At 38.4% G+C, this 144,179-nt stretch overlaps 1 protein-coding gene and 1 long non-coding RNA gene across 2 annotated transcripts; one reads left to right on the top strand and one right to left on the bottom strand.

Annotated features, from left to right (window-relative positions):
- Positions 1–63,239: 63,239 nt before the first annotated feature.
- On the bottom strand, positions 63,240–69,335 carry LOC128851653 (uncharacterized). The gene is made up of 3 exons (XR_008449046.1): positions 69,270–69,335; positions 67,444–67,724; positions 63,240–65,611 (listed from the first exon to the last, which is right to left on the bottom strand). It is a non-coding gene; the product is annotated as an uncharacterized LOC128851653 (long non-coding RNA).
- Positions 69,336–73,800: 4,465 nt separating this feature from the next.
- PKP2 (plakophilin 2) lies at positions 73,801–119,913 on the top strand. The gene is made up of 13 exons (XM_054052061.1): positions 73,801–74,069; positions 82,203–82,315; positions 84,775–85,469; positions 91,245–91,383; positions 93,925–94,132; positions 99,067–99,244; positions 108,154–108,271; positions 109,618–109,779; positions 110,610–110,783; positions 111,390–111,543; positions 113,809–113,998; positions 114,994–115,081; positions 116,564–119,913. Exons 1-13 carry the CDS (start codon positions 73,874–73,876, stop codon positions 116,630–116,632), a joined length of 2,484 nt encoding a protein of 827 aa, XP_053908036.1. The 5' UTR covers positions 73,801–73,873; the 3' UTR covers positions 116,633–119,913.
- The last annotated feature ends 24,266 nt before the right edge of the window (positions 119,914–144,179 follow it).

The following is a 144,179-nucleotide window of genomic DNA, read 5'->3' as shown; positions in this document are numbered from 1 at the left end:
GTCCTCCAGTTACGTCTGTTGCCCTTTGTTAGAAGTTCATGGTCTAGTATCAGTTGTGACAAAATAAACCTGTCTTTGGCTGTGTTTGTATTAGTGCACTAGCCTGCAAACCAGCATACCTGAGGAACAGACACATATTCTTTTCTACTCCTCCACAGCTACCAAAACGAAACCAACTGGACAAACTAATAGCAATTTTAATCCTCTGATAATGTATGCAAATAAATGGAGTAGAATTGATTAAATTAACTTTAAATCAGCTTCTAGATAGACTCAGCATTATTTCTTATGACTTGAATATTATTTTTAAACTTCACTTTGCTCTTAGGTCTATGATTGCCTGAATATCCTATGGAGATAGGACTTTGAAAATGTAATTGTTCATTTCAGTAATTCCTGGAGTACAGTTATACTCCATACAGCTGAAAAGGAAGTAATCAAATAAATGTGCTGAACATGCAACCTCATTGCAAAGTTCTGCCAGGTTACCGTTTTAAGGTTATGCCTAATATGTATACCTTACACTATTTTGCACGTGCTCACTGATTCCTACCTGTGGTCATCCACATCATTGATGAAGGTTGATCTGAAGGTTCTTACTGAACAAAAAACAGTAGTAGTTTAAAAAATATGCTTGTTCTCACTACATTACCTTCATTTAAATAATGATGAAGAAGTAAAGGACATTAACACAAGTTATATCGAGCCTGAAAAGAAAGGGGAGAAAGAGAAAAAAGAGAAAAAAGAGAAGGAAGGAAGGAAGGAAGGAAGGAAGGAAGGAAGGAAGGAAGGAAGGAAGGAAGGAAGGAAGGAAGGAAGGAAGGAAGGAAGAAGAGAAAGAATAGACTCTTTTATTAGATCAAATGGTTTCTCTTTAGAGGCTTTCTTTACTGATAGAAATCACCTGATTCCCCTTCCATTCTAAAATTTAATCATGCTGGTATTTTGGTGGTGTAAATATAAATGAAGCTTCATTACAGCCAAGTGCATGCAAGGTCAGTGAACTCTTTCTGTTGGAATACTAGTGAGATGAAAATGAGACTGTTAATAGAATATCCATCACATTGATGAAACTGTTCATTGAAATTCACCCACACACATAACCTATTTGTAATTTCTCTGTAACAATATATGTTAATGGGGTCTTGCAACTTCCTTATTAGTATTAAAATGATAGCAGGAAATTTTTCCAAGCCAAAACCTTTTTGCTGCTGAATTTCACAAGAGCCAACTTTAGTTCTTGTATGAAAAACTATTATTTTTATGATCTGAATATAAATCAGATCATATTATTAGAAAAAGATTAGGCTTATTACATTGTTCCACATTATGCCTAGTATAGTAAGTAGATTTTTCCACACCTAACCAGATCTGAATTAAATTTTTGATACCAAGGAGGATTTCAAAGTAGTTAAATGCAGATCTGTGCAGGAACTTCAATAATGTTATTTGAATTCTAATCTGAGACTGAATCATATATAGAAAGAATTAATCTATGGTGCGTTTCTCCTTCAAAAAGCTGTACAAAATTAAGTATAATAGTATTTTCCTTTAACTAAAAAAGAAAAAAAAATAAGCATAGAAAAGTGTCCAAGGCCACAGGATAGACACATGGCAGTCACGATGCTTGATTTAGCCAAAGTTAAAATCAGATTGCTTTTGAATTATGCTATGTAGCATCTCATTAGTTACGTCTTATTTTTGCAAAATTATTAACTTATGGAAGTTTGAATCCAAATCTCATTTTTCTTCCACACTCAGGGGTTTGAAAATACGCTGCATATTATTGCCATCTCAAAATTTCACTCTTTATTTTAATTTGCTGCAGCATGAAAATAATATCCTCAGCTTTTTGAATTGAAAATGAAGTTCTTCTAAAAAATCATCTTCAGTCATTATCTGCACTCATTTTTATATGGCTTTCAGCAATGTTTCAGAAAGTAAACTACTGAGAAAGTATCTTGATAAATTACAGTATCTAAATGAATAAGGAAGTTATATTAGTTCCTCCTGTGACTTCATTGAAGCTCATGCTCATTTGTCAGCAACAAGAAAATTAATATGGGTATTTTTCCCCAAGTATCACCAGAAGGACTAAGTTAGGTGTTCTTTGCCATCTAGGTATTTCCTTTGAGGAATTCGCATGCTTATAGTCAATGCAACATTGCATTCCTTGTCTTTGGGAAGGCAAGAATTCACCTAGAAATATTACATCCTGGTTTGTAGATTTTATTAATGGGGTGAAAGATAATCCTTGTGGTCAACAGATATGCTGAATGTGAGAACTGCCATGTATAATCTGCAGTTGACACTTGCATGTTACATAGAGCATATTCATCTGTATAAGTTAGACTACTTTGTGGATCTTTTCTCCAGTGCAGAGCTTAAACTGTCTGCCTTCAATACTCTGGACAATAGACACATGGGGATGAAGAGGACATCTTCTTCTTGTCTCATTTTCTTGCCCTGGTCCTGTGGCCAACTGTCCCAGAACACCTCTTTGTTATACAGTAGGCATCAAAAAATTCCCTGTGAGTTCTGTTGTTTTGATTCCACAGGAAACAAAAGGACTGAAGTTATCTTAGTTAGCATTGGATTTCTCAGTCTACCACAGGAGAGTACACATAAAATTAAAACAAGCACAGACAGCAAATCTTCTGAAAGATCTATGTTCATATCTCCAGCCTAAACTCTGCTATGGCTCTATCTGACACTACAAGCAGCTTTGGATTTTTCTAGCAAAGATTTATACTAGGGAACCAAATCTGACTTTCTGTATTGCCATAGTAGAACAGTTAGGGAGTGTTCTTCTATTGACTTCACATTCAACAGAGCTGTATCTGTTTATAAATCACCGGCATCTTGGGATGCAGAGCGTGCAAAAGGAAGATAACATTTGAGATTCAAGGCATTAGAGAAATGTTATGAAGATTGATTTGAAGCAACGATTAACTACTTAGTGTATCACAAGACAGTGTTTTCTTATACTACAAAAGGGCAATGTATGGTTATAGATTAAAAGCAGACTTGTTTCTTTATTTGTAGAATTTCACAATTCACAATCACAGTCGTTTAAAATATGTTACTTTGTACACCTATAGAAAGATCAATTCCATGTACTTTCCGTGTTCCCAACAAACAATAGCTTAATTTTATCTCTTGAAGGATTTTGTTATACAAGATGTTTAGCAGGGTGTGTTTGCAGATCTTTCAGCAGTCCGTGACATTTTGTACTACTGAACGGTCCTTGCCAAAACTGTACTGTATAATACAATATGAGCAAATGTTAAGGCTGACAGTCTCTGTCTTAATGCTGAGCATTTTGCACCTGGCTACTGTACATTTCCGTACAGTAATGGCAAAGCCAACGAAATGGCCTACTGAACTTGCAACCACGCTGCTATCAGCTTACAGGAATAAATGGCCGATCTACTTGCCATAATGAGCTTATCTGAATGGACAGCTTGTGTTTCACTGTTTGAGTTGAAAATAAATGTATTGTATTCAAATACATAATTCAATAAAAATATTGAGGGTTTCTTTCATCTCCAGAATCAGTTCCATAGGAAAGTTAATCTAGTCTGGCACCAGATAGTATTCAGCCACCCTCAGAATCCAGCGAATAAGGCAGAAATGGGACCAGTATGGAGAGAATAAAGTGTAGATCTAGTGTCTGAAGTAATACACCGTAGGAGCTCTTGAATTCTAAAACTGAGGCCAACTCAAAAAAGGCTGCAAACATATTTGCTATCAGACAATTGGCAACTTCTGTTTGAGAATAGTACATCCACAGAGGATTAAAACTTTTCTTGAGGGAAGGCTAACTGTGCATCATCAGATGACTTAGATAAATAGAGTTTGTTGGGATTGCACAATCCAGGATTATAAAAGTAATCTCAAATACAACAGAAAAATGACCACTGACTGGAGATGTATAACATCACATTACTAATGGCTGACTGAAATTGCAGAAAGGTTTCTTGTCACAAAATAGCTGTTGCCAAATATCTGCTTGTAGATGCAGGAGGATGTTCAACAGACTGGAAAGACTTGAATTGGTTTTGAATGTGTGACAGGACAAAAGATACTATGCAGAAGCAGGACGTAAAGCACGAAGTACAGATGTATGCTAATGTAAGCAAAAAAACCCAGATCTTGACACATTAGCTGATGTGTGCATTCTTTTTTTTTTTTTTTGTAATAGCTGAATGTCAAATCTGCCAAAATTAGTCTTTCTTACTGTTTTCTTTGTATATGTCAACAAAACACAGAAACAAACTGAAAGCATAAAAACGTGTGTTTTCAGTATATTAAGTTCAGCCTAATATAGAGTACTGAGTGAAATACTACTCTTTTGGGAACAGCCAAGTCTTTTGAGATCACTGACACTCCAACTTTCTGGTTTCTGTTACATAAGTTCCCAAGAATCGTTTGCTAGGTTGGCATGGCTCAGCTGAGCCTTGACTAGGCGTTATTATTAAAGGTATTTTGTAAAACTTCTTGGGAAATTTTAGAAGAATTTAGGTATTGAAGACATCTTCCATGTTAAGAAATACCCTGCTCCGACATAATTCCCATGAATAAATAAAAAGTGTTTGAATTATTAAAATAGCTTAAAGGCAACAGATATTATCTAGCATTGAACTCAGATAGCTAGAAAAGGCTGACCATGAGAAAGTTCATAGACACAACACCACAGCAATTTCTTTTTATTAATTTTTTTTGCCAAAAGATAAGGTGAATCCGGGAAACGTTCTGATAAAGACTACAAATTCTGTTACAAAGCAAATATTTTAGCCAAACTTATTATTCAGAATTATTGCAACCCTGTGTAGACAGTTACTCTAATGATAACAATTCTCTTCTTAGTATTGTCCAGCAGTTGACACTTTCACAGTTCTCTTCACCAGATATTTAATAAAATGTAACAAATTTAGCCAAGTTGTGGAAAACCTGAATAAACCTAAAAATCTATTGACAGAAGTGTGATGGAGCATGGGAAAATGGGTGTTATAGTCCTAGAAAAAGTGTGCACAGCAGTTTTTTCTACTGCTTGTTTTTATTATGGAAGACCTAAGCAAAGTTAAGAAAAATTCACAAAACTTCAAGGCCTATATTCAAGATAAAACAGAAAAAGTGAAAAAATGTGACTAGTAATCCTTAACACTTCAGCTAACCTTGTACATGGCTCCCTGTTCTTTGAAGTATGAAGACAATTTTTCAACTGTTGTAAACAATGTTTACCATTTGTTCTTGCAAATGTCTTTGTTTTCATCTCATTAGTGCTGCATTTATTTTCCACAACTACTGCAATGAAATTGTTTGTTCTAAAATCCCTTGACTACATTTTTTATGATCCTTAATGTATGATTAATTGAGAAACAGAAAAGAATTTTGATAGATTGACATTTAATGATTGTGCTACAACTCTTTAGGGAAACAGAAAGTTTGAGTATTTTTTATGTTTATTCTTGTAATTTGTAGGTTTCCCAACAAAAATGTCGTCTTTTTGTATATAGTGGACATTCAAAGCTAATTGTAAAGGACTAATACGTGACAGGTATTTAATTAAATAAGTAGATGTCATTTTAGAAACCTACAAGAACTCCTCTATGTAAGATTTAGAATTGATAAATCTATTAAATTTTTAAGCCTCATTTACCTCTCACTCCATCATCTATCCTCTAATTGATTTAAGAAATTGATAAAACAAATTCAGAATGTTCATTGGAATTGCAGTTTTAGCAAACAAGGGTCAAAAAAGATGTGACCTTTATCAACACATGGCTTGCAGTTTGTCATCATTCATCATATCTCTTGAAATTAACTTAAATTAATTTAGCAGAACCACAAATGTTATGGGGAAGGTGACTAGATTTTTTCATAAATATGTGTCATCTACATAAAAAGCAGTCAGGCTTTGCAGACATAAAGTATGTTTTTAATATTCCGCTAGAGCAAGGCTAGCTAAAGACAAATTACCTTCATGGAAGACTTTCAGAGGACAAAGCAACATCAGTCCTTTTGGCTGACTGGGGTAATGTTTCACATTCTACCTGTCTGGCATTTCTTTGTACCATGATAAATGCTGAATGCAGCAACTGACCCATTCTGAAATTTTGTGGTGTTTTCACGGCATCACCAAGTAGATCTCTGTGATTTTTTTGTGACAGTTGCAAACATTAAAGAGAGAAATGGGGGAAGCAAAGCAATGAAAAAACAGCTAGTTTCACTCTCCTCTCTACTTTCTGACCAAAGAAGTGATGGACTGCAGTTCATGCACTTCTAGGGTAAAATAAAAGTCCTGTGCCTGCTCAGTCCGTCTTCACTTCCTATTAAAATTTAAAACTACAGACATCCCAAACAACTTCAATTAACAACAAAGAATGGAAAATGAATACAAAATGATGAGATTGGGACAGTGAAGACACACAGACAGTTCTGGGTGTAGAAAGTGAGGGCATTGCACAGGAGAAACCAGGAGTGAAGAACTCTTCTGAGTTATATTGAATTCAGAGACCGGTCTGCCATGGGGAAAATGAATGTCCCAGAAGGGAAGGAAATGGAAGGAACAATTCAAAGAGAGGGAGCAATATTAAACACACAAAACTTATGGCATCACAGAAAGAGATGAAGGGCAAGTAGAGGGAAATTGATTCATAGCAGACTTTGAGTTTACGAGTGATGTAGAAGAATGTAGCCTAAGAGTATGCAAAAATTCAGTTACTCATCACTTTCAAAATGGACAAGAATGATAAGGAAGAAGAATGAGAAATGAGACGGTAGTATTAGTAGAGGAGTTACATTTACATATTCCCTGAAAGTGTTCTCTTCTCTAATGAACTGCAGTGTTTACAAGGGATGATAATCTCTCAAGCCATTCTCCTTTTCAGAGTTGGAGTGCATCTGATTAAAGAAAAAATTAATGAAGATTTGAAGCTTCAAGATACACAAGTGTTTCTACACTCAGTCAAATATTTTGCAGGATCATGTATCTTAAGTCCAGTTTCAATAATCAGTAGTATAAGAAAAAGAAATTACAAATAGTTTTACAATTCTGTCTTGATAGTAGTATCAACAAAACTGCAGCGTACAGCTTCTGCATCTGATAATGTCAAGCCATCCACTGAAGTGAATTATTATTTTAAAGCGAGTCTCATCACAGCTTGTTTTACCAGTGTTAGAAAGTATATATCTGTAAAATTAACATTTGGGCATACCACTTACAGGCTATTTTAATCAATAATTTATTTAATTTCATTTCAAGTCCATTTTCATCAATCAGAAGTATGTTACGACCAAGAACATATCACATACAGTTACTATTCATAGACAGCTAACCGACTGCAATGTGAGCAATCTGGGGATGCTGTAAACGCTAACTAGCAAGTTTTGTTGGAGTGGAGGAATACAAGGCTGGTCGATATAGTTTTGCACCCGTCACTTTCTCAGGGTTACCAAGGGAAATTGTGGATTATGCAGTCTTATTCATTGTTGTTGCTACCAAGGCTCTGAGTTCTTGAGCAGTAAATGGTTTGCGATCCAAGATGGGGCTGTTTATTATGGAAAGTCCTCACGAAGCAGATCTGGTGAGTTTCAAAACTCCCTTATTTAATGGAAAAAGATAGCCTGCTTCCATGCCCATTAATGCAAGCTTCAGAGATGCTTTACATTTCCTGTAAGTCTGCAATTCTAGATTTATCTTCTGTTTCCTTTGCTAATTAAGTCTTCTCATGGACATTTGCAAGTTCATGCTGTACACTATTATATTTAAAAAAAACCATACTTTTCAGTGAAATGCTGAATGTTTTATCTGGTAGAGATGCTTCAGTAACATTTTTTAATTTCACATAATGCTGTGATAAAATGCTGCAGAAATACTTTAAAATGCCATGAAATTTAAAATTGAAAATTATACAACATTGGTCAAACTGTGAAGCACACTTATTTTACTCATCTATTTTCCCTCATCACTCAAAGAACAGAGCTAAATCAGACTTGACTCTGCTGAAATACAGCAGGAAGGACAGGAGAAGTGAGATCATAAGAACATCTGACAAAAAAAGAAGCATACTATAGAAACTTGACAAGAAAAGAATCTATCAAATTGTCTTTGTTTTTTTCCCCGTATCATAGAAGGAAGAGGCAATAATTCCAGCAAGACTTTTAGGTGACCTCTCTGAATCACTTGGTTAGTTTGGTCTATCCAAATACAGTTCATAAGTTTCTTTTCTAAATTGTTTATATATTCTTATTATCCATTTGTTTTTATAAGAGCACTTAATTTACTATCAAACTATATTTCCTGGTCAGTTATGTATTTCTAGCCCTTGCCCTGTGCAATCACTTTCTTTTTTTGTGCCCACAATTTTCTGTGTGGCTGAGGTTGTCTTATTCTGTTTGCACTATGCTTGGAAAGAGGACACTTGTGTTTACAAACAGCAACTGTCCACAACATTATGTTCAACCTTGAAAGTATTTTTCTCTTTTAGTGCACAAGTTTGTATCAATTTACTTTTGCAGAGAATCTGGCCTAATACCTTCTTTATTAACTGACTTAATATTGCTTGCTGCCAAATCTGCCACCTCAAGCCATACTCCTATGCTAAATGACCTCATAATGCAGAGGGATAATTGTTCAAGTTCACTTAAAAAAAATACTTGATCAACTTAAATAAGATTAATATCTAATTCTCTGTAGTATAAACAAGATTCTCCATTCTAATATGAATTTGGATGTCTATAGTTGGGTCTTCAGAGATAAATATTTTCATTAATCAAGTCAGAATAACACCGAAAGAAAATTGATGAGTAAATTAAAAAGTTTACTGGAGGAAAAACTTTTTTTATCAAGGCTCTAAAATATTAATTTCACTAATATATTTGTGTGACCTGTTTAATAATTTGGCAATATATCATGACTTTCCTGTTCTGTACCATTGCTGTTAAAATGCAGTTACAAGTTCAGTAGTTTATGTTGACAAATTCAGATCGTTTGAATAAACATAAACTTCAGAATTTTTAGCCTGTATAACACAACATAAATGCTGTACTGCAAATGCTACTAGTTTACTGATCTCCCCTTGTTTGACTAGATAGCTCACCAACCAAAAGGAAATCTGATCTGTTTGGAGAGAATCATTCTTTTTACCGATTTTGTCCTGCTTGTTAGAGGAAAAAAAATCCCACAAATTCCTGAATAAAAACTAGAAGGTTTTTATAGAAATTCTTCAAAACTAGAAACTGGTTCTTTAAATGAAGTTGTCAGAAAAAAACCCACCATAAACTAGTTCTTACCTAGGAACTGTCACAAAAGTATCTTTAAAAGTATTTCAAAAGAGAATTCTAACAGAAAGTTTGATCTTGTGGAACTAAACATATACAAGAAAAAAAATACATTTTGCCTTTACAATGGATTTTCTTATTTTCTGGGTTTTCATTAAAATGTTTTTTTACAGTCTTAAACAGAAATGTTGCATGACAGAAAGGCCTTTTCAGTGAAATTTTGTCTAAATCATGAAAAGGAATATGAACATGTTTGTGTAGTTACCTGAGGATAAACATTCATGTTGAGACATATTCTCTTTTTTTCCTGTTGAAAGAAAATTGAACAAGCTAGCTTTTAAAGTTTTTTTCTTCAGGAAGCTACATTCAACTTTCAGCTTGGATCTGGCAGCTGCAAAAAATAATTTGCGTCTATTTGTTTTGATACAGCATAGTCAAAGTTTGCACATTTTTACTGGAAGAAAATGGATCCATTCCAAAATCATAGAAGTTAATATGGTAAATTAACTTCTTAATCAGAAAATGTAAGAAAGACTTAAATACAGTAAATTATATCCTCAAAACAGTTATTAGCAAAAAAAATCTGACTGTATTTGCCTTGACTCTTAGCCATGGTTAGTACAACATCACAAGTTTTAGGCTGTGATCTAGACTAATTTGTGTTAACAGATATGAAGAAATAAGAACTATTTAATTACCAATTATTATTCCAACCTGATTCTTTTCTTCTTATACAAAGACTAGAGCTAGCAATTTCCAGAAAAAAACATGCTATATAATGGATCAAGTTTTCACCATTTCAAGTCCAGCAAGCTAGAAGTACGCATAAACCCATGAACAAGGTCTATGTCAAGACAAAATGCCTGCTATCTAGCCCAAGAGACACTAATTCCCCATCAAAAAGAACTCATTAAAAAGAGTTATATAATTAACCATATTTCAGAAAGTCTTTGATTCCCACATTTTCCTAAGCTTCAGCTCTGTATAGCAACAAATCTTCTGTGTGATTCTGAATCAGATTTGAAACTGGTTTGAGAGAGAAGAGGGTTCAGTTAAAAACAAATTGTCTTATCCCTTCATCATTGCATCTCATGAATTCTAAAAGAAATACACAAAAGTTTTCACTGTTTTTACTAGCAGACTTATCATAGTACCCTTATGACCTGTTTATATATACAGCTTTTGCTTTCCTAGATACATTTTGAGTAGGAAAAAGTTATTTGCTTTATTAATAAACACATCCTGCTTAACATCATTAATGATCTAGATGATAGTGCACAGCATACCCCCAGCAAGTCTGCTTGTGACAAAAAAATGGGAGGAAAGGAATATCCTTTGGTAAAGGCAGATCCTGAGTGACTCTGCTGACTGAAGTCAACACAATTTCACTCAAGGAGAGTAAACTAGAGGACAGAACATTGCAGGGAAGTATTATCTCTTCTTTTTCAGTGTGAAAAATATATCCTGTCTTATGCTTCATTGTGTTAGGAGACTGAGTCTAGAAACTCACAGAAGCCACTTCTCTATTGAAGTCATTCTTCATACCAATGTCCAACATAAGATCAAGAACAGCATATAACTCTGGAGGTAACCAGTAAAGACTCCACAAACCATAAACTAGGCCAAATTTGGAAAAGCAACAGAACTCTGCTTGTGCTAAGTGAGAAAATTGCCATGATTCAGTCACAGACTTAAGCATTCCTGCAACATAAAACAAGTGATGGAGAGGCTAAGAATATACAATGTCAGTCAAACGCTGTTCATTTCATGAGATAACAGAGTTATTTTTGCCAAGCTGCAGAGTGCTTTCAGCGGTAATTAATTTTTTACAGAATATTTTTCTCTCCCAGATGTTATTTCAAAGCTCGACATCTACCCACCGAATTCCTCCAGTATTTGCTGGAATCTGGACATTCACTCTCTATATCAGGATGTAGTCAAAGTGCAACCAGCAGCAATGTTAGGGTCTTCAGGGACGAGGTTCATGTAAATACTCGATGTTCTTGCTTAAATTGAGCACTATGCAGAGTAAACCCATTGGTTATAAAATGACGCAAAAGGAGGTTGGAGAGGTTTCTACGTACTGCATGTAGCACCTCTTTGGACAAAGACAAGAAAAGTAGATTGCTTTTGGCACAGTTTCTACTGCACTGGCACCATTCCATGGGTCATCCTTTGGTGGCAACATCTCCTCAAGACAGAACGAGTCAGATGTCGACCTATCAACTACCCATTCTCCCCACTGGTTATGGAGGAGTGTGGTGTGAGGCCTTTGCCATCTGAGATGCTTTCTTTTTCTGTGGGCTGATGTTGCACAGATCTCTCTGTTGCCAGCAGCAAAGTAGGCAAGAAGGGCAGTGGATAACAAGCTCCTTGGATCCTAACTTAATTCTTCCCCATTAGGAGCCCATATCCTAATTGCAGAGAAATATCCCGACCGCCTTTTTACTATGAAGTCTGTCTTCATTCTGCTCATTAGTACATGACTACCCTAAAGGAAGCAACACTATGATTGCTCTTAAAAATTCTTCTAAATTGAGCTTCTTTGTGCACAGATCTTTTCAGTGCTTGAAATACTGCTTATAGCATGAATATATTTTCCTAGGTCTTACCTAGTAACTACTACTGACCATCTCTGTAACCTTTCCAGTGGCATTACTTGTCTTCTTGCTATAAGCGACTCCACACAGCTTTTGTCTCTTCCATTCAGCTGGCAAAATTCCCTTCTTGTGTTTGTGTTACATCTCTTCAGGCTGTAACTAATAATAAGGTCTGAGGCATTAAAGTACAAAATATGCAAAAATTTCATCTTCAAAAATTACAATCTGTTCAAAGGAAAGAGCTAGTCAGATGGGCTAGTTCACTAAAACCAACTGTGAAACACAGAATTTTAATTCAGTTTTCAAATGAGATTTTCTCAAAACAGCATCTTTGAACAAATCATATGGAAACAAGTAACATACCTAACCTTCAGAAGTTCTATGAAGTAAATTACTCCTATATCTAAAGGAAGAATGCAGGGGTTTTTTTTCTAACGCTAATAACATCTATAATATGAGCATAGCCAGTAAGAACAGTATCATGACAAAGTCAACAAAATATTAATCTAAGACATATATCATGAAGAAATATGCAACATGGAATCCTCTGATGGCATTCTCTACAAAAGTTGATTTTCCAGTTGGTTACATGTATCTTCTTGATGGCTATTTTATTTGAAGAAGTGGTCTATTTAAAAAGTTTAAACAAAGATCGTGACTTTTCAGATCACACAGTAGCACCTGGATTTCTTTTCTGTTTTTATTACAGTATTATTGTGCCATTTAGCCAAGTTGATTTAAAGAAGGCTTTAGTGTTTTGACAACACATTAGGGTGCTTGGATATGCTCTGAAACTCTATGCCAAAACAAAAAAAACTTAAGAAAAGGTATGCAGTGCAGAACTGATCCACTTCCCTGATGTTCCCAGCACTTTTTTCCGCTGTACCATAAGTGCAAATAGACATTTTCTTCAGCTTGTGCTATGGATTTGCAGACACAGTGAGCCAGACCATGAGGGTGTCTAGTGCCATCTGGAAATTTTCAGTGCTAACAAAACACGTGGAGATGTGCCTGTTTTTGACAAGAATGGACTTCAGTCTCCATACTGTCATTTATGACCAAAAAAAAATGTTGGCTTTTGGAGGAAGAGTTACTATTCAGTGTGTTTCTACGCTCTTTGTCCTAACTGTAAAGCAAAGGACAAGCTTCATCCAAAAAGCTGTGTGCACATTTTAGAGGCAATTGAATGTGTTTGTGTCTAAGGATCTGTCAGTTAAACATTTGATTTGCAAAAAAATCAGCTACTTGTGAAAAAGGAACAAAACACCAAATGGAAAACTAACAGCAGCTTAGCAAACCTTTCCTCTGTAGGTCACTAGTTTAAATCCAATTCACGGTAGTGTAAAGCACAACATCATGTCTGACAATTGTTTATCAACCTTCACAAACTGAGTTGAGCTGAGTTCAGAGCTACTGAGAGTGTGAAATTCCCTATGGAAAAAAAAAAGCTTCCATTACAATCACTAATTCACAAGTCTCATCAATGAAGGAAAAAGCAAGAGGAGTTATAAAGTAATTAATTTGATAAATAATTTTCTGGTTATTTTCACTTTTAAGAAGAAATTTCCTGGTGCTTGTTCTAAGAACTGTTAATCTGTTCACTTTGTAAAACAGACACATCTTACTCTGGTTTTGGTTTGGGCAAAACTTACTTAACATGCTGAACCTGCTTCCTGGCTCAAGTACCTTGAGAGGAAAACTGTTGTATACCTGGGTGGCACAGTCATGAGCTCTAGGCAACAGGTTGCTGAGGTACTGAGGTATTTTAAGGAATAAACAGCAGTTGAACTTTATGTGCATGTGGAATTTTAGCACTGAGAGTCACACTCAAGTTTGAACTCATATTCCAGTTTAGAAATGCACTTCACAAAGCAAATAGCTGGTATCCCAAATCAGGGTGTTTTTATGATCTGGAGATTGTATAAGGACATTACTGTCTGCTTTTGGCAGTTTGAGAAAACAGATAAATATTTTGGAAATGAAAAGCTAATCTTTCAATTGAGAAGAGCTGGGGAAGCAGCTATCAACCAGTATTTTCTTGGTGACTGACAAATACACCAGGTGGCTTTACTGAGAAGCAAAACGAATTTTCCCCACCATGTCATTTTTCCTTTCCTCAGATGCCTTTGAATTCAGAAAGAAATCTCCATGTATTTTAGCTAGCATTTATTTGATTTGTGATTCATAACTGTGTTAGGATAGAAGAGATTGTTTATTTCAATTCTCTGAGAGAAATACTGATAAAAATTTTAAATGGCTTATTTAAAGTCATTTACCCCTTTTCCCCAGACCATACTGTAATTCTTCCAGATTATCTTGGGACTTCAAGGATGCAGGCGTTCTTTCTTCTAACCAGCAGTTTAAGGCCAAACTTTCCTAGTCAATGCTGATAACTGTAATTCTTCCTTATCTCTTGTGTTATTATCTCTTGCGTTATCATCCCCTGAGCTATCCTGAGGATCACTGGAAGATGCCTCTTACTCTTAGGCTGCCTTAAAGAAATATGCAAGGTTCTGGCCACTGAAAGTCTGGTTCAGGACTCTGGTTTAAAAATGAGATGCCATACGAATGAACTGTAGAGTGTTAACAAACTAACTTAAAACTAACACAGGCAAAGCAGAGAAAAGGTTATGGCAAATAAAAGCCATAGGTTTTTAAAAAGAGTCAAAATGGACAACATAGGTCCAAAGATTTATAGAGTCAAGTGACATGTATAGAAGTAAAGCTCTATTCAATTTAGTTTAAGACCAAATTTTAACAGTGTCTCTCTCAACATATCCATCCAACATGCTGTTTAGAACATGTGATGTGAGACATCTGATAAGTGTGATTATACTCTGTCTTCAGATTTAATTCAAAGCAGTAAATTTCAATATGGAGAAACAGACTTGCTTCCACACTTCACTTCCTCTTTAGAATTTCCCTGCTGTCTAATTAATTTGTCAACAAACTATTAGTCCATTGTAAGTAAAAGGTTTTTTTTCTTCCTGGTTGGAAAATTTAAGAATTCATATTCAGACTTTCACAAAGCATGTAACTTGACAGCCAAAGATTATTCAATCATTTAAACGGAATTAATACATTCAACTCATTACTGCTCTTTGTTTGTGACCAGATAAAAGAGTAGCTTATGATTTAGTGTTCTAATATAGGGTAAATTTTCTTCCACTTTCTTTCTCCATCACCTAGTTGCTCTGAATTCTCACCTGAATTCACACTGCTAGAAATTAATTTCAATCTAAATTATTAAATTTCAATTTAAATTATTTCAATTTCCAAAAAATTACCATATCAGAATCTAGTATGGAAATTCATAATACAAGACTAAAAAGGTTGTCTTCAGAGCTTTTTAATTAAGTACCCCAAATATTCTTGCTTTTAAAAATCAAGATAAAAGCATAATATCCTCTAGATGTGTTGCAGTTTTTAAAGATTACAAAAGAATTATATGACAGGAAGAGGCAAAACCAAATAAGTTCTGTATGTTACCATGTTTTATGTTAAAAACAGATCATTGTGCTCCTTCATAAAACAATGTGACTCCACACATGAAAAGCTCATATTGTTGTCCTTCAAACTGACCTTTTTTTCCCTCTCTTCCAGCATTGATTCTACCAGATAAGTAAAAATGAATCCTCTCTAACTTCTTCTTGGAAATTTGTTATGTTGTTGCTTAGACACAGAGTACCCTAGAGATCATCTTAAGTAGTCTCCTCCACCCAAACATGACAATGTAGGCTTTGGCCATCACTCACAGATCTTACTGTAGCTCAACCTTAAAAATTTCTGGTGAAAATGGTTTCTCAGTATCTTCAGGTTGTCCAGTCTACTGCTTCATCATCCCACTCCAGTTTTCTAAGATTTTTCACTCAAAATTATCTATGCTGAAAAACAAATGGATTTTGTCTGTCCTTGAAAAACAATTAGTAATCATTAGTACTGTAACTACATATAAATGAGTTGTCCTCAACTATGTCTCAGGAACGAGTTCCCTCATAGATCATGCTTTCTAAAACCTTCATCATTCACACTACTCTTTACTTTGTCTTCACCTTAAGAATGTTGTTTACAGAAAGAGACAGCGTATCTCCCAGGGCTTCTCTGAAGTTAATTGAGGAACATTACTAGCTGTTGTGTACAGACTTCTGTGTCATGAATCCAAAATAAAAACTACTTTCCTACTGTGTCTTTTTCCACTGTACTGCTTTCTTTCTTCATGTCAAAATATCCAATTTCAAATTTCAATTTCTTTTCTTTTTTCTTAGGTACAGGACTTTGTTTCGTAAATATTTAAACGTGACTTTTTGGTTTTCTGACCAACTCTCCAAACTTCCTGTAATATTTTTAGTGTATTTCCCAAAATAATTAAAACTCCTTTCAGCTTCATAAAAGCCATAAACCAAGTGGTATAGCCTCCATTCTATTATGTATTTTCCATGAACATACCAAGCAGAATTTGTCCAAACAAGTTCTTAAGGAAATTTACTCAATATGTCCTCCATCCATCCAAGTGGATCCACCAAGAGTCGAGTTTTTAACTAATTATATAGGTACCTGAAGGCAATTACATGCAGGCCACATTTCCTCTACTTGTCAGATTCTAATTCTAGAAAAATGATTCAAAAATCTATAAGTTAATTTACACATATATCTACTGATTTTCTTTTCTATGCTAGGCAGTCATTCTTCTCAAAGAAGGTAATCACATAAAATTGATCTGATCTATTCTTGACAGTTCCTTGTTGGCCGTTTCTACAACCTTTACATTTTGTAAGTAGTTCCAATTACTTCGATAATTTGTTCTATATTGTTTCCAGGAACTGAAAACAGACTGCTTGATCTATAACTCCTTGGTTCCTCTTAACAAAACCCCCCAAAAATTAAAAAAGGTTTGGTTTTTTCTCTAGTCTTCCAGGATCTCTCCCATCTGCAGCTTCCCAGAGAAAATCTCTACTCATTCAGATTACTTTGCCTCATTTCTTGGGTAAATTTCATCAAACCCTGAGAATTTGAATGTACCAATCTTACATAAATATTCCCAGAACTGTTCTCTTCTCTACTCCAGCATTCCAAATATCTAGTTAAAATTAATTTGTTAAAGTATCTAGCACAATCTACCTTTTCAATGAAGATGAAAGCAAACAATTCTACTTGCTCTGATGAAAACAATTTTCTTTTCTCTGTAGAACCTTTTCTTCAAACTCTTTTCTTGTTTTACCTCTTATTTCTTATGTATTCACTGAAACTTTCATGACCTCTTAAGTCCCTCACTACTTGTAACTCATTTGGTGTTCACAGTTTTTCTTATTTTATCCCTATATGCTTGTGTAATTCCCTTATATTTGCCCTTATTTATGAACGAGGTTGGCAGGTTGCAGGTCACCATGACAATGTGGTCGAAATGGTGGAAATACAAACCAGGGGCCCAATGCACAAGTTTTACTTGATCTTTACTTTTAAGCTATTGTTCATCTACTACACACACTCTGATATCTTCAAGAGTGATTTTTGAGGTTTCGTTCTTCTTGTCCCCACTTCATCTCCCATTTAAGGGTTTTTGAATGGCAGTGCCATTCTGACTGTTGCTGGAATAACCTGGTCAGAGGAATCGAGACTAATAGCTTCCCGTTTTCCTCAATGGGCACTGCTGTGTAGCCTCAAGTTGTAAAGGAGCAATGGGCCTTCAGGCGGTAGGAGAAGGAAGGCAGGTGCCACATACATGTCAGAAACAAACCATTATTCCTATAATTTAATTTTGTTTTGGAATAACAAGTTAGATCCATAAAATCTGGAAGTGCTGATATCAATTCAGATGAACAGCTTGATGTGTACTTTGCAGAAGGATAAAGCCCCTCTCCCCCTTTCTCCCAGAGTGTAATTCTTAGAAAGATCACACTTCTTCCCTATACTATGGTTATCATGATCTAAATCAACTGATCCATAAAGAGACAGTGGGTCTATACTGGAGCATTTTTCCTGCAAACCATTTCTGAAAGTGTGATGAAAAGATTTGCTGTAAACATTGAAAGTTACTGGTGGGAAATGGCAGTAACCATACACAATGTACAGTATCATGCTTACTATGTCTTAGCAGAGAAATACAGATTTACACTCAGCTCTATCTGAAAAGCAACATTAAGTCTTCAACTGATGCCTTTATAACCTTTTCCCATTGACATGTCTTAATTTTTACTTTTCTTTTGGCTTCTGTATGTTGCTTTAATCCACAAAGCTGCTATAAAGATGACTGTATGAAAAAAATCCACATCTTCTAAACCTGTAATTTAGAATTAGAGCTAAAAAAGTCTCAGAAAAAAAATAAGCCCTTGAGAAGGAAAAGATGAAATCAAGAATTCAGTTTCATTTTCAGTATTGGATTATTTTTTCCCTTTCTCTGTAGGGAGAACAGTCACATTTTATGTTTCAGAGTAGATTCCAGCAAGGCATGTCTGTACAGTTCAGCCAGAGAGCACGTCAAAAATAAATTAGCAATAATTGGTTGTGCACATTCACCCTTCTGGAGATAATAGTTAAAGCATTGAATTGAAACATAGGAAGTTTAAGTCCAATTTTTAGCTCTGCTAAAGATCTGCTTTATGTATTTTATTAGATATCACTTCCCCAATTTTATCTTTTGGTTTTGCTTTATAGTTAAGACTGTAGAGGGAGCGAACTGCCTGTCCATGTGCATGGCAAAGCAGTCTAATAAAGCAGGATCATGAAACCATCTGGGGCCTCTACTTATTCTTGCTGTATCACACAACAAATAATCCATGATAAATTTCACTTGTCCTCTACAAAACCTATGCTGAGACAGATTTTGTTATGCATTATAAATTCAATGCAGACTTCATTGCAGCCTCTGCAGCAGTTTTTTATTCTACTGGGATTTGAATGCCACGTTGACCTGCCTAGAGTCTCTAATGTGGCTTTGCCCGGCTGTTAGCTGAAAAAACTCTTTCCTGGAACTGGTTTAATCTAATCTGTTCTGATTATGTACCAAAGTAAGAAAGGAAGATTCATAACAAATGTTGGTCACACACTTTTAAACCACTTAAGAACACAGGGAATTATTTATATGGTCTTACACAACCATCCCATCAAGGGGAAGCGTTTTCACATCAATTTGACAGTCATCTAGCCAAAAAGAACAGGTTGTTCTCAATGCAGTGCAAATTCTGGAAAAAGTCATAAATTCTGAGCCACATCCATGGAAAAACAGCCTCACCTATGAAATGTGTGTTTTAAGAAAGAAAGAAAGAGAGAAAGTAATGAACCTTTAAGTGCTGCAATAACAAAGCTTTTCGAAACTGAGAGTGGAGAGAATTTGAGGAGTTTTCACTGTCAGTTATCCATATTTTTTTGAAATTGATATATCAAAAAAGCTAAATACAAAGAAGGTTTCAGATGCATTTATATATGTGGAACAGTTTGAAAGGAAAGAAAAAAAGAGGAACTAAAAAGCTAAAAAGGCATAGTCACATAACAAGGGTTCTTCTCAGTAGAGTAGACTCCTCTCCAGGGTAACAACTCAGAAAGCAACTGCCTACTAACAGAACTAGAAAGGGTGGTCTTGATCAAGTTCTCTTCCTTTCTATGGCCTTTACTCTGGAGATTAAACTGTTTGGCTACCATCAATGTTATTCTGCTTGATGAAAGTAGGGTAATGTATTTGTCAGGTCAAATCCATTCTGATCTTGGTTATGGGGCTTAAATTGGGAGGAACTTAATGAAATACAAAAATCATTCAGGTCATCTAATCAAAGGGCACAAAGGAGTAGCATCTAGTCTAGAGAGTTTGGCTTGGACTCCTTTTTTCTCTTTGGCATAGGGGTTGTTACTGATATAAATTATTATGTTTGTTCCCTTTTATAACTTACTGAAGCTTGATTGAATATTTTTTGCTGGGAGCACTTGAAATACATAAATTACTTTTCTTCTTCAGGAATATTGCTTTAATGTGGACCTACAAAAGCACTGTCCCCTAGCAACAGCTCTCTGCAAGCTCTACTTATAAATCAATGTCAGATAGATGGAGCACATAGAAGGGACTGAGACGTTAAATGGGTTTTATTGGTGAAAGACTCTTTTTTGTCATTGAAAAATCCAACTTGATTCATTAATTAATTCAGAAAAACAAGCCAAAACAAAACAGCATTTGCCATCTTCCTCTTGGTCTAATACTTACTGATTATCTACCAGTTGTCTTGGAAGTTCTGAAGAGTTTTGTAATAATGAAATGTTATATGATATTACATTAAATAGCTACTTTTAAGACTTAATGAGGTATGGGTGTTTCATTAGCAACCATAATAATGATAGATGATTGCAACAACCATAAAATGTGTTTATTGTAGAGAACTGGCGACTATGATTTTCAAGGACAAGTTCTCCCTAGTCTGGCTCATCCCTATATTCAGTTTCCAGAAGTGTTTGAGCAACTAATATATTTTAACCCGAAGCCCATCTATCAGTGTAAGGATAGGTGTACTCATTCTGCAAGAAGTTGACTTAATTTAAATATCAGAGGTAAAAACGTTATATTCATGATATGAGAATAACACATTTTATCTTCGCTTTCCATAAAATGTTCCTTCCTCAGGGTAAAACTTATTCTGATAAGGAAAAGCAAGCATTGTAAAAGGAAACCCCATTTTGCCATTATTCAGATGAGGGAATTAAAAGACGGCTCAGTAGACTAATCAAGATCAAGAAGTACATAAAATACAGTTGTGCTATACCTCTGCAAATAGTGATTATCAACAACTTTGGATGGATTTGCTTAGTGAGAATGAAAAAAGTTGCTCAGCTTGACCCCATTAATCTTTGCATTTCTGATATTAATACTAGAAATACCACTACTGTCCAAAATAATTGGGAAAACCAGCCTACTTTTACTTTTCATTCTTAAAAGGAAACAATTCTTTTTTGATCAAACCTTCCAGAAAATCTCTAAGAAACATAACAAGAACAGAAAGTTTCAGCTCCTAAATGGTTTGAAAAAATTGCTATGAATTCAAAGGTGGCAGAAAGAAAGCATTGAGTAATATGCCTCAGTCTAACACTGGATGTAATTTAACTCAGAATTTATTTGGCCATCCATAAGTCATTTACACTTTGGAAATGTGAAAGAACACAAAGATGGAAAAAGTCTGCCTAGAAGGAAAGCAAAGTCCTGCTTCAGAAGGCAGCAGGAAATTTTCTAGTACCATAAAGGGTGCTATTAACATCTCTATAATTTGATCTTACAACCAATACTGGCAGAAAGCTGATTACCCATTCTACACTCCCTTCAGCTGTAAATATTTCAAACTTGACTGTTTTATGTCCCTTCCCCATAACAAAGTTACATTCTTTAAAATGTTTCTAACCTATACAGCTTGTTGTAAAGGCTTAATGTCCCTGGCCTGAGAAAGAAATGGTGCTCAAGAAACCAGCTTTCTTCCATTTTCGTAGATTAAACTGAAAAGAAATACAGTATTAGTATCCAAGCAATACAGTTTCTCAAAATAGAAGGAAGGAAAGAACTATTAGGGCTGAAGTAACGGGTATTAAAAGCCAAGGGACCAAATGGAAAGTATCTTTGCTTATGATAAGCAACTTAGGCTCACAGAGTCTTTCTGAGCTTGGAAAATCAAGTCTGAGATAGCCTTCATGCTCAGTCAGTGTCAGTCACTTCTATGCCCCATCTTGTTCATGCCAACAGTAACAGGGACATTGTCCTGATGTAAATTAGAGCAACAATAGCATTTTTATGTGTTGCAGGAGCCTCAAACAGCCCCAGCATTTCCACTCCTATAATCACAAGAAGTCCGTCTTGTAGCATTTTCACCAGCACACAAGGACACAATCCCTTACACAGTGCTTTCATCTTGTTATGATAAAAAGTGCTTCTCAAGACATTAAAAAAGGATTGAAGAAGGTTTACAGTTGGTGACAGATTTGTTCATATTTCTCATAAATCTAGCTGTGTTTGTGCATATATCATAGAGTTTTCTTAAAAACATAAGGCAAAATCCAGCTCTGTAACAGCAGTGCAATCAGGCTGGGATTTCTGACGAACAACTGGAACAGGAAAAGCTGAGAAGAAACGTGAAAAGTGAAGCTGAGGTGCAAATAATTTTCTGCAGAAACTAGCATTAAACATAGAGCATGGCCATCAGCTACAGTAATGCAGTGGTATCCAGAAAACCTTCAAGGACAGAGATCCATTCATTCATTGACTATCCTCAAAGTGGAAATAAAAGATTACCTTCTATCAAATAAAAGCCTCCCCTACTTCCTCTGTTCTCCCACTGTGCAGCACCATGAGGAATCTGGCTCAAGTTTTCTCACTAACACTTCACAGCCACTGGGGATTCTGACCTGTTTTTTAAACATGTTCATCACGTGTTGGCTTCGTATTCACTTGGAGAACCAGTGAACTCTTAAGGCAGTTCAGAGATGGGGCACTTCTCATTACACTTTGGAAGAAAGTAGCAGCCTACTTTTTCTTGTCTGTGTTTGTAGTGTGTACCTACAATGCTGCTCAGGCCTCACAGGAGTAAGAACACATCAAAGCTGATTCCTGTGCCTGAAAGTTCAAAGTCTAGAAAGAAAAGCTTAGAGAAAGGTGACAGTAAAGTGCCAAGGAAGCACAAGGCTCACAGTCATTAGTTCAAATAATCATGAAGGGCTCTCGCACATTCTCATTTATTTCATGGAAGTGTACAAATGTTCTGCTACTGCTTGAGAAACAGTGATGTTTCTCCTCATTTTTGCCCTTCTAACAATAAGTAAATTTAGGATGTCTGGGTGATAGCTTTCTGCATCTTTTCAATAGATACAGTAGCAGCAAATCCAACATTTCCCACATTCATCTACCCTTCATTTAAGGGATTATTTTTAAACACAGGGAAGGTGATCATTGCCAAAGCCAATCAGTCCCTGCTTTCTCTTCAAACACAACCATTTCCTTAAGCCACCTGGGACCGGTTTGTTCTCTTCTAAGTGGCATCCCCAAGTCAACTAACAGCTAAATTAAACCTACTAAAATGAAATATTGAAAATTAATTGGCTTCTACAGAAGCAATATATATATATATATATATTCATGCAGGACACTTCAACAGCAAATTAAATTGTTCTGCTTTCTGAAATTCACCCTCAGCTGAGATGACCCGTTCCAGTAAAAGACAAAACTCTCATCTTTTTCAGTAACACACTAGCTCCTGTTACAATAAACAAAACAAAACAAATCAAACAAAACAAAAAAAACAACAAAGCTTGGATAGAAAGAGCCTTTCTGTACTTTCTGATTATTTGAAGCATAACAATTCCAAAATGTTACCAAGAATTTTTTTCTTCAACTATACATTCGAAAGTAGAAAAATCCATTATCTGCTTGGTTACTTGTAACATGGGAGTTAATCTGCATTAGGGCAGTCTGAAAGTAAAAAAACGGCAAATGGCTTGAAAATCAACAATCTGTCATCACTTACAGCTGATAATGTAAACGTTCACTTTAAAAAACACCCATGTGATTTAAAGAAAAAGAAAAGTTAATATTTTCTTCTTGTTAGTTGCCAATCTGATATGCTGCAGTAGGCAAAGTGAACTGTAGCTGAATTTCTGCTTTGTCTTGAAGATCATATTTAGAAATTTGCAATTGTTTTTCCTCATTTGCTATAAGAAGCTCAGAATGACCAGAAACACTGTTTTCTTTCTACATAAATATGTACAGACATACATGGAGACAAAGCCTTATAAGTGGATTATTTCTTTTCCCTGATGTTGTAAGTATTTTGAAGTGCTCTCTAGTTGCTAGAAGTTACTTTTATTCTTATTGTGAGGATTCCTCAGCTGTAATTTTTAGGTCCTTTAAAGACAATGATGATGATATTGAAGACAAAAATTATTTGAGTAACAGAATAACATTGGAATCTATAGAGATATATTTAAGTAGCTAGAAAATTAAAATATACTTTTTTTGTGTGCTCTGGCTTGTGACAATGCAATAACTGAAGGGCTACTGTCTAATCAAAAATCTAATCTTTACAGAAAACACATATCTAAAAAGAAAAAGACCTTTAATTATCTAGTATATATTATCTCTTAAAAGACCTAAAAGTTTTATTTGAACACATGAAATCCATTTAACTTGAAAATTTCAGTAAACTTTTAACTTTCACTGTCTCAAAAAAATGTTTTTTATTCAGGAATGTTAAAAGACTGAAAGATAGAAAGCTGGATGTGGAATGATTGCATGAGCAACAATAGGTAGTGTCAGATGGACTATGTATTAGGAAATAATCTGATGCCATCTTAAAATTCTGACTCTTCCAGTTTCTTAAAAACTATGACTTTGGTTATGTCTGGTCTCAACAACAGTAGTTGAAAAAAACTTATTTTGTAATGTAGTAGACTTGGGTAGGTTGCTGAAACTTGGTAAATACTGATTCCATTTAGGCAGAATTTTAAATTAAAATGTATTACAGTTGCACACTATGAAGATTTTATAAACAGTTATTTTAAAATAAATATATAGTGAAGGAAATACATGGTTTATAACTGAATTATATATTGAGGGTAATAAATGGATGCATTTAAGATAAACATACAAGAAATACTAAAGGGAACAGTGTTTCCTGCAAAGGTCTGTGGGGGTCTGTAATATCAAGAAAGATGATAAACCTAACACTAAACACTGCATGATGGTTTTTGGATGCTCTTGAAAAGTGATTTAAATTGTTTCTGCTTTTCCACATGTGGTTTCTGAGAAATTTCTTCTTATATTTGTGCTGTACTGTTTGTTGCTCTGCCTGCTAGTTTTGCTGGACTCTAATATTCCTTTGTTGAGTGTTGGTATAAGGTTTTCTGAAAGGCTGAGTGGTTTTCATTTTAATGTCAGTTCAGTTAACTCCCTCAGACATTTTCCGCCTTAGATCAATAAGAAATTCTTATTGAACCTCACTCTCTTTTCTGACCCTTATATACATTTCTTTTCAGCAGAAAGTTCAGAATTCCTCTAATGCCTGTGTTAAAAATCCTGACTTCCCCAGGCAGGAAAATATGCAGCTTTTTATCCTAGCCCTGAGGAGCCAGCAGCCTGGTATCACGGCTAAGCTCTGAGTTTCCTGACTGATGGCGCTCCTCAAAGCTGAATTCTTACAGTACACTTGTGTGGCCCGGTCACTCCACCGGGAACGGGAACAATCGCCCCATCAGTGGCTATGCAGGGGTCCTCTTTTCTTCTCCTCCACCAACCAGTTTGGAGCACTTAATGAGAAAGCTATAGGCTGTAACAATATTTCCTTAGCTCGTGTTCAGAGCCATGACAAAGAGTAGATTCCCAGTAACTGGATGAGTGACATAAAGCCTTCAGTATCAGTGTCCTGAGGGGTTGTTGCTACTGGAGGTCTCCAAGCAGTGTACATCAGGGCTATAGCAGAGCAACCCAGCTGTGCCCTGGGGTCTGCTGAGGCCCTTCACCATTCATGGGGCTGCCTGACACAGCTGCTATGCTCTGGCTGTCTCTCCCCATTTCTCTAAACATTTTCTACTCATTGCTGGTCTCCTAAGCCTTATGGAGGTCTTATTGTACACGGTTCCAGGGCAACATTACAGAAAAAGGTCAAAAGGGAGATATGAAATAGGCTCACAGGTCTATGACCATAGTGGAGATGTACACTGAATTATCCTGAGGTGGAACAGCTTTTCAAAGATAAGAAAAGAAGCAAAACTACAGGCTGCAGCTGAGATACAAGGCTTTGGAAAGGTCATTTCCAGTTGCGACTCTAAAAGCCACAGTTCGAGATTATCTTTTCCAGACATAGGGCAAATGCCACTTTCAGTAGGAACATATTGGGTGGATGGCTAGTTTAGGGGGTTCGTTTAGGTTTTTTTTAAGTAACAATAAACAAACCAAACTAAACACGCTCCTTGATAAAACTTGGATCCTATTATCTTGTCTACAGTAATATTGCTAAACTATTGATATGGACCTTGAATCTCACACAAGCAAAAATTAATGCTTGGGCTGCAGGAGGAAGGGGCAAGGAGGATTTTTTAATTTTTAAACATTTTTTTTAATCTCTTCACTTTAAATAAACCTGTCCTTTCTCCTTCCCAAACTGTCAGGCCTGGAGGGAATTTCAGTGCCTGAGGGTGACCTCCACGGGAAGGCAGGCTTAGCCAGTCCCACTGTCCTTAGCACTTGATGGCCCTGGAGGCAACAGGCAGCCAGGGTTTCAGAATTTCTGCCCCTTACTTGATCTGTTTGAACTGCAAACTTGTTCATGAGAATATCGAGCAGAGTCACAATAGGGAAATTGTATTGCTTTCTTAGTAGCTATTCTTTGTTACTTATTTAAATTATTAGAAGATGATGACTGGGATTCATCTTGAACACAGATATGACAGAATATTGATGCATGACTCAGTTGCTACATAATTAGGCATGCGTCAATCGTTGAGCTGTTTGTATTGCTAATCTGACTCGGAAAGGACCCAAATGTCCTGTTTGATTCAATACGCTTAGAGTAACTGAACATGAGATGGAAGGAAAACAGCTGGGTTAATATGGTTGGCGAGACACTTGTACAAGTGTTACTTGGTTTATGCTTTCGATTTTTTTCTTCTGGGGTTTCTCTCCTACAATGGTGCTCCACATTTACACAGATTTACAAACTAAAAAATATCATGAAAAAGCAGATCCTGAAAACTCACAAAATCCAGTGTAAATTCTGATAAATGAAGTAAGTTCTGATAGAAGAGCTGCACTAGAAACAAGTTTTTTCATTGATCTGCTTCTTTTGATCCTCTCCTGGGAGCTTCAGTGTATGTTGCTCAGTGCACTTCAGCATTCACTTGCACCCTTGGTCTGTCACAGATTGTGCTCCCCAAAAACAGGTACACAAGGATGACATTCTCATTCCCCTTATAGGACCAATTGCTTCCAGAAAAAATGGCTTTTTTTCAGATTTTAGTAACTTATATTAAAATTGTGTTTGAATGGATGCCAGAAAGCAAATATCTCCGCTATCCTTTATTTCTGTACCCTCTGTCACACTACTTAAATTGGCCAACCAATAGAAGATTAAAATGTAAATAATTTGGGCAGACATTTCTTCACAGAACATTCTAAAATGTGAGATACTCTTGATTCAAAACTGAAATTCAAAACACAAAATTGCATTGTCAAGCAATGTGTCCCATATCTGGCTATTTTTTAATTTGATTACTGGCTTCAGAATACCTTTCTTTGGAAAAAAATAAAGGAAATTATATATAAATTTTATCTAGAAAATGTTGGAAGAATACTTTTTAAATTTATCACAATTTTTCTGTTCCAAAATGAAACTGGTAAAGTCATACAATTTACAAAATGTTTAAATTTTGATTGAACAAACTATGCCATTAAAATGTAGGGTTTTGGACCTTTTTTCAGATTACTCAAATGTCCACCATGCATCAGGGAATAGTAAGAAAAACATTTTGGCCCATCTTAAGTCTTGCCTAAAGAAGGTAACAGATTCAGTCCCCCTTAATAACATAAACCACTTTTGTACCTCTTTGTGCAGTGACATCATTCCTATGGGGACTGCACTGAAATAGTGTATTTCAAGTGAGCAGGAATAATTGAATCTGCTAAAAGTGAATATTTCTTCTAAAAAAACTGCACTGGAATAATCTTTTAAAAAGTGATTAAAACATAAAGGAAATCTTTTGATAGATACATTAACATCTTCTGTTACCTTTACATATGGTAATTTGATGTTATTTCCAATTAACTGACATTTTATGAGCAATCACTAAGCCAAGGATATCACAGCTCTTCTAAAGGGTTGCAGAAAGGCACATTTGATAGCTGAAATTAAATCTAAAAATTAGCTCAATTTTTATAATGATAACCTCAAAATTATAGATGATTTGGGCAGGAAAGTCAAACACTTCTACAGTGTATGTACTTTTCTTAAACAGTACTAACTAGACTAATAGTATTTCACACATGGGAAAACTGAGCAAGGCAGAAAAACGAACAAGTGTGCACTGGGTTACTTAGCAGACCAGTGGCAGAGCCGGGGTACCTTCTGAAGAGTAGAAACCTGAAGTTTTTAATTGTATTGAAGTACTCCATCTGTTTGGCTATCATAAAACTTTTTATTTGAGGAAACAAATCAGAAAATTTAAAACAGTCTGGCAATGAGATCTCTGCAGAGATCAGTGCTGCAGCAGAGACCCACTGGCATAAGTGAATTTGCGTATTTGCGGAGGGGATCTCATAGAAATATCAAGGCTTAAATCATAAATCAGTCTTAAACTGAGACATTTTAGCTTCTTCTCTCACAATGCTGCTACCAGGTAGATATACGGAGAGGACATATCATTTCTTCCTACTTTATTGCGTGGAGATGCAGAACTTCAAAATCCTAAAATGTCTGCATGTTTTATAATTTTGGGGTAACCTGTAGCCATAAACAGACCACAAGTTCTGGTTCAGTCACCTATCCTGATTCAGAAATGCCAAATTTAGTCCAACTGTCAAATTCGTAATTCTCCAAGCTTGGCCATGGTAACAAGAAGCTTTATTCTACTTACACTGCACTATTTCAATTTTTCCTTTGAGGATTCACAGCTCATTATAGAACATTGGAAAAGTTTTCACTGCTTATTTCATCAGCTCAGACATTTGTGGATGAGTAAGTGTTTATAAATTATTTGTTCAAGATACATTGCTCTAATGAGTGGAATATTTTCTGAATCAACCAAGAGCCAAATTCCAGAGAAACAAGTGATGAACATCTCTCAGAATGAAAAGAGATGTCTAATGAACACAGGGCTGGTATTTCTTAACGTCTGTTTCTGTTTTCATGAGATGCTCATTCAGAGAATAGTTTTTTTAAAGAATCTAGGAGAAATATCCCTTGAGCTTAAAGCTCTCTTATGCCCACATAAGCAAGGTTGGCTCTGCTACATTTCAGCAGTTTTCCTGTAATTTCAGCTATGCTTGAAAGTAGTGTTTATGTATTGGCTGCAGGAAAAGCAGAGGATGTCAAGTTCTTGCAAAGACAGGGAAAAGTAAAAGGTCCTGTAATTTCCCTGTATGCACAGAGCTCAAGCCCTTAAATTCCACCCATATCTCCTCTCTGTGATGTGGTAATGAACAGATGCAGCAGACATATCTCAACCCTAATATAGCCAAAGCTGGTAATGATGGCGTCTTTTTTCAGAGTATCTTTGAAGGAGTATTTTGCAACTTCAGAAAAAATAGTCATTGCAAAGCATTCTATAACCATAGTGCCTCTGAAGCAACAGCGGCATCACATCTACAGAAACAATTCTATATCACTAACTTCTGGAATCTCTCATGCTCCCTTTTACTCTTCTGCCATTTAGATTAGAGGAGATGAGATCTGCTTCTGAGAGCTGCCTACTACATCCTGAGTTCAGGAGGTGAAGTTGCTTAATTGTTGCCTCATAACAACCCATCATTCTCTTAAGTTTTTGCTCCAAAGCACAAACACTGCTTCTTCAATACACTTGCTTAAACATTTATGCTTGTAAATCCCTCTCTTTAGTTGTAGTTCTAAAACCTTCCTTTTCTCCGCTGTGTAGAAGGAAGAAAACGCTGTGTGCTTTTGTGAATGTAAACACATCAGTTGCCATGGGAGCAGGTGCTGGGACTATGATTACTGCCTGCAGCTGCCACATTTGCTAGATGCCCTATTACCTTACCTGGTTACTCTAATTGAAGGGAGAATAAACACAATGCACATTATTCAAGCAAAATGCTTCTTGACTGGCAAGTGTAAGATGAGTGGTCCAAAGGGTTTATGATCTGTGGCTTGTAGCACCCTGTGTCATGTATTTTCATTACAGTATGTGTTACATAAAGAGCAGTTGATTAACAGAGATGAGAGCAAAACAAAGAACAATGATGAAGAAATGTGTTTACAGAGTATGAGGTAGCTTTACAGCTTGAAATAAACAGCACTGTAAGTGGTAAGTGTAACAGCCAATCTTACTTTCACTGTTAAAAAAAGAAAATATAGGTTCTTTTTCTAGAACCAAGTAGTTTCTGAGGTAGTTCAAAACAGTAAGCATCAGTGCAGGATGGCTGTAGGTGTCAGACCATCCCCTTCTTTCTCCTGACCCTCCTGCTTGTTTTCCTCCTTTTGAAATCCATTTTGTTTCTGCTGTAAAACTTTTTACATAGGGCTGAGTCTGCTCTAATTATCTGCCACAATAACAGTCAAAATCCAAAATAGAATATATATATAGTGAAGGATATATATGAGTGGAGAGATTTCCCTGTATGTATGAGTTAGTGTGAGAGCTAATAAAGACAACAGAGAAGCAAAGTCTGGGACTCACAATGAGCAAAATTTGCTTTTGAAGCAAATTGCTAGCAAACCTTTGAAAGTGTAAGCATGTGAACAGTTTTGCCTTGTCTCAGCACAGCAGGATGAAGGACTCTACGTCTGCTCTTTGTAAAGTTGCAGACTTACAAACAATACTTGACTCCACCAGACATTCCCTCTTCTGTACAAAGTTAATCCCTGTAGAACCAACTTCTGGCTGGTAGAAGGTCTAAAGTGACAGTGTCACCAATAAATGCTAAATGGACTACTGCGCAAGGGCTGAAAGTCTGGAATTTTTCCTAGAAAAAGCAAAGGACCACTTCTGAGATGTTGCACTCTCCAAGTGTCACATTATTACTAATGACAGGACATCAGCAGTGGCAAGTCACATCCCAAAGGTTTAGTCCTTTTCAGCAAGTCTTGTCCGTGCAAGGTCTTTGCTGACTTGTTACCATAAACACACATGGGCAAATTAGATGAGACAAAGTGCAAGATGGCTCTAAGTTGTCTACAGTCTTACAGCATCTCCAGCAATATCTCCTTTCGGTCCTGCCTCAGGAACAAGCCTAGTGTCCTAGAAAAGCATCTGAGCTGGGACACTAATGGAGAGGATTCTTTCAGTACCCTTTGTGGACAACCTCGCGTGCTTCAGAAAACCTGGAGCTCTCCTTTCAGCTGCCTCAATCTCCTAAATACCCCTCTCACAAAGCAGCCCCAACACTTGCCAGCACCAGACCTCCCACAGGGTCTCCCCTCGTGTAATGCCACAGCACAGTTTGTTAAGAGGGGGCCTCCACACAGAGAATTGCCCCCCAGGACTCTAACTGGGAAAGACCATATTCAGTGTCACAATCAGAGCCAAGGGCCAGTTCCTACCCTATTCATGCCAAGCAGAGCAGCACAGACATAATCTAGCCCCAATGCTTCACACACAAGCTTGAATTCCCTTGGGATCCATGATTTTTGCCCTTGCTCTCTTGCCTGGCATCTTGCTCCCATGCAGATGGCCAAATGCTGTGTCCAATTTGTGTGGCACTTGCCCTGTCCTCTCTTTCTGTGCCTTGGGGAAAGTCCTTGTGAAGTCAGTCCTTTTCCCCATTTTCAAATACAAAAGCCTGGAAAGGAACTCGTTCATTGCCAGCTGGTATTTAGCATTTCTGAGCGGTATTTATTACAATCCCAACTTAGGTATAGGTCCTCTAAGAAAGAGGTTGCTCAGCAGGGAGGTGATGTCAGACATTGCCAGTAAGCCCAGGTCTGGCAGCCTCATTGAAAAGTACAGAGGCTCTTCCTCTGTTATACACTCCTAAGAAGCAGATAATGCCTGTGGCTTGCCAGATTTGTGGATAAAACAGCCTCCAGGAAGCATCAAGATCACCTAGGCTTATCTTTCCTTCTCCTTGAGCCTTTCTTATCTGTCTAAGTGCACAGTGGTGTATCTCAGGCTGTGTTCCAGGCTGCGTCATTTGTTTGAGTACTTCAGACAACTTGAAGGGAAGATGCAAGCTAAAAGCACTTTGCCAGGTATGTCACAAAGGATAAATGACAAGGTCAAGGACCTGTTATCCTGAATATGATGTTGATAGGCTCAAAGGTCTCTAGAATCATTTTAGTGGCCCACCATAAAGATGCTTATGAGGTGTTTTTGTCCTGAGCACCTTTACAGTGGTCGCATTTGGGAAGGATTTAGGAGAGCAGAGCTGTTATCTAAGCACTACAATCTGGTCTGGCTTTCATTCCTGATTCAGCCGTTATGCTTTGTTTACTTTTAAAGGCATTATCCTCTAACCCAATTATTAATGCATGCAGTTAGATCTCAAAGAGCACCCTGACGTTTAAACATGTGCTTAAGTACTGCGAAAAAATTGGGATAGCAGTATTTGCATATTTCTGAGGTGCAAACAAAAGTGTTGAAAATAAAAAAACTGAAAAATGTGAATGTCACGTTATGGATTTACCTGTTTTAAGACAATTCAGGTAATAAATTATCCATTCGTATTCTACAAGTAGGAATTCTAAAATATTCCTTCTATTTATTGTTTTTTAAAATTGCATAACTCACAAAATTGAATAGTGTTAACTGAAATTAAATCATGGGTATACTTTGCAGAAAAAAAAAAGTGCTCAAACTTTCTAATATACTTATTACTATTTACATCATTAAACCTGCAGAAAAGTATTCCTTAGGATATTTAAAGACTACACAGAAAAGTAAGGAAAGTTAAATGATTAGGTACTTTTTTGAATCCCACTGGATATTACTCACTTTAAAGCCTAAATATCTCTAAAAGTCTGGCTCCTGGATCTAAGGCAGTTAACTCTAAATCATAAAGAGCAATAGAGTTTCCTGAGGCCAGTGTTTAAGGCATATAGGTGGTACAAGGTCTATCCCTATGCTAGGAAGTAAGATCTTGTGTGAATAGAGGCAGAAGCCTTACTACTATTAATCCTTCATGTTTTATGACCATTTCAAGTAATTTAGCTCACAATGCATTTTTTTAAGAAAATAATGTATGTATTATTGTTCTTAATGCAATAAAACAGCCATAGTATATCCAAAACCACACTTCAGGAAAAAGAGGTAAGAAATTCTCATACACTGCCTTCTAATTTAATTCATTTGCAAGTTACAGTAAATAGAGAATTAACTTAGCAATGAGCTGTGATAATTTAAACTGAGATAGATCTAACACGATTTAAGTTTTCCCTAATTACTTTATCAGCAATGAACTGGAATTACTGTTGAAACTAATCAGAGGAAGTTGTCTGAATTCCAAGAAAATATTTTGAAGATACAAACTTGTGCAAACCACATTGTACAAAAATTACAGTGAAGAGTCTATAGTCTTAGTCAAATGAAAATTACTCATTTAAAGCTAGGACTTTTGCTTTATCTGTTATCACTGATCAATCTTTCAGGTATTTTTGTGGGCAATGGACAGAGATCTGTGATCCAAGTTTATAGACTGGACTTTAATATATTAGCCATTTATGTTTGTTGTAAATATGAAATAAAATTGTGATTTTTCCACCACTGTTGTAGAGAATGTCCCAGTTTCTTCTTGCTTTTTTCCCTTATTCTTGTGGAATTTTGTTACCTGACTGGTGTTAATGGTGTTTTCACTGGAATTCAGCTCATGTGTCCCTTAGATCAATTTCTATTTTCTATTGTTATTTAGATTTTATTTCTGAATCTTCATATTTAGAAGGTGAGTGGTCTCACAGGGAAAAACACTGTCTCACTCACATGATTTAATGAAACAGGTTTCATCTATTGATAACACGAAAATAACAAGCAGTGAATAATCTATAAGTAATCAAGATCTGTATCAGCAGTACAACAGATAAACCACAACATTGACCACTTTGATAATGTCGTTAAACTCCTTAAATTTTCTAAACAATTCCCTAGAATTAATCTCAGAACTTTACAAAATCCCATGCTCACGTGGTCCCCAGCCTCCCTCATGGAACCTGTGGTTATGGGTACCCATGCCCTTTTCTTTGGCCGTGGGTGCTCAAGCATTATAAATACCCAAGTCACTCCCTACAGAATCACAGAATCATTTAGGTTGGAAAAGACCTTTAAGATCATTGAGTCCAGCCCTTAACCTAACACTGCCTACGACTCATTCATCCTCACTGCAGCAACACCCCACAAGGTCATATATCCATAGCCGAAGTGCAGGTCCCTACATGCTGCATCCCATCCCATCAGTCCAGTAGCTGGGCACAGACAGGGAGGGTGCTCTGTCAGGTGCAGAAAGAAGTCATGGTGCTGCAGCAGGGCAAAAACTGGTTTTGATTTGACTGGTGACTTAGTGGTGCTTCTCACACTCAGTTCTGTCCTGGTTGTTACAAATTTTCTTGTTTCTGTCCCAATTCAACCTGCCTTCTTCTCTCAAAAATGTCTCAGGAGTCTCCCGATCACCGTTTTAATCATGCAAATGGTCATTTTAGGCAAACTTTACCATTGTTGCTTTCTTCTCAGTATTAGCAGTTTGTGGGCAATGACCCTCCAAGAATTGATAGCGTGGAGTACTGGATTCCCAAGCACAGTTCTGGTTACCACTATCCTTACCAGTAGGGTCTGTGCAGGTTTCGCTGCAGTGGTTCATTTCAGGTAGAAAGGGGCTCAATAGAACCGGAACGCAGCACTCCATTGACAAGAGTATGACATTAGGAATCTAATTTCACTAAATTATCTAGCCAAGGTTGATTTACAACAGTTTGTTTATAACTTCAACTTCCACAGTCCTACACCTGCAGATGGAGCAAATATCTCCTGTTCACAGCACAACAACGGTATCTTTTCATTAGCCCCCTGAGATGAGCACACAGCTTGTTTGTTCCCTTAGCTTTTATAAAAAGCTTCTGGGTACATTCATTACCTGGATGGTCAGGATTATTTGGACAGTTCAGAGCCTACTGGGAGCAAACTAGCCAGCCCCATGTTCATTGTTTTGTTGCATGTTAGCTACTGGCTATTTCTTCTTCCTCACAGTATTATGCAGACCAAGCAGGTGTAGCATTTTGTTTTACTGTTGAAATCCAAAAAGAAAACATGATCCAGATCCTTCCTAATATGTCCTCAAACAAACTTGCATTCCAGACATAGCGAGTAAAGCATTTCTACAGAATATTTAGCAGCACCTTTTTCTTTCTCGCCACGCAGTGACAGTTATCATAATGTGCTGATTATAACCAAGGGAAAATCATCTCAAATTATTTAATCAGAGGCACATGTAGGGTGTCTTTTTGCAGACTTATTTTAAGTGATATCTACTATTTTCACATTCAACTTTGTAGTCACTAAGCAGATTTTAAATCATACAAACAGCAGCAACCCAACAATGGTAACCAACTGAAAATTAAGAAGTCATTTAATTGGCTGAAAGCAATTGAGACCTACCTGTTACCAAGGCAATGCAAACCTTCCGTGTCTGAAAAATTACACGATAATGTGATGCTTTGATCACCAAAAACCTCTAACATACCTCATGTGCAACAACAGCGACGACTGCTTAAATCAAGACTTTTAAAAAACATCTTAAATTCCTGGCTATATCAGTACACATGTACAGCAAATCTGCATGTATTAAAGGAGCAAAGGTCATTAAAGCACTAGCTTGCCATACAAGGGAACTGATTTCTTGCCCTATGTCTTTCCCACGTTATCTTTGGCAGTTCACTAACAACCGCATTTACAACAGTATCTGCCATTTAAAGATGCAGGCAGATGCCTAGTGAGATTTGCAAAAGCTCCCAAGTTGGGTGCATAACTTCCATGGGATTTTTTTATTTAGCACAATGGACAGCATCCCTCCAATCTCAGTAAATTTTGAGTCTGTTTTCCTGCCTGCCCAGAAAAAAGAGAGGTCTCCATTTGGCCTAGTTTATCCCACTGCTGTATAACAAATGAACAACCATGATTCACATTAAATGTATTACTTCAGTGATCCCAAACAATCAAAGGTAATTGCAAGCAGACAGTAAGAGGGAATAGCATGTTATATTACACCCTGTAATTCACAGTGAAGAGAGTGGGCCCCTGCTATACTGTGGTTGAAATTACTCATACAAAGCCAGAAGCAGGTGATAAAAACCCTTTGGTACCCATCTCCGCATTAAGTGTACACTAGAAGTTACTTCTTTAGGCACACACAGTCTTGGTAGTTCCTTTTGCCATTTCTTCATTAATCAGATCCCTTTGTACTGTATGTGTTGACTTCTGAATTACACTTTGTTTGACCAGTGTCAAACAGGGATTCAAAGTGGAAGGAGTTTGCTGCCAGTGGAAAAGAGTGACTCTAAAAAATATCTTTTACATGCAAGTCCGACACACTGTGCTTTGGCAATGAACATGACTTCAATTCTTTAAGTAAGTCATACATTACTTCTGCTTAGTGGACAAATTAAAATCCCTATGAAAGTGATATTTAAACTTTGAAGCCCTAAGCTCTGGATCAATTCATTTTGGTTTAAAACATGCTGGCATAATAAAATTTCACATGCCAAGGTACCTGTAGAATCAAGTTCTTCTTCCTTCATAGATTTAGAAATCAGAATCAGCTTTTATTTAAAACTTGTCTTATGTTCCGCCACATGTTTTTTTTACATTCTTGTCTTCAGCTTTTTGTTCCTTCCTTTACTAGACATAAAAGAATGATATGTGCATTCTTCTCGATTTGTCAGATTTGTGACAGCGCCAGGTCTTCAATTATGCACTTGTACTGCATGTCGTTAACAGAAGATGAAGTTCTGTAGTCTAGCCACAAAAAAAGAAGCAGAAGCAAGAAACATTTACCATAAAATCCTTATTTCTTTTAAGTACCTGCTAAAGTGTATATTCTAAGTGATTTCATATATAAGTACTTCCCATGAAGTAAGAGGAACATAATTCGCTGCTCTTCTTCCTACAGTGTACCCCAGCTGGCTGGGAAAAAAAGGCAGCCTGAAGAAGTTATGTAGCTCTAGTACCCACTTGGATTCCTCTGACAATTAAACCAGGTCATCCAGAGAATGTGGAAGGACAGTTAAGCACACACTCTCAGAGAAGCTCCAAGTCTATGGTCTGCAGCCTATGCCATGATTTAAGCAAAAAGAGTAGGTCCTTCAGGCAAGGTTTTGAAGCTCTCAGTTTCATTTCTGAACACTGGTCTCCTGTGTAGTAGCACAACATGCTGCCCAGACCCCATAATGCAATTTGACGGTGCAGTTCTTCTGTTTCCAGGGGGTTTATCTCTTACTATGAAATGAAGGAAAGAAAAGAGCAGTCTAAGAGCTTTTGTAATTATGTTGGCGACTTTTTTCCCTTGAGAGAAATTTTCCCAGTGTATATTAAATTTTACAACTCTATCATAAGTGGACAAAACCATTTTTAGATGAAAATACAATTTTTTGTATTTTTCAGACTTTTTGATAGAAGATACAAAATATTTTGTTTGGGATTTAAAATGCCTTCCTTTTACTGAGCAATCATACATTCATGGTTCTTTCCTTAGAAAACTAGAAGCACTTCGGCGGTTATCTAAGGACAAACTCTGATAGATGACTCAGCCACCTTCTGCTTCTCCTTATCTGACACATAGCAGCCTGCCTCCTTGTGTTTTTTCCAGACTTAACTACAGAAGATGAAATTTTCCTTAAAAAAAAAGAACTAACAAAAAGCCTCCCACCATTGCTAACACAAGCTTGTCCGAAAAACCTTGGAAAATTAGAAGCAAGGGGCTGTCCATGTGATTTTCAGTACTGCCAAGAAATCTTGTTTGCAGCTTTAGATGGTGCTATGCATACGATCTGGGGAAACTGAAATGCTGTCTGTGCCATACTTTCTAACATAAATAAAATTTTTCATTTTCAGGTATCTTGGTACAAACGCAAAACTCTGCTTCTGTTACCAGGAATAGACAATTTCTCTGTAAAAACCATGCAGTATGGCTGGTGCTGCGTGTTCCCTTCACGCACACAAACTCCTGTGAGAAGCAGCTTTCCAATCAACTCTACATTGCTGATCAGCTCTGATGGGCCACAATTTCCTAGACACTGTGCTTTAGGAGATCTGTGTTAACAGAAACTAGTTTTACCCCATATCAGACTCTGAGAAACTGTTATTGCCTCTTCTTGGTAATCTCTATAAGACTGGAGCAGAAAGCCTTTTTTTTCTTCTACTTTCATCTTCCTTAGCCCATTCAGTCCTCTTGGAGAAACTTCTTTTGTAGATCTACAAGCGAATTATTTGGACCACTACACAGACACAATTATTCATGGTGGATACACAGATTACAAGAAACAGTTGTTTATAAAGACTATATTTTTCTCTCTTTTTTTGGTTTGAAAGAAAGGGAGGGGAATATTTTGAAGGCCTAAATTGCACCTATGTAAGTGGACAAAGCAATTCACAGCGTGAAAGGCATTAAATTAGAAGCTTTCAAGATTCAGCCTGTCAGAAACACCAGACAGTGGCTAAGGTGGAATTTATGCTGACTGAATATGGGCAGTAATCTCCAGCAACATAAAGTAATTCTTGGAAGCTAAGCAAGCTCTAAATCATCAGCAATGTGTTCTCAGTAATAAAAGATTAAGATTAAATATTTCAAGTGCACCAGAAAAAAATTAAATATAAAATAAAATTGAAGATTAAATCTACAAGACTTGAAAGCCAGATTACCTGTATGGACATATTGTTCTATGCACAACCACAATTCTGATGATGATTTTTAGTACGTTGTGACTTTGAATGTCTCACCTGTGCTCAGCCCATTAATCCAGCTTCATATGGACTATTTCTAGCACTGCAGCCCCTGAAGAGCTTTTAGAAACTGCCTCAAAACGTCTCGCCTCTAGATAAACTTTCCAAAACAAATGTCAGTTCGAGCCATGGGACTGAGTATCATTTAGTTCTTCCATACTCAAACAAGATTCTTTAAGGCTGGAGAGATCTTTAGACTAATTGTGCCTCTCTTAATCAAGTTTGGGCTGACCACGTCACACTTTAATCATGGAGCTTCCGCAGAGATGTAAACAACATAGAGTATGTCAACAAATATAGTCAGGATATTATTCTTTTGAAAAGGCTTTTATATATGACCTATTTTCATTCAATATTGCCCCTAAATGTCAGCAGTCAGCTTCTACAAGTTCTCCTAAGAAGAAAAGGAAGGTAATAGACCTCTAAACCAAGGTAAAAGTGAATAAGCAATATGAGGACTCAAAAAGTGTTATTAAAACTGGTCATGATCTAGGTTTTGTGCATCTAATGAGAAAAACAAATTGCGCAGTGTAATACAGTACTGTACTAAATTTATATAAATTATTTTTCAGTTATCCTCTAATGTGATGGCATTGTGTTGTCTTAAACAACCCCTCTGCTTCACTTCACAACATGAGAGAAAATTTCAGCTCCATGATGCAGTTGGTAAGAACAGTTACTTGAGGTTAGATTAGCTTAGAGTCGGGCCAGGAGTATACGTCAACTTGCTTAATGATGAAATCAACTCCTATGCCACTGTGAAGCGAGATGACTACTGTAAAATCAGTCAGCTTTACATTGAGACACAGAGCACTGGAGCTTCTAGTCTGAACAGTTTTAAGGTGTGACATAATATGACAACAGAAAGAAAAGCTCCCCTAAGGAGTTTCCAAACACCTCAAAAACCTACATCATGCTCTATGGTGCTTGCATAACTTTAATGGGGAGGAACCAACAAAAATGACTTTACCATAAAGATGATTGATAGTACTCTCAAAAAAAAAGCTTTACTGAAAAACATACATTAGATAGTAAACACATCATGCAATGGGAACCACCTTCTGGGATCCCAATTTTATATTCCTTACTGTTAAACTATCTGTGTATAGGTTAATTAAAATTTAACAGGACAGTCATAAAATATCATCAGCAGAGAGACACAAGGACAATCATAAAAAGGCTGCCAAGCCATTTGTGTTATTTGACTGTTTAAGGTGGGCTTTGAAAGGAAGGACCAAGATGGACCCAAGAAAAATGGAGAACAAATGCACATTGTCCCCGATCTGTGCTGCTTACAGCAGGGAAATGATTGTTCGGCTGCTCCAAAGATTTATATTCTGGATGGTGAACACAAAAATAAGCACTAGTGAAAAGTCTTGAAAAACAAATGCCTGAATTCAACTGAATTTGGCAGTTATTTAACTCCTCGCTAGCTTATCATGTGTATTTTCCTTTCCCTGGTAGTAACATGAGGGCGAAGTTTTGCTCAGGCACAAGGAACTGAGGAAAAGGAAAGCTTCACTGACTGACACCTGACCTGGCTGCCCAGGAGGACAAGCTGCTGGAAGTACTGAGGCTACTGCCCAGCTTTACAGTGTCACTGGAAAAAAAATTCATCCAGAACTGAAAGTAATTTAAAACTGGATATTTAAGGCTAGAACTAGGAAGAACACACTCACTTCTATGCTTTGTAAACATTGTAATACTTACTTGAAATTCTTTTACACGTGCTTGTTTGATTGCATCATATATAGAACAGTGGTTTTGTTTTATTAGTGTTGTCATTGCCCGGTTTTAATAGTGTTCACAGTATTTTCTTACAGTGAGAGAAAACTCAAGCACATATTTTATGAACTTACTTACAAATGTATTTTTATGGTACGCTTTCAAAGTTAATACTAGTTGTAATATTTAGGGGGTCAAAACCAAAAGATTTATAATAAAATTGATGCAGTAATGTACCTTTTCAGTTAGTTAAAAGTTTTCCTCCTTCTTTTCTAACAAATAACATGTACATTAAAGAAATTAGTATTTGAGTGGAATAAGTAAGATAGAAAGATATCTACTCAGTCTCTGATAGAGTTTGTCACTAATGCTCTTGTCATTTTTTGCTCAGAAATATTTATGAAATACAGCTGTTTGCTGTGGTACTCCTGCAATCAATCACAACCTGTCCATGGGGTTTAGAAAGGTCAATGCATCTTCTTCACCCTATGATGAATGGTTAACTAAGTGGTTCAAGAAACAAGAGTCTCATCAACTTGATTAGTTCCTTATGCTTTACTTGCCTTTTAGTAGTATCTCTTCTATAACTATGCCACCATTTAAAGAGTGGGTGTGACAATGCATTACTTTGTTCAGATATAAGCTACCCATGTACTTCTACATAGTGAACAGACAAGATTGTCATCTGGGTTTTTTTGTAGGGTTAAGTTTCGGTTTTATTCTTAAAAAACATTTTTTTCCCTGGAAGTAGATAAACTGATTAGTTGCATTTCTACAGGACTTGCATCATGGAAAGATATAATTCTGCAGCACTAAGTGCTCTGTTTTTTTGTTTTTGGTTTTTTTTTTTTAATTTAATTGTCATTCATGCCCTTAGAACTCCATTACCAAGACCAGAAAAGCTATTAGGAGTGTAGTATGTAAAGTGGGAATTGTCTTTTGCCCTGTGGCCATGATTTAGCAAAGTACTTAAGCCACTTACCTAACTTCATGCAAATTGTCTTAAAGTGCATTGGCCAATGCTGATGTTACTGCTAAAAGAATGTGTGCTTCAGAACGTTGCTGAAGAAGAATCTAATTATTCATCTGTTTAAAACTGAGAATGCCATAAGTTCTTTCACTGTAGTAGGTCCTCCCGTAACTGCCATAGATGCTGTTATTCTTTTATTTCCACTACTGTTCTCTAAGCAGCTACAATCATACTCTGCAAGAAGCCAAATATTTTAACATACCAGGCAGCCTGGGCTTTAGGGGTTTTAAGTGTGACTTTCCAATGCATTTGGATACTGGTTATGCTTTGCTAGAAAATTGCCAGGTAGTGTAGGTTTAACTTTGATAACTAAAGCCATTGACAAGGCTTATTACTTCATTTTAGTCTGGAAGGTTTACTTCATTTTAATCAATGTCCCTTATAGTCAGCAGAGAGAAACAGGAATGTCTAAACAAAATCAGTCTCTGGGATTCATATTGTAGGTACTAAGATTCCTATCATAACCACTCAAGCCAAGGAAGCTGTTATATCAGGAGGGACAAAAACAGAAATGCAGGCATCCACAAATGTCAGAGTTGGGCAAGCACTTAACAGTTTTAGCAGTCTTTGGCACTTTAAAATGTCCAGAACTCCCACTCTTTTATCATGGATGTTGCTCCATAGCCCACATGCTCACATTTTGCTCCAGGTGAACAAGTTCCTGCAACTATAAATCTAGAGGGCTTCAGGACCCTTCTGGATAGGGTCCCTTGAACAGACTGAATCTGAGTGAGCAAGCAAGTTAGAAAAAATTTAAACTTTAAGATTAAATCTAGATTCAGCAGAGATACATGATTTATGCACGCAGTCATTGCATCCATAAATACTAGGTACACATCCCTAGGCTGCTGCTCTTTTGAAGCAAAGGTGTTTAATGACTACATCCAGTTAACTTCTGCACCAGAAATATAAATATCTAAAATGGGAAATAAATCATAGTTACTAAAGTATTTCCTTCCTCATACATTACTGTATCCCCAGTAAACAGCTTATACATTATGGGTTATTCACACCCACCCACATGTATTCTTTTTCTGTTAAAGCTGAAAGAGGAATCTGAGATCCCAAAAATTCTTTCTCCTACTGCCAGATATCTAATGGGACAGAGCCAAGACATTTGTTTTAGAAATCATTATTAGAGCACAAATCTACACTTTGTTCATGAGAAAGGCCAGGTCTTGTTGATTGAATGAACTGAGATCATGAAGTGGCTGAAATTACTTTGTATTGGATTACCTTATCTTTAAAAGACTCACTAGAATTTTTGATTTGTAAAGACTAAAGCAACATGTTTTCAGATTTCCTACAAAAACTTATAATTCCAAAGACTCGGTAGAGCCGTCCATGAGAGAAAATTCTCTATTTACAATTACAGTTTGGTATCTCTGGCTTGTGCTACACTGATTTTGTATTATTCATGTTCCTTGATCTAAGCAGTTCAAACAACCTTGCCTGGGTAATCATTTCTGTAAAATATATCATCATCATAAAATATACAAAGTTAATTGTGTGACTTGAGATCAGTTGTTCCTAAATTCATACAAAGTGACCTCAATTATAGCACACTTGCTTAAATTTATTATGAGACTGTTCAATTACTTTTCACTGACACTGTATAAAATTGACTGTAAGTAGCCATTTATCCGCTTTACTGCTCTTAGATTTTGGCATCAGCTTCAAAGACTCTAGAACATCCCATATGTTTCCATGCAGTCAGATCACTGCTCTCTGTCATGGATTAGCCTGGATAGGCAGCTAAGTACTGTTCAGTTCTTGTGCCTACTTGTAGGCGATGCAGCGTAATGAGCAGAAAAGCTTGTGGTGCTGTGTAAGCACTGCTCAGCAATAACTAAAACATTGTTAATCAGAGAAAGGTTTGTACTTCAGAGCAGCAAATTTATGTTCTCCGATTATATAACTCCCGATTTGTGTTAGATTTTGCTTTTATTTTCATAATTCCATGTGTACTTGGCTTTTGAGAGACAGACTTTGTGACAATGCAGGGGCTGAATTTTACTTATGGTTGGCTATATAGTACACACAGAAAAGTTGAAATTTCAGTTATGGTTGCTGTTATAAAATAGGATACGAAATTAGAATCCATGTGTTCTTAAGTCTCTGCTTTACAAACACCTCTGCAAGTGAACACATTTAGTTAGAAAGTAAGACTAACGATCTCACCAGGCTAATCAGTATGCAAAACATGATTCCATCAAACTAAACCAATTATGTTGCAATTAATCTAATTTAGATGATTTATACAACTATTAACTGATTTGTCTGTTAAAAAAATCAAATCAACATGGAAACAGAAAGAACAGTTTCCTATATCAGCTGGCTTCGCTGTGTTGTTCTTTACAGAGTTACCTGTATTTTTTTTTCAGATCTCTAAATAACCATGTGGGGAGTTTTCACATTGACTATTCATATTTTCAAAAACACCTATATCTCATAGAAGAAGCTCATGTTGTCAATTTATCTGACTGATCAATGCAGCCAGCCCATGGATCTGTTAATAATATAATTTATTTCGCCTGAAATCAGGATATAATGATTTCTGTTTCAGTAGCAGTCTTTCTCTTTCATTTTTAAAAGCATAACACCTCGGTTTTCCTAATGATCTCTTAAGAATGCAATGAAGATTATTTAGTTTTGAGGTATAAATTGGGCCTTTATATATTTCTATTTCAAGCAGACCCTGTTGCTGTTTGCAATAAGTCTGTCCTTTTCAGGAGCACTAATTATTGGTCCCCTGGTTTTTATTCTCAACAAGTCATTTTAGGGTCTCCCCTAATGCTATGGACAATGTTAGAAAACAAATTAGAGGATATTTCTAATTAATAGGAACAGGCCTATAATAGGAAATGTAAGACTATTAAAAAAAGTCTCATTCAAATTCTTTATTTGCTATAAATATAGCAATTCTGAGCTAAGAACAGAGGGATATGGAAAAGGTTTATTTAGTCTTTACTATTAAGAAAGTGTGGGAGGTTATTTTGCAGAATGAAACTGAAGAGCTAAGGAGGAAGGAGTGGGAATAGTTGAAAACAGTATATGGAATTAGAGAAAGAAATTACTTAATCACAGGCATTTGTTTTTTGCAAAACTTTTTCCATTAGATTTTCCTCTGAAAAAAAAGTACTGCTAATTTAGTGTATCTCACCATTACTTTCAACCTAGAAAGTTAAGTGCAGTTGGCTAAAATATTTGTTTGAACCAATCTTTAAAGTATTTCCTTTTGAAATATGAACTTTTAAATGGAGGAGAAAAGGAAATCAAAGCTTCTGTGCACACAATTTAGGCTCCATTACACTGTATGGTCTCAAGTTGTAAGGCTAGAATGAACATTTCATACAGGCTGTATAGTTTCACTTGTGATTCTTGCATCAGATGCAAAATTAAGTTGTTGGTCCAAAGCCTATCTTTTAGCAAGACAGACTTTCAAGTCTGGATGGTCCAAAGTATGGAGAATTCAGATATTGTTTTGGTAGGAGCACGTAAGTTTGGACAATTCAACAAAGAATTTCCACACGGGAAAAAAGACTAAATTAATCATAAATTCAGAATCAAAATTTAGTTTTCTGAACTTTGGTTGTATTTTCTGAAAGAATTGGTTTATGACCAAAATGAGAATCATTTTGAAAGCTTCTCCTCAAAGCATTAAAATGGATTCCCACATAAAGGTCTAGCTTTTCCACTAGGAGTTTATGCATGCTAAGGAAAAGAATCTTCTGCAGAAACTATTGATTTAGGAATATCGGGTGTTGGAAAAGATCACGACACTCATAACATTCAGTAATCAGAATCACATCAGCTGCCCTGAAGTCTCCCTTTAGGAGAGGAGGAATGGGTTCACCACCATCAGAAATGTGTAGCAAATTTAGGGCCATTAGTTTAAGAATAACAGACAGAAAGGTTATGGTCTCCTACGGGTAAAGAGCAAGAGAGCTTGTGAACATTTTCAGTGCCCTAGATTCCTGCAAAAGCAGGGACTTTAACGGGTGAAAATGCACAGGCAATAATAAGAGATGGGCAACGACTCATGCCACAAAAGCAGCAGAAAACTCCTGAAGTCTCTGCTAATCTGGCATGAGGAGAAATTTATTCCTGACAATAAATTTAAAGATCAATTTAGCTTCAATTATTATTTTAGTAGGAATAAAACTAGCAAAAAAAATTAACCATATTGCTAATCACAAGTACCGGAAACATAAGGTAAGGCAATTCTAGTCACAGTATTTTTAGGAACTGCCCTCTTCGTCCTTCTGCTAGGTGACAGCTTATAGCAGAGCTGGCAAATGGTAAAATGGGCCACCTCTGCTCTTGCAGTATAATGTAAACACTGGCTTAAACCATTAAAAAAAAAATAGAAGTGAGGATGTACATCAGATTCTCAATTATAGCTTTTGAGATGCGGGTAAACTTTCCTTTCTGGAGGGGAACAGTGGTCTATAGAAGCAAGAAACCCAGGAAGGCAGTTCACAACTCATACACTCCAAACATAGTCCATCTCACTTTATAAGGAAAATGGAGGCTGATTTTACATTTTACATTGAAAACACATACTTCATGGTTCTGCTGTTTGAATGAAGTCTTGTGACAGTAGAGTAAAACAATCAATTTAACTGTAATATTTTTTCCCCTTATCACTGTTTTCTGTAAGCAGTGTACATTTTAAATTTTGCTTTGTAACACTCATTTTGAGAAAATATTTTTATCTATATCACTCTAATTTTAAATCATCCACTGAATTTCTAAATTTTACCACTTGGTACTATATGGATCAATTTACAACATGGAAATGGTGAAAATAAAAAATTTTAGTGTGTGTGCAGATGTTATTGTCTAATATATTTTTAAGCAAATACTGTTAAATTTCTGACCAGAGTTAATATGCGAAAATATAAAGAGTTAAAACTCTTCTTCTACACATGGCCCTCCTGGGAAATTTCCAACAAGAAACAAACAGCATTGGATTGCTCCCTCCCTTGTTGATGTATTCTCTTCTCCACATTATTAAATGGATCCTGAGTCTGAGATTGCTGTAGAACAATTATTGTGTCAGTGATTCTAGGAAAAAAAAAGAGATGAAATAGCATTTAAAATTTTATCGTTGTAGTTGAAAAATATCTTATAAAATATGCAGCAGCATCTCTTTCACTTTCAATATTTAGATGGCTTCTGAGAGACCTTATTAAATCTTTAAAAGACTTGTGAGATTGTAACTTCAGCTGAAACAGCTTACAGAAACGTGTTAGATCATCCATATTCCAGCACCAATCTGCGTTACAATCTCTGCCAGGGCACTTGACCTATTTGAACTACTTTCTCCCTGTCCCTGATGCAGATAACATATGCTAAAAATCCAGCTAAAAACCAGAAAAGAGAAGTTCTCAGACAGAGGTTTTATCAGATTGTTCCTTGTTAGGGTGGAGATCTGCTTCATTTTTGGTGGAAAAAAAAAAAAATTAAAAATGCCCACAAAATAATATGACATTTCACTTTATCAGGCATTAGATTTCCTCACTTAGGGCTTCCTGCCCTAATCCCTTTAAGGATTATTTTGTGTTAGTGTATTTCAGCAGGAAAGGAACTGTGACCCCACTGAAGCCCACAGATTTTTGTAAGTGTGCAAAGATTTCAAAGTATCATACTTCAATACATGGTCTTTATGTGCATAATATTAAAGAATAAGAATTTTGAGTCTGAAAGAGTTAAAGCTGTAATGGGATCATCATCACAAAAAGCAAAATACCTATTCAACCGCTTCATAGATTCTGAGAGACATTTTCCTTTTGATTCGTTTTTTTGTTGGAAAATAGCCTTTCAAAGGAAACATGAAACATATTTTCCAAAATCTTACTATTGCTTCTGTTATGGTTGTTACTAGTAATTATTGTTGTAATAATAATATTCTTAATATTGAGAGTAGCAGTAGGAGTAACAATTACAATAATAAGGACTTACCCTCCCAAATGTTGGGGTTTTTTTTCTGCCCAATCGTGAAATAAGAGCAACTCTCTATATTTGGCCAACACTTCTTCTGCTGTGAGGATTCACTTAGCACTGAGAATACACAGATTATGCAAAAAGTGAGCAGATTTCATTAAGATTTTGCATAAAATAGATCTACTAAGATAATAGGTGACAAGACATTTAAATCAAAGCAGCCTGAGACCTTGAGATGCAGATGTCTTTAGTCATGTAGACTTTTTTCGCATTGCATAAAATGTGCTAAAGAGCCCTGAGAAAGTTGGTTTTTTTCTTTCTGCAGGAAGACCTGTCAATGGTTCTAGGAAAAAAAAAAAAGAGATGAAGTAGCTTTTAAAATTTTATCATTGTAGTTGAAAAATACTACTTTCAGGTGTACAACTACAAATCTACTCCTTTCAGCAAGGCTGGTTAATGAATTTAAAAATTATTCTATAAAAGCCTCACATTAAGAATTTTGAAGTCTCATCCAAAATAGTTTCTTGTTTCTGAAAAAGTATAGTTTAAACTTATTTCAACTTCTTATCAAACTATTAGTTTATTTAAAGAAAAAAAAACACAATAGTTTTCAGTGCAAAATTGACAAGAATATTAAAACTTGGGTGGAATCTTTGAAAAAGAATTCAGTGTTTTGTTATAAATATCTCAAATTTACATAAATGGCATAAAGGGCAGCCTTTCTACACAGATTTCAAAAGAGAAAAAGATCCTATACTAAAGTCGTGCTCCAAGCTTAGCAGGAGAGAGGCTCCCTCCTGTGGAATGTAAGGTCTCCATATCTTTTCACTTGCACATTAGAAGTCCCGTACAGAAGTAAGCCATGCTTTAATTAGTTGTACATTACTTACATTTTTGAGACAACCAAGAAAATAAGATAGACAAAAAGCTATGATCAAAATCTTTGAGATGTAAAAATCTGGCCATTAAACTCTCAGTGAAATCTCAATTCCATCCTGAATTTATTTCCACGGAGCTGAATTTCTCCCTTTCTTTGGAAAGATTGGTAGGAAAACCTTACTAAAGGATGGTGTTTTCAAATTTTCCAAGGGAAGATCAAACAGATTTGAAGAAACTCATGAAAAAACAAAGTGATGCAGGAACTTCCAGCTCAGAATATTTCCCATTTAAGAAGGGCACCATTCAATAGCTGTAAGGCCAAATACCTCAAGAGGAAATCGGAAAGCTCATTTGATGGCATCCTCTCTTTGTTCTTTCCTGTTGAAAAAAAGCTAACAAATTGACTTTGTATATTTGGCCATCTGCAAAAAAAAAGATTTGCAAATGGCTGATGTTGACTTTAGTTAATTTTTTTCTTGGGGAAAAGGAGCACAAGCCTTTCACTTAAATACTGAATAAGTAATAGTTCTTAGGTATATATCTAAAGCCTGGCAATAGAGACTTGTTTACTTTATTTTCAAAATTCTATAGTTGAAAAGCATTATTCAACATAGCCTAGCTCTTAATTTTCTCCTTTTACCCTCACAAGTTTTAAAAATACTTGGAGCACTCTTAGGGCATTAGGACCTTTATCGAAGAAAAGAAAACAATATTTATTTAATTCCATCAAAGAAATTTAAAACAATTCTGCATTTTTAATTACATTTTGCTTTTTGGGTCCTTTTTAATGAATGGTGTATATGCAATATCATTGCTACATTTCCAGTGCTCCACTTCTTGCTGTGCATCACATTTTCAAAGAGCATAGTGTGTTCTGTTTGAATTAGATAATCAGAAAATTCAATCAAAGAGAAATATGTGTCTGAGTTTTTTATTAGTCTCGTTAGATTTTTTTATGTTGCCTTGCAACATTACCTAGATATTAAAATATACAAAAAGCCAAACAAACAATATGGTACATCCATTATATTGTTCCAATTTTTAACAACCTATTTCAGCTGAAATAGGAGCTACCACAATGAGGATAAGCAAAACACTCCTTTAATTTTAGCATGCATGTCTAGTAGGCTAGCAGGAATATAATTTATAAATAATTATAGAAAATGGGCATTTTCGTTACAGAACTCTTGTAGAGAATTGCTGTGGCAATCTGAAATAAATATACAGCGGACCTTGATTTTGAAAGTTGATTATTTGTTTTCATTCTCAGGGCAATTGTTATTTCTGAATAGCTTAGTCTTATTCAGATGTTATTAGTTTATAGAGCAAATACCTCCTTGGATAATAAAGATAAAGTTCAGTTTCTGTTCTCAGTCGCTATGTTCCATTAATTTCATCACTGGTGCTCAGTAGACACTGGCCAATTTGTTCTTTAAATTATTGTATTACTTCTTAATAAAGTAATCATAGTGTACATTTTATCTGGTAACTAGATTGAACAAGAAATATACGGAGAGAGAAGAGTAGCCTCAGCTCTGCTGGGCTGCAAGTTCCTGATCAGCTGATCCAATACTTACTTTGTTCATTTCCTTTTCACCAGAACAATTTTTAAAAACACAACTCCATCCACGTAGACATCAACTTGAATGTCAGTCTCATGTTGCAGGTTGAGGTTGATGAGTGCATTAGCAGATTTTTTTACAATTCTTTTGAGCTTTTAGTTTCTATATATCACCTCTGAATGCAAGAAGAAAATTTATACTTTACTGAGATACAAACACCTATTTTTATTTTCCAGATAAAGAGCTGAACCTCTTGCATTTAGGAAAACCAAACTATATTTTTAAAGTTAACATTTCTTATGAAATATATAATATGACATAAACAAACAGTTATATTAGTATGAAAAAACTATTTCCTTATATAATACTGAAACCATGCTTGCTGATTTCAATATGTTCATACCCTGTTCAAACAAGGTATGTCCTGTTTCTCAGCCGAACAAATATTTCCATATGTGCCCAGGATAAGTCAGTGATACATATATATGTTTACAAAATGATTATTCTAAAAGGACAGTAATATGATCTAAGTGTATATTTACAGCACAGCTAGCTCCTCAACTTAAATTCCATCTTGCTATGGTAAAGTGGCAAATTATCTCACTCTTGAACAAAATGGCTCTCAAAAGTCTCAGAAATTACACACAGCATAAGTAATTTCATTTTAGAAATGAAATGAGTTTCCACATATTAAAATCCAATACTGCAGCATCTGATGCTGCTGTAAAATTAGAGCTCGAGTAAATAATACGCTCAGTGTAGCAGGTCTGACTGCAAGCATAATTACTCCTCTTGTAATTAATTTTAATTAGGTGAGAAGAAAATAAGTAAACCATTTTAGTAAACAAATGTTAATAAACACAATCAAGAATGGCATTGCATCAAAATCACCTGATAACCCTTTCTTTCCTCCTCTTAGGTACTTCCATTCACCTATTGCCTCTTAAAATATGTAAATTTAATTCAGTTTCTGCAGGAATAAGAGTATTTGTGACTTGTGTTACAGACATAACTTTTTCGATTATAATTACTATATGCATTCACCCATGCCTTGAACAACTGGGTCAGAAATTAAATTGCAGGCAAAATATATTTTAGGATTAGACAATATTGTTTCAATTACATTTTGGAATTTTGTTTGGGCATGCAAATACCTGGACTGTCAGAATCACAGATTCAAGAATAGTTGAGGTTGGAAGAGACCTCAGGAGTTCATCTAGCCTAACCCACTGCTCAGAGCAAGATCAGGTAAAGCAGCTTGACCAGGGCTGTGTTGAGCCAGGTTTTGCGTAGCTCCAAGGAGCTCTACAACATCTTCTGGCAACCTGCTCCAGTGGACAATCACTCTCACAGTATTCTTGCACTGCATACCGCTGAGATGCCATTGAATGTTAAACTAGCAGGGTCAGGGTGTATACCAGAGACTCTTGGCACAGGCTCAGTGAAAACCAGCAGGATCTGTGATGCTGTATTTCCCTGACTCATTCAGAGTGGGTAGGGAGGATTTCATTGCATTTGGGGCTGAAGCAGGGAGGTTGCTCTTTGGCAGCACGTCTTGGCTTCCAGACCCTCAGCTGTGCTCGAAGCAGGGTGGGTGCCACACAGCCAGTTTCCACTCCTTGCTACCCAGTTAAGAAAGGACATCAAAGTGGAGTCACTCTCAGCTGAATATGGCAACGATCATTATGTAAAGCGATCCTGGCTCCCGGACCCCTTTCCTAGTGCCACAGGTTATGACTTGGGGGAATCTCAGCCCATTTCTTTAGTATAAAGGATGTTTTGTAAAGTGTGCAACACTTGCGTGCCTCTGCCACACTATGGTCTCACCTGAGCTCTGGCATCACAGTAAGGTCTCCTTAGCTCTGTCCACACATGAAAGCATTGCCTGCACATAGCACATCCATGAAAGCCAATTGCCTCTGTAAACACCTTCCACTACTACAACGTGCTCATGTGGAGGATCGTCCTTCTGTTGAGGACTGAAGAGGAATTTATGGATATACCAAACCAGGACTTCTAAGCGTGCAGGGTGAGAATGTCCTGCTCCCAGTACTGCCAGCTGGAGGAGAGTGGTGTGATGGTTTCCAATGCAGGAATCCTTTTTCCCTTACTCACTGATTTATATTAGTCTGCAACTTGTTGACAGAGCAGTTACTTGTACTCTAACAATAGGTCTCTCTTGAAAAATAAAATCCGCAGTGAAATGAAGAGTAGAAGTAAGTAGTTCAGGAATACGCCAAAAGACTGTATTCATACTGACCCAGCACAATGAAATACTTGATAAAATGAAAGAGAAAATATCTGCCCAGACTGTACTTCATTTGCTTACAAATGAGTGGTAAGCCAGTTAGAAAACTGTAGTTTTTGAACTCCAGGGAGATTTGTTCAGTTCTTTTTCCCTTACTCAGGTAGGGACAAGTGCATTTGAAAAAAGATATCACTTTTGGTATTAGCTAATACTTCGAGGTATCATGAAGCTAGATTTATTTTATCATTGGAATTTTATATTTTGAATTTTTCTGATTACTTGTGATAGTGACAGGTTTAGGTGTTTTTAAGGTCAGGACCCCTGTTTTATCACAGAAACGGTGTGGCAGATGGAACTGAATTGTAAGATAGTCCAACAATAAAATTCTGTCATCTGCCTTAAACAAGGGTTAGTGGATTTTGGTTCCAAAGTAAAGAGCATAAATAAAGCTGTGATTGTCCATTGCATTTTTTGGTCTCTGCTGAGGCTGAGAATAAATGTCACTTCTAATGATTTGTGCAAATTACCCTGGTCAATTAAAATTTGTCCTCCTGGCCTCATCTTATCTCACACAGACAGCCTAATGCAACAGAGTAATAAATTCCAGTCCCTGAGAGGCCAGCACTGTGATTTGAACTGATATTATAAATTCCTTAAATTGTCCACTGTAGACAGTTTTGATTTCCCACTTCTATTGAGTCATGAAAGTCACCACAGCTTGGCGGACATGTGAATGACCAATCCTCCAAATTAGGTATCAGCATCTATAACAACAAAAATGTCTTGGTCGTCCCCTTGTTTTCCCCATGATATAAGACATGGTTTCTGAAGTATCTTTTTCTGAAAGCCTACGGTAGAAGAGCTGTGACTGTCTTTTGAACCTCGACACTATCTATATCGACTTTCTGAACTGCGTTTTATCTTTTTTCACCATGCCCTTGGATAGCACATAGCAACATTTAACTGATCTCAAACTTCTTGTGGAAGAAGACTAAAGAGGGTTGTACAGAGGATCATAACCCATGACCATACAATACTGCTTCTTCCAGAGTACTTTTTGTGCCACATTCAGTATACAGAACAGTATTAATCTGAAAAGGTCTTTTCCTTTGCTTTGGAGTTCTTTTCCTATATGGAACATTTTGAATTATATTTTTGACATAAGCATTTGCAAGTTCAGGGACATCAGTTATCCACCTAACAATGTTAACATCATGTCCCTCTCTCCACAGGCTCCTCCAGGATCCTCCTTTGAGCTCCTCCTAATTTTCATCTTTTATTTTTTAACTTCAGTATTGTTCACACACATAGCAGTACACATGTCAGCCAAAGTCTGTTACAGTTAATTGAGATTTTTCACTGGCATGATTTTGGATTGCATGCTTCGCTTCTTTTTACTTGACAATTATGAAGTTAATTAAATAATCCTGAACACAACCAAAAATTATAACTAGTCAATATATGAATTTATATTAACTTGTACATCCCCCATAATACGTGTAAAATGCTTTTTTATTTGTCAACTGCAGTGCAATTAGCATATCTGTGATTATAAGATGATAGTTTAATAATCTTTGAGCATGAGATTAAATTGGTGTTTAATTGGCCTCATGCTTACGTTTGTTTTTAGTTTTCTCAACAGACATTTTCCTGTGTGGGCTTGAAACACCTAGACAAGAAACTAAACCAAAAAATAATACAAAGATGGCTTCAGAAAGACCTGATTTAATCTAGGGAATGAGCTTTAGAGTTAATTCCAACAAAAAAACCCTTTATGCTAGGCAGAGCCTGCCTTTATAAGATATCTGTTTTTCTGCCTTCTCAAGTTTCTTTATGATCATCACTTAGCTATGTGACCCAGCACTAGGATAAGAAGCATTCCCTGTGTTACAATCATAAAAGCCTTGACAGAGTATGCACAGCTGTTTATATTCAAAGCAGCTGTTTTAAAAAAAAAGAAAAGAAAAGAAAAGTGGGCCGCAACAGTCCTTCAATTTTTTTAGTTTATTCCCTATGAAAACCCATTTTGAGCAAAATAAATTGGAAAGACAGATAACATATTTCTCTCATTGTCTTTAAAAAAAATAAGGGATTCGACTATTATTCCAAGTGATAGTGCATCTTGTTGGAAGAGCAAGCAAGCAATTGTTTGTTTAATATCAAAAGAAAGTCCTAAGTAATCAATGCTTGAAGCCTCATGACTCTATGGAAATGAAATACGCTAATGGCTTCTCTATTGCCAAATAATTAAAGTATTCTGCCCGCCGTCTTTATTTGCAAAAAATATTAACACTCTTACAGACACTGATGTTACTGTGCGTTACACTGCTGAAAAATCAGCTAAAGCAGGAATCAGGCAGAAGACTATAAATCAGAACATGAAAGCACAATTGACAACAGAAGAGCGGCTGGAGATAAGTGTTATTTCAGATGATACAACTATTCAGCCAAAGCAGAACATGTAGAACAGCAAAATCACAGAATCATAGAATCACAGAATCCCTTTGAGATCATCAAGTCCAAAAGTACCTGTCCACTACTAAATCATAAGTTTTTCCTAATGTCCAATCCAAAATTAAATGAAAGAGTTGTTTTAAGAAGGCTACTGGCTGGAGAACAAGTCTTATGAAGAGCCGCTGAGGCAACTGGTGTTGTTTAGCCTAGACAAAAGGAGGCTGAGGGGAGACATTATGACTGTCTGCACCTACCTGAAAGGAGGTTGTAGCGATGTGGGTGTTGGTCCCTTCTCCTAAGTGACAGGCGAAAGGATGAGAGGAAATGGCCTCAAGTTGCACCAGGGGAGGTTCAGGTTAGACATCAAGAAAAATGTCTTCACGGAAAGGGTTATCAGGCACTGGAATAGGCTGTTCATAGAAGTGGCTGAGTCATCATTCCTGTAGGTATTTAAAAGATTGGTAAATGAGGTTCTCATGGTTTAGTAGTGGACAGGTACAGTTGGACTCAATGATCTCACAGGTCTTTTCCAACCTAGTGATTCTATGACTCTATGATCATGCATAAAGACAGGAATGTAACAAAATTAACTCATTTTAGTACTGCTCCTTGTAAATGCTGCATACAATATTGAAATTTTTATTCACACGTTTTTTTAATAACTTCTTTAAGATTTCCACACATGTAAGAAAACAGATTTGTGTCTCCACTTTATATTTCATTCAAAAATATGTTGTGACATTACAAAGAAATACTACCAGTCAATACTATGCATAGGAAAAAAAATCACTTTTGTGATTTATACTTTTTAGTCAATGGCCAATGTAGATATTGAGAACAGCCCCCTGGGCACTTGGTTACCTCCAGGTGGCACAGAAAATACACACAGAATGTTCATACTGAACATTTTTTGGCTAAGCCATTTTAGTTCTTCAATTCCAGTTCCTTTATATCATAATTTCTTCTCCTTCTCTCCAGTTTTATTTGGGGAATAAAAATGTACTTGCAAGATTAATGTCACTGCATTAAATCTTACTTTCTAAAGAAGCTGGAGCTTATTGCTGAGATAGGGCAATCTTTCATTTAAGTAATTTTGAAAATTCAGCTTAATGCAGTAAGGTTCATATAAAGTTCCTTCACTTATACGTACTGATCAAAATCTAAAGTTCTTACCATATTAACAGGCATTTAAACACCCGATGAGTCGTTCCACAATATTTTCGAATAGCAATTCATTGCCCTATGCTGTTTCGCCTTCCATTGTTTGCTCTCTTGTTTCCTACAGCTTAAAAGTACCTCTGCTCTTAAGTGTTTACTTTGACCCTTCCCATTGCAAATTTTGCTTTATTTATAACCAGTTTTGTGTCTCCCAGGCTAGAACCACACATAGTCTACGTGTGTCTTAGTTCTGACATTTCCTTAACTCAAAAGCCTTGGATTTATAACTTTGGTGTTCTTTTCCTCTAGTCTTTTTAATTTAAGCTGCAAGCTCTAATTTACATCATCTGTCAATGATTTGAGAAGTTTTATGCCAGATACTAATTCCCAGGGCTAAAGACCTTTCAATGACGTTAACTGTCTCCTGTGATTAGATGTAGTGATTTCAGGTCTTTTTTTCCTCTGACAGTTTCACAGAAAAGTCTCAAGAAATGGGAGAAGCGAAATCCAGTGGCGATCTCACCATTTCTAATATTGCGTGCACTCTAGCCGTGTTTCAGCAATTAGTCATCAGTAACAAACACCCTGATTGTCTCTCTTTCCCTTTCAGCTGAGCTATCTAGGCCAGTCATAGCACTGTTCTTACATCTTTTCCAGCCAGTGTGACTGGTCCCCTGCTGTTTCTTTTCATTCAGCAGATGGCATAAGCACAGCTAATAAACACTAACACATGTGCCCTACCAGCCATTCCTCACAGTCTCGGCTGCTCTGCTGCTCCCTTTGGAGCTTCTAATCCCTGCTGATCTTCCTCTCACTAGATAAAACCACTTACATCACTGCATTCCAGCCTTGTGGTGTAATACAGAGCTGTAAAGGTGGGAGAGTCATGTGCAAACTATGTAATATTTTTGTGACCCACATTGTACACACAAAGCAGAGCAGTAAATGCTCAACAGCCTGCAAGAACTTGCTTTCCAGCATTTTTTTTTTCCGAGAAGTTCAGGGGAATGCCATCCTGTTGTAGACTTTGTACAGATTGGAGGGGAGTAAAATCTGATATAAACTAGCTAGTCAACAACTCCCACGGATGAAAACCCATGTTTCATACAGACTCAAAAGAGTGGAGAAAATCACACAAGCACTATACAGCAGCACAGGAAGAATGAAGAGCAGCAGACCAGAAAGCCATGAGGAATAACTGCTAGTGGAACACTACGAGCATGGATTTGAAATCTCTGTGAAATGACTAAGCCTGATTCTCCTTAAATGTGCTTGACCATAACACAGTAATTGCTCTGATTTCAAGGACTATAGTTTCATTTTTACTTCAAGAACTCCCAACCTAAACTGATTTAAAGAAAGAGTGAAGGCAGACTCCCACTCTCTGCCTTGATATCTCTTTAGCTTGCCTCCAGTACTGTAACACAAACAGTTACTTGGTAACGATACTGCTGCTAATTTCTACATATTCTTGTATCCTTTTTACTGTCTAGTGCTTGTATAAGAAAGAAACCTATTTTGAGGATTATTTTTAAGCATTTATTCAAGTATTTGAATGGGACTTTCCATATTTCCCATCAATATTTCAAGCAAGACGGTATCTGTCAATCTTGACAGGTACCATTGATTTAGCTCAATTTCGCTTGCCTCTGACACAGTACAGCTTGTTTCTGTGAAATGAAGCATGTCTGATAGACGAATGACCAAAGTGATGCTTTCATTTTTCTATAGAAGCCATCTGTCTTTGTGAGAGGATTTTTAAACCGTTCATGATTACCTCATCTCAGATGCATCTCATTGAGGCTAAATTTAAAGCTAAAAGCTCTCCTGATGGTCATAGTTAAAGCTCACAACTTTCAATCCATTGCTTTGTTTGACATGCAAGAACTGTCTTTATTTCAGCAACGACTTACCACTGCTACTTCAGTGTAAAAAAAAAAAAAAGAAAAAAGACATTGCTACTCAAAATAAATCATCCAGCAATCTTTCCACCTCCAGTGACCTCCAGGTTGCACTACCCTGTCATTACTTAATAGTCATCATATTTTATCCTTGTTTCTCCTGAAGTGTTGTATTTATGCAAAAATCCCTTTCTGGAGTTGTAAGATCCTGGGTGGCTTGTAATAACTCTGAGTGTAATTGTCTTTTTCAATATGACTTCCATGTCATAATGATACTACAATCTTCAGGCCTCAACTCCATAGCATATATCAACAGGTGAAACTGCAGTTACTTAGGGAAATTGTGTCTGTATGTATTTGCTCTCAGCAGGAGAGAAGATCTCACAATATAACCTTCTGTTTATGGAGAAAATAATAGGGTGGATGTGAAACATGACAATTCGTTGGTACTTTATGAATCTTAATTTCAGTTTATAATGTGATAGCTTCAATTCACCCTTCATTCTTTCTTATATAAAATAACTATCTTAAAACTTTTACTGGACTGTGTGACCAACCAGAAATCATCATCTTTCTTTATTATTTGTCTCATCAAGAAAGGGTAGAAGTGGAAGTTCGAAAATAAAGTATCCAAATTTTTAATGAGATGTTTTATGATATTTCAATATAGTTCTGCTTTCAGAAGCTTATTTTACATTTTCAAATTTATGTTTATTACAACAGTTTAGTATATTTATAGTCTCATTACTATGCTTATTGTAACATGTAACTTGCTGCCTATATTTCCAATCTTCCTTTTCTTTTTCCATTGAAGAAGCACTAACAATACAGAAGCACAATATAAAATTCATTAAAGTTTTATTTTCTTGCTATTATTGCACAGTATGTGAAGGCTCTTTTTGCAGCATTAATAAAAGCTAAGACCCCTTCCTTCCTCCCTTCCTCCCTTCCTTCCTTCCTTCCTTCCTTCCTTCCTTCCTTCCTTCCTTCCTTCCTTCCTTCCTTCCTTCCTTCCTTCCTTCCTTCCTTCCTTCCTTCCTTCCTTCCTTCCTTCCTTCCTTCCTTCTCTATATGCTAGAAGAAGATTCCACCTCGCTCAAGGTAAGCCTCTTACCTCCTGGTCTTTGGTCCTGACAAAGAAACACTGTCTGATGTAAAGAAGGACAACCAAACAAAACTGTCCCCTTCCAGAACATGTGGAACTGCAAAATCCCTTGAATCCTGGCCATTACTGATAGCACCAATGATGCTATCTTTTTTCTTCTTCTTTTCTGAGGCATGCCTCAATAGCTCTTGTCTTTAGTACTCAGTGTGCATCCCCTAGGGTATCCCTAAATACATACAGCCCTTATATTAGCTATTTCCATGAGGATTCCACTCAATAATTTGAAAGCTATCCCTAGCACTTAGCTTGGCTCTTAATTTTATTAAGGTCTTGTGACACCTCCTGCATTTACTTCAGCTGGACAGATGTCATGAAACATAATCCTCACAATATTACTCATAAAGCAATGAATTTATATTGACTGATCTTTTGATGATGTCTTTAACCCTTGGCTGTGCTCTTCTCAATCTGGTCCTCTTCTGTCTCATCAAAAGCACAAGAACTGCTCTTGATATAGACAATGCCGACCATAAGTCAGTTCTTCTCTTTCTGTCTTGTCTGCAATGTCTGATGATTGTTTCTGCTGGTGCACCTCCAACAGAATTCCACTTCATTGTCAGCAGAAATCTCACCAGGTATTCAGTCTCCACTTGCATTTGGCTGCTACTTCTTCTAATGAAAGTATTAGAGCAGTGCAGCTCCAAATGCCTGAGTACATTTATATACAAGTGGGAAAGGAGAATAAGATCTCTGATCTGCATGTAAAGAAACACAATGAACTAAAGAGTATAGCAAGTCTCACAAAATTTAATTGCAATGTTTCCAGGTGAGTATTATATATACACATTTTCTTACAATGCCATCAAAAATGTCATTACACATATTCTAATTAGCATTTTTCTAAGTTTGTGAAAGGTAAATAAACAATACTTTGAGCAACTGTAACTTTAACTGAAGATTCAACTCAGGGAATAAATCCCAGTGCTTTTTAATTTATTTCTCAGTAGGGTACAAGGTTGTATAATTTCTGAAAAGGAATATCACTGTGGGTGACAAGTGTAATCACACTTTTCTTCATGTACAATAATCACCAAGAAATAATGTGAGCAATTATAAAGCAGTTTTTGAAAAAGAACACAGACAAGACCACCTGTTTGACAATTGTAGTTGTGTTTAACTAAAATAGTGATTTTCATGCATAAATTCTTTCTTTTTGTTAATCACATTTATTTCATACTGAAGCATGTAATATAGTTATCCTTTACAAAACAGAAGATGCTGTTGATCTTCTCAAGTATTTCTTCTGCAAGAGCAAAAACCGAGATGGCAGATTCTCTTACCTAGCTGCACAGTACTATTGCTACAAGATAATGAGCTATTTGATGATAAATACAAGGCAAATGGCTCAAAGAATCAAGGAAAATCATGATTAGAACAAATGAATTGCTGGCAGAAAGGTTGAAGTCCTGGACCAGAGCTCAAGATCTAAGATCTATATAACTTGAGGCAAAGTGAAGTAGGACATCTAGAGATTTCTATTCTCTCTGTTTTCTAGCTGGCAAGCCAAGGGTTATCACACAGCTTTTCACTGTCTTGTCTGCTAGACTGACTTATTAACAGCTCTTCGAACTGAGGAAACCCAGAGAGTTTCTGAGGTGGACACAGACTGTGCCCTGGCCAAATCCCAACTCACAAAAGGATGCAAAGCACAGTAGCTCCACCTTTTCACTGCCTCTCTTCACACTGTGGCTTGCAGAGGAAGCAAGAGTGGCCGCACAAAGCTAAACATTGTGCTGTACAGTCAAGTTACTCTGTGGCCAAATTCCATATCAAATGATCAAGACACCAGGCAGCAATCCAAGACATTTTTGTCCCCTACTCTCAGTGCAAACAGAGAGAAGATATAACAATGAGCTCTATATGGTTATGGTTTGGAGACTATGTCAATAAAAAAGGGTTAAAATCCTATAGTGGTCTGGATAAAGTACGCATTCCTTGGTCCCACATACAATCAATGAGTGCAAAAGTCTAAGCTCTTCACTTCATATGTTGTCTGTTCTTTGGTCTTTTGTCCATGTGGAACTGCAACTGATTAAAATTCAATGTCTCTGGAAAACTATTTCCAGTCCTGTTCCATGGCTACGACTAGACAAAAAAGCCAGAGTTTCTTCCTCTTCAGTGGACTCCTTTGGATGGAAGAACAAGAGCATTAGTCTGTGCTTGTCTGTGCATTCCTGTGTGTGCTCATACACAAAAAAAGAAGAGTCACGTCACCTATTACTATCATACTGCCATACTTCATAGCGGAACACAGCCCACCACTAAACAATAACTCAAAAAGCCCAGAGCAGCTTGTACAATCAGGTAGAAGAGGAAGCAGAGAAAGGAAAAACAGTCCTAGAAAGTTGATACAGCCTTAGGGTGGCCAAACTACTGCCACACCCAACACAAAGGAAGAAGCAGAAGCATTTAATTGAAAGTGCATCGGAAGAAATGGGAACTAAAACTTCAGCAGTATCCCATGTATAACGTGGCATGAAATGGTACTCTGAGACAGGCACTCCCTTAGCAACCCAGAAGCCGTTATGAGCTTGTTCAAGTTAATGGAGAAGAGGAAACAACCAGACATGCAAAGACAAGAGTGGTCAGGAGGCTGATTTATTATATTTCATCTGTTTTAACTATAAAAACATCTTAAATAATTGTCATGCCCTGATTTATTATTTCATATTCTGAAGAAAACATTGATTTAATAACTGGAAGCCTTTGGTGTCCTTTCCATGTCAAAAAAAACATAGCTGAGGGAAGAAATTCCAATCCTTCACTGCACATAATTCCAGGTCTGGGGACGAAAGCTTTCCGCAGGGCTTTCAGAGAGGCTGGCAGGAACCTTGTCTGTAATAGAAGCCCACACTTATCTTTCCAGTTACATTACTGGCCTCTCTATTCCCAGGAAATAGCAGGCACCACTTAACTTTGTGCAGTACCTTCTTCAAGCTCAGATCAAGGCAGAAAGTGTCCTTGTCAGCTTAGACTGCTCTTCAGCTGAATATTCGAGTTTAAATTGCCTATTGGAACAGGGGCCTTCTGTAGAAGCAGGAAATAAGTTATCATCAACAGGGTGTCCAGGGATCAATTAAGTTTCATCAGTATCAGAAAAGTACAGCTTGAATAATAATAGCCAGCCTGGGTTCAGATTATGGAGACAATGGCTGATTAATTTTTAAAAAATTCATAATCATATTGCCAAAATCAAATGAAATAGATTTAGTGAATGCCAAAGCAGTATTAATTCTTGCTGTATCTCCATTACTGCCAGTGGCTTCACATCAGGGAGATATTCGGCTGGATAACTTCAGATTGTTGGGGAGTGCTTTACAAAGCTCCCATATTGGATTTGGAGTTATTTTCTGCAGTTGACGAAGAAAAATGAAATCCAGTGGTTGCTGGCACAGTGTATCAAAGTAATCTGAAGTGTATAAGAAAAGGAAACACCTATAGTTACAATTTTCATTAAGCTAAACATGAAACAGCAAACCGCAGAGGCCAAAATGGGGCTACGTACACTTCTACGATGTTTCTAAAAGATTCCACAAACTGGCAAATGAAACAACAACATCTAAATCACTCATTACTATTAAAATGATGTTTAAATTCAGGGGCCTGACACAAAGCACAGATAAGTCCACAGGCACAGAGAACTTCTACTGTTTAGATCTGGCACCCGGATTATACATGGTAGATGTTATACTACTGATAAACATACCAGAATTTATTATGTAAGAAAGGAGCAAAGAGCAGTATATTCATCAAAGCACAGCTGCAGCATGTTTGTAGAAAAATACCTAAAGTTTCATTTAATTTGCAGATAGCTGTACATAGGGAACTAGTTGCCAAATATTCTGTTTTGGTAATGTCAAGTTTAGCCCATGAATACATATAAAACATTTTGGAACAAAGGAAGTAATTCAACCTTGTATTTCTTCCATCATTTACTCTCTACAGGTAAGGACTATGTTTCTCTTGAATATTTTGTTTTAGTTTCTTGTGACCTATGTCTCTTTTTCACAGATTAATACTATGTGTTTGTGTGTGTTCACACACCTGACTTTCCTTGTTAAAGCTCATGTGTATTCTATTGTATCATGGACACCTTGTGAGACAACCAAAACTAGGGCAGTGATTGGATGTCCAATTGCAAATCTCAGCGCTTACACAGAAGCGTCGGGCAAAATATTTAATAGAAACTCTCAAGGCACATTGTACACCTTGCTACCCAACATGTCAAGATGAAGACAGGTAACAGTAGTGAAAAGATAGGGAAAAATCACATTCAGAGGGTCTGCCAGAACTGGAAATATCCTTAATAATACGTGAATTTAATTACTCATGTGGATTTAAATGTCACACTGGGGTATTTTTAGAAACTGTACATGAATGTTTTGTGGATAAGCTAACCAGGCAACTCAAAAGGGGGAGAGTCCGATTTGAACTTTCTTCCCAGTGGTATTTTTGGCTTGTGTCACAATGTTCCTACCAAGGACTAACTCCATAATGATAACTAGAATGTGTTTATATTCAACATCCTTGCAGGAAGCATGAAGGCCAAATAAAGAACCCTCTGCACATCAGCTTAGAAGGAGTCAAAAAAAAAGTTAAACAAACATAAAGTAATTATGAGGTGCAGAGTAAGGAAGGAAACAGGAAATAATGCACACAGCACTATATAAATTCAAGGTGCCTCAGTGCCTCAGATACTGTGTGCGGTTCTAGCATCTCATCTTAAAAATGGTAGAGCTGAGCTAGAAAAGTGGAGGTCAATAAAGGTGATCTACAGTCTAAAACAATTTGCATGCAAAGAGTTATTAAAAGGTTAGGACTCTTCAGCCTGGAAAACCAATTGCAGAGAAACATAATAGGAAACTGTATAATCAGTTGCACAGAGAGGATGAATAAGAAACTATTATTCCCTTTTTTTTCATAATACCAATTATCATCTAGCATATTCAAAAAAACACAAAAGGGAATATATCTCCTCATGGCCTATAATTAAGCTGTATAACGTATTACAAAAGGGCAATAGTGATGTAAAAAGACATTCAAATTCACGAGGGAAAGTCATTAAAGACAATTAAACACAGAGGTACTGTCACTGACTAAAGATAACCCTGAGCTGCACATTGTTGTAAGCCACAGAAGTATACTAAGGGAGTACTATTCCACCTTTCACTGTTTTCATACTAGGCATCAACTTCTGGCCACCATGACAGCGTGGTAGGCTACCTAGATCTTTGGTCTGATGCAGGACTCCCTAAACTGTGCTAGAAATGCCTAGAATATTAACTTTTTCATCATATTCTAACGACCCACTCTCTGGGCTAACAACAAAACCTTAAAAAATCAGAGGGAGTTATACAAATCGAAAGGGGCAGGAAATAAGGCAGCTATTTATACTGCCAAACTGGTTGCATTTCACAGAATCACAGAATCATTTTGGTTGAAAAAGCCCGTTAAGATCATCGAGTCCAACCTAACACTGCCAAGTGCACCACTAAACAAAATACGTCCCTATTTTGATCCAGGATTGTGTTGGACTGTACTCTTTCTGAGCTGGCATACCAATGGCAAAGTACTACCAGAAATGTGCCCTTAAAAAGTTCATCAGTTTGACTTACCCAAAAAAAGAAAGTACCAAAAAACAAAAAAAAAAGAAAAAGAAAAGCTCATTGGGAAATCTTTGTGTTCATAGAGTGGCTTTCAACAGCAGTTCTTGCTGACCAGCTGGACCTGCTAGTCTTAAACACAGGTTGCTTATAATCTGTTCTGGCAACTAGAGTCTGTCTGAGATTCTCCTTTCCCAGGAAAACAGGCCAGCCAGCTTTGTTACTGCTTTGTGTACAAAGCTGCTAAAGAAGAGTAAAGGATCTGAACCAAAATGAATATGCATGTACACTTCGGTTTTCTTCCAGTTTACTCTCTTATATATTTTAGTGCACACTGTCATTTTCTTATGGTGACTGGTTTGGATGCATTAATCTAGCACTACATGGATGAGTACCTATAACAGATCTTTCGTGTGTACATCCTCAGGTTCTGAAAAACAGTATAATATACACATAGCCTCTCATCGTGCATTAAAAAAACTTATTAAAAGCAGATAACTAGGTATCTATGATATTTTAGATACAGTTAGTCCTACTTTACAGTAGGAAATCAGCAGATGTCCTCCTTGAGTGCATTTAGCCCATTTAATACAACTTCATAAAATATAATAGGCAAAGAAATTAGGTTATTTTAATGAAGCTAATAATTTTATTTTTACCTGGAGAAGGGATATTGACAGCTCTTATTTAAAAGAAAACCCAGAAACTTTTAGTTTTAGCTCAAAAGATGCTTTGATGGGAGAAATATGGGACCAATAAATGCCTGTCTACTAACACTAGAAAAAAGAATAGTTTAAAATGGTGCCTATCATTGTCCTTAGCAACAACATCTCATACATCTGAGAATTAGAATCCAAAAAATAAAAAAGTTTTCAGTTTCTGGGTTGCCACATTTTCTCAGGGACAATATTTGATTCCTCCATCCCCAACTTGAGTACAAAGATGAGACATCAGTCATTTGGATGTATTGTTTACTCGTACCATAAGCTGAAGACAGAATTCTCTCACATGCAGCCCTGAAAAGGGGGTTTAAGAGTTCCCTGATAAAATTCAGAGGCTCTAAATGATACTGCATACAATAACAGCTTCAATAAACACTAGTGGTGTGTTCCTGTGTCAACAGTCTAAGAATATTTATACCTCCACCTACATATTCAACATGTTCATTTACTACAGTGACCAAAATGCTAACACATGGAAAACAACACCTGAGACAACTGAATAAGCGTATTACTCAAAGCAGTGATCTCAGCCTACTGGAATTAGCTCTGATTCATTCCTTTCATTTCAAACAAGTCACGTTATATTCTTGCTCTTTTTAGCATAGCATCTGATAAGACTATTTGAACACGTCTTCCTAGATCTTTTCTGGCTCTCTCCCCAGTGCCCAGATGACTCAAGAACTGACAGATGCAGAGCACAACCTTTGTTCCAATAACTGGATATGTGCATCTCTGAGCCTAAAAAAGAAGAAGAAAGAAAAAAAAATCATACTTGATTACTAAATAGAGACACTAGGAATGGTAGGATTAAATAGAGCACAGGGACTTGAAAAGAAAAGAAATGCAAACAAAAGAGCAATGCTTAGGCACAGGCAATCATGTAGTGCAGCAGGTACTCAGGCAGCACATAGGTCAATATATGGACAGACTGCACTGCTACTTTATCAACACTTAAACGCAGCATTATCAACTTTGCCCATGCTTCCTTGTTTTTCAGGTTTGCCTGCTTTGCTAGCAAGCCTTGAGCTGGCTGTGATGAGCTGTGTAAGAAGAGAACAGTCAAGGGAATGTTATCCACAAGATATTGACTGACTAGGACAGATTGGGCTTTACCACCTTTCTCCAGAAGTTATTGCCCCTCTCTCCTCTCCCTTTGCTCCCCCCCCTCCAGTTCACAATATGCAGCTCATTCTGCCCAAGAACTCAAAGGGTCTGTAAGGAGACAAAAAAATCTAGACTAATCCTCTTTCTTACGCTATTACTCACTGAAAAAACATCTTCCTAAAGGAGCTGTGCAAACAGGCTCTCCGTTACCTGCAGTGCAAAGAGGAGCTCACTAACAAGTAGAACAGACCTGGACTCTGCTGGGGAATCTCCACAGGGATGATTCATACTCAGGCCTGTTAAAAACCTTATCTCAGTTCTCTCTGTTCCTGCCATCTCATCCACTGCATCAAAACATTTTTACAGCATCATAAAGAAGGACAGATGTCATTGGTACACAAGGGCAGCCACAGACGCACATTCTCTTTTCTCCTGAGGACTGCTCTATCTCCTTCATGTATCTATGATCTAACCCCGCAACTTGTGCTGGGCATAGCATCCAAAAACATCCCTGGCTGAATGCATTCCAATGTAGAATTCTAGCAGACCTGTAGCAACAGCATCCCGTTCACCTCAGATCGAGCTCTGTGTGGCAGTGACAGCATGCAAAACTTTCCAACAGTCTGTGGCTCGAGCAGAGCTTTTACTTGAGGGCTACAACCTCAGCCAACGGCAACTGCTTCCCTGTTGTAGGTGGACTAAATAACCAATGCCTCCAGCTGCAGGAAGAAATAAATTGAGGCTAGACTGATGAAATGAACATTGCTTTATCACCCAGGTCAGGATATAAGTTAGTTCTATCCTACTATACAACAAAAAACCTGTATGTCTGATAAGCCACTGTTATCTGTGGCTTCAGGACCACCCTGAATTCCTGCAGCCCTCGGCTATCTTGAGGCATAAATCAGCGCTTGTTGCCATATGGCAGTTTTGATATGACATTTCTCAAGTCAGGATGTTTAGTCAGCTCTCAGCTATGGCCCTGGTTTCCAAAACCAGCAGCTGCATGCTCATCTCATGAAAAGGAGTGAATGAAGGAAGGTTTGTGATGTTCCAGCGCGGATCATTGTTACCTTGCGTGTGTGTTTGTGTGCACATGTGTTTTGTTCCTTTAGGCATTTTGCCACTTCTTTGATCCCTTTCTAGATCAGGTAGAGTGTCCTCATCACAGCTCTTACTGCCTTTATTGCCACATCTCTGTCACGTAAGACCCTGCTATCACACTCATTTTACCAATGCAAAAGTAATACTTTTCCCCCAGCTGGCTCTGCAAAAAATCTCCACTTCAAATTACCCTACAGGACAAAATAGATTATTTTCTTTTTCTCTGCTGGTAAAAATGATGCTAGGATGAAAGACATATGTCTGTGGGAAAACGCAAGATATCAGTATTAGTGCAAAAGACCGATGGATTGAACTTCAGATCTATCTCCTGTGACAAACAAAAATTGCAATGAAATACCGACCTCAGATTTTCAAGCAGGGAGTTAACTCCTTCCTGGTTACTCTCCAAGCCTGCTTTGCAAGTTTTACCTTCCTAGGAGCAGTGACAGGGAGGCGGCGTAGGTTGTGCCGTTCCAGCAAGGGAACACGCGGTGGCAGTGTGACCTCTCGCTCCTTGCGGGGGTTTCGCTGAAGGGGGGAGAATTGGTCCCTTGGCAGAGTGACTCGAATGAAACCAGAAGGAAAAGGACAGATGTAGAAACAGTCCGGCTCTTCCTGACTATCCTGCACTTGCATATAACACCTTCAATCACAGGATCAGAAATAAAAAACAGAATAACATCCTGAGTGAACAGCACTTGATTTTCCATGTGGTCCTAAAGATACACAGAGGAATAATATTGCGTGTATTTCAGATTAAGCCCTTGTTGTCGAGCTGTTTCACATTTAAACTGAACACCTCATGGTGTTCATACTTACACCCACCTCTGCTAAGGTTTCTGCTACTGAAAATTATCTGTTTCCAAGGTACAAGCTCAGCTTGTTCTGTAAGTCCTAACACAGAGAGAGGGGTGGAGGAAGTGAAAGAAGAGTAAAAGGATGGACCAACCACCGCAACTTTAATATAAGTATTAATTGGGGGGAACTTCTGATGGAGAAAGGTTGCATGGTCTAGGCCAAGCACATTTAGTCAGAATAGGTCTTATAAAGAAATATCTGGGTGTTTGACCTGCTTGACTCTGTCAGACACTGGACAGAACACAAATGTTATTCTATGTGATTCCTCATCCCTTAGTCACTAGATGCATCATAATTAAATCTCTTTTTCAAAAATCTAATGAACATTTATTCATCGCAAGTTGTGATCTTTTCAGGGAGAATCCCAGCTATGTTGCTTTGCATCTGCAAACGGCACTGATCTGTAAACATCACTGATAAAGTAATTCCCTCCCAAAAGCCTCATGGATTTTTTTGCAATTCAGTCAATAAGAGGTGTTAATCCAACATAAGTCAATATAAAGCAATTGCTATTGATGGGGCAATCAGTTACATGATATTTTCTTATTTTCTTCAAGTAAGAAAAAGCTTTAATTCATTTCTACTTCAGTTCTTGGCTAAGCATTTCCTGAATTGCTGTGCAGGCAAAATTCCTTCTCTCTCCCCTCCCTCATCACCCCAAACTTTCCAGTCAGCATTCTTATTTACAAGGAGAGAATTTTATCTCAGAAATCTCATTTAAGATTTTAAAGCCCTGAGCAAACTGTCATTTCTTTTGCCATGGATCTCACAAGCATAAATAAATGTACATGCTTGCAAAATAAAGTTAATAATAATTCAACAGTTCTTTCAACAGAGGAAATGCTGACATGCCAAGAGCTTGTAAACCTAAACGGGGTGTCAGTGGCATCTGAGGACTCTTTTAAAAGAGTATTTTCTAAATGCTGAATCTATTTCAGATCTCTTTTCTGCATGAAACTAAGTTGGCTTCAGCTATAAAAAACACCCAGAATTCATGTTTGTGCTGGAGATGGAGAATGGAAAAGATGGGAGGGAAAAGGAGAAGAGGGGGAAAAGTTTCACACTTTTTAGACTATTTTCTAATCTCCTCAGTAGTCTTTACTCGTACGTGCTGAGAATGTACTATCTATTGTTTACTGGAAAAGGCTTTGTGACTGTGTGTCAGCAAAAGAGTTGAACATAGTTTCTGACATAGTTTACATTCCTTCCTAGCTGTGATGCATCTTCCCCATTGTTTTTCCTGCCTAATCCTGCCCATTCTTTCTTTTTCTTTAATCCATCTACTTTTCTGTTACATATTTCCTCTGCCCAACATAGTTCTGCCACATACCTCCAACTTTCTCCTCTCCAAAAATTTCTGCTCCTCTTTCCCAGCTGGTATCCCCAGAAAGCTTATCTCTAACCTTTCTGTTCCCGTACATGACCCTTCCCTATTTATAAGGAAGGAGTGTGTCACTCCATTTCTCTTATAGTGAAACTATTCTCACATATCATTAACGTGACCTGTCCTCTGATATGTCACATTAGAACAAAAGAGGATGACATTAGACAGACCAAGGGATGAGAAAGGCCAGAGGTCCCTCCCCCTCTTAAAGAAAAAAATGGAAGAGAGACAAAGAGTAAATCAGGAGGAAAATGATTCTGGACTCCTCAGCATAGAGCCTGTTCCTTCTCCCCATCCTGAGTTTTCTGACAACAAAGGCGGCGCCCTAGTTTCTTACATTATGGTATACCCTAATACAAGGATTTCTCCTGTTTCTACCCAGTCATCCTGTACACTCACTGCTGTCTGAAGTTCTGGTAGAAAAAAGATACACCAGCTCTTTTTGAGTCCCACTGTGTCTCTGAAATAGCAACACATAAAGTCAAAACCTATATTAGTTTTCATTTGCTTTTAAGAAACATCAGCTTTTCTATTAAAATGCCTACATTTAGCTTGGCGGGGTTTTTTTTTTAAATTTTTTTTTTAAATCATGCAATCCTAGACCATCTACTTCTTTTTCTAAAGCCTTTCCACAAGACATTGTATGCTCCCTTTTTCCTCCTCCTTTCAATCGAGCACGAACAGAATGTTTGTTTAACCAGCCACTTCAAGTTGTGTCCTGAGACAGTTTGAGAACTTTGGCCCTCTCCCAGCTCACATTCACAGAGATGTATTTCAGGGTGTAAGAAGCCACTTCTGATGGTGCAGGCAGGCACCGACCTTTGCAGGGACAGAGCCAGTCGGGTTTTTTTTCAGCCTTTAATTGTGCAATTGCCTCACCACCTCTTTACAACTAAACGGGCAGAAGGCGGCTTCAATTCATCTTGCTGCAAGCCCTAGTAAAAGCCTGGAAGACCTCACAGAGCAGGAAAACCTCCTCAACATGCAGCCCTACATCCACCTAGCAAAATCCTGCCTGAAAGTTTTACCTTAACAGCCAGGGACCACTTTATTTAATGCAGTTTTGCATCTTACATTTTAGGTTGAAACCTACATACATGCACACAAAATGCAGGAATGTGTAAAATACAAAGTATAAAATAAATGAGGTCTGACATAAAAAAGACAAGACTAGCTCTGTAGCTCGAGAAACAAGAATGGGGGGGAGAGACAAAAAGATGGTTATAGAACATGTTCTAACCTGTCACAGTGAGACAAAGCTCAATTCGATACGTACGAGTGGACACGTGTTCAAATATAGGCATTTTGTTACCCTCAGTTGGAAAATGTCAGTGTGCAAGAGTGAAGAGCAACTTAACATTAAGTTTCTTGTGAAACTGAAGACATTTGTGACGGAAACTTTTCAGTTATTCACTGAGGCTTTCAGTGAAGAGATCCCAAAGATGAAGTCAATGCTCAAAGGAACCCATTTTTTGTCACTAGAAGCTGTGAAAGCAAAAACAACAGAGATCCTCAAGTCTTCTAGAAAACAGTCTGCCAAATTGGTTTGAAAGTCAGCAACATCGTAAGCAGCTGTGTGAAAGCTCAGAAGGGAACTATTTTGAAGGTGATTGTAGGTCATTTTCTTAATTTGTTAAATAAAACAAGCACAGACTTTTTTTTCTGCGTCAGACCTCATATAACAATGCAAAGTTATCTATAAGGGACTGTGCATGAGGACAATCTATGTTTTAAATGTGTGCATGTGTTTGTTCCCACAGAGTATGTCTGCCACAGGAGCTCTCTCTCCCTTTAGGTGCACAATAAGGTGACATAGCTCCCTCCCAGGAACTCTGCTGCTCCGGGACACTAGGGGAGGATGGGCTTGAGCACCGGCCTCCAATGGCGAGGGCTTGACCAGGTCAGTTGGGCACAAGAATACATCTGAAAGAAGGAAAGTTCATTTTATGTATGAACAATAAATACAACAGACATGACATTTGCCACACTTGATGATGAAGCTTAAAAGTTGCAATGTCTCAGAACTCAAATACTTGACCTTTGGAAAAACAAAGCAAACCAAGACAACTATGACCAAATCCATCAGGTCTGTTAACATATTCCAGAATAGATGACTTAGAAAGTTGGGAACTTTGCCTTCATAGTGTTTTAGCCATGGTTTAGAAACATGATTTCAGGTTCATGACATAATTTCATGTATTAACTATTGCTTAAAAAGCTTTCCTGGGCTCTTTACTGAAAGAAAATGAAATCAGTCACTCTCAAAGTGGTTACAAACTTTATTTAAGTGACAGCTGCTGTGCTAAGGACTCGCATGTGTAGCTGCACATCGCACAGCTGTATGTGCCCACTTAACTGATGTGTGTACCTAAGTTTTCTAAGCAGAGTTTGTCTGTGTCTGCATTGTACGCATTTTTGCCATGAGGTGTTTTTTAGATGGAAGCCAGATGAAGCACAAGAAAACATTCCTCTGCCTGACAAGATAGATGAGTGAAGTATAGTTATAAATTTAAAGACGACTGGTTCGCAGCTTTTTTTGCAAATGAAAGGTGACAACTTCTTTATTGAGATCTGAGCAACAGTGTTTATATAGCCTGTAAGTCGGTCGGTATATATCCTGTTAAGTCAGTCATTCACATCTATGTAAAAACAGGACAGAAATTTTTGTGGTAAGGGTGCTCTTTTTTTTTTTGTTTTGGTTTGGTTTTAATTTACTCTGAAAATAACACATCTCTTTGCCAATAATAGTTAGGAATAAACCCCTCAAGCAGCTTGCCTTGAATCTTCAGCTCTTACAGTCACTTTGTGAGTGCCCAACACTGCAGTCGGGCCCTGAGGACAGAGGAGACCTTACTGATGGCCCTGGCCTGCTGGCTATAGGATCTTAGAAGCAAGGATTGATTAACTTCAATTTGTATCTCTCACATCAAAGAAAGAAGTAAATACAGGTGTGGCAGCATTATCCTTCCATGTTTCTCGATCACACCTTTCCTAGAATTACTTTTCCAAACTTCCTTTTAGTTACACTTTTTATTTATTGACAGGTAAAAGAAGGGAAGATATTTCCTCCTTTTCTTCCCATTTTATTTTGCAAATAGGGTTAGTGGGTAAAGCCAAGGTTTTAAAACAGACACAATCAGCAGTTGCTGGATTAGCAGCATTTGGGCTCGATTCTTCCCTTGGGCAGTGGTGAACTGTGAACTCTCAGCCCCGGCTGAGAGAAAGAAACTTTGACTCATGTGAGTAGGCAAAAAAAAAAAGAGAAAAAGATGTAACACAGCCAGGATTTTCTGTCAAACCCATAAAAGCCAATTCCTGGGGAAGCTGTGGATATGGCCAGCTTGGGGCTCATCCCAGGGATGCTTTCCAGGAGCCCCTTCCTGGGCTCCCAATGTCTCAAAAACAATCTCATGTTAGAAAGAGAGATGCAGAGGTAGCTCAGCCCTCACGTTTAATTGAATCATAGAATAATTTGGGTTGGAAGGGACCTTAAATATCATCCAGTTCCAACCCCCCTGCGATGAGCAGGGACATCCTACTAGATCAGACTGCCCAAAGCCCCATCCAACCTGGCCTTGAACACCTCCAGGGATGGGGCTCCACAGCTTCCCTGAGCAATCTGTGTCAGTGTCTCACCACTCTCATCGTAAAGAAATTCTTCCTTATGTCGAGTCTAAATCTGCTCCTCTCCAGTTTATACCCATTACCCCTCATCCTATCACCACAAGCCTTTAGGAATAGCCCCTCTCCAGATTTGAAAGCAATTGAAAGTTGAAATAGAAAGTATGAAAGCTTCAGTCACATCATCCAGGTCACTTGACGAGCTTGAGTTTTCAATCTGAGGTAGGAAGCCACATCAGAAGGTGTGTTAGTTAGGCTGCCTGGTCTTCACCACCCCTGGTCCCCGTGGCGTGGTCCTACTTGTTTCAATAAAATCAGCCACCAGAAGAAGCAAGGTATCTCTTTGCATAAGAGGAGGAGCCAACTTCAGAGAAGTGGATTTTAGGTTTGGGAAAGCACACGTTTGGTTTAGATTCACAGTCACTGCCATAAGTACGCAACCTGAAAGCAGCATGGTGAAGAATTTCTTCACCATGAGAGTGGTGAGGCACCGGCACAGATTGCCCAGGGAAGCTGTGGCTGCCCCATCCTTGGAGGTGTTCAAAGCTGGGTTGGATGGGTTGATTGGGCAGCCTGATCCAGTGGGAGGTGTCCCTGTCCATGGCAGGAGGGGTGGAACTGGATGATCTTTAAGGTCTCTTCCAACCCAAACTATACAATGATTGTATGATTCGAGCATTTAGCCCTCACCTTACTGACGGAAAGGGCTCTCTATTGAGAGAAAAAGGAATCGAGTCACTCTAACAGCGGTCAGAAACCTCTTCAGAGCGGGAGGGGATGGGAGGAGCGGGCCGGGGAGCTGAGGGGGCCGTGCCTGGCACCTGCGCGGCGGGCGGGGCAGAGCCCGGGGCGGCGCTGGGCGAGGCGGGTCCCGCCCGGTCCCGGCGGAGCCAGCGCTGTGCCCGGTGGGGAGCGGAGCGGCTGTGCCCATGGCCGAGCAGGGCTATATCCGTACCGTGCTGGGACAGGAGATCCTGGGCGAGCTCGATAGCTCCAGCCTGGCGCTGCCCTCCGACGCCCGGCTCCGGCTGCCGGGAGAACGCTCCGGGGAGGAGAAGGCGCTGCGCATCCACCGGCAGGTCCAGCAAACGCTGGCCAGGAAGAGCCGCGGCTCCCTGCACAGCGGTGAGTGCCTCTTCGCTCTTCATTTCAGAAGAGAAACGCTGACTCTACCCCTTGCACGGCTGTGTTTTTCCTTTTCAAAACATTTATAAAGGATTACCTTCCACAGAATGAAAGTGATGATAATGTTTGAAGGTGAAATAAAGTTTTCTGGGCTTTCAGGTTGCGTACTTATGGCAGTCAGTGTGAATCTAAACCAAACGTGTGCTTTCCCAAACCTAAAATCCACTTCTCTGAAGTTGGCTTCCCTCCTATGAAAAGACATATTTTGCTTCTTCAGGTGGCTGATTTTATTGAAACAAGTAGGACCACGCCACGGGGACCAGGGGTGGTGAAGACCAGGCAGCCTAACTAACACACCTTCTGATGTGGCCTCCTGCCTCAGATTGAAAACTCAAGCTCGTCAAGTGACCTGGATGATGTGACTGAAGCTTTCATACTTTCTATTTCAACTTTCAATTGCTTTCAAATCTGGAGAGGGGCTATTCCTAAAGGCTTGTGTTGCTAGGATGAGGGGCAATGGGTATAAACTGGAGAGGGGCAGATTTAGACTAGATATTAGGAAGAATTTCTTTACGATGAGAGTGGTGAGACACTGACACAGATTGCTTAGGGAATCTGTGGCTGCCCCATCCCTGGAGGTGTTCAAGGCCAGGTTGGATGGGGCCTTGGGCAGCCTGATCCAGTGGGAGGTGTCCCTGCTCACAGCAGGGGTGTTGGAACTGGATGATCTTTAAAGTCCCTTCCAACCCAAACTATTCTATGATTCAATTAAACCTGAGGGCTGAGCTACCTCTGCATCTCTCTTTCTAACACCAGATTGTTTTGGAGGTGTTGGGAGCGCAGGAAGAGGCTCCTGGAAAGCATCCCTGGGATGAGACCCGAGCGGACCCTGGGAAGCAGTAGCCACATTTCCGTGGCTTCCCCAGGAATTGGCTTTTACGGGTTTGACAGAAAATCCTGGCTGTGTTGCGTCTTCTTTCTCTTTTTTTTTTCCCCACCCACATGAGTCAGGAGTTTCTCTCTCCCAGCCAGTACGGCTCACAGTTCACCACTGCCCAAGGGAAGAATCGAGCCCAAATGCTGCTAATCCCAACTGCTTATTGTGCTTATTTCAATACCTTAACTTTACCCGCTAGCCCTATTTGCAAAATAAAATGGGAAGAAAAGGAGGAAATGTCTTCCCTTCTTTCACCTGTGAAAAAAAGTGTAACTAAAAGGAAGTTTGGAAAAGTAACTCTAGGAAAGGGGTGAACGGGAAATATGGAACAATAATGCTGCCACACCTATATTTACCTCTTTCTTTGATGTGCAAGATACACTTTAAAGTTAATCAATCCTTGCTTCTAAGATCTTATAGCGAGCAGGCCAGGGCCATCAGTAAGGTCCGACTGCAGCGTTGGGCACCCACAAGGTGACTGTAAGAGCTGAAGATTCAAGGCAAGCTGCTTGAGGGGCTTAATCTTAACTATTAATGCAGAGACATGTTATTTTCAGAGTAAATTTAAAAAAAAAAAGAGAAAAAAGAGCACCCTTACCATGATAACTTCAATCCTGGTTTTATATAGGTATGAATGACAGACTTAACAGGATATATACCAGCCGACTTACAGGCTATATAAACCCTGTTGCTCAGATCTCAATAAAGAAGCTATCACATTTCATTGTCAAAAAAGCTGTGAGCCAGTTATCTTTAAATTTATAACTATACTTCACTCATCTATCTTGTCAGGCAGAGGAATGTTTCCTTGTGCTTCATCTGGCTTCCATCTAAAAAACACCTCATGGCAAAAATGCGTACAATGCAGACACAGACAAACTCTGCTTAGAAAACTTAGGTACACACATCACTTAAATGGGCACATACAGCTGTGCGATGTGCAGCTACGCATGCGAGTCCTTAGCACAGCAGCTGTCATTTAAATAAGGTTTGTAACCACTTTGAGAGTGACTGATTTCGTTTTCTTTCTGTAGAGAGCCCAGGAAAGCTTTTTAAACAATAGTTAATACATGAAATTATGTCATGAACCTGAAATCATGTTTCTAAACCATGGCTAAAACACTATGAAGACAAAGTTCCCAACTTTCTAAGTCATCTTTTCTGGAATATGTTAACAGACCTGATGGATTTGGTCATAGTTATCTTGGTTTGCTTTGTTTTTCCAAAGGTCAAGTATTTGAGTTCTGAGACATTGCAGATTTAAGCCTCAGCCTCAAGTGTGGCAAATGTCATGTCTGTTGGATTTATTGTTCATACATAAAATGAACTTTCCTTCTTTCAGATGTATTCTTATGCCCAACTCATCTTCCCTTTTTCAGACACACTACAAAACTCAGAAAAAAATAAACAGAACTGGCGTGTGTTCCATATGTTTATATGTGTGTGTATATATATATATATGCATGTTTAATATTTTTATATGACTCGCCATCTATCTGTCTTTCAAATATTTAGAATGTGAATCAAATGCCTATCATTTAGTTAACATATTGCCTTTCCTGAAAAATATGCACATATATATATATCTATGTATCCCAATGTACTTTCTTCATCGACTTGCTCAAAATTTGGCTATGTTTTAAGAAACATTTGAATTCCTATACGTAGGGCACTTTTAAAAATTATGCACTGTTTCACATGCAAAAAAAATGCTGTGTCTGACATACAGCAGTTTTCTAGATACATTCACGAGGGTCTCATGTTGTTCACCGTTGCTGGGAAAACGATACAAAGATTTAGAAGGAGCAGGAGCAAGGGCAGTCCCCAGTGATGTAACTGTCCTCTCTGAAGGAGTATTTCAGAGCCTGTTTAGCAAGGTACTTGGCACATACCTAATCAGACTACTCACATACATAGCTAAAATTAGCCAAACACTTAACCACTGGATATGAAAAATCAGTGGTAGTGAAGATCTTACCCAGTATCATTTGTGTACACTCAAAAATTACTTTGGAAGGCAGCATAAATTCTCCTTGAAGTGTCAAGTAAAAGACATTTGCAAAGTCTTCAGTATTATCTTTAAATGGAAAACATTTCTCACCTCCTGTCCCCATATTGTTTGCTGATTTATGCCCTTTTCTCCCCTTTTTGAAGCTGTGTTTCTTATTTCTTTGTAATAGGAGTTCAGGTCATCCTCAGTTTTGAGGATTCCAGTGGGTGCAAAATCACTGAAGTCAAGTACTGCCCTAACTCCTTTTCAGCAATTTCTCAAACATTGTTCATAGATTTTCAAGAAAGTAGTTTAACAGTAATGGCAACTTTTCCAGTTCATCAGTTGCTGAACCATTATAGTTTAAAGATTACGCAGCCTGAAAAATTTTGAACAACTGAAGCAGGCACGTCAAATTTCTGAATGCTACTTAAAGGTGGAAATGGAATAGTAGATAGTCCAGCCTTATCAAAGAAAAATGGCATTCAGAATCATGTAACTTAACTGGTGTTTTTCAACTCGCATGTGATGCAACAGTATTGATGATTGTATTTACTCTTTAGGAGTCTGTTACAAACTATTGTGTTTGAGTCCATGTGCCTCTGATCTTGTTCCAATTCATTCATAGTATTACCGTTTATGTAGAGTAATTCCTGAATTAAAGTCTACTTTCCTCTACAACCTTATTAGTTACATTGTAAAAAAAATGAGGGCAGAACTGAAGAATATATCACACAAAACCATATGGCCTCATACACTGTTGTCTGTTTAGAGATTCTTTCTCTAAGGCAGGGTTTTAGAAACAAAGCATTTTATAAAATACAGAATTTCAGCTTAAGTGATTTCCAAATCAACAGCATCAGATACAACACAGTTACAATCAGAGCCTGTTTATTCTTCACATTTCTTGATTTCTAAAATTCTCGGTAGTATTTTCTGTTAAACTCCTTTATAGGGGTTTGGCAGAGTTTCCTATCCTCAGCCTTCTATTCTGCAGAATTCCGACCATGTTAACTGCTTTGTAGTTATTTTTTTGTTTATATCTTTGTGGGAAAAGGAAGTAGAAAAATTTCTTTGTTAATGACTTCCACTTTTCATTGGTTTCATTAAATTCCTGACCTCTGCTTTCTGAGCCAAAAGAAATCTTTTTCCTAAATTTGAACACTGCTGTAGACATACTGACCAGCACAAAGTAAAAAATGTTAGAAAAACTCTTTTGAGGCCAGGCATGTGCTGGCAGTGGTGGAGAAGCATGGTCAAAAAGAAGGTTCTTTGATCTCTAGATGAAGTGATTCAGTGCAGTTTTTCATATGCCATTCTTAAATGTCACCATCTCAGTCCATTGTGGGTGGTAGCGTATGAAAAAGGATTAGAAGATGATAGTACAGGAACACTTTTGAGTCTGTATTGCGGTTATAATCACTCACCTGCCCTGAGCAAGGGTGGACAGTGGATACTCAGCAGGTGGTCACTTGGGATGATTGAAAATACCACAGTCCTTAATAGACTTCTGCATATAGAGTACAGCTACATCAATGCCTGCAGTGGAGGTTTAGAGTGAAAATTTGGCTTTCGTGGTAACCACTCAAATACAAAAGTGCTCACAGCTGAGAGTTAACACTGTATGTGGTTCAGAGGGAATTTGATACGTCTAACTCCTTAATGGAGAATAATTGTGTATTTCATATATCAATATATCTTAAAGATGCTTCTTGTCCTTATTATTTTTGAAAGCCAAGACTGATCTGTCTACAGCCATACACGGTGATTGTTGGGGTAGAACTTTTAAGGCCTTTAAAGATGTTGGACCTGTCACATCCAGGGAAGCAAAGAGAGCTTAAGAAGAGCCTGTATGGGGACTGATGGGATTGTTCCCTGTTATCTCTGCAGTCTCCCTCCTGATAGTGTAATTATTTTGTCATATCTCAAAATTTTGTCATAACTGTTGTGATATCAGGTAATTTTTGTGCAGCTTTTATTTTAGGCATGGAGAATAGCGAAGGATTTTAGTTCTCCTCATCCACTAACTACATACAAAACGTTCCTGAGCTGCTTTGGTTTATGCTGACAGGGAAGAGGAGAGACTGTGATAAACAGTTCCACTCAGTTGCCCACACATGGGTGTCTGCTGCTGTCTGAGATGCCTGAGTTTTCCAAAATATCCACATGAGTTGACAGACACAACACAGCGCCTGTAGGAAGCCCATCCTTTTCTTTACTGGCTGCTGGAAATCAAGTGTGGTATCCTTTGGCCTCTCAAATAGCATTTGTCCCCTTTGGATGAGTAACTGAATCATGTGCATATTTTCTGGAGAAGACTTTCTGTGAGACATAAAACACTGAGTCTCACTGTTAGAAAATATTAATCGTAACAATAAATGAACCAATAATATATTAAATAAATCCTTCATGTTTTTTGTTGTTTTTTTTAACAACGCACTGAGTGTATAATGACTTGCTAATGATTTTTTAATCTATGTAACACTGAGCAAATCTGAGAGGTCAGAAAGACATGTAGGTTTTCATATTATGGTGAAAATAAGCTGAAGGAAACCTCACTGACAGAGGCAAGTTTTGATCAAATCACCTATTCTTCATCTCATAACTAATGAAAGGAGACAGTGTTTTGGTTACAGACTGGCTTTTGGCACTAAGAAACAGCACGCAGTAAAAAGACATACATGTTATGTCTGCCTAATAAAACTACAGGTAAAATGCTGGCAGAAGAATTTAGTGGTATGGTAAGAAGGAAGCAAGAGAAACTGTAAATATAAAATGAAATTCTGTAAGCTAACGTTTACTGTGTTTGTTTCTGAAAGAGAAAAATATTTACTGGCAGATAGTTTCACGGGGAGACTGAAGGTTAAAAAAGAGAACTACTTGAAGATAAATGAATGTTGCAATTTCTGATTGGCTATATTTTGCTTTCACAAAGAGTGAGCTGTTAGAAATGTATCCTCAACTAGTTCATGGGCAGCTTTGTTATTTTTAGGGTTTTTTCTAAGTTTTTAAATTCTTTTAGTAAAGACAGAGTTTAGAGTTACCTAAAACATGTGCAGATTACTTGCTTAAAGGATCTTTATCTTCTAAGTAGATAAATGAGAGTAATTTCTGACTAAGTAAACTGGACAAAAAATACTAACTCTAAAGAAACAGAAATGTATATGCTTATGTGTTTAAAGACTTGCTATATAAATGTACTTTAATATGCAGCCATGAATAAAGTGAATCTTTAAAAAGCAGGCACAAGCAATAGGCTAAAATTGAGTCTTATTTGGTACCTGAAATGAAATATTGCATTGATACAGGAATTGTGTCACACAAAGGAGAGATTTATATGGATTTGAAAATTTTTGGGTGTTGGTGTACATTAGCAGGAGTTTTTTGCAGTATAAAACAATGCTGCTTTCTCATGTACTTGTGTAACCTTTAAGCTATGGTAACTTTGTAATGTCATGAAGGAATTATTACAATCCAAATCATGAGTTTGACCAAGCTGCATCATTCCACTCTCATGACGCAAAGTTACTGAGAACGTGTCTTAACAAATCACCTAATACATGTTTAAATCTGTCTTGCATGGCCAAAAGGAAAGAATTGGAAAGGATGATTAAGCAAAATAACTGCAAAGTATGATTGAATTAGACCTCAAATTATGGCAGTCTGCTACTATATTGTATTGTATTATAGTATATTATATTAGAGACAAATTTGGACTTATCCAGGTAGCTACGTGTTAGTGAGAATCATTTGTAAATTATTCTTGTTCCACGAGTCTCTTGTTTATTTTCATCCTTGTCAAGTCCTTTACTAGCTGTGGACACTAAAGATCAAAGACACAGGTGTACTGAAGTTCCTTGGGACACTCATGTGCACATAATGAAGCCCAGAGTCTGACTGGACAAACCGAAAGCCTCAGCTATTTGGCATGTGTATACCAGGTGCTTTCAATAATCCCAGCAGGTGCTTGCCTGCATGGTTTTGGCCCCTGGATTCCCATGGGCATATGACTCCTACTAATTTTAGAGGTGGAGACTTCAGCAGTTTGACCAATTTAATGATGTATTCTTTAAATTCCTTTTCTGTAGTATCTCAGGTGATACTTGCTGTTTTGAAAATTCATGGAATTCATGGCCAATTAACTTCTTTATTGACCACTTTTATCTGTTCAGTCTAAACTTTTGCAGTGCATATTGGCCCCATTTATGACCAATTTGAGATATATCTTGTGTTCAACTTTTGTTTCACCTCCTTAAACCTATCTGTGTTGTTTTTATTTCTATATGCAGGTTCTCATAGTAACATGGGAATCTTGTGAATAATTATTTCAGCAGTATCTGTTGCTTTAAAAAAATATATTAATAAAACTGGTTGTTTTCTTTGAATATGCATTGTATCAGTGAAAAAAAAAACAACAGCCTGAAGTTTCTGGTTGTTTTGTTTGTTTGTTTTTAATTAAAAGAAGAATGCAGTTTAGGTGAAGCCTTACTTGCTCCAATACGTTACCTTTGAACTAGCACCTAAGGGAAAAGAAACATCAGCAGTTGAGTTAGACAGCTGTGAAATAAACAGTCTCTACTCAAAGTATGCTATTTGTTTACAGTGGTAAATTGTGCAAATTGTATCTCTAGGGTGCACAATAACAGAGGTATATACATCAACACATGCTTCTCATCTACAATCTACAGCTGCAATATTTTAATTTCTTGTGTACTGTGGATGTTATTGTTGGCCTCTAATGCAAACCTTGCATATGTATTCGAAGTGTTACAGTGGAAAATAAATGTTCTTAGTAGCTGTTCGGTGATACCTTTGCTTGATACTTGATCATCTGTCATTATATGGGATATTTAATATATCGGTTTGCTTTGTGAAAACATTTTTCGTTAAATAGCTGTATGAACAATAAGACTCCTAAAAGTTAAAAATATATCTAAGGAAAATAAATAAGAAACTGAAAGAAATGGCTTGTATCTTCAGAATGCTTTGCTTAGCCATATTTTGAATGTGATACACCAAATGCCAATCTCTTTCTGTCATTCCCCTGGCTGATTTTCAGCTTATGTATATTCATATATACATATACATATACACATATATATATAGTAGCAGGGTAAACTGGGACATTTCCCTAATACCGCAAGTCATCTTTTATAATAATATCGTGTTTTGTTAAAATCTTGCTAATATTAGTCTTTGGTTACAGGCAGTTTGCACCGTGCATCCAGTGTTCCAGAGCGTGTCTATAACATCGGGATTATTGAAAATGATTTTGCAGCCAGAACTCCCTATGGTTTCTCATATTACCAGTCAAACCAGGTAAGGAAAAGGAAACAACAAATAGAAATAAATATAATAGCACATGCATAATTTATTCATTTTGTTACCGCAAATAATAGCATGTAGCTGATGTTCCAGGGTTTGATTACTTGCTTGCTCGTTTGCTTTTTAAAGCCCAATTTCCAGAAAATGAGGTGTTTACAACTGAGATCTGCTAACATTTCCCCCCTTCCAGCGACTTCTGAGCTCAGTGGCTAAATTCAACGTGGTCATACAGACAAGCTTTTTGCAGTCCTGTTGGGTTTGTGAGAATTGGCATCAGGGTAGAAAATGAAAACACACTTTAACACCCCACGAAGGCAAAGGCTGTGACAAGTCAGATCCTTATCCACCCCACCAGTCAGCTGGTCAGTCAGGACATCGGTAGCTCAAAGCGTCTGGAGGCCGTGCTGCCACTTATCCAGCTGAACAGTTGGAGATTGCTAGGGGAAGTTCAGTGATCCTGCAGGGTAGTGAATGACATGGGTGGAAGTTGGGAACAAGGTGAAAAAGGTTAGGGAATTAAGCATCCAACACCACAGGAAAGCAAATTGCATGAGTTTCATGATGAAAGGTAGAGTATTCCTTATCACTTTGGAACATATTTTAGTGTAAGAAGAATTTCAGCAGTACAGTCTTTGCAATCCAATTGTGTTTCTAAACTGCCTAATCATAAATTCACTAGTTATTTTGACCAGCTGTCTTTAGGTTCATGGCTTGAATGCTAAGATAAATAATAGGTTTTCTGCAGGGTTTGTGGCATATCTCACAACTGGTATGAACCTATTTGAGAGCGCAACCATATGATGCATAGGTCAATAGTAACACTGCTGCATGATCAACATTAGTAAACTGAAACCAATTCAGCTTAGGAACAGAAATATGTATTTAATATATAGCTGCATACGTAAGGGGCAATTCTTTCTTAGTTTTAAATTACTCAAGAACTGCTTATTCTCATAAAAAAAAATAGCCAAGCTTATGGCCAGTTTATGAAGCAGCTCCTGCTCTGAATGGGTAGAGTTAGAACAATTTACGTAAATACATTTCCTTCTCTGTCCTTTTATCCTTTGTTGTCACCTATCATTCTGCCCATAATATGAGATGTGAGACTCTTCTTTCTAGAGGACAGCAACAAGAGGAAAACGAGGTAACATAGGAGCCACAAGAAAATGTGACAGTTGCAGGCAGAGGGGTGGGAGTGGATAAAAAGAGAGAGACACTATTTGTTCTGTGTGAAAGCTAGAAAAAGCCACAAGGTCTAGCCCTACAAAAAAAAAAGCATCAATTTCCTTATCCCTATACTAGAGATAAAAATATCCTTGCATATCTTCTGTAGAATAAACAGAAATATCCAATGAACCCTGCCTCAGCCTACTAAATTCAACAATCTTTACTCATTTTGTGAGTGAGTTATCACTCTCAGTAACTCCACAACAGTGAAATTAAGGGATTTCAGTCTGGCTACTATCTGCTAAGTGCTATCCCTTCAATTATTAACTTGTGTGAGCTTCTCAGTTTACCTTGAAAAATGCCTTTAATACTACAAAACTTTAATACAACATAGAAATAGAATATATTGGGCTAGATCATCTCCCAAGTTGATTTAATTCTGGAAGGTCTTCAATAATCCAATTTAGGGCATAAACAAAAAGGAAAATTGGAGAGGCCCTAAATGGCACCTAAACAGTAAGAATCTTTAAGACATCCTACAAAGAATGGTTGAAGGAAGTGGGTTTGTTGAATTTAGGAAAGAGTGTAAAACAAGATGATAATCCATTACTGTCCGTGTCTATTAGGGGCACGAGAAGAAAAATGAACTTAAATTGCGACTTTAGAATTAGGGAAAACATTGAGATGGTGAAATGGTCATTTTGGTGTCTTTGGAATGTTATGTAATCTTCATTTTTAAAAGGTTAGACAAATAAGGAACTATCTCTTTTTACTAGATCCTACCACGAGGTGAACAGAAGGGCTAAATAGCCTTATGTTAAAAAGGTTAACAGCAATATGCATACCTTTTAGAATATATTTTTAATATCTGACTGCTTTATTTTCTTCTGTCTGTTGGACAGCCTTGGGTTTAATTTTATTAGTAGATGTAAGTTTTTATTCCTAAGGAGTTTCAAACTGAAACTAAAATCTTCATTAATAAGCAGACCATTAATAACCAGGCATAGTAGACTTACATATCTAAATTAATGATAGAAGACTAGATGCTTAAACTTCATCTCCTAATGTTTAGACTGTAATTCTTCTTGCTTTTGTTAGGCAGATACAAAGAAGTGTTGCAGAATCCCATTTAATATACAATTTTGGTGATGTTCACATTTTGTTTTCTGATTCTTATAGCAGCACTTAGAATTTTTGTCTTTAATTTTTGGTTTGGTTTCCTTGCTATAAATCCTAAATGCTCTGATCTTACTGTGACTTCTGTTCTTTTATGCACTCTTGAACAGGTGGCCTCACCATCCTCTTATGCAAATGGCTGGGGGACAAAGATTACTTACAAGACAATGGAAGACAGAGCTCAAAGACAGCCTCTGAAGAGACTAGAGGTTTCACCCCAACGAGGTCCTGAAAGACTGTCATGTGTTTCCAACGATTTTCACTATAATGGAGGGATTTCAGCTGGGTTCTCCATGAGGCATAGAGATACTGGGAGATCTATCGGGACTATACCACCAAGATATGCTCGGTCTGAAATTGTTGGTTACACTCTTCGTGATTCAGTGAACAGGGGACGCTCTTTTAAGAGACAATCCCATATGGGGGCTACTAATGATGCCGTCCTCGATTGTGTCTACCCCAGCCCCACTGTACCTCTGTACCATCAAGCAGGCAACAGTCGCAGTATGACCAACCTATTGGAGAAAGAGAACTACCTGACCTCAGGCAGTGTGATGGGACAAGTGAGATCACCAATTCCTTCTCATTTAGGGTCTCAAAACAGGCAATCTTTAAGGTCCAGCTGGTATCAAACTACTTTCAGAAGCTCACAGAACAGGAGGGAACCTTCGCAGCCACCTTCAATAGCCAGTGCTACTGGAGAAACAGATGGGAAGAGGATGCCATTGACAGCTGCTATGGCAGCAGCAGGGAGAAGTGGTTTCCTGCAGAATGAACAAATCACCATCAATGGATCTCAGCTAGAGTAAGTACAATGTAGGACCAGCTTTGGTCCTGGGGTGTCACAGCTGAAAGGAACCTGTTTGTTTAAAAAAAGAAAGTAAATTGACACCTTATGGTTCATCAGCCAACACAGTATATGAAATGTCAGTGCAGAGGATGCAGAAAGTGGATTTGCTTTTAAAGATCTACTTCCAGTGCAACAGAGGAAAGAAGGAAAAATTGTATATGTACATACATGCTGCAGGTTCTACACCTTCTGCTCAGATTTGTGACCCCCTTTTGCAAAGACCTAATCAATTTTATAAGGTTACATGAAGTAGTCACTGAGTAATTTACAGGCTAAGTCCCAATGCACAGTAATGTATTGGCAAATTTTGAGCTCATAAGAGACTGATTTCAGCACTGGTTCTCATGAGAATGGGTCAGAAATCTACCAGTGAGGCAGCTTTTGGCAGACTGACAGTTCCCAGTTAAAAAACCTTCATGGGTTCAAGGAAACATATTAATTTTTATAAACTGCAGTTAAAACCCAGGCAGAAATTTCTTGTAACTGTGTAGCACCATCCATTGCTAGAACAAATATAAACTGCTCTGAATCTCAGAACCCCAGCTTTTCTCTCTACCATGAGATCCTATATGCTCCAAGGACACTATCCTAGTTTGGAGCCCTGGTAGTCCCATGGCAGAAATCCCAAATATGCCCCCAGACTTCAGGAAGATGGATTAAAATCTTAGACGTATTCAATTTTTTGTCAAAATTACTTTCTTTCGTCCTGAAATTTCTTTCTAAAGGAAACTTCAAAATGTCTAAAATTAGTTCCATTTTCAAAAGAGAAGTTATCCGTTCTGAAATCCCCACAGGAGTGATTTTTTTTTTTTTCATTTTAGAATAATTCTGAGTGTTTCTGGAGCTCTTAAGGTTCAATGGACAGAACAAAACTTTTGGTAAACAGGAGATAGTTACTTGCACTGTTTACTGACACAGTTTCTGTTGTTGTTTCATAATACAAACAGATTCCCAAGGTTTCTTATGTATGTTAATCATGTTGTAATTTATAACAGTGTTATTAAGAAATGTCTCTTTTTCCATGACTGTGTAGCTGTTAAGTTCATTTTTCTGAAGGCTACCTTTCTTCTTTTCCTAAATTTGCTGCGTTGTGAGATGAGGCATTATCTGATGTCACTGCAGTATATAGGTCAGGTATTTACTGCTGTCACCTACATTTTGTGTGTTATGACTACATTTACAAAGATGTATGATCTCATGCCCACATTTGATCTGGGTTGAAATTTTCACCCCTGGGTGATGCAGGAGTTAAGAGATTTGGTGTTAATGATGTGACTCTTAAGTGTTCAGTCTTCTCAGCAAGTAAGTCCAGAAAAAACAGATGAGAGCTCACAATACCTAAAGATTTGGCAGAAGTGATGTTGAAAATAGGTACCTGAACTTTATTTCTCAAAAAGACAATTTACAGACATATACCCCATTGACTTAATAATTTACTTAACTTTAAGTACATTCTTTATTGTGTTTCCGAGGCACAGCTAGCAATTTTGATATTTAATTTTATATAGGAACAATTTAGGTTCTTCTTTTGCAGGTGCAGACTCTGGAGCCTGGTTATCTCCCTGCACAAATATCAACCAAAGTGGTTTTCATACCTGCAGATGTAAACATCTAATTCCAGTCACTGTGCAAGTGGCTTCCTTGAGACCATGCTGAACTCCAGGTGGAAGATCTGTGCCCTAATGAAGTATTTTTGACAGCTTAATTCCTTAAACGCCAGGTTTTAAGTTTAGTTTTTGCTGGAAATTACAGAGGAAAACAAGTGGGAGTGCTGTGAAACTTCTAAAGTTCCTTTTGCAGATGTTTACAGATTTCATTTATTTCAGTATTTCTGGCTACTTAATTTGCTTGTACATATCTTTTATAGATTTTCTAATATCCTTGGTTCTACTTTAGTTTCATAGCTAGGTTTTGGGGGGACTAAGGGTATCTTTATTCTACCTAGGGTTTTTAAAAGTTCCTATAAAATGTATTAATAAAGAGGATGGTGAAAAAACAGCAGGTACGGTACAATTCTACAAAGAATTTGCACCACTAGATACTTAGATGTTGAGGAAGAAACTGTAGCCATTTTAGTTTTTGTTAAATATGCTTGTGTACTAGTGTATATGATATTCACATATATCATTACTGTTTTCAGACATCTAAAAGATACATTTAATAACACCCATTGTAATTCTCATCACTGGAAAGGCTTGATACAGAATTCTTGTTTTGGTTGTAGTGCATTCAGGTTCATCCACATCTAGCTACTGCACAGTTTAATGTAGAGTTAAGTTCCTAAAAGATAATAGACCACATTTTTCTTTGGGTTATACCTTCTGTCAAATCAGAGATATTTCACTAAATCCATCATTCCACCAGTGTAGTGATTTCTTCTGACAAGACTTCTCAGTTTAAGTTGTCAGTAGAGATTTTCACATTCTTGTCATTTCCCATTCTCTTTGATTTTAAGGTTGTATTACCTAATGTATTGCTCCCTTACTAATGAAAGGGTCGGGGGGGGGAAGAGGAAAGGGGAGAAAGATAAGCCTGTTTTCTAAGTAATTAGATTTTTCCAGAAAAATGCACTTTTTTATGCAAAACAAGGTCTAGGTCTTTCTAATGTTAATTAAGAGGATGTAAAATAGTTGTGTAAGGTTGAAATCAAGTAGTGGACTGGCTGTGTACAGTATTTGAAATGTATATAAAAGCATGTTCAAACTTTCTGCCAAAGAATTAGCTTGTGCTATGAAATTGAAATAGAAAAAGAGATGTTGTCTCTGTATCTTCTGGTAAAATGAAGGAGTTAAAAACATCCTTTTAGGAAAGGAGGGATTCAACCTGAAGGTGCCTGAGAAACAGCTGCATACAGAATCTGACCTCTAAATGTGCTGAGATCTGTCACAAAACAATTAGACAACACTGTGTATACATCTCAAAAATGTTTGATTCTGGCAATTAAGGTGTAGTCAGAATTCTTTGAATCATTGTTCTGTTTAACAGCCACTGCCTGAATATCCATTTGTTGTCATTATACATGCTAATCAGCCTTGTGACTATTAAGCTTGCCTGTAATTTGAGGGTAGAATGGAATCATTGCATCAAATTTTATTTTGACCAAACTTAGGGTGCTGCAACTTTATGAATATCATTGAGGGTCAAAGATTATATTGAATCCTTTATTACTGTCAGATAAAATATTAATGAATGTTCTTTTTATCCATGAGGAGCAATACTAGAATGGCAGCGTTACAACAGGAGAGAAATATTCTGGGCATGGAGTATCAGCCATGAAGGGATAACTCTGATGAATGGTGGGCTGATCTCGGTCTCAGATCAGTCTACACACCCAGCTCTTAGAAATTTGGTCTCTGGCTCTACATGCATTTATCTCAGCCTGGTGGTGACTGCTGATAGATCTTTACTACTCTGAGACATCCTTCGTATCCCGAGGCTGAGATCCCACGTAGATACTCTGGTGGCCCTTGAGGTATCAGCTCATACAGCAATCTTGACCCTGAAAAGTGCATGGATAGAGTCCTTCTTTACTGCTAGGCACTGAAATGACTTAAAATTCAATACATTGGAGATGTCTGCCACTCTGCAGAAAGTGACTAAATTTGGTCAAAAGGTTCTAAAGTTACTGCAGTGACTAACAGGCGAGTAGGCATGCTCCCATGTGCGTTTATAACATGGTCACTAAACTCTTGTTGACTTAAGAAACCTACCTGGCTAACACCCAAGCTTGAAAAGCCTGTTTTTCTGCTCTGCTTAGAAGAAGTAAGAAGAGGAAATATGATCTGGCTTTTTTTCCATTATTTATTGTTCAAGATCTTTAAGTAGGTTTCTGATCAGTGTATTCAACTTGCAACTTGGAGTAACTTAGTAGCTACTTTGTTTTAAATTAAGTAAACTCTGAAAATCTGGAAGCTGTTAAGCACTGCCAGACTCGTGCCCAGGGCACTAGAGTTACTAACCATAGATCTACGTCACTTTGATTTGACCCCTTCATTGACATCCTTAACGCATTGTCCCCTTCATTTAATTTCTCTTGCACGAGCATGCCTCAGCACCTATAGATTCAGTGCAATTGCTCAGAACACTAACTCAGAGGAGGGGAGAAGACAAGAAACAACATGACTTATACCAAAGGAAAATATCGAGGCAGGTAGAAACCTCAGGGCACAGGAGTATAATCTCATTTGTGACAGGTGCATCAAAACTGTTCTTCATTTCTTTGCTATCCTTGCAGCTCTACTAATTGTCTTTTGCCCTAGAAAAAGCAGGCAGCAGACATTGACTTACAGTGTAGCTGGCAGAAAAAATCTCAGACCTTCTAAGTTCATCATAAATATTTTGAGAAGAAGTGTTGGATTTCAATGCGTTTGTAGCAAGATTCTCTGTGGTAAATCTGCCTGATTTCTCCCTGTTTTTTTTGACCTTGCTCCTCTGTAGCCCATTCTAGGCAAGCCTGGACTTCCGTGCTCTTTCACTTCTACCAATCCATTACTAAGACAGTATCAGAGCTGAAGAACTGAGTGGCTCCTGGTGCAGTCCACAAACACATGCTTTAGAAATATTTGTTTACTCAGTATCAAAACATTTCGTATTTCATTTTTCTAGATGTTGTATATTATTTCTTATTTCTGCCTAGTTAAAAGAAAAAAATATTAAGCCAGGCACCTATTTTAACATAGAAGGTAATTGTGTCAAAATTTCTAATTTTACATGCACTTACTGAGATATTATCAAGTAAACCGTTATGATTTTGGTAGCTTTGAAGTACAGAGTTATTGCTAATTACTACTTGTTTCACTGTGGTTCACGGAATTCCCTGTCTGGCCAGCCTGGGATCTGGCTCTACATAATTATTCAGTTAAAAAATAAGAATAGAATACTCATGTTTTTGTTCACTTCCCCCAACCCTTCCTTTTTGTTTCTCCAGATGCAGAGTATTTGAAACAAAAATTAAAATAATAAAGCTGGGGAACGTAACCACCTGTCCTAGGGCTAATGCACCTGATTGTGCTATTAATTGTTTTATGTTCCATTTAGTGGTTGAAAAATGGGTCTGGTGACCTGTCTTTCCATTTTCTTTATGCTTTTGTATAACAATTATCATTCAAGCAAACATGCTGGAAGTTGGAAGGAAAATGGCCACGTATATATCTAATCCTACCACAGGCGATGCACATACTTAATTTAATAAGTGGTGGTTTTATTTTGTCCCACCTGGAAAAAGGCCTTCCTCATCTATTTCAAACTAGAACAACTTCTATAAACTTGAGAAAAGCAGGTACTGTGCTCTGCATATGCGTAGTCTGGGAAATGAGAAACTGAAGAAAGGCATGAAAACAAATATTAAAAAGCTATCAACACATTACTGAGAAAAACATCAAGATAGCTTCATCATCAGTAAAAGACACTATAGTTATGGGCTTCTTTGAATATTAGTCCTTCATCCACTGATATTTCCATTTTGTTTTTATAATTTGAAGCATTAATTGCTTCGTCCAGAACCTCTCATTGTTGCAACACTTCCGTTTATGATTTTCTCTTCCCACAGAGTATTTGCATCTCTTAAAGCTTTTATAATATTTTATGCTACTGGAAAGGGAATAATTTTCTAAGAAAACCTAAAGTTCTTGAAAAAATTGAAAATTCTGGTATTACAAGAGATTTCACAGATTAAATGGCAATTTTTCTGCAATCTTACTTCACTGTATTTCTTCTGTCTACACTTTTAAGGAGCCCAGAAGGGGAGATGACTCTGGAGCTTGCAGTAAGCATACTGAGGAGTGAAAATACACAGTCCACGTCTAGGATTCTTGCTGCAGTGACTTTCATACAGCATGAGTGCTTCCAGAAAGCAGATGCCAGAAGAAAAGTAAGTATTTATCTTTATTCCAGTTACAATCAGGTAGAGCAAATAACTTTCTCTATTGTATGGCACGTGTGTACCTACGTGAAAAACAAACAAACTCCCCAGGAAGACCGTGTAGGATACTGATGTTGAATATTTTCACTAAGATATGCTGATGCTTTTTGCTGCAGATTCTTTTAAATCTATGGGGAGGCACTGGTCAGTGCTACCCTTTAGCGTTTTATGATAGGAAACACAGAAATGTGGGGTAAGAATTCACCCAAACCACCTGTAATTACAGATGTTTATGACCAAATTTAAAGACTCCCATTGATTAGGATCCCACAAGCTCCTGCAGGCAGTTAATGTTTTTTACTACCCTTACCAGTTATTCCTAAAGTATAGCTCAAACCTCCTTTTTGCAAAGAGAGTTTATTAGTTTCCATCTTATCATGATAGATATGGAGAAAAGTGTCTTTTTTACTTTATAAGCCTTTTATAAAGGCTTTTCATATTTGTTACAGCTGCTTATTGTATACCCACTTAGCCTGCTCTTTTCCAGGCTAAGCAAGCATGGTTCTTTCATGCTTTGTGAGTAAGTCATAAAATTTGAACTTTTTGTCAATATAATTGCTCCTATCTCTCATTTTTAATTGGCATGCTTGCACCATTGGTACAGAAGTATCCCAGAAAATAAAACTCTGGGAATATAGTGCAAGATTGTCCAAACTTCAGAACTTGCTAGGAATGTACATATGCATTAACACAGTGTATGGATTAGCCAAACTGGTCAGGGCTTGCTGGGACTGCACAAATGCTCTAATACTTTGTTTTGATTAACCAAATTTGTTAAGTGTTTTACAAGAGACTTGTTAAGTCTCTTACAAGTTATTTGAAAGTGCATATTAAAGATATTCTCTTCTTCCTTTTCTTTAAATTTCACTATCAAACACAATTATGGCTCTCTCTTGCTGAACACCTGCTTTGTTTTGTAATTTGCTTGGTATTATTCATGCATAATCTCAGCCTTTTATTCTATATTCATGGGTATTCAGTTCAGTTCGGTGACAGCCAAGCATCAGTCAGTCCTTTGGTAGCTTTAACTTGTTTCAGTAAATTGAAGACTGCTTTGGAAAAAAACATCAGTACAATTAGCAGCCTTAACTTCAGACTGAGGACAGAGCTTCAGAATTGAACATTTGAAGGTGGTTTATTATTCAAACCTCTCCAAGTCAAGAGGATAAGTAAGAGTTCAAATTGGAGTAGTCGGCCTGAAGCTGCCTTCTATTTTCCTGTTTCTCCCACGTATCCTGGCTGGGTTTTTCTGTTTGGTGCCCATCAGGCTTGTTCACATTGACATTGTCTTCTTTCCCCTTTTTAGCCTTTCACCTTGTGTTCCTCTTCTTTGTCTGCCGATACCAGATAGTTTGTGGGCCTACTGGCTCTTCACTTTCTTGTGAACTTGTGGTCCTACAGTATTTTGGTGAATTTTGTCTACTGATGAAAATTCAGACAGACTAATCATTAGCTTTTGTAAATTTTCCTCTGCACATTAGGTCAAAATAGCACCACTTCTTTTTCAAGAATTATAAATCACTTAAAATTACCAACAGGAAGTCTGCGTAGATGTTTTAAAAACGACAACTAGCTATGATATCAATGCCTATCTACTGTAATAAACTAGGTTGATGTGCCTTCAGTGTGTTCAGTGCTCCACTTACCTCAGGATACATATTTCTGTATTTTATTCTGTTAGCATCTAGACGATTGTGGAATCGGGGGAATCATGTCACCAGTGCAGCAGCAAGAAACTATGCCTTTTGTACAACAGAATCAGAGAAAAGGCAGGCAGTCTAGTGTGTCAGGGCATAAAGGGCAAAAGGCTTTCTTACATTTCATTTTTTTCATGTTCCCAACACCTGTTGGTCATATTGAGCTCTTTTTATCATTAAACTCTGGACTACTCGAAACAGTCATATCAGATTTCCAAGTCTTTCACGTGCTGTTGATTCTACACAAGGATTAGTTTGTCCACAAAACCAGATGGCAGTTTCTGTATTCTTGTTTAATACACTTTCAAGACACACACAAAAGTTAACAAGAGAAAAATATTGTCTTTCCTTCAGGCTGGCTGCTCAGGGAAAAAAGTACACTTGAGGCATCAAGAACATTTTACATCCAGAAATCTCAAAGTACTTTATAAATGTTCAGGAGTTAAATCTCAAATATCCATTTCACCAATGTGGAAGCTAAAATACTGAGCAGTTAAATATTTTGTCAAAGAGTACAAATCTGCAGCGAAGATGGAAGAAATTTAGTTTCATCTTTTTGCATTAATTATTAAAATATGATGCCTACCTTTCTTGTGGATTTTAACTATGACTCATTCGAAAGCCCAGAAGTTGACAGCTGTGTCCAACTGATTAATAATTTATGCTTCAAGTCTTTCAAATAGAAGCAAGTAAAAAAAAGTCCCTATGACTATTTAAAGGTCTGCTGGGGGAAGGTAGGGTTTGTCATTTACAGTATCTAACTATTCTCTCCTGTGTTTTGTTTTCCTCACAGGTTTTCTTACTTGGTGGTATCCCCAAACTTTTACAGCTGCTTGATGTTCAGAACGAGGACATTCAGCGAGCAGCATGTGGTGCTCTGAGAAACTTGGTATTTGAGGACAATGACAACAAACTGGAAGTGTCAGAACAGAAAGGGATCCCACTCTTGCTCCGGGTACTCCGACAGGCCAGGGATGTGGAGACTAAAAAGCAAATAACAGGTAGTGTTTTCTGTGCAGCCAAGCATGAATTGCTTTAAGTAGGACACGGGCTTTCTGTGTGAGGTACATGTTTGTTTACTTAGGCCAATGTTTAGTGACTAAATACAAGAGCACTATCACCTATTCTAAGCTTTTCACTTAGGATGAAATTCTAAGGTGCTTACTCCAGACCAGTCTTTAAAACAGTAAGAAGAGTCTAGGAACTGCAATTTCCCCTCTTAAAGCTTCTTCAGAAATGACAGGAGTCATTGTTTGCAGGAAGCTTAAAGTTCTAGATATTCCAGAAAAGAAAGTGAGGCTCCAAATAGCAATTTCTGTAGAACTATTTTGGTTAGCAGTGATTGGAGCAGTCCTAGAGGCACCTGGAGCCATAGTTAATTTGCCTGCTGCTCAGCCCTCACTTTTTGACAGCATGCTTGCCTGTGCGTACTGAGACCTTCTTGTTGAAGACTATCCTCCACAACTGTCAGGTGTTGTGGATAGAGAGTGGGTGTCCTACTTCAACAAACCCTACTGCCCCAAATTTCTACTCTGAGCTCTCTTGGTACTAGCTGTTTACACTTGAGTCTGTCTTCTCAGATCTGTGACAAGCAGAAAACTCTGCCACAGCAACAGCGTGCTTCTTTTCTGTGCAGGGGAGGGAATTCCTACAGGACATCCATTTGACTATAAAGATCATATGGCATCATCAGTGGAGTGACCTGCATTCTGGATTCAGGGCTTATGTTCTTATCCTTTTATTTCCAGTGTCCTTGAGGAAGAACTGTTAAAAATGAGTAGAGGCCATTGTAATTTTGAAGGGAGAGTCCTTTGGATCAGAAACCCATATTACACTTCTTGATGTACATCAGTGTAGCAGAAGGAATGGTGGGAGGAAATATCCACCATTACTCACAATGAAACCTGTGATTACTGTGCTGTTGGTTTTGCTCCAGCCAGTTAAGGAATGCACACCACTTCGTCCCTGCACTCCTGTTTGACTGTAGCGTGTCTTTAGGAAGCCATCTGCTTGTGACATATTCATTCAGGTTAGCATGCAAAGGAAGTTCAAGCTTATATGTTATAAATGGAAGAAAACCTTATGAATATATGAATGGGGATTTATTTCAAGTGATCTTTAAAGATACACAAGCTATTAAAATAACAGTGCTTGAAAAGATACAGAAGGTGTCAAGCAGCCCTGCTTGAAGCAAAGGCATATTGAGACCTTCTGTAATTCTGCATTCTTTTAAGTATTTGAAATACTGGGCTCCCTGAGCTGGAGAACAAAGCTTTGTATTGTTACCTCTTTTGGCTCAATTTTATAGCTCTATGACATTAAAGTGTTTTAAAGTTTTCACATTCATCAGATGCAGAATTGGGTCACTTAGTAACTCACTGCGTAGTGGGTCAATGCTATTACACACCAGTGAGGGAAGTAATGAAAATAGTGGTACAGTGACCAGAAAGCTAATACTCTTTTCTTGCTAGCAGTTTCATAGTTTCTGACAAGAACTTTGTTTGTGCAGGGTAGCTTATATGGATATTTACTGTCTTTCCCTTTCCCTGTGTGAAACTGAATGAAGAGGCAACTTCTTTCTGCAATTACTGCTGTCATTGAACATTAATATTTACTTACAAAGCATATAAGATAGCCACAAAACATTTAAGCAATATTGAGCAGGATGTTGTAGTTTGTATAAAGTAAAATATTCTGATGTACTTTCATGTCTATCAACTGCAAGGCACAGCTTTAAAAAACAGGAAGAGAAGTATTTCTCACTTTGTTCTAGAGCAAATGTGCTGTTAGGAAGAAGTACAGTGGGTCCCTCAGTGAACATGGCACCAGGGCATACTTTTTGACATCACTTGAGGAATTCTTCCAGCTCCATAGCAAGCTACAAGGATCCCTCCAGGCAAAAGGCAGTCTGGTTGAAAAAATTTCTAGGAGAATATTAAATTTGCCACTGTCTTTCCTAGCCTACACTTCAAATGCAGGCAAGAAGCAGGCTACTGACAGGAGGTAGACAGTAACTATTAAGCGTATGCTTACTAAGGTCAGTGCATCCAGATGATCTTGGCATGTACAGCGATATCTAGGAAACTCTGGGAGTACTGTCCTGTACAGATTGACTATGTAGCCTGAGAAGGGCTGCAAGATAAGGCTTTTTCCAAGCACAGTGCAAAGCTCTGAGTGCCTTTCTACCAAAATGGTTAGACCTGGCTGAGCAGCACTTTTCCTGTCTGACTGAAGGCTCACCTACAAGTTTTGTTTCCCTCTTGCATTGTTTTTGTCTTCCTACAGGACTAGTGGAATATCATATCTATGCATGCAATCATGCTGCAGTGTTGTAACAGTTCCAGGAAAAGAATAATGCAGAACTTTTGGGCTTCCACCTGGTCAGCATGAGAATCCTATCTGTCTTTCCACATCATACTTATTACTTGCCTACTTTGACAGTAAATTAGAGACTTCTAAATGTGTTATATGATAATTAGCTGTTTGTCTTCTCCCATCAGAGATTAGTGAAATAATCTTGGTACTTGATAATGCCACACTGAACTCTAGTGAGAAGAGAGACTCCTGGCCAAAGATCGAAAGCACGCGGTACTCATTAATAAAGATATCTAAGCTCAGGAGAAGAAAGCTTTTTATTTCTACTGCTATGTAGGAAGCATGGTACCAAAACACTCCACCTGACAAAAATACATGAAGATAAGGAAGTTGTTGGAGAGAAGTTAAAACTCGGAAGTTTTCTTGTTACCTGTCAGAAATATGATCTCTTGTGCACATGAAATAAGTATATCTCAGCCGTAGAAAGTTCACTGGCTTATTAATACCAGCAGTGTTACTACAGACAAACACTTGTCTAATATTAAGCTATATCGTACCATATATTCAAAGAATATTTTGATGACCTGTCTTTTCTTCTGACCTGTTGTACTGGCTCTCTCTCCTCTTTCTTTCTCTCACTGTGAAGAGAGAACTGAAAAAAATGGTAACAGGAAAGTAGGGAAAAGATCTCCCAAGATTAAAAGTGTGATTTCCTGTATTGATTTCACCACACACAAGAACCTGCAGCTGCTCATCCATTTGTATATGCTTCCACAAGCACACAGAAATGCAGATGCAGGGCAAGACCTATGCTGAGCCATACAGTCTGAGCATAGCCATGCAGTGTGCCTCGTATCATCCTGTGAAAAGACTGAAAGCAGTGAAAGTGTATGGAGATGAATGCTGTTTATAGCAAGTGTTGTGTCTTGCCTCACAGTTTGTGCATCCTGAGAGAACACACAAAAAGCACCAAACTGGTACACCCACCAAAGTGGTTTTGTGCTTATGACGGTGGTGTGAAAGTTGCCGTGGACCAGTTTACGCAATGCCCATGTGCAGAAAAGAGCTGCCTTGTTTCTCTGTCCGGTTTCTGTGCTTATAGGACCTCTTCTAAGGGAGAATGAGACCTCTTCAAGGTCAGGTTGACTGAAATTGCTGGCTTTGTAAAATCATTGATTCCAGTAAAGAAAAGGCACCATGGACTCTGTCCTTTGTTTGACATACAAACAAACTTCTTGCAGATCTCTTAGGAAAGGAATGAGGTTACTTCAGAACAGTAGGAGAGGATGTCACTTGGAGATGAGCAGGAGCCAGGACAGGAATGACATTTTGTAGTATTTGGAGTGTGTACTGAGGAAGAGAAATTAAAATGTCTGTGGCATTAAAAAAAAAACATAAAGATTAACTTTTGAAGGTAAGCCAGATAAGTCTCCAGGGAGTATCTAACCTCTTGAGCTTGTTGTCATGCAGCATAAATCTAAGAAATGAAAGAAAACCTTCCCTGAAGGGTAGATTAGAGCAAAAAACAAACTGTCATTAAAAGAAATACAAATTTAAAAGGTGACCCCACCCACTTTCCCAAATAACCATGTATGGGAAAGCTGCGCCCTTATGAATACATTTTAGTATAGCTGCAAGGAAAGAACCTGCTCCTAAAGACATTTTTTAATGTGAACAAATTCATCCACACCCAGGATGTCACTGAGAGAATCCTGCTGAGCCCAGTGACACAATGCCTATGGGTAAAGGTGGGATTTTTGTTGGAAAATTATATGAGTGTTTTGTCAAATTCTGTTCTGACAAGTCTGTTTTAGGTATCTCTCTATAATTCAAAATGTACTTGTTCCTTTTAACATTGTATTCTGTCCTTGTGCCTTGCACTTATGCCATTCTGTCTGAACCTGCTTCCCTTACCAACGCCCTTTGGACTGCATATCTGATTTCTGATAAGCCTTACTTATCCTTCAGGAAAGTACATTTTTCCTTTTATCCCCTAATTCAGAGGTTGAAGAGCTGATCCCAGAATAAGGAATGAGCTGTTTCTGGCTGGCTTTTGTTTTGATTTTACTGTTGTTCACAATAGCTGTAATTAAATTCAAACAGTAAAGAGATACAAAAGAAACATTTTTTTTGTTGTGAACTGATGAAAGGCACATTCACTAATACTCTGCCAGTGTTTGGAGGAGGAGGACGTCTGTGAAACTTAGAGCGGCAAGCTGGGGAAACAGTGAATGGCTTTGTAGTGAAAAGCAGAAATACATGTCTTTTTCTAGGGAAAGAGTATTTTAAAAAGTATTGGACTAGAACATAAGCAAAGCTAATAAATTATACAAGACTACATTTGGGATTTGTTTGAGGCTTGTTTTTTCTAAGTCAGTTTTTAGGCTGACTATATAGAGATTTGACTTTAATTACGTGAATAACTCTGCCCCTTTTTTTTGCCCATTTCCATGTTCTCAGATCAGGGCTAGTGAACTCTTATCACCCCTATCTGCTCCTCTTCAGGATGTCAAGTGCCAGCCAGGCTCTTTCACTCATTAACTTCAAGGAGTTTGAGGTTAAGTATTATAAACTGTGGGGTAGTCTTTTTGCCACTCTGATTTTATTTTGGATATTGCAGGTTTGTTGTGGAATTTGTCTTCCAATGACCAGCTGAAGCACCTGTTGATTAGAGAAGCCCTGCAGACTCTGACTGAAGCTGTTCTGATCCCTTACTCGGGCTGGCCAGACCGAGATTACCCAAAGTCAGGTGTTTTAACTGACCCCGATATCTTCTACAATGCCACAGGATGCTTGAGGTGAGCACTCGGTCTATAGGTGTGCAAAATAATAATGATAATAAAACAGGCCAGCATATTTATTTTCTTGCTTGCTTTGAACTTTGATGCCTCCAAGAGAAGAATTTGTGTACAGATCATATTTCAAAAGGCCTCAGGTATATCAGACAAGAAGAATTCCTGCTCAATACAATGAAAACAGGTTTCTTCATAAGGCTTTTATATATTCATTTGCTGGGTACTTCATAGACTAAATATATCCATAACAGAAGATAATAATCAGAGGCCAGGTTGCAGTGCATGGTTGCATTGAAGTCGAAGAGGTCATTCACTAATAAACAGTTGTTGGTATGATGTATTAGCCCCTAAATGATGATGACAGTGAAAAAATAGCTTTTCAAAGTGGTTATATGAGTGGCACTATAAATTAGCACTGGAGAAAAGCTAACACTAACTTAAAAGAAACTTTAAACCTGTATGAGCTTTTAAAGCTATTTTTTTTAAGGCTCTAGTGCAGTGGTCTCCAAACCTTTTTGAGTTACATACGCTCCTGCCAGTAAAAAACTTTTGAGAACACTCCCTCAGTATATGTTTATTTGTCTATAAACTATATACATGTACTACTATACTAATGTGTTATGTACGTTGTAAAACATACATAAAAAAGAGAAATTTAAAAAAGTTGACAAGGATGAAATAAGTACTATTTAATTTTTTTTAATTTTATTTATTAATGTTACAAAAATACTTTCTTCCCACACCCCAGCGGACTGTCTTATGCACACCTTGAGGAGACCAGTGCTCTAGTGAATATATAGCATGGTGACCTTTAAAGTCTACATGTAAAGTTGTATGATCTGCTGGTACAAATACAAGAGTGGATGTGAAATTCTTTGACCCATATAAGTATCAACTATAAACACTTTGTTAATACCTTTTTCATTAAAAAAATCCTCCTTCAGTTTAATTGCTAACATTTATGAAGCATAAGAAATCCAGTGGAGCCATGTAAAAATATGCCTACAAATTCAAAATAATTAAGACTCTTCTACGTAGCTTGAGTATGTTTCTATAATTCAACTGGCAGAACAGATTTATGATTGCATTTGTTGAAAAGTAACAGTGCAAAACCCCATGAAGAGTATTAGGCTACAGCAGGCAAATCAGTAAGGTTTATTTATTTGAAACATGATTTCTTATTCATGCTGGAGCAAAACACAGTTATAGGTGATAATAGGATTTTTATCATCATGTGCCTCCGTTTAGAGAATTTGATTCTAAGTAAACAAGAAACAAGTCTACAATGAAGAGTAAAGAAACTTCAGTGTATTCACATATCACTGTTTCAGAGTAGCCTCAACAGAAGTTTGTTGTCATGTACATTTTGTTCAGGCAGTGGTAATGCTATTTACATTGGATAACTCATTGTGGGTGGTTCCTTTGGGCAGTCTCAGGTTCAGACACACAGGAGTGTTAGCATTTCCTGTAAGAACCCCAAATTTGGCAGCTTTCTCTCACAGTTTCTTCCCTTTGCACTTTAGTGCTCATGTACCTGGAATTTTCTTTCAAAACAGTGAGCAAGTCATCTTCATGTACAGCACTATTAGGTATTAATAGGACCACAGTGTTTCCTGCCATTTGTGCTGGGTAAATTCTGCTCACCTGCTGTAATACCTGCTGAGTCCTCAAAACTTTACTAGGCATGGGAGCAGTCTTTTAGGCAGTAAGCAGAACATGCTCAGCAGTGGCTGAGTGACTCTTATTTTCTATTCGGCATATGAACCACAGCTAGTAGTTACACTCAATAGCATCTCCAAAGACCCTTTGGATAAATACATAGAGCTAATCTCGAGATATAATCACTTCTCATCTAAACAGATGACTTGGAAAGGGGACGTGGTACCTACAAGTACAGAGAAGTTGTTCCGTTTTCGGCTGCTGCCAAAGATGCTGATAAGAAAATAACCTGGAAAAAGTCAGTTTTCAAACCAAAGTAAGCCCTGTCCGACTGTTTGGGCAAGTTCAAGTAAATTAAGGCCAGGCTGAAGCAATGGGGTGGATGAATAGTTTTGCAGTTGTGTATTTACTACTGCAGTCAGGTAACAGCCTCATGAACACAGTAACAGCTACTACAAACAGCAAAGGCCTCAGTAAACACATCCCTCAATGACAGGAGTATAAAAATCACATCTTTAGTAAAAACACCTTTAAAAATAACGGTCTATAAAACTGTGGCCCTTTGTGAGTTCAGTCATTGCACGTTTAGGAAGTAGAAATATGAGCACCAGAGATGCATCTCTTTCATTTACACATTCAAAAATAAATGAGAGGACATAGCTTGAAATAATTAATGAGGAATATGTAAGTGCAAAGGCATGGACTCAGTTTTAGACTCTTCTTAATAAAGTACAAGGAAATAAGTTTGAAATTTAGAGACTAGAAAGCTGTCCAGTTTTACTTTACACATACCTGCTTTGCTAACATGTCCTATAGCAGAGCAGTTGTATCTGTATTGCATGAAGTTTTACTCTGTAAACAGCTCAGTATCTGACTTGTGGTTTCAGAAGACAACTTAATTGTTAGCTATAGAAAATACTCAAAAATAAAGCACATTCTTTTTGCAGGAACTCTTCTTAGCCCACTAACTACTAGTTAACTTCATCCGTAAGTAATAATTAACTTTTATTTTCTCAGATGGCTCAAAAGCAAACACAGAGAAATGTTAGCTACTCATAATAAAATCTCTCTGGCTATTGCCAGAGGAATTGTCTATGGAATGAAGCACGTTGTCTCTTTTTGTATTAATTAGCCCAAGCTGTATTTGTACAGAAACCAATCTGGTTGTTAGCTGTGCCCTCTGTGGTGGCACAACCTGCTCCTCTCTTGGATTTGGACTCTGGAACCGTCTCTTCCGTGTGAGCCAGCCAGTGGGGGTAGAAGATCATTCTTAGTTTCAGCATAGTATTACTCATCCTGAGCTTGTTGCAGCAACTTGACACGACTTGATATGTGACAAATAAGGCATAACAGTAACCGAATTGTTTTCAGTTAATAAAAGCAGATTCTGAACATACAGAAACATTCACTGTACAGAAGGTTGGTGAGTGGTGCTGCTCCAGATCTGCAGTTAGCTCTGCAGCCTTAAGGAAAAGTGTCTCAAACTGCCATTATCTAAACACTCAAAGATACATTACCTCTTTTAAAAGTATAATGTCCATATTCTAGCCCTTCTCCTTTTTAGGAGCCTGAACACTGAAAATTACAGTTAGAAGAAGAAAGGTTTGAAAAGTCACACAGAAAATTGATCTGCAGGATTGCCAACATACTTTCTAGCGGAGAAGAGTTTTTAATGAGGCTTACCATATTTGTACAGAACAAATATCCATGATTTTTAAGATTAATCAGTTTGTGCCTTTTCATTGGAAATTAACACATTTCCCACATTAGACCACTAGAAGTGTTCTTTATATATTTTTTAAAAAAATAAAATGTGCACAAAGAAATGCTGAAAACTAAAAGATCACCCTACAAAGTAAAAAAAAATGGTGCATTTAGGGAATGACGTTACTGATGAAGATGTTTAAAGAGTACGTATATTTGCCAGAATATAAATCTATAATTAGTCTTCCCTTTTGTAATACTAACATGTTTGTTGTGCACGTTGATAAAGTCAGTAGCCTGCAGCTTCTATTACAGGGTGAAAAATAGTACTTTGATGTGCAATACATTATGCATAGTACAGTACTTAGTTATAGGAGAATGCCAAAACTTCTTTTCAAAAATTTACATACACCTATTAACTGAAAGGGACACCCACAGTCCAAATCTAACGCTGCCATCTGATATGGCCATACATGCTGTGCCATGCAGGTATCAACTAATAATTTAAAGCTCTATTCATCCTCTTTGTCAGAATTTCAGGAGAGGAAGTAAGTCCACATCTAGCAGATAGTAGTGCAGATACTAACACTGGAATGAGTGAACAATGAGGCCAGAACACTCCCCGTTCTGCTAACCCATTATTGTCAGAAGTATTGAGTGGAGTCTTGAATCTCAGCTGCCTGCATCAGTCACTGATAAGGAAGTCTGACATTGTTAATCCTCATCTCTAGGTCTGTAATTTGTCTTAAATGTTTGCTTCTGACACAGTTTTACAGAAATCACAGGTCACAAAACTTAGCAAAATAAAAAGAAGCTGTGTAAACCACACAGTTCTACATTAGCAGTTAGATTAACTAATGGAATTGCTCAGTCCTGAAATACGATAAAAAGCACTGTACCCTGAACAGGCAGAGTAAGCTGAATCAAAAGACTGCACTGGTTGCCTGACAAAAAACTGAACAAGTAAATTTGTTGTATTAAGCTATCTAGAGGAGCGCTGCAGACTTTTGTAGACAAGTCTTGTTGGATTTTAAAAGAAACTCACATTTCCTTCGCCTTAAAGTCCTACGCATAATAGCTCTCCAGTGCCAATATAAATGGATAGAAATTTTCAGGATACTTAGCCTCCTTCTCCATACTCCTCTGAGTCTGAAAGGGTACAGTGCCAACAGCATGGAGAATACATGGGTTTGTATATTCTTTATGTATGAATTTCTGGCATGACTCTTCATTTTATCTTATGAATTTCTGGCATGACTCTTCCTCTGATCAAAAGGAAGGCTTATTAGAAGGCTTTCTGTATCATACCTTGAAAGCTGATAATGATCTTGTTCCATTTTTACCTTGAAATACCTGTTCCCAAAAGTGATGTACTTTCCAAAATTCGTGTTTAGTGGTCACATTTCCTTCTGCAAAACATTTCATTTAAGTGTTAGAGCTAGCAACTGCCACTGCTGAGTTTTATTCCAGTTTAATTGCTCTGTAACATCAAGTGGCCCTGTGTATTTTAATTCTTCAAAGCTTTCTAGATAATTATCTCCAGAAAAGACAACTAACCTCTCTGTTCCTGCTACCCTAGTCACTACAACAGAAGTAGCACTTCCTTTTTCGCTATTATTTTTTGTGCTTGCTCAGTCTCAGTTACCATTTAGGCTCCTTGTGGATTACACTGGGAACCCACAAGCGCAGTGGAAAGCTGTAGATGGAGAAAGTAGTGTCATTGCACTTCAGACCAGGAGGCTGTTTAAACGTCTACTTACATTTGCCCTGGAGAGAAATGAAGTCAAAGCTCTCAGTATGTGTTGAAAAGTGTAATGGCAGCTCAATTTCTTAAGAGAAGTTTCTAAGAGAGAACGTAAAACAAATGACTGATGATAACAAGTCTTTGAACCAAGACATCTTGCAGAGCATTGCCATTCCTTTAAGTTTATTTCCATCCATTCTTATCTTCACTTGCCTCCTCTTAAGTTTATCTGCTCCCCTAATTCCTGGAAGGAATTTCGGTACTTCCAGCAAGCAGCTTGCAGCTTAGTGCCTGCAGTTTAAGTAGATCCCCGGATACTTTTCCCTCCCTGTTCCATTTTTTAACTCTGTAAGGCATGAAGGGAATATAATTTCCTAAAATACTTCAGGAAACTGTTGTCAAGTATTGGAGTTAAATTTGAATTAGCAGTTTTAGCAGAATGAATATCAGGAGCAAAAGCTCTCTTCTTATCAATCGTGTGGATCATTCACACCAGTGCAAAGACATTTTCTAACAGAGTTAGCCAGTGTGTGACTCAATGCTGGCTTAGAGAGGCCATCCCTTTCATTGGGTGCCATTTGCAATCTTACTGAACATATATTATCATTCTATTTCTTTCAAAATCACACTTGATTTTACTGTGTTCTTTGGATTTGCCTCACATCTCTCACCTGAAAAAGTATTTCCCAATAGGGAATTAGCTGATCATTCACAAACACCACAGGAAAATAAGCAAATGGCTATTCAGGTTAAAAATAGAGTTATACTGTGCATATGTGCAAGGAAGAACAGAAGCAGCAACTACAGGATGAGATAAATGAGGCATGTAGGTAGATATAATGCATCCATGTTAGCATGTGGTATAGTTTGGGCATGTCACCAGGATTAGCATATTTAAGCATGCCAGAAGTCAAAGATTTTTAATAGTTAGATAATCCTAAAATATAAATTCTGAGTCATTCAAAATAGAGCATCCCTATCTATGCTGCTATTTAAGCAGCAATCTCCTTAAAGCTGCATTTTCCCAGTGCTGAATTCTCCCAACCATTCAAAACCAACACAAGGTAGAGGAAATACATAGTCGGAGAGTTTTTATATTATCTTGACTCCAGCTGATCCTTTTTTCCACAGTTCTATTTACCTCTCTGTACTTCTGATTAAATGCCAGTAAAACAAATTTGCACAGCAGTTTTGAAGCTTTCTGGGTAGCCCTGATCATGGGAGTTTTCACAGGCCACATACTGGGCCAGTCCAACCATGGCAATTGCCAAAGCGCTGGGCATTTCAAGACCTCCAGGAGCTCCACTACAAGAGTCCAACACCTGAGCTCCTGAGTTGGGGGGTGTTCCAGTTGTCAGGAATCAAATCTTGGGAAGCCGAGATTAATTCAGTTTTAAAATTTTCTAAGCAAATTTCTACCATTGTTTAAAAATATTTTTTTTTTTTTTAAATTTACATTTCTGTGATGCTATTCAGACACGTTTATTTTTTCCCTATCTAATATATTTTTATTTTCTGGCGTTTCTCAAGCTTTGATCAGCAAACGAGCTTAAACTGTCGGCTGAGGTATTGAAATGTTGTTCCCTGTCTTCATAACAACTCTGACCGTATTCAGCATGAAGTGGTTACAATTTGTAATTGGGCAAGTAAGCAAGCAGGAGCTCTTCCCTTCCCAGTCCATGTTGTGGTGATAAGGAAACAAGGATAGGTGGAGAATGGAGTGACCATATGCATACAGAGGTGCACATAGACAGACACCAGTTTCTCTGACTGGATGAACAGTTTCTTGATGAGAGTGTTCAGTAACCCATTTCTTTTACAGAACCACATAGTGCCTCTACTTTAGGCTCTTCTCTGCCTCCTGAGCTATAAAGCTATGTTCTCCACCACAACAATGCCAGTTGATGACTTCTTGCACAGCCATCCAGCATGATTGTAGTTGTCAAAAGTTCAGAGATTTTTAAAATGCCGCACTGTGACAAAATGAAATACTGTTTCAGCTGAAGTGTCTTTGGTGAGGGAAATTCCACTCTTATCTTTTAATAGTATTTTTAGGCCTGTGTGCCTCAGAAACTATTTTTGCTATGCACTAGAAAGGCTGTAGCATGTGCATTTCTGTCAGTATAATTATAAACATATGAAAGGGTGACATGCCTTGAATGTAACATATAAAGGTAACATTAAATTCCAAAGTGATGACTGTAGTAGACCATATTAAGGAATCTGAATATTAATTCTGTGATACATAATTCCATGAGAGACTAAATGAAATCATAAATAGCGTTATTGTTAACGGCAAAAATAACAGAACTGTATTGACAGTGTACGAAAAGCTACTTTCATTTTACAGTCATAAGACTGAGGAAAGTTTAAAGCTGTACCTCAGTGGCTGTTGTTAATAACATTTTAAAACATTGTAATTTCCAGTAGGTAAAGTAAGCATGCAAAATAAAAACCCTGAAACTATCTAAAGGAACATGTACTTCTCTGTTTGTGATGGATGCTAAGACTGGGTTATCTTTAATGTTATTTCAAACAAAGAAGCTGGAAGTGATACTGTGTGCAGACTTTTGGCCAGCAGAGCTGCAGGAGTCCAAAATAATTAGGCCTAGGTCTATAATTCCAGCATTCCATAATTCAGAGTTTGTTCTGGTGTAAAAATAATTATACCTTAAAAATTGTAAGTGTCATTACTTCCCTGGAAAACAGTAGCTTAGAGCTAAATTTCAAGCAGCAAGTGTGTGTTTGGCTTTTCAAGAGTTTTTAAATCGCTTTCATAATTCATTTTCAAGTTGTACTTGGGTTACCACAAGCACAGAAAATGTTACTTGAAAGCCAGGCAAACTGTGGCTTTCTTTGGGTCTGGAGGAAGCAGAAACCATGCAGATCTGTGTCCAAGCCACTGTGGCAGAATAGCAGAAGGCATCTGAAGAAGACATCTAGTGTTTTCCTCTCTGACTGAGCAGTTTCTGGTGGCTTCATCTTTTTTCTGCTTAGATGCCAGTAGTTCCTCAGGGAAGCTGGGAATTGGTTGAGCACCGTGTATTTTCTCCTCTTCCTTGTCCCCAGACATTTCATAATTCTCACCTGGCTGGTCTGGCAGCAATGGGAATGGCAGCCACATCATGATTCAGCCTCTCAGCCTCTCGACCACTGAGGGGACCAGGCTTCTTCTCCAAGCTGCTGGCTCAGCTGCATTCACATCCCCTCCTGCCCGCTAGCACCCCCTCAGAGCCTTTCATGAGCACATGAACTGCCACCTGAACTTGGCCCCATAACTGACATGCGTTATCTTTACATGCTAATGTACAAATGTTGCTAAAACTCTCAGAACATATGTCTATTGATGGGTCACCTTGGATCAAGAACTTGTTTGGGGTAGGTAAATGCTAAAGGATATTTGTGTGTGTGGAAATTTTTACAGGTATCTTTCATATTTTGACATAGCTACTGTCCCACATAGTAAGAATATAACTACAAATGGGATCATGGACAAAAAAATCTAGTTTCTTTGACTGTTTAAAAAGAATTAATTCAACTTTGAGATGAAGATTTGAGTCAGGTCTTACCTTATCCATACAATCATGACATTTTGTTTATCTGGAGTATTTGGTTTTGTCTGGGGGTACACTGAAGTGAAAGTCTTAGTTAGTAGTGGCTCAGATTATCTTACAGCTCTGAAGAAAGGAAGCAGTCAACCTTAACTTCAGTATTTTTAAGGTTTAGCTGGAAAAGTTTGTCAGAGGAATACAGGGAAATATCTTTGCCTAAATCTCTTCTCACCAGTTTATTCCTTCCTGCACAGAAACATGAGCTCTGCTGGCCCAGAAGGAAGGAAAAAGATGAGAGAATGTGATGGCCTGATTGATTCCCTTGTGTATTATATTCAAGGAACTATTGCAGACCACGAGCCTAATGACAAGGTATTCTTTGAGATTAAAGGTCTTTTCCTAGGAGAAATTGCTAGGAGAACATAATTTGTTTAGAAACCAATATTCAGGAACAGTTGTAATGTAACTGGCAAATCTATACTCATTTCCGGGGCTTTTAGAACTGTCACCAAAGGTGAAATTTTGGTAAAAACCTTTCTGAGGTGTTTTTCATCCTGTAATCTAAAAGAGTAACATACCTTCGCTTTGGGAAAACTTTTTCAGAATCACCCAGAAGACCATGAGACCTCTGTCTTAGGAAATGACAAACCTAAGTATCTTTCGGTGGCAGTGTAATTAAGGAGCTTGCATAATTTAGAATGGAATTGATTTTCCTAAGTTTTTTTTTTTTTATGTTATACATTCTGCCTGAGCCAGTAACTACAAGGACGTGAACACTATCAGAAGCGAGTTCAACTCATTCTCTTCTTCCCACCACTGACTACAGATGAACCCTGAATATTGCTTAGACTAGACGCTTGTCTTTTAGCTGGGTGAAGTTGGGTGAAAAGACCAACTGTCATTTATGAGAAGGTTAGCCGTAGCCTGTAGGGCACTTCTAGCGTGCCTGCTATAACTTGTGCTGTGTAGTGGTAATTACTGCACATTTACAGCTCTATTCTAGGATTAGTTACGTGAGCTTCTCCATGTCCCTGTATACAGTGCCATTAGCTTCAGGGAGAATCCCGCACATTTTATGCTTGTGCCAGTAGCTCCCTGCTGCATTTACTATTAAAACCATTCATTCCTTTTTAACTTTAAAAAAAAAGAAGAGGGACTGATAATAAAGCTCTTTGTCACTAGACTCATCATTCAGAAATTGTAGACCTGATCTTAGCCATGCCCAGAAAGGCACACCTAATTTAAAAAAAAAGCATTCTACCGCAGAAAATCGCTTCTTCCTTAGGAGAGATACAACACTTACTTTTTGCTGATGCTACGATGAGGTGTGTGCGTGATCATCTTTACTCTGTAGTTCGTAAAGTTTTTTTGCCATGCTTCTGGTCTGTGCCAAATAGCTTTCGCCCAAACAATGCCCAAGCACAATTCAGGAATTATAATGTCCCAGGATCATTTCTAACAGGCATGCGTCCTGCTCCAAATGCAAGCCCTGTGTGCCAGGTGGCCTCAGTGCTCAGGAACATCCCAGGGCATGTTTAATCTACCAGCGTAAATGCAGTCTTGTGGATCATGGGTATGAAGACTAGCTCTTCTGTAAACCATTAGAAGCTCTATAGTTAGTTGTTGAAGATCCAAAAATGAAAGCTTTCTCTGTGTCTGTACATGTACCTTCAACTCATGCCAAAGCTTTCAAGATTTCTGTTCTTTTGTTATTTTAGGCCACAGAAAATTGTGTGTGCATTCTTCACAATCTCTCCTACCAGCTAGAGATAGAGCTCCCTGAGAGCTGTGCACACAGCATATATATGCAAAGAAGAAATACTTCTCACAATGATAAAACACCAGGCTGTTTTGGAACAAGGAGCAGAAAAGTAAAAGAGGTAAAGCACATGTTTAGTTGCATCTCATTTTGTTAATCAGTTGTAGCAGCTTCTGGAGAATAAGGCTGTAATCTGCCTAACAAGCTGTTATTGATGTATCTGGCAGTGTGATACTTGCTTGCCCTAAAAATGCAAATTTATTGATAGCCTCTCCTGACACCCATTATCTTGTTCAGCTGCTGATGGTGAAAATGACATAGCAATCCACTGCTTTATTATTTGAGGAATACTGCCACTCAGTTTCACCCCTCTGATGTGTCTAAGTGGTATCTGTACCATGTACAGCAATTGTACAAGTGCCATACCAATAAGTGGGCGCTGTGATGGTTTCACCAGTGAACCCAGCACAAGATGACTTGCCACTTCCATGACTTAATGGCTTTCGGGTTATCTCAATACCTCTTATTTTCACACCATGTGGTACGTATCACAAATGTTCTGGCAGCTGGGAATTGTTGGCGAGAAAATAGGTATCAGAGAAGGGGGGAAGTGAAAGGTGAGAGTTGATGACCCTTCCCCATCTGTTAGTTTTGCTGGAGTGTGTTCTACCTTCCCCCATTCAATCCACAGTACAACTCTAGCTGGCCATTTCTGTTTCTTCTTGGGCTCAGCCCCTAGTGTCAGAAGCAGCTTCACCTATACCTGACTCCTCTTTTTTGATCGAGTGGACAGTATAATTAAATACTGCAATTTTACACATTTTCTTTTGAGTTTACAATACCTGCAAATAGTCTGTTCATAGAGATTTACAAAATGGCTAGTTTAGCTTGTGATGCATCAAGTCGTATAAGGTCACTGTTTCTAAAGGCATTATCTGTTTCCATGTTTAGAAGCAGCAAGACACCCCACTACCTGAGGAAAAGAGCAATCCAAGGGGTGTTGAATCACTCTGGCATTCCACACTGATTAGGATATATCTCTCCTTAATAGCAAAGAGTACCAGAAACTATACCCAGGAAGCATCCCTGGGAGCTCTTCAGAACCTCACAGCTGGCACTGGACCGGTAAGTCAGCTTTTTTTCTTTTTCTTGTCATTTAGTTCCTAATGTGAACACATAGAGTTTAGGGCTGGAGTGCAAAACACAAAAGCACTGAGATCAGGTAACAACTGACAAGTCACTGTCTCACAGATGTCATCAAGGAAATTGAAGAACATTGGAAAGAAAATCATAACTGGCAGTGCAGCTATTTCTTGGTTGGCAAAAGGGGGACTACTTCACATTCTTTGTACTTCTCCATGTGTGGAATTTTGCCTATTCATTGCACAGTGAGGGGTAAATAGATGCTAAAACCACAAAAAAGTGGGTTTGTGGAACAAAATCAGTTCCAGTGGGAGAAGAAGGATCTCACAAAACCAGAGATCGCTTTCATAGTGAAGAAACTAATGACCTCTGTGATGGTTTGTCTGAGGACATGGCTACAGACCACATGGGAGAAAGAGGGCTTTAAATGTCTTTTGTATCACCTTTATTTTCTGTTACAGCCTATATGTAGGTCTAGATGTAAACTATTTTAGACATGCTTACATTGATGTAGAGAAACCGCTGTGGTTGCTTATGAGGCTGTACATTCATGGTAATGACACACTGTTGTCACATGCCTTATAACAGATGCCATTTGCGGTGGCCCGGACTGTTGTTCTGAAGGCAAATGGCCTTCCAAGTATCCGAACTATGCTGCATGTAAGCCACCCTACAGTAAAGAAGACAGCAGTCTCACTGCTCAGGAACTTGTCTCGCAACACCTCTCTGCAAAGTGACATAGGTAAGCACAGACTAACATTTTCTCTTGGGCATTCTGTTCCTGTTATCTTTACATTAAGCTTTCTTTCTTTAAACAAAAATTTGGAAAAAGAAATACGAGTTTTTAGGTCAGATACTTGTGCTTACTATACAGGGTTGAAAATAGAGAGTTTTGCCAAGGAAAGTCTCTAACCCCAGGTTTTCTCTAAATTGTGTATTCCTCATCAACTTCCGTTGATGTTATTTTCAGAAGATATACAATGGATCTACACCAATTTGGAGTGGGAATTTTTCTTCTGCTTAAAGTAGGGTAAAGGATGGTGAGTGCTGAGTTCTGTGCTGCCACAGCTTTGTAATTATTTGGGAGAAATCATAGAATATCTCCATTTCTTCTAGTGAAAATACTATTCCTTTCTTTTAGACACAAAGCTTTGGAAGCTTGCAACTCACACTATTTTTCTGCTTAAGTTTATGAGAATGGAAACTAGAAGATGCTATAGAGAAATAGTTCAAAATTTTTGGAGTACCTTATACCTAAAATGTTGTAATTATTTTTGCATTAGAAGCCTTTTCTATTCTAAGTATTTTTATTTCAGTTTAATGTATATTTGAAATTTTTTCCTACTGATAGGATAAAATAGATTCACATCATTCGTGTCCAATTCCAGAGGGGGAAAGGGGAAATTACAGGTATACAGCTGGTTCATGGGGCAGATTAACCTCCAGAATTCTGCAGAACAGTCTCCTGGGCACTGTTTAATCCTTAGATAACATTCTCTGCTATTGAAAATATTATAATATGTTGTTGGGCTGATTTCAAAGGGATAATCCATGTGGTGTTAAAAATTACAAATGTTGAATCCCCCAGAAAGAGCAGGAATTAACCTGAGAGAAAGAATTGGGGATTTCATCGGGAAAATAATTTATGAAAGACTGTAGGGAAGACAGAATAGCATGAAACTTTGGAGAAAGGTGTTTAATCTTGCACGTTCATAGTCATTTTTTTGCTTTACCCATGGTAGGAAGAACTGGGGGAATTTCAGGTTAACCTTTTTATCCTTGAAAAGATATTCTTTTTAAGTGACTAAAACCATGTGAGAATTCAGGTCAAATTCTCCAAATAATTTTGGCCAAAGGAAAACGTTTGGGAGGGCATACTGTCTCCTAGATAAAGAGTGTGTATTTATCAAGGAAAATGAACCTTTGATGTGAAATAGAGATTAAATTAATATAAAACATCTCTAAAAGTTAAATGATTGAAAAACATCAGAAAGTTTCCTATTTTACTTGGAAAAATATTTTTTTTTCTGCACAGATGTTTTCAAGACACTGCCAAATATAAACTTTCTAAAAGCTGCCTTCCTTGATTTACCAATGGAAGAAAAAAAAAAGATATCTTGTCTGACAGAATTATTTTGACTGATACTTAGATAGCAGGTGGTTCATCCAGTTTAAAGCTTTTTTTTCTAAAGTATATGTAATTTAATCTTAATATACGTGAGCCTTGTCACACATCCATCTGGAGGATCAGAAGTCACGATGAGCAAAGCGCTCTATCCAAGTCAAACACTGGTTAGAGGAAGGCGAATGGCCTCAAAATCCGCAAACTATTGCCCAGTGCTCCTTCTTACAGTGGGAGCAGTTGGCTACAGCCTATTGCTTTAAGTTTCTTCATGAGCTCTGATCTCACGTGGCACAGATCTCACAGTATGCAGTAGGATGCAGTTGCTGTCCGAAGCTGTTGTTTGGTGTTTGGATGGCTCTCAAGGTCACATCCAGTGTGGTCAATGCGATGTAGTGTTTCTTGAGTAGGGACAGACTTCAGAATAGGACATTCTTCTTCATTGGATAGCTTACATGCTCTCTTAGAAGGTTGAGTATGTGCATCCCCTTACACCCAACCACTGACAAGCTGAACAGTAAAGATTGTGCTGTAGTCGCCCTTTCTCGGTTTCACGTATATCACAATACCCATGATTACCTACAGGACACACAGGGTTCCTCAGGAAGTGGCAGCATACTGCTATCACATGCCTAGGGACCTCACTACAGTACACCAGGTATTAACCTATTTTGTATAAGAGGCAAAATACATACTGTCCAATTTTGTACAGATGCAGATTGACCTAAATTGTGAGGATGTAATGAAGTTTTGAAACCACGATTCTGTTGTGGGAGCACACAGCACTCTGACAGGTGGTAATGGCAGAAGTAAGGCCTTGTATGAACCCTAGATAAATCTGCATCTGTTAGTAATGAAGTTGCTTGTCTCTCCTCCAACTTGTAGCTAGAGAAGTTCTGCCTGATTTGGTATCAGTACTTCCCGAGTCTGTCCCAGCATCTGATATTCTCTGTGAAACTACAGCATCCATCTGCTACACCTTGTACAATTTGACGCAGAGCAATTCTCACAATGCTCGGCTTCTCCTGAATGCTGATGGCCTACCGAAGATTATTACCATCAGCATGAATGACAGGTAAGATGGTTGAGAAGCTTTCCTTCCACTTCCTCTTCTCTCTGGGGAAAAAAAAAAACAACTGCAGTCTCTGCCACCTGGGTGGGGGAAGCACTGCGTCTTAAAGTACAGGACAGCTTAAGCAAGTGACTGTGATATGAATAGAATTGTACATATACAGAAATACAGAAAGAATTCTTATAAACAGCTGTTCCACCTCCAGCTAAATTTACCTTGTTCCAACAGTTTAAACAGCTCTTTAGAAACTGATGGCACAATATTATCTATATTCCAATATATATAGTGGCTGCCCATCAGATCTTACCTGTCACAAAAGAGTTTCTGTATTTCCTGTTCTTTATGACACATCTCTGGTAATCTTTAGCAGAAAAATGCAAAGATATATATATTACAGAGCTCATAGAACTGTACTTAAAATATTTATAAAAGAGCATTTTAGATAATAGATGTTTAGTTTCTTTTAATCATTATTTAATATGTAATCACATGCAACCAGTGTTTATTCAAAAAAGAATATCTAGTGCTTTGTGAATATGGATGATTATTCTGTTTGCCTTTCTCTCTTTTTACAAATGAAAGAGGAAATTAATCTCAGTAAAGGAGGCCTTGTGAGGCTCTGAATAGTTTACATGCGATCTAACTAACCAGAGATTTTATCTGCTGGAAAGATCCTTTTGAATGCTTGTTATGCTGATGTGTATTTTCCTCAACTGAATATGAACAGTATGATAGCTGTTCTAAGAGGAAGGCTGTAGGGTACTTAATTTCTCTCCAGTTTTGAAGAATAAGTGAAGAGAAAGGTATGTTGCATTTGTTTCTGCAGTCAGGACAGCATGAATTGTACTATAATACCTAAAGAGAAGTAAAGCAGCATTCAGAAGGAGAGAAGGACAGATAAAACACTATGAGGTTATGTTTGCTGAAGTATGCACATTCACTGTCATTATGAAGTAGGAATTTAAAGATATTTTATCATTCTTTGCACAAAATTGCAGTAATATGTTCAGCAAAGCCAGTAGAGCTGCTTCAGTCCTCCTCTACTCCTTGTGGTCACATACCGATCTCCACAGCGCTTACAAAAAGGTAAGATCTGGGTTAGAGCAAAGATATATAATTGTTCTTTCAGACCTAGAACCCTCTTATTTGTCCTCTAGCTCCCTTAGCGCTTCTGCACTGTTAAGAAACAACCTACATTAGGATTTCAGGTGGTCTCTGAATGTGGTGTTTCTATTAATAGTGCACAAGTAAGGCATGCCCTTAATTTTTGCTCATCTGTGTTCATGTTCTCTCCCTCTGTGGCTTTATGTCTACTGGCAACATTTATGAAAAACGCTGCTGGCTGCCAAAAGTCTCAGATGGAGCGAAGTGATGCCCAGGATGTGTCCATCCACTACTGACTGAATCAATAGAGTGCCTAAGGTGCCAGGAAAAGCAAAGGCAGGGCAAGACAGCTTCCTGCTTTAAAACCAGAGCAGTTTTGTTCTCCTTGTTTGTATGGTCTGCAAGCTCCGGTGATAATTATATTCAGATAAAAAGGTAGGGCTTGGGAAAAGTGTTGGCAAATGTTTACTGCCACAGTCAAAATAAAAAAAAAAAATTACCAGTATGAATCAACCAACAAAACAGTTTGTTTCTTTTCTTTTGAAGCTTTATGACTGCTTTTTCAAGACACAGCTGGGTTGACTTCAACCTGCATTTATAACTGTTTTCATTGCTTATTTTCTGGTTGTTCAGAGTTTTTCTCACCTAAAATTCAGTATAATCTAAAACTATTCCATTTTTCAAGCTCTAGCCTTTAGCATTTATTAGGTAGTTTGGAGATTTTTTGGTTTAATTTTGCTCCAAAAATGTTACTTAGTATAATATCCTTTAACAGTCTTGCATCACACTTAGCTGTATACTGCCCACAAACAAGAAATCTGCATTCAAGAATAAGGGTGCTGTACCCACATAAATTCTAGCTGGAATTTATTGACTTTGGTTTTTTACAACTACATTCCTGACTTTACCGCACAGCAACATCCCTAAAAGCATGAATTTTCTGAAGTCACGGGTACTTCAGGTATGCCAGTTTGTTGGATGTGAATTCAAAAAATGCTGACTACTTGCTGTTCCTGTACAAATCCAAAACTGAAAACTGGGGGCTACCTAATGTCTAGACATTTTTTAAAAGTCAGTCTAATAAGTGACAGAAAGCACTTATTCGAATGAGACTGATAAAATCCTGAGTCATTTTGGCACTGCCATATACTCTGTTCAGATAGTTTTTATCTTGGCTAACATTAGTCACCTATGAGTTAGGAGTCTGTAGAGCTGAGCTAGAAGACGGGACTCCCTAGACAGTCAGTGGAAAGAGTTAAGCAACTCCAGTGATTCATCTTGCCTGTCTTAGACTGAGTGAAGTTACTCCTGGGAGATGCCTGTTCTGTCTCTGTTGACTGTAGAGGACTCTGCCTGTACCCCCTAGAATGATTCCACACCTAGCTTTTAGACAGCTGAACCCACCCTTCCCTTGCAGAGTCAGTCCTGAAGATAATGAAATATTCTATTTCTTTCATTCCAAAGGCTGACTTTAAGAAGGTGGATTTCATCAACTCTCGGACCACAAAAGCCTATAACTCACTAAAAGATTGAATTAGATCATAACATCTCTGAAGACAAATGAGATCATACGTCATCTAACGTAACTACGTTGATGGAGTTGGTGTTGCCGTCATCAACCAGAAAGTAACTCAGAAGAACGAGATTGATTTTATATGACTTGAGATGATAAGTGTTTTGTGGTTTTAATCCTAGTCACCTTGTTGTCATTGTATATATCAATATAAGAATACCCAAAGATGGATTCTTCAGGATGTCTGAGCTGAAATTTCATCCAGGTTTACCACTAGTCAGAGCTTCAGATAACTGCCTGTAGTTTAACAGGCGTTTATACAGAGAGGTTTAAAATGCTGCTTGGCAACAAATTCTTTTCAGACTTTTATACAGATAGTTTTCTACAATGGATAAGCATCAAGTGCACCGCTCAGGACACAGTAATTTTTCACTCCTTTGTTTCTTCCCATGCTAACTAAGATTCTCCAGACACTGTGAGTATACACAAGAAGCTTTGCTACCTGCATTATAAAAGCACCAACAAAGTTAAAATTATTATTATTTTTGTATTGCTTGTAGTCATGTGCTCACTGGTTCTTAAGCCTCTTTCCTATGAGATTTCATCAGAAACAGCAATAAAACTAATCTTACATAGGTGTCAATATGCCTTGCTCCTCTCATCCTCCCTCACGTGGCTGTTGGAATTTTTAACTGTCCAGAAAGGGTTTTAACTAGAACGAATATATTTCAGACACTTTGGGCTGAATTTAGATCTCTTGTTTTTTGCTAATTGGTTGAAAAGTTAGTTGCTGGTGATTCAGTGATTATTTTAAGAAAACTGCCTTTTCAAAACAATTCTGGTTTTAATCTATATAGAGTGAAAGGAGTAGAGACTTGCCTTTATTTTTGAAGAAATAGAGACACACACAAGAGATAAGGCTTCATGCAGCTTAAGGAATTCATCTGATCCTGCTTCATATTCTTTAACTTGAAATTGTCATCCTCCCTGCAGCAATTATATGCAATGTGATAACTGAAGGACTATGTCTGCATCAGTGGGAATAAGGTAACAGAAGGAGAAAAATTACTAAGCTCCTAAAGGCTGCTCCCTTTATACGATCCTCAGAGAGGGAAAAGAAGCACTAGAAAAACCCTTCTCATATTTTAGTAAGCAAGATTTATCTAAACAAACTAGTAGTTAAATTGTCCATTAAAGCAAAAGGACATTCATATATAAATATATAAAATTCTGTGGACTGGATTATCAGATGACATAATCTGGCATGACTTTTCTGAAATCAGGGAATCTAAGCTACATTTATGGAAATGAAGACATATTTTCAAGCCTTCCTTCATGAATGGAGCCCATCTCGTACCCCTAGGCAGAACTGCTGGCACTGGAACAGTTACAGCTGTTCTTACCCATAAAGAGATGCATAATCCTTCAAGTAGGCACCTCACAGAGGAGATCATCAAGTCCCTTCATTTCGACACTCCTGACCAAGGGTCTAGCTCCTATCAGAAACTTATAACTAGCGGATTGTGACATTGCACTGTGTCTAAACATATTTCTGGACACCAGGAGCTAAATTCTGCTGGTAGGTGCACATAGTTCACATAGGGTTCTCAGGAAGTCCCACACATACATACAGAACAGAACATGTCCAGAGGACTTAAGCAAACAACCCTGCTTTCCCGTCACAGATCATTTTCATGAGTCTGTTATTCCTCCACATTTGCTTTGGATAACTCAGATCAAATGCATTCCAGTAAGAGGTTTTCAAAATACTATTGTTTTTTTAAGAGGTCATTTTCAAAACACTCCAGGTCCAAAAACAACACGGGGGAAGGGAACTTACAGCACTACATGTTGAGGAAAATGTTTTTATAAATATGACAGAAAACAGAATTAAAATCTAACTTTTTCTTCTAACTTGTTAACCCAAGTAATGCTGCACGTGCCATAAATGAACAAATACGTGGAGCCTGGACAAGTCTACTTTTAGTGCCCAAAAAATAGTCGTAGATAGAATTAATATACAAAGACTACCCCTAGATACAGAGTAGCACGGGAATGAAGAAGTGCAGTCCAAGATCAGGAAGGGAGCTTTTAGAAATGTTTAAGTATTGGTTTAGTTCCGTGAAACTCACACACTATTTAAAAAACTAAAAAAAAAAAAAATAAGAAGGAAAAAAAAAACCCAATGCTGGACATTTTCAAATGCTTTACTTTCGTATATCTAATTCCCAATAAGATGTCCTTAAGAACAAGTTACAGACTTTTTGGGTTGTTTCTGCTGACGATGTCCCTTTAAAATCAAAACAGTGTTCAGAAGTCACAAAGAATATCAGACCTTGCAACAACTGAAAGCTATAAACAGGGATGAGAAACAATGACACAACTTATTACAACTGATCTCCTACTTGTATGCAATCAGGAACATTTCAGGAGATCTCCAAAGAAAGCAAGGAGTGTTAGTCAGAGAAGTAATAAAGTGTTCTCTCTAATGCAAAAAACCTGTCTTTGGTCTTTGTTGTTATTAGTGAACCTACTTGCTAGGGTGCAGCAAATTTATTTTCAAGACCTAGCCCTTCCTTTAAAAGGGCAAACTGATTTTTAAATTAAATCTAGATACAGAGACTTAGACTTTTCTACAATGGAAGAGTGTTTCTGAAGGCAAACTGAGCAATGCTCCTGTTGGCATCAGAGTGCTCCAGCAAATAATTTCTTTTTAATTAAAAAAAGTGTTACATCTCTCTTTGTCCAGTATTGCTGACCTATCAAAGCACCTGGTATCCTGTGCCTTCACCCCTCTTTCGCTAGTCTTTGCCCATAAACTTTACCGTGGACCATATCACCACCAGAGATGTCAAAAATAATTAGGATCATCCTCACTGTAATCTTGAACTTGGGAAATATAACCTCCTCACTTGCTCTTTTACAGAGAGGAGATTTGAGACCTTGAATTTAAACATACTGGGTAGAATCCAAAAAGTATTTAGCTGGACCAGGAGCTGGCTCCAGGTCCTCCTGTTTGGAAATAGTTCCTTAACCACAAGTCAGTACATCCACCTTTCACTGAATTGTTTTATTAGAAACTGTAATTAGTATGGATAACATTGTAGTAGATACCACAGAATATATACGTTGATTCATTGCCAGAGAATTAGTCATTCCTTTCCCTATTTCATCCTCTTATGGTTTTACTACTGTCATTGCTCGTAAATATTGATGGTGTTTTTCCTCCCTCCCTCGCTAAATAGAACTCAACTATGTAAAAATATTGCATTACATTGTGCACAGACACAGGGTTTAGGTTACGTGGCTTTTTTTTTTTTTTTGCAGGGGGGGATGGAGTGTTCTCTTGAGTAGGAACATGCTTTATATTAAGAAAGGTTCAAACCTCCTTTCTGGGCCCATGCTGCCCGTGAAATGAACCGGCCCCATCATGAGCCGTGATACAAGAATACCAGTTCTTTCACTGGCTACTGCTTAGCCTGGCAGTATGTCCTCGAAAGGCATCTATTTAAAGCTGAGGGTATGTCAGACTGCCTGTTTGCTTGTCACTATGTTTAGTCCTTAGGTTCCTGCTTGCCAGCAGTGTTGTGTTTTCCTGTCTTTAGGCTCCAAGAACAAAAAGCCCAACAATATTACTTCACAGCCCTCTTGGGTGCGGGGGGGGATCAGTTCATGATACAGCCTAATGAGTGTGGTTGCAGTGTGAATCAACACAAGCTATGCAAAGTGAAGAGATTGATGTTTCCTAAGCTATTTCAACTCCAGCAGCTGCTTTCCCATTCTTTTACTTTAATTGCTACTGATTAAAGCCTCCATTTACATTCCTGACTCACATTCTAGGCTGAGCCCATGAGGAAGATAACATGACCTTAAGGCATCATTTGATGTGAGACTAACATCTGGAAATAGCAGCAGAAATCAGACTGGAGAAAATGCATATTTGAGCTCAGTATCACAGTGCATCAAAAACAAGGCTTGAAGAATTCAGTGTTAATATAACCATTGAGTCTAAACCTAGCATATTGTTTTAGATGTTGCACAGCATCTGCCCAGTGCAAACCCAGCAGGGAGATTTGCTCAAATATACCGAAGGCAACAAGGAGGCTATAGCAGATAGTATACAGAGAGCAGGGCTTTGACATTCTCTACAGTCATACTTTGGATATTTTAATGGGTTTGCCTATGATGAGAAAATAAGCCCATTTTATCTTATTTCATGTGTTCAGAGCCAAAAACGTTTTATTATATCCTGTAGAGGTATTTTCAGCTCAGGATCAGAAATGAGCTTCCTTGCATCCATTCTTCATCTGTGTCTTCCGGTGCTGTGTCTGGCATGACTGTAAATAATTTCAGTTCAGGAACTTAATATTTGTTACAAATTTTCCCATTATTCACCCTAAGCTTCTATTCCCTTATTTGAATCCTATTATTCTTTTATATATATACACCAGACTAAATATCCACAAACATGAAAAAGAGGAAGCAGACGTTTGCTTTATGTGTCCTTGGCAGCTACAATTTAGAGCCAATACTGCAAATCCCTCTATGGTACCAGGGCCTTCTGAATACTCTTATACCCTTGGTCACAAGGCAGGCAGCACCATGACCATGAAAGGGGACAGGGACATCAGCTGAAAATACGGTGCTCAACATTAGGCTTTTTTTTTCCACGATGACCGCATATTCCGTCCAAAATTGCACACAAAGCCCTCTGTTACCTATGCCTGCATTTTGCGTACTTGAGGCTGTAATCAGCTGTAGGACTTACAGCCAAGATGCCATTGCTCACACCTTGAAAGCTGTTGGCCTCAGAAGTCCTCAGTCTACTCTCACTTTCTGGGACTCAGAAGGATATCACTACTGCCTTGTATGTATTTAGACATCTGGGTGCCCCTGTAATGTAAATAAGAGACTGAAAGTCTCCCTCAGTTCCAGAGAGGTTTAAGGGCATTGTTTGAACCTCAAAAATATGTCTTACTGTATATTCACCAGGAATCTAAATAGCCAAAGCTGAGCCACTGGGTGAACACAGAGAAATGAAGAGTGAAAGAGTCTTTCTTAGTTGCTGCCTAAGACGGCAATATCTTTGAGAAAGTTCAAAAACTTTCCAAAACTCATGAAGGTCGTAACATAATGGGCCGCAGCCAGAATAACCATGTTTAGCTTGGAATAAAAACAAAATATGTCAGTGATGTTATAGTATCGGTGTGGAACTCTGCCTGGAAAGCACACTATGCTCCTGGACACATGAGTATAGTTGAGTTTAACTCAAAACACTGGACACCGGGCATAGCCCAGTTAAAAACTGTGCACAAGTTTAACCCCCTGGCAACTTTTTAAGGTTGAATAACCTTGGGTGTGGCACACAGAATGAATGATCAGATTAAAATTATCAGACCTTGCAGGATAAAACCTTATAGAATAAAGCTAACTACAAGTGAGGAGGTAGTGTAGAGAGGAAATACCCTTTTTCATCATAAAGCTTCCCCTTTGTAATAAAGATGTTGCTTGATAGCATAGTTAGAGCGGGCTGTACGGTGTGTTTGTGCTGAGGTTACCTTTGCATTTGTTTTGCAGTTACCACACAGTAACATGCAGAATACTGCATAAAGCACAATGGAGGCCTTCAAAGGCAACCTTTATCCTTGAGGAGGGGCCAGGAGGCCGTGCAGGCTGTTGACTCCCTCTGTTTGCTAGCATGTTGGTTTGGGTGTGTTACCCAGCTCCTCTTTGGTGCTTAAAATGAAAGCTGGGATTACAGGAATTTTACTCTGACCTTTTGAAAATTAAAATAAGGATCCTCAAGAAATACTATGATGCTAGGAAAAAAGATGCTTTATACACGTGACACATATAACCTTGAAATGCTATTTTATTAATAGGATCATAGTTGTTGTTTTAAAGTATATTTTAAAATAAAGGAAACCGTGATGAAAAACCAAACACTAATATAGACACTGATGAAAAGAAGAGTTCATAAATATTTGCAAGCAGCATTGTTGAAGCCTTTTTTTTTTTTTTAGTGATGCTACTACTCAACCTGAAGATATTTAAAACCTGGAAGTCAATAGCTGGTGCTTTGTGTAGCTGTAATGTTCCTGCAGGTGTTTTGTTTTGCTGGACTCTGAAGTCCTGCACATTGACCTGAGGGAAAACAGCAGTAGTCTGATGCTTTCGCCTTGTACAGCCACATCTGCGGGCTGGCAGCCAGGGCAGGACACCACACAGCAGGGATGCCCAAGAGGGGCTTTATGGAGCACACACGTGGGCTGTGGGATGGCTGTTTTGGCAAGGATTGTTTGAACAAACTCGGAGTGGGCACAGTGCGGTAGCCTGGAAGGTCTCTGAGCAGCACAGAGGCAAATGGGTGCTATCTACCCATCCCGTGGGCACTTACTCCTCAGGAAAAACACATTTAGCAGCATGGATCAAACAGTCATGTTAACTGAGATTGGCAAAATCCTTGGGAAGTGCATGACTGCTCTCAGGTTCTCCATTAAAGTCAGCAAACAGCAGTTAGTTGATTCTCAGCCAGGAAAGAAAACAGAGGTAAATAAGGTGTAGCCCTGCACAATGGTCCCTTATCTCATGAGTTTTGTACCAACCACCTGCAGCAGAGGTATATTTTGCTCTGCCATTGTTTCCACTCATGCAGTCTGGTTGTAGGGCCTTAGCTAGGATTTTTTCTCTGTATACACACAGTTAAAAATAAAAGTAAAATTAAAAATAAAAATAAAAGGGAAAGTAAAAATAAAAATAAAAATAAAAATCAGTGTAACATCTCAAATTAAAGCAATCTTTTAACAAATTTCCTGTTAAACATGAAATTCTTGTTAAATGCTCATGACCCTGTGGTTTGAGCAAGAAGACACTCTCCTACCTGCTAAAAGCGTCACTTGCAATGTTTCTTTCCTTCATCCCAGGCAGTCCCCAGGATGTTTTAGCTCTGGCTGCAAGCGAAGCCCCAGCATGACCTGCTGCTTTCAGAAAAAGGACAGCAGATAGCCCATATTTACACCAATACCTGCTGCTGTCCACTAAGGAGAGACATCTTGATTGGAGTGGGACAGTTCTACATTCATGTCATTTAACAATAGCTATTTCAGGGTAAGAAGAGGAAGATGAGGAGGAAAGGAAAAGGGGGGGTTCTGTGAAGACCTTCCCAACATCTTTTCTGTTTCTGAGACATAACAATACCTCTCCTCTTAAACTAAGTAAAGTATTATTCTTCACCCACCTCCCTCCAAGATAAATTAATTAACATGGGGCTTTTTTTAGAATCTCTTTGTCCAACAGGCTTGCTGAAAACTGCAAACGTGCTATAAAATACAAATAATTTTTACTGTGGCTTAGCAGAGAATCTCTGAAGGCGACATCTCACTGACACAATTGAGAGCAGAAATAATCCAGCTGTCCCCTCTCTGCTCCCACATCAAAGTCAGTTCCAACTCCTGTAAATTTATTATTGAATTCAGGGTAACATATTGCTTACCTCCATATAACCCTAAACACATTCCTAAACACAGAAAAGTCAGGACAGGGTGGAGGAGCAGGAGGTTCCAAAACCAAAGGATGTTGCAAGTGTTGCTTGGGATTTTCTTGCCATAACAAAGTGAGATACATATGTTTGGGATCTTCATTACAACAGTAGCTGTGTTAATACAACAGTTTCTTACAGGTCTACCAACTCTCCGCAAGTGGGGATGTTTAGGGTTGTAACAGTGCAGGAAAGCCTCACCCATATGCATGCACACACTGGTGTTTTGCAGGACCTCTGTGTATAAAAACCTGAATCTCCCAGGGGAGGGAGAGGGAATTGAAGAACACGGACACTGCAAGAGATACCCCTAAAATAAGGGATAGGTCACTGTCAGTGGTAAAAGGTTTCAGAAGTTCTCAGGATTGTGTTCCAGCCTGCCCTTTCACTTGAAAAATGATGTATCAGGAGAGGCAGATTAGCTTGCTGAAACTTTTTTCACATCCCAGGTAATTTCTGAAGGAGGAAGAGAACTACGGCAAACATCTTATGTCTATTTATTACAGCCTGAAGAGTTTTGATGAGGAGCACCTTCAGTAATATTGTTCTAGTTGTTGAAGTCCTGTATTTCCCCAAACATAACTTCTTGGAAACTTACCATAAAATCTGAGGTGATGGTTTGTGGGAATACCACAGCATTTCTGTGCAAAGTGGTATTTAAAAGCCCTGTGTGCTCATATTACCTCTTGATGCCAGCTCACTTAACTGTCACTGGCTTTCACATACAGCTCAATTTAGCAGACCATCCCCATATTGCATCACTTGCCATTTTCTTCTTCCTGCTACTGCTTTTCCAAACCTGTGAACCCTTCCCTGTATAGCCCTGACTCTTATAATTAACGGGTAAGGAGATACACCGCTTTCTCACACTTATGCTGTGTGGTACATAGTTCTTTGAACCTGACAGATAACTGCAGAGATTTCATAGGATAAAGTCTGTTTGAAGTCCTTTTTTAAAGTCTCCGTATATGAGACACCTGTCCCCATAAACAGCTTTCTACTCTCAGGGCTTTTGGAGGTGCAGGAAGGGTAGTTCTGTGAAAGCTCAGCTTGTAGTTTGATACAAAAAATAGTGTGGTAAAACTACAGGTTGTAGAAAAACAAATGAAATCACCACAGCTTGGATTTTCAAGTTTTATGAAAAGCTTTCTGTAACTGAAGCTATAACATTTTTTTTCCAAGTAATAAAGCAGCATGTGATTCAGACTGTGCAAAAATCCTTCATGTTCTCTGGCCTATAGTTTTTAAGCGCTTCTCCTTAAACACAGCTAGTTTTAGGGACTCAGGAGCTTTGTCATCCTGTTCTTTCACTAGCATCCAACAGAGAGACATATTTGGGTAGAGTATCTATCTCTGCTATCACATACATTATAGATTATATTTGTATCATTACAGGTGGTCAGCTCTTCCATGCACACCAAATCAACTTTTCACAGTCCAGAACAAACATTTCATTTCTTATAATGTGTATTCCAGACGGTCTCTGCAAAACACAGGCATGCTGCTCTCACAGCCACACTGCTACAGCTAATGCCTGCACCAGACAGAGGATTTGGTCAGCAGTTACTAGTGGAGATACTAGTGATTTCTCCATGCAGGATAACTAAGAATAACTGAAGAAAAGTAAAGATAACTTCAGGTTTGAATATCAATAATATTCAGCAGAAACAGGCTATAAGTTTTGCAAAATCAAATTTCTTAGGAATGCATTGGCCTTCTTCAGGAGTGGAAACAAGATTTAGCTGTGTTAGGATCTTCAACAGTGACATCCTCATCTTGACCCACAGACTCAAGCAGAGGTACAGCAATAGATCTCAATGTTCAAGAAGTGCAAATCTTTGCTTCAGCACCCTCATTGTGAAGAGTTTCTTCTTAATGTCTAATCTAAATCTTCCCCCTTCCAATTTAAAGCCCCTTACATCCTTTTGTCTTCTCTTTTCAGTACAACTCTCACATTACAGCTATAATAGCCACCAGCAGTGAGATGGGGCCAGTTTTGGAAATTCCTTTAGTCTACTCCCTGATCAGGGGCCTATATGTGAGCCCTATATCAAGAAGCAGTTCAGTCTCTTAAAGGATTTGCCTAGCTGCTGAATGGGCAACACAGTCAGTTGTGAAAAGGTCTCAGATAAAGAGGAAACATAACCTTCTTTGTTAGCTGTTTTCACCAGCTATAATCAATAGAATCATAGAATCACCAGGTTGGAAAACACCTCTTGGATCTTCTAGTCCAATCATTCCTATCTGCCACTAAACCATGTCCCTGAGCACCTTATCTACCCATTTTCTAAACCTCCAGGGAAGGTGACTCAACCACCTCCCTGGGCAGCCTCTGCCAGTGCCCAATGACCCCTTCTGCAAAAAATTTTTTCTGATATCCAGATTGAACCTCCCCTAGTGCAGCTTGAGGCCATTCCCCCTTGTCCTGTCCCCTGTCACCTGGGAGAAGAGGCCAGCTCCATCCTCTCCACAGCCTCCTTTCAGGTAGTTGTAGAGAGCAATAAGGTCTCCCCTCAGCCTCCTCTTCTCCAGACTAAACAACCCCAGTTCCCTCAGCCATTCCTCATAAGACTTGTTCTCCAGCCCCCTCACCAGCTTCGTTGCTCTTCTCTGGACACACTCCAGAGCCTCAACATCCTTCTTGTGGTGAGAGGCCCAGAACTGAACACAGTATTTGAGGTGTGGTCTCACCAGTGCCGAGTACAGGGGCAGAATAACCTCCCTGAATCTGCTGGGCACACTGTTCCTCATACAAGCCAAGATTCCATTGGCCTTCTTGGCAACCTGGGCACACTGCTGGATCGTGTTCAGTCGGCTGTCAATCAATGCCTCCAGTTCCTTCTCCAGGCTCCCAGACCGATTCAGATATTGGGTCCACAGTGCAGATGTTTGTATAATGTGGCACTTATTTATCTCATTGTAGTCACTGTGGGTGCAAATTACCATGCTCAGTAGATAAAAATATTGCAGGTTATCACTAGTCGAACTGCCAGAACTTGAATGTGTAGATTCATTTTGGTTTGTGGGACATCGTTTTCTTTCTTTTTTTTCCTAAAGATAAAATCAGAGAGGAAAGGGGACAAGGATGATAATGAAATGTAGAAGTTGAGTTCATTTGAAATCATGGAGCTTTTCCTTTTAATTTCGTAATTAATACAAATTAGAGACCAGTTTTATTCTGCTTTTTTGTTTTTCAACAGCTGTGAGTTAGAGATGCTAGCTCAATTGGGAACCTAGGTATAAACAACTGATGGGTTAAACAAGTGGCCATGGAGGCTGAGCCTATGTTTTAATCATATTTTAGAAACTTAATTCCTACTTAGGTTAAAAGAAAGAGAAAATATCTGGGCCTTTGGGTAGTAGTTAATATATGCATGAAATTTGTACTGCATCCATCACTTAATAAATGCTGAACAACATGGAAGGAAGGAACAGATCCCACAGCTCAGGATGGAATGGCCTGGTTTTAAGATATCATATGAAAGAGCTTCATACTGAAATACTTTATTTGTTATGACCCCAAGGCAGGACACCACAGTAATCTGCTATTCCAACAGCAGTAATGAAGTTGGTGGGAGTCTGTTCACAAGGTGAATCCTGTGTTTCCTTCCTAGTTGATGAAAAATCTAAGGAATAACTGCTAAAACACCCATATCTCAGTGGTTATGCTGTATTGACAAAGTTATAGTTCTGTAAAAATATAGGAACTAGTCAGCAGTAATTACTAAACAAGAGTTAGTCGTGGCCTTACTACACTGAGATGCCTGCTACCCTACAGAACCTAAGCACAGAATCCCAATAAAAGGTTATTGAGTAATGGGAGGTTAGTGTTTAGGAATCACCAAGGACCTTGTCACATGGGAAAACTTTACCCTGGGATCTTCTTTTCAAGATGTTCGAGGCTTTAAGAAGCCTAGTTGCCATCATGAGTCACATGAAATTTGGGACTTTTACTCCTAAAGCATGTAGGCACTTTAAGAAAAAATCATGGAATGCCACTTGAGGACAGAACTACCCTTTAATATTGCATACCTAAGCTTCTACATACACCAAAGTACAGAGGAAATTGCAACCTGACCACTGTGCTCAAATCTCATTCTCCATATAAATCTTATGGTTCAGAATGTACTACAGGGAAAGACCAACAAGTTCTACCTGTTCTTAAAAAGTTTACTGAATTCCTGCACCCAAAGGTAATGTACTTATTGTTGCTCACCTGTCAGATCAATTAAAGACTCCTGGGACCAGTGAAACCTGCTATGAACTTGGTGCCCTTCAAAACAACCAGTCTGCCCTAGAAGAGCAGCAGGTGAATCAGCTTCACTTTTGCCATCTCAAATACCACAGGGACATAGCTCCATTCTGCTCTAAAATTTCCACCTTAGGTTATTCTCCAGTGATGACAATCTGTGCCACTTCCTCAACAAAGCACTAATGTGGTAGTTTGTTGTTGTTGAAGCAGCCTTTTAATACTTTGGAAAAGCTAATTAAAAGGACCATAGTTGCACTGAGTGGAATTTTCTCAGTGCCTGATATGCATATGCACATGAAATGAATGTGCAGAGCTGTATGTCACAAAAAAAAAAGGAAAAAGAAGGCCAAAGATACTACCAAAACTGTTCTTCAGGGCAATGGGGATATCCATAGCAATGTAATGTTTCAATTTAGGAAAAAAACAATCACCATTCCTGGCAATACTCACTTATCCTGTGGAGCTGGAGGCAGTAATAGCAGTATCAATCAAATCTTTCATTAAAAAATGCACTTATGTGGTGGTATACTATCTTGAAAATCTGCTGCCTGTTTTGGTTTTTGATAGTCCTCTCTGGTTTCAGTAGATATATCACTTTGGAAGGGAGCTGCTCTTTACTGATGGCTTATAGCAGCAGTGAACACTGTGGAGCCCTCCTGAGCATGAAGTACATGTGGATGCAAGGCTGTACATCACCTTCTTATCCTTGCTGAAATAAATAAGAAATGGAAGGCCTGTGTAATTTACAGTTATAGAATGGGCAGGCACTAGTTAATACTCAAATGTATTTGGTTAGTATTTTTTTAAATAATTTATAGTTTGTCCTTACTATTAAAAATATAAATCATAGGTTTTCCAAGTGTGTAGATAACCCATCCGTACTACAGCTCAAAATGCCTGCATTCAGATGTACAACCAAGCTTGATGCAGACAGCCCTGCAGCCTGGACTCAACCTCAGACTAAGATTAGGAAAATTACACAATTGTGTCTCAGCCGTGTGGCCAAAGACCTGGAGAATTTTTTCAAGAGACCAGAAAGGCCACAAGTATATGGATAAATCTGTCACTCAATACATTTGTTTACAGTTAGGACAGACAGAATTTTGGTGTTTGCTATCTCCCTGATCTGACTTTGGCTGCTGAATAGAATCATACAATAGTTTGGGTTGGAAGGGACCTTAAAGACCATCTAGTTCCAACCCCACGCCATGGGCAGGGACATGTCCCTCTACATCAGGCTGCCCAAGGCCCCATCCAAACCGGCCTTGAACACCTCCAGGGATGGGGCAACAACAGCTTCCCTGGGCAACCTGTGCCAGTGCCTCACCACCCTCATTGTGAAGAATTTCCTCCTTATGTCTAGTCTAAATCTGCTCCTCTCCAGTTTATATCCATTGCCCCTCGTCCTATCACTACAAGCCTTTGTAAACAGTCCCTCCCCAGCTTTCCTGTAGCCCCTTCAGGTACTGCAAGGTCACCATAAGTTCTCCTCAGAGCCTTCTCTTCTCCAGGCTGAACAACCCCAACTCTTTCAGCCTGTCCTCATAGCAGAGGTGCTCCAGCCCTCTGATCATCTTTGTAGCCCTCCTCTGGGCTCAGTCCAACAGCTCCATATCCTTCTTATGTCGAGGATTCCAGAACTGGACACAATACTCCAGATGACGTCTCACAAGAGAGGAATAGAGGGGCAGAATCCCCTCCGTTTCCCTGCTGCCCACGCTTCTTTTGATGCAGTCCAGGATACAGTTGTCCTCCTGGACTGTGAGCGCACATTGCCAGTTCATATCGAGCTTCTCATCAGCCAGAACCCCCAAGTCCTTCTCTGCAGGGCAGCTCTCAATCACATCATCCCCCAGCCTGTATTGAAACGGCAAATTGCTCCAACCCAGGTGTAGGACCTTGCATTTGGCTTTGTTGGACCTCATGAGGTTCACACACCTATACTTGAAGATTACTTCATTACCTAGCTTTGAAATAAACTTTGATATCAAAGAGCAGCACTACCTGCATTCATGAACGATCATACTGCCATAAACACAGCAGATTCAGGAGTTGGTTGGGTGTTACTCAGCTTTCAAGGTCAAACAACTATCAATTTATTTTTTTTTTGAGATTTATTATTTCTGACGTACAAATGTAGATGAAATACATTCAGTAACCCCCACACATACTTATTGTAGGAGCTTCCTCGTGCAGCATGCTAGCTCAGAGCCAAGACAGCTTTCATACTACCTGGGTTGTTTCTAGAAAGGTGTGAAATTAAGGCATGGTGAATTCCAGTGTCTCTCTACATATGAGTGTTTGTGTGTGACTATACAAATTTATGTACATCCCTTGTAAGAAGAATGTACTCAGGAATGAGGGAAAACAATCAAACATTGAAAGTTAGGAAGGACCAACAGAAAAATTACATTTTTTACTCTGTCCTCTCATGTTTCCAGCATATGCTGCATGTGCATAGGAACAGAGAGGAAGAGTTTAATTTTGAAATTACACTAGAATACTACTGACAGTCTAAAGCCTATGTCCACAAGAATTCACACTACTTTACAATTAACTCAGCTTGTATTGGCAATAGCGATTTTAGACCCTGCCTTACTGCTTACAAATACTTCTGGTTGAAACACTTAGATACTAGCTGCTTATTGGCAGCAGGCTGTAGTGATGAAAATCAGTGCACTTTATTTTTCTTAGCAATATTAAAAACCACACAGGATAATTACGCGGTTCTGCAACTCTGGGAGAATGCTGAACCTGCCTGAGACATTCTCTCATTTGAATGTGACATAGCGATCACAAGTTTCATTTGGCTAGAGGCCTTAATTTATTCCATTTCAACATTGTGCTTCAGTTGTAAATTCATTTCACACTGCAGAGGCTCATCCCTTTCCAATAGTGGGCCAGATGCACAGATAAATGCCGAAGATAAATTACTTTGGCAACCCACCCGCACAACCCTGAAAGGAGGCTTTTAGGTGCCAAGTTTAGAGCTAAGATTCTACTACATATTGAATGTTGTCATTATAACATGTCTGCAGTACATTTATGACCACAAAGTAAAGACCAGTGACGAAAGTTACCTGTAGAAAAGAGAGAACGTGGCATATTTACAACACTATTTTTAAATCCACTCTGCAAGGACAAAAGCAGCAGTGATGGATCTTCTTACCAGCTCCGCAAATTACCTGTCACCTAAAAAAAATGCAAATCCAGAAAAACAACAAGGTTTGTTTCTCACTCATATTACAAATGAGAGTTAGAAGGGTAAACAGCTCAGGTAAACTAGAGCAGCTGGTTTTTCTAGCCTGGTTTGGGCACAGAACCCCTTTGTATTTCAGAACATCCTTTCCATAATGATAATAATAATAATCACAAATGAAAGCATAGCATTCCAAAATGTATTTCTGCTGGAGTCAGAAAAACAATACAAGGAAATAGCTTCTTTTAATGTGTGAAATGATGAAGAGGCTATTGTTCACCTAGATGCCAGTTTTGAACATTTCCAGAAGGGAAAAAAATTTACATTGACTGTACCAGGGATGTGTCAGTGTGTCAGAGCAACCTTCTGGCTCTCCAGACAACCAGCAAGTTTTCCCACAAAGCATGCATTTGTGTGTGTATGTATGCGCTTGGAAGGGAGGTTGCCTGAAAGCAATGCTGTCTTCATAGATAGCTTCAGTATAGAAATCTGTACCTGGGGCTATCGCTGAAATATCAATGTGGCATTTCACTACCCGCAATGTTGAGAACCCGCCAGTGCTGCAATTCTGATGCTCTCCCCTGGAAACACATAGCCAGGCATGTCTGCCTGCCAGGGAGGGCAGGATTCCACCGTTCTTTTAAGAGCTGTCTGGAGATCCTGACTGCAAACTGCTCCCCATCCTTGCTCAGAGCAAGCTTTGTGCAAATGTAGCTACTTTAATGACAATACTAAAACCATCTTCCAAGCATTCAAGAAATCCACATTTCTAGCTTAGCTAAAATGGAAGAAGGCAGCTTAATTAAAATGACCAGATGTTCAGACAGATCATTTCATCTCTATATCTATGTATCTTTGCAGAAATTATTTTGCAGAAGCTGAGATCTGCTCAGTTTTCATCTTAGGATAATATGTTTCCTTTTGCAGATAATGCTGTCTTAGGCTTTGTGCTCATTGAATAATTCTTCATACTTTTATTTCACCTGAGCTGTATATGCTTTTCCAGTTCTAAACTGAAAAGCTAAATGAAGAAAACTGTTCCAGCAAAGCCTGTAGCAGGTTAAACTGAAAGAGGGGAGATTTAGATACTAGGAAGACATTTCTTACTGCGGATGGTGGTGAGGCACTGGAATGGGCGGCCCAGAGAAGCTGTAGATGCCCCATTCCTGGAGGTGTTCAAGACCAGGCTGGATGAGGCTTTGAGCAACCTGATCTAGTGGAAGGTGTCCCTGACCACGTCAGGGGGGTTGGAACTGGAGGATCTCTAAGATCCCTTCCAACCCAAACCATTCTATGATTCCATATCCAGCTATGTAGCCATCTAAGAAGTTTGAACTCTCTTAATTTCAGTGGCCTAACTGGTTTCTTATTAGTCTCAGTACAGAATCAGAATGGGTCAAGTCAAATGCAGGCTCATTTTTAACTTTTTACATAGATCAGGCAGTGCTCTAAGAGGACTCTTGAGCTACATGCAAAATGTTACTAAGATAAAGGAGACAAATGAAACAAGACATATTGGATGAAAACCAAGTTAATCATCAATATAATGAAATATATATTGCAGTTATTAGGGTCTAGTAGAATGTATACTAAATACTAAGAAGGAAATAATGTCTGGAGATAGCCAATGACTGCCAGCACTAGTGGTGTGGTTCAAAATAATGCTTATCATTAGAGAGGGCAAAAAGCAAGCCAGGAATTTGCAGATCAGTCAGACCAGCCTAACCTCTGACATGATATATGAACCTCCATTCCGATAATAAATAAGGACAGAGACTGAAACTGCCTAATGCCCTACCTGCTAAGGATTTACTAGGTGATCTCACAATGGCTTCTGTCACTCCAATTTGAAAAATGCTTCTCCCTTGTGAAATTAAGCTGGAGTAACAGTAAGCAAGCAGACTCCCCGATTTGCCAGCACCACTGTATCTTCACACAACCTCAAAAAGAGAAGACTGGCATTGAGCAAAAAGATGTTCTATGGTTCTAGGTGAGATTTAATTGACTTTGAATTGAATTGAAAGAGAAAAAACAAATGGATGAAACCAAAGAGATATTGCCTGAAGGTATTATGAACCATTGGTTAATTGTACTTTGACTTTCTTTGTAAAGAATGCCTCTCCGGTCTGATCTGGTTGCTGGCTAGTTTTCAACTAGTTGGGAATTGCAGTATTTGCAATGCTTCCCTTAGGGAGGTTAGTCAAGACATGATAACTCAGCAGTTTTATGAAGCACTTAGAAGCCCTAAGCATGTGCTGAAGGATGTTTACTGTGGACAACAAAGCAAAGTCAGAGACTCACAACAGCATCATACAAGACAGGGAAATCCTATATTTCAATCTGAATGTCATTGCTAGCTCAGAGTGCGGTTTTGCAACAGTTTAAACCAACTTAAATGGTTGCTGATTCCTCCCTCATGACTGTACTTTCCCTTTGCCTTCTCTTCCATCGATTCGGGCATTTATTCAATACCTCCTTCTCTGCTTTTCTTTTTCACTACCCTTGCGTTCACTCCTTTGAGCCTTTGTAATTCTCCAGGCAGCTTGCCTAGGTGTTAGGCATGTGTGGCACTAGGCCAGGGGAGGCATGCGTGGCCAGGGGCAGGCTGAGGCTCTGCCTGTAGGTGCTCTGACAGTTCAGCCTGGCATGTCACCAGCCTTGGCTATTGCTCTGACATGTATGACCTGACGGGCACCTTACTCATCAGAGGAGGATGGCTTTTGCTGGAGTCCTCAAGAGAAATCAAGAGCGCAATGAGAGTAAATGGGTTTCTTGGCTATCTTCTTTCTCACTGTTATTTCGTGTAATTGATTTATGTGCTTTTCAGTGAGGTCCTTGAGTCTTGTTACATGTCCCCAGCCAGTCTCATTGCTGGACAGTCTATGGTGCCACACCTGCAGGTCAGGGCTTTCAAGGAACAACAGATTGAGACAAGTCCCATGAAATGCAGTGTTAGCTAATCAGAAGATAAGAACTCCAGGAATAAATATATCAATGTTTGCATGCATGCCTGTCATACCACACCATCATGCTCTGTTCATGGGGTGAGCCAGGAAAGTGGGCTGTAATGTATATGTTAAAGTCTGGAAAGAGCTTCCCCCTTCCTCTTGCCTTCAGATGACAAGAAGAGTCATTCTTTTCAAGTCTTCTCTTGCTTAAAGCTATTTGACTCAGGGCCCAGGGAGATGAGAAAAACCAGAAGCCTTGTTGCTTGCATTGTTTTGCGATCATGGGTGATGTTAATTGCCCCAAAAGTAATTAATTTCAGGAAGCATTCTCTTAGATTGCCTGCTGAGTCAGGAACACAACCACCAAACAAGCCATAAAGATACATATCATAGTTCATTATTTCATTAATCTTGGAAGAGCTGCAGTAGCATGTATTACACACAAGCCACAAAATTAAGCTGTTTGACTGCTACCTGGTAACTTAAAGCTTGCATTCTGAACCACTGGCCAAAGGAAGCTCCTCCTCTGGATTACCTGAGGACTTGCAAGGGAGGATAGTATCTCAGCCATAGGCAGGCCATGCACTGCTAGTCCCTAGTCAGAGCAGTCATCCCACAAGAGCCAACAGAATTTAGGGAAAATAAATTAGTATTTTGAGGCTTAAGCACAGTGTAGGTGTCCAACCCAAAAGCTGACCTTGTCAAAAAAGGACTTCATTAGCTACTGCCAGGACCTGCTAGGATAATTTCTGTGGAGAAACAAGAAACAGCATTTGGATTTTCATTACAAGACAGGGCTGTGTGTCAAGTTGTGTGTTTTCCCCTCACCTATACCTGCCACTCAGGAGAATTCTCATGCCCAAAATATCACTAACTAGTGCTATTGCACTTCCCTGGTGCCCTCTCAGTCTTCTTAAACAAGCCTTAGAAGAAGAAAACAGAGAAAGCACCCAAGGGCAGCCTGACCTGGCTGTGCAGACTTCAGTCATTCCAGATATGAGATGGGAACAGGGGGTGCAGATCACTCAAGAAGGTGCTCTCCTTACTCCAGAATCATAGAATCATAGAATCAGAGAATAGTTTGGGTTGGAAGGGACCTTAAAGGGCATCTAGTTCCAACTCCTCTGCCATGGGAAGGGACATCCCACTAGATCAGGCTTCTCAAGGCCCCATCCAATCTGGCCTTGAACACCTCCAGGGATAGGGCATCCACAGAATCACAGAATCACAGAATCACAGAATCATAGAATCACAGAATCACAAGGTTGGAAAGGACCCATTGGATCATCGAGTCCAACCATTCCTAACACTCCCTAAACCATGTCCCTAAGCACTTCATCCACCCGTTCCTTAAACACCTCCAGGGAAGGCGACTCGACCACCTCCCTGGGCAGCCTATTCCAGTACCCAATGACTCTTACTGTGAAGAATTTTTTTCTGATATCCAACCTGAACCTCCCCTGACGGAGCTTCAGGCCATTCCCTCTAGTCCTGTCCCCTGTCACTTGGGAGAAGAGGCCAGCTCCCTGCTCTCCACAACCTCCTTTCAGGTAGTTGTAGAGAGTAATAAGGTCTCCCCTCAGCCTCCTCTTCTCCAGGCTAAACAACCCCAGCTCTCTCAGCCGCTCCTCATAAGACTTGTTCTCCAGCCCCCTCACCAGCTTTGTTGCTCTTCTCTGGACACGGTCCAGAGCCTCAACATCCTTCTTGTGGTGAGGGGTCCAGAACTGAACACAGTATTCAAGGTGCGGTCTCACCAGTGCTGAGTACAGAGGGAGAATAACCTCCCTGGACCTGCTGGTGACCCTATTTCTGATACAAACTGATCCACAACTTCCCTGGACAACCTGTGCCAGTGCCTTACCACTCTCATCGTGAAGAAGTTCTTCTTTATGTCTAGTCTAAATCTGCCCCTCTCCAGTTTACAGGCATTGTCCCTCATCCTATCACTACGAGCCTTTGTAAACAGTCCCTGTGCTGTTGCCTGAGCACAGAGGAGTTAAAAGCGTGGGGTCATATTTACATGTTAGCTCTGTGCTGTATGCACCAGGAATTGCTTAACGCAGTTTCACTCCCCTGAGTCTTTTGTCTATAGCTGGGATTTAGCACTGCAAAGCAAACTGTATCTACAGTTAATGAGTGATATCTGATTACCCTTAGGAATAAAAGGCTATTGGAGCTGTTCCATTTACAGCTGGCCAGCTGAACTCTAGACAGGAATGCCGCACCCATCTTCAATCTCGGTTTAACTGGGATTACTCTGGTTTTTAAAGTGTAATTTCCACTGAAGGTCTCTCCTGTGCTTTACTGCAGTCACAGTTTATGTATGAGAAACCAACACATCCTTGTGAATTCAGAGGAAAAGGAAAGGAAATCCCAGTGGCAGGAGCAGAGCATTGCCCACCTTCTCCCAGCCCCAACCCATGCCGGGCACAGCCCTTCGTTGCTGCTGGGACCAACACTGGCTTTGCTTGCAGGAGGAAAAGGCGTTGGCCTCCCACCTGGGCAGTGCCATCAAGGAGCATGCAGTGACTCACCTGGCACTGTCCCCGCTGCCACACCTGGCAGGCTGAGGGCAATATCTTTTAGCAGCCGTTGATGAAAGGATCCAGCCTTGCTGCCAGGACCTTGCACTACTGCTGCCTTACCTATCACGGCAGCCACAGCAACAACGGCACGGCTGCAGCAAAGCCAGGTGCATGGAATGAGGGTGGGGGGGGAGAAGAAAAAGACCCACACCAAGGCCTACCGCTCTGCTGTCCTCTGTCTCCTCTGGAGCCACGTTGCAAAGGAGGCACAGCTCTAAGGGCTTCTCTGCTCTCCTGAAACACAGGATAGCCAACAAACCGACACGGTACGTGACAGGCACTTGATGGAGGGGGACACCAGAGTCACTCCCAGCCAGCACTGTGAGGCTGGGCTGCAGGACCCTCTCCTTAGCATGCCAGGCGGAAAGAGAAGAGAGCTGCATCCCTTTGTTTCTATCTGCCAGTTTTAGCATAAGCAGTTCTGTGCTCCTGATTCCACTCAAATCTGCACAGTTTTCCCTACTTGCTGGGCACGCACTCCCTGTGCAGAGCAAATCCCAAATAGGATGAACCTGGAAAAAAAAGCATAGTGATTTCTCTCATGAAACAAATCTCAATAGCATCAGGTAAGAAACCGCTATTTCAGACACTCTGAAAAATGTTTCAATTAACTTTAACAAGAAAAGAAAACAAAAAAATCTCATTTAGAGAGATTAAAAAAAATTTATTTTGGGCTGAACAAAATGTTTTCCTACTTCTAGATTTTCTTTTTTCATATTACCAAAAGCAAAGGGAAGTGGAGGACACAAAAAAATAAAAAATATCAGAGATGCATGCAGGTCCCCGGTGATCTCAGAGGTAACACACTCCAGGGGTGGGAGAGCCCCAGTTAAAAGTCTGCTGCTCACATACCCTAGAAGCCTCCAGAGCACATACCAGCATGTTCCTCTACAGTGTGGTGTGATAGCATCAGCCAATCCCTCTCTCACAGATAGCGCTATAAATATTTAGTCTCAAGGTAACAATAAATACTTCCAGAACACTAGCAGGAGGGACTGGGCAGTTCAAGTCCTGTTCGTTAGCCTTTCTTAACACTGCCAGGAGCAATTTGCCAGAAGCAATTAATCAGAATTCCTGTGCTGCCAAATAGCAAATTTCCAGAGGTAGTAGCTCACTTCTCGTGGAAACTTTTGATTAACAAAGTACCACTAACCGCACCTTTCATTGAATGAGTCCTAGTTTCTTCAGTAGGGTGGACTCACGGGCTTTCTTAATCACCAATGCATTCATCACTTTTCCAGGAATTTTGCAAGAGGATATGTAGCCACATAAGGCATTTCTAGTGAATATGAACTGGACCCAAGAGCATTTTGACATCAAGGTTAGTAGCACTGACATAACAGACTCTAACTATTAAAGGCATTTAGGGTGTGGATATAACTTGAAACATATTTATGAAATAAAAACTGACAGGCTACAACATAACAAAGTAAGAGGATTGTTTGGGATCTCACAGGGTCTCTGATACTGATGAGAAGGCATCCAAGTGAAACAAGAGGAATTATGACAGTAAAATCAACATTCACAAATCAAAGATTAAGAACTATCTCCTGCTGCTTCATGTGCAAGTACCCCTATTCCAGCTGGGAATACTGCCATTAAAAAAAAAAAAACAGAAAAAGGAAAAAATGAATTCAGCTTAATAAACACACTTTTAACCAAATACTCTTACTCCTTTTTGTTATACAACTCTTTTGATAGGTGAAACTCCTCTGTGATAGTTTGACAGTCTTTTCGGATGGTATTGATCATTTGAGTCTTTGTGGGCAATGAGAAAAAGTTGGTAAGGCCAGAGCTGCTGCTATTGGAACGTGCTCCTGTTTCCTGCAAAACAAGTATGCATAATCAAGGAAAGAAAGGAATTAAGCCAAAAAAAAAGACACTTGACTGTTGTTCGCTATTCAACTTGCAATATTACTGCTGAGGAAATAAAAGTTTATCTACAAACTCCCTCCCGCATACCAGCAACTGGGCTTTTATAGGCATGATTAGAGTGCCTTGCAGTCCTTCTGTAACAGTCGCTTTGTCCAGGTGAGTTAATACAGAGTGAAAAGGAGAGGAGGACTGGAGAGACTGGGAAACAAAAGCAGGATCATTACGGGAGGAGGAAGATGGCAATCCCAGGTTCACATACGGTAGGTGAGAGACAGGGGTCTCTTCGCTGAAGACCCCTTTTAGTTTGAGCAAAGACAACCTGGCTGGGTTGTAAATTGTATGTAAATTTTGGTTCTCAGTAACATAAAATGCCGGTCAAAAGAAAGAAATACCTACAGCCAGCAGGACTTTGGCAGAAGGCCCCTTAGCCAAGCAGACCATGAATGGGTAGCCCACATTGAGTTTGCAGAGGACAATTCTTATTTCTCATGGGGAAGAGCTTGAGGGAGAAAGGGGAGAGAAGGATGGAGGCCAGGGAGATGGGTTTTGCTTTTTCTTAAGCTGAGGCAAGTTCATTTGGTCTCAAACAGTGGAAATGTGTAGCCAAACAGAGGGTTACTGGGAAAGGCATTACTACCCAGCACGAGTGTTGTCATGTTTTCAGCTAGAAGAGACAAAAGATAAATAAATCACATTTCAGATGCCAAGAATGCTGTACAAAAAATTTAAAAAATGCAAACAGGAAACAATGGAAGGCTACTGGGCAGCTCTCTTATTAGCACTTCACAATCGTGGGAGGAGAGCTTAAGGCCAGGCCCTTCACCAGCATACCTGAGCAGAATGCATTTATTGTGCTAACAGAATATTACTCATTAAGGTCACCTGGATCGATGACCTGGGAGAAGTGAAATGATAACATTAAAATTTCATGTTACATCAAGAAATCTGCCTCTGCAGTTGTTCTCAATATGTCTCAGACTGAACTGCATTTCTGTATTTACGCCAAGGAGTTTTTCCTATATCATATATTTTTGAGTTTAGCCAGGCAAAGGGGAAGTGATAAATTTGAGTGTATAGAACAAGGGAATAAAATGCAGAATTTTTATACCGCTGTCCCTCAGCCTGAGAAAACATAGGAGATCTTTGCTCAAGCAATCATTAAGAAACACATGGAGCAGCATTATTTCCTCTCAAATGTTTTCTTGAGAAACAGCTTTTCTTGTCTTAGCCCCGAAGTTACCTCTGTTCTTTGCAAATTTCTGCCTTAACCCCAGCGGGATAGCTGTGCTTTCAGTAGTGAAAAATTATTTGCAGAGATAACAAACCTGTTGCAACTGAAATGACAGATGGAACTATTAAACTCAAAGGGAAGTAATACATAGGACTCAACATTTCCCATTTTAATCATTTTTGCACATCAATCACTCCAGCAATTCATCCCACTTCAGCACCGACAGCAGAGTCACCACAAGTTCGAGGCATGCCCACTCCAATACCTGAACAAGGCTTTTTATGCTGTAAAATCATGTTTATCTAGCTTTGAGATACATAATTATTTTTTTCCACTCAGCACCAGTCTCTGCTTCTTTTTTCTTGAAACATCTGGGTTATAGCATCCTGCAAGGAACTTTGCACGCTGGAACTGCATAGCCAGATAGGCAGAAGCAGGCGTTCAGTGAAATTCACATACGTGATTTGCATCAGGTGAATGCTACTATCGCTGTGCCAGAGAAAACTCGATAAAAGCTGGTGTACTGCCCTGGTAATACCAAACAAGAGTGCAACTGCTGCTGGGCTGGACTCCCAGCACACTTCAGCTTCTCATGGACAAGCACAGGTCATTCAAAACCCCAAAAAAGAGCTGAATGAGGCCCTTTACAGTTCTGTATGCACACATAAGCTCTCCAGCCAGGGCAACCTCTTGGCTTTGTCTCTTTACCTCAACAGGAAACAGTTCCCAAAGACGGTCTCTATTTGTTGCAAGGAACTGACTTGTAGGTCAGAGCTTTCAGTATTGATTCTGTCATCCTTTTAGAAGTACATTCCCACACAGCCTAGCCAAAGAGATCTATCATTTTAATACAGAAAGCCTACAATTCCAATTTTCAGCCACTTAAGTTTCATGTGAAACAAAGCACACGGTAAAATATCTGTGGCTTGTGTGGGGCACTGTACATGTTTCCAAGCAAACTGTATCTTCAATATTTAAAATTGACGTATATTTGATTTGCCATTTTTGTTGTACTTGAGAAACAGTAATGGGACCCCCATGGGGCTAATTTAACATAGTTTTTGAACAAAACATCTGCTTCACACCTACAAGCAAATGAGTTTAGTGTTTTACGGAGTTGATTGCATTAACCTTTCTAATTATTTTTCTCCTGAGAAACCACTTCCAAACTTCTCCAGACAAAATATATTTCACTCCTGAAGCATATTTACTACCAATAATTAAAAACAAAATGCAGAAAATGCACACATGCTCTTGTAAACTAGGCAGCCTAACAGCAGAACAGCAAATGCTGAAGAGCCCCACAGCTCCATATAGCCTTGGAGCTGCCTGTAACTACGGCTGATAACAAATTCCATCCAGTACATTATGCGTGCTAGCTACAGATTAACCAATATAACCAAACCCCTTGAAGTCAAAGTCTGACACCAGGAATTTGTTTAGTCCTCTCATTTAGAAAGTCCTATGTTTGCATTAAAAGCAGATGCTTGATTTGCTCCAGCAGAGCACTGTCTATGCATTCCAGCATGGCAGAGTATTGGCACTTATCACCAAAACAGCTCCAGGAACATCCACGTGTGTCCCTTGTTTCTCCCTTTACCCAAGATTGTATACGACTCTGTTATGTTACTCCCTCCACAGAGAAGCTAAGACACTAGAGTAGTATCTTCCTATAATAAATACCGGCGCATATGTAGGGAACTCAGCATGTTCACAAAAGTGAAATGAACTGAAGCGACAGTGCAATGAGTCACCCAGCAGCTGCTCCCTTTGAAGGGATATGGAAATCAGAGATGCCAAACCAGAAGGGATCACCTTTCCTCTGCTTCTGTCAACGCCATTCACATAACACTTGAATTTTTAGCTCAAATCTACAAAGCAAAAAATTCTTTCACAATGGCCACATTGAACTGAGAAACAATGGAAAATTGCTGATTTGATTCTATTGTAAAACACATAGAATTATTTTGGACTAGGCACAATGGTACTAAATTCTGTTTCAACTTGGGATAATTATAGCTGGCCATTCATATGCTGAACTTACATCAAAGAGCAATTTACTTTGATTAATAGCACATAATTCATGCTAACTAATGTAATTAGAAGTGAAATGCAACATGTGCCTAAGCTTTCTATCGTGGGAGAATGGAAGTGCAGACTTTTGAATTCATACTTTGTAGGAACCGCTTAATGACACAACTGGTAAAGGTTAATCATCCATCACAGTGCAACAGATCAGGTAATATTAAACAACCAAACAAAAATCAAGCTGCTCAGCACAAAGGAAACCCATTATAAACACATTGGAAATTATACATGCCAAAGCTAAATTAATTCCTGACATAACTCCACTATTAAGAGGAGGGAGGAGGCAAAAAACATTAAAAAAAAAGCACTTGGGCCTCTGTTTCTTCAGTACATAATATTCCCAAAGACAGGCTGAAGCTCTGCCTTAGCCAGAGATGGCCACCCAGCCTCCCAGGACCTCAGCTCTGGAGTAGCACACATCTTACCCCACAGCTGCACAGCTGGAGGTCCAACAGGACAGATGGACAGCAAGGGCAAGCTGGAGCCCACCACCCACCCTCCTCCTCAGCAGGACCATGGAGGCCACCGCGGCGGCAAGGATTAGGTTGGCTACATGCACCTGCCTATCTGCAGGAGCCTCCAGCTAACCCAGAGAGGTCCCAGCTGAATGATCAGGAACTGCTTGGGCCATAATCGTCCCCTAAGTGCCCACAAGGAGTGTGAGAGCTCTCCAGGTATCCTGGATCTGTACTGCTGCTGCTTTTTACATGTCATGGCTAGCTAGGTGAGATGATGTCCTAATATCTCCAGCAAAATTCTCCACATCCTAAGTCTTTTTCTACCCCAAAGTACTGCTGACTGGCAAATCAGCTTTTTTTCCTCCACCAGTACTTCGATATAGTTGCCGTGATCCTTTAGGGAAGCACTACAAGATACAAGGACTGTACTACTGCGTACCATGCAGCAAACAAAAATAATGAATAATCTGAAAGGAAGATACTGACATGGAAACCTCTTTGTAAACTGGAAAGAGCAAGTGGAATACAAACGAGCAAAGGGTAAAAGGCTTTCAACTATTAAAGCGTTATCTTATGAAAATGATGCCTCCTGCAAAATATGGTGACTTACTTGCTTCAGATAAAATAAATGAAGTATAAATGTCACTAGGATAAAACATCTATATCATGTAACACATGAGGAACAGGCACAATATATGGCTGATGACTGCCTATCTTTCTAAGCACATACTTTGTCCCAGTAGCTGGTGCATGGTATCTTGAGCTGGTGCATCACTGAGGGCTTTGTGACTGATTTATAGTCTAATAATTCTGATTGCATTTAGTGGATTTACCATTTATCTTTGAATGGCTGAATTTAAATCCTTTTAATCATGATCATTTAATCAATATATTCTTTTATTCTGCTTTGCTATCTGTCATTCAAATCCACACTGATATTTGGCTTTGAGAAGAAAGCAGGGATAATCTTTATTTACCCTGAGTCACAAACCTAAGCTAGGCAGCCAGTCAAGGGACTACTGTGAACAGAAAGGTTTCTCTTTGTTTTTTTTTATTTTTGTTTGGTTTGGGTTTTTTTTTTTACCGTAGGACAGTAGCCACACAAAGGCAATGCAATTGTTTCCAAGGGCTGAAGAGATCCTGGTTGGAGAAAGACCATCTTTCTTAAATCTGTCAGGCACAGGAAGTGTCTCTGAAGTACCTTTTCCCTATCTGTTTTTTTCCCACCTGACTTGACTCTTCTGCAATCTTCTCATTCCCCAGCTCCAGCCTTGTTTGTTCCCAGGACTTGTCATCAGTTTAAGCTGAAACAGTACTTTATGGAGGGAACATGGCTTTGAATATCTCCACCTCTTGTAGTTGGGAAGAGAGAGCAAAAGCAGAGGGATTTT

Source organism: Cuculus canorus, chromosome 1 (genome assembly GCF_017976375.1).
Source record: "Cuculus canorus isolate bCucCan1 chromosome 1, bCucCan1.pri, whole genome shotgun sequence".
In the NCBI taxonomy this organism is placed as follows: domain Eukaryota; kingdom Metazoa; phylum Chordata; class Aves; order Cuculiformes; family Cuculidae; genus Cuculus; species Cuculus canorus.
The sequence above is the reverse complement of the archived record's forward strand: the minus strand, read 5'-3'. Positions and strand labels throughout refer to the sequence as shown.

What these genes read in the sequence shown, in the direction of transcription:
- PKP2 (XM_054052061.1), top strand. Translation starts at nt 73,874, where the DNA reads ATGGCCGAGCAGGGCTATATCCGTACCGTGCTGGGACAGGAGATCCTG. An exon ending in GGAGCAGAAAAGTAAAAGAG is followed by an intron (nt 109,780 to 110,609) that starts GTAAAGCACATG and finishes TTCCATGTTTAG; the next exon opens with AAGCAGCAAGACACCCCACT. An exon ending in ACCATCAGCATGAATGACAG is followed by an intron (nt 113,999 to 114,993) that starts GTAAGATGGTTG and finishes ACAAAATTGCAG; the next exon opens with TAATATGTTCAGCAAAGCCA.